The sequence below is a fragment of the Hemitrygon akajei genome, chromosome 6 (assembly GCF_048418815.1).
Source record: "Hemitrygon akajei chromosome 6, sHemAka1.3, whole genome shotgun sequence".
Classification (NCBI taxonomy): domain Eukaryota; kingdom Metazoa; phylum Chordata; class Chondrichthyes; order Myliobatiformes; family Dasyatidae; genus Hemitrygon; species Hemitrygon akajei.
The window spans coordinates 88,358-230,498 of record NC_133129.1 but is presented as its reverse complement, the minus strand read 5'-3'; the positions used below and the strand labels follow the sequence as shown (position 1 = coordinate 230,498).

Below are 142,141 nucleotides of genomic sequence, written 5' to 3'. Positions count from 1 at the left end.
TATACCCTGACTAGCGAAGTCCTCCTCATCTGTTTTAATAGGACACCCCTCTATTCGGAGACTGTCCCTTCTGGTCCTAGACTCGCCACTATCGGAAGCATCCTCTCACCATCTCCTCTATCTCGGCCTTTCGACAGAATGCAGTGAGCTCACCCCCTCCCATTCTGCTAATCACCATCGAGAACAGACCCAGAATCATCACACTTTCCTCTTATGTTAACCCTCTCACTCCCGGTATCATTCTCGTGAACCTCTTCTGGAACATCTCCAATGCCAGCCCATATTTTCTTAGAGAAGGGGCCCAAAACTGGTCACAATGCTCCATGGCCCCAAATATAGCAAGATGTAGTTTTAAGGTTGATGTGTGTGAGTGGGGACGAATGTAGTGTGGAGTGGGCAGGGGTGCAGCTTATAAGAGTTGGCAAGTTTGATTTACACAGAATATGGTGAGTGCATTAAGACACACTGTGCTGTTGTTTCTTTAAGTTCTAAGAAAAGTTTTGGGCCTATATCTCCAAAAAGATGTGCTTTCATTGGAGAGAGTCCAGAGGAGGTTCATGAGGAGGATTCTGGGAATGAAGGGGTTAACATATGAGCTGTGTTTGGCAGCTTTCTGCCTGTACTCACTGGAATTTAGAAGGATGCGAGCAGATCTCATTGAAACCTAACGAATGTTGAAAGGACTATATAGTGTGGATGTCGAGAGGATGTTTCCTCTGTAGCAGCTAACCAGAGCTAAAAGGCACAGTCTCTAAACTGAAGGGTGACCTTTTAGAACAGAGATAAGGAGGAATTTTTTAGCCAGAGTATAAACCTGTGGGATTCTCTGCCACAGACTGCGGTGGAGGCAGAGTCCGTGGGCATATTTAAAGCAAAAGGTGATCGTTTCCTGCTCGGACAGGGCATCAAATGATTTGGTGAGAAGGCAAATGTATCTGGATCAGCCTTGATGGAATGACGGGGCAGACTCAATGGGCTGAATGGTCTAATTCTGTTCCTATGTCTTATTATCTAATGATGAAGTGAAGTTGATGAAGTCATTCCCTTTGGTTCACGAGCCTGATGCTTGAGGGGTAATAAGTATTCCTAACCCTCGTTCTGTCAGTCCTGAGACCCCTGTACCTTCTTCTCAATGGCAGCAGTGAGAGGGAGCATGTCCTGGGTGATTGGGGTCCCTGATGACAGATGCTACTTTCCTGCATCAGCCTCCTGTGTAGATGTGTTCAATAGTGGGGAAGGCTGTACCCGTGAAGGACTCTGTCGTCTCCATTACATTTGTATGATTTTCCGTTCAAGGGCATTGGTGTTTCCATGTCAGGCTGTGATGCACCCAGTCAATGTACTCTCCACCACACATCTGTAGAAGTTTGCCGACGTTTTAGATGTCGTGCCGAATCTTCGCAAACTCATAAAGAACAAAGAACAATACAGCACAGTACAGTCCATTCGGCCCACAATGTTGTGCCAGCCCTTAAACCCTGCCTCCCATATAACCCTCCACCTTAAGTTCCTCCATATACCTGTCTAGTAGTCTCTTAAATTTCACTAGTGTATCTGCCTCCACCACTGACTCAGGCAGTGCATTCCACGCACCAACCACTCTTCGAGTGAAAAACCTTCCTCTAATATCCCCCTCGAACTTCCCTCCCCTTACCTTAAAGCCATGTCCTCTTGTACTGAGCGGTGGTGCCCTGGGGAAGAGGCGCTGGCTGTCCACTCTGCCTATTCCTCTAAATATCTTGTATAGAAGTAGAGGTGCCTTGCAATTGCACATAGGTGGCGGGTCCAGGGCCGATTCTCGGAAATAAAAACACGGAGGAATTTAGAGTTGCTGACCCTCTCCACCTCTGACCCTCCCATGAGTACTCGCTTGTGGATCTCTGTGTTCCTCCTTCAGAAGTCAACACTCAACTCCTTGGTCTTGCTGACATTGAGTGAGAGGTTTGTGTTACAGCAGCACTCAGCCAGATTTTCAGTCTCCATCTTATATGCTGATTGGCCACCACCTTTGATTCAGCCGGTGACAGCGGTGTCGTCAGCACACTTGAATATCGCACTGAAGCTGTGCTGAGCCACACAGTCATGAGTGCAAAGCGAGTAGAGCAGGGGACTGAGCACACAGCTTCGTGATGCACCTGTGCTGATGGAGACCGCGGAGGGGTTGTTGTTGCCGATCCAAAATGACTGAGCTCTGCAAGTGACGACATCGAGAATGGAAGTCAAGATAACTCTCTCTCCGGAGGCTGAAGAGAGATGGCCTACGCACAGCAATACTTACGCCCTTCTACAGATGTGAAATAAAGAGCATCCTAACATGTTGCACGACTGCATGGTATGGAAACTGCAGGGCCCCCACCACCTGTCGCATTCCTTCTCGGCCACCCCTCCCTCGACACTCCACCCTCGCCATTTCAAACATACTTTGCTCCTGCCAGATTCACAAACTCACTTTCCGCTTCATGCTGTCAAACACAGTGCTGTGCTAAAGTTTTCAGCATCCCAGGTATAAGACTTTTGCACGCTACAGTATCTCAATGTTATAAGACTGGTGATAATTGTAAGTTTAGATGGTTTCTTGATCTCACAATTCACCCTGTCATGGAGTCGCACTTCCTGGTCTGCCATATAATAGAAGCGTAGAAAACCTACAGCACAATACAGGCCCTTCGGCCCACAAAGTTGTGCCGAACATGTCCCTACCTTAGAAGTTACTAGATTACTAGGCTTACTCTGTTTTCCCAAGCTCCATGTACCTATCCAAAAGTCCCTTAAAAGACCCTATCGTATCCATCACCACCACCGTTGCCAGCAGCCTATACTATTGGTTCGGAAGTCCATTCAATCTATTTGCACACTGCAATGAACTGAACCTTTAGTGTTAATCTGCTTGAAGCCTTTCCATCGCAAGATGAAAAGAAAACCCCAGTTCAGTGAGCTATACTCGGCAGAACATTGTGACACAGTAATTAGGGATCATTGCTTTATCAGAGGCGTCATTTGTTGGAAAAAAACTAACCTGCATTTGAATATCCTACCACTAAACATACGTATCTTTACCTACCCCCCACCCCGCTTTCTGTAGGGATCGCTCCCTCCCCACTAATCTCACTCCTGGCGCTTATCCCAGTAAGCAGCCTAAGTGTTGCACCTGCCCATATACCACCTTCCTTCAGGGCCCAAGGCAGTGCTTCCAGGTGGGGCAACACTTCACCTGAATATCTGCTGGGATTGTCTATTGTGTCCAGTGTGGCCCCAATGTGGCCTCTTCTACTTTGGTGAGACTCGTTGTAAATTGGGGGACCGCTTCATCGAGTACCTCCACTCCATCCGCCAGAGGAGGAACTTTACGATGGCTGAACATTTTAATTGCATTCCCATTCCTGTTCTGATGTGTCGCTCCATGGCTTCCTCTTGTGCCGTGATGAGATCCCCCTCAGGACAGAGCAGCAACACCTTATATTCCACCTGGGTAAGCTCCAACCCGAATACATGAATATCGATTTCTCCTTCCGGTAAATCAATTCTACCCTAACCTCCATCTTCCTCTATTCCTCACTCTGACCATTTTACCTCCTCTCACCTATTACTCCACCCCCACCCCCCACGAGTCTCCTCCTCCTCCCCTTTTTTCTATGGTCCACTCTCCTGTCCTATCAGATTCCTTCTTCTTCGGCTCTTGATCTTCCCCAGCCATCTGGCTTCACCTCTCAGCTTCCTGCTGGCCCTCCCCTACCCCCACCTTTACACTCTGGCACCTTCCCCCCTTCCTTCCCAGTCCTGAAGGATGCCCACGACATTTTGCCATACTAGTTGGCTTCCTTTCTGATTGGATTTGTACTTGTGGTTTCATTGGAATTGTTCTTCAGGGGTAGAAATTTGCCTCAAACCACTATTGCTTCATCTCTGATAATAAATTTTGTCCTGTAAAATTTTTTCCAGTATTTTCCCTTCCACTAATGAACGATTCACAAACACAGCGGCTGAGCTGAGAGTGTGGATCAGTGCTGTGATGTTGTGCCCATTAAAGATACTTCAATGGCTCGGGGGCAGGAATGGCTACTTCGAATGCCAGGCTTTAGATGTTTCCGAAAGGACAGGGAAGGAGGAAAAAGAGATGAGGGCGTGACACTGCTGATCGGAGATAGTGGAACGGCTGCAGAAAAGGAGGAAGTCATGGAGGGTGTCACAATGTGGGGGCAAGGGTGCTGGGGAAGGACCCAAATGCAGGACACAAACACATTTTGTAGGGTTAACTAAATAGAGTTTATTACTACTTACAAGGAGAGCCGTGATGCAAGGATAGAACAAGGAGAGCCGTGATGCAAGGATAGAACAAGGAGAGCAAAGTGGAACCGGGAATAGGTGTAATGGACAAGGACTCAGGCCCTGGGCTGGGCTGGGACTCAGGGTCTGGGCTAGGACTTGGAGCTCGGACATCGCAGCCAGGACTCGGATCGCGGACCTTAGAGCCAGGACGCGATACTTAAACATAGGAGATAGAACACTGAGCCAGGACTGCTCCTTAGACACAGGACGTGGAGCCAGAACTCTTGTTCAGGAGGATTTAAACTAATGTGGCAGGGGGATGGGAACAAGTGCAGAGAGAGTGAGAGGTGTAAAATGAGGGTAGAAGCAAAAAGTAGTAAGGTGAAAAGTAAGCGTGGCAGACAGGCAAATCCAGGGCAAATATCAAAAAGGGCCACTTTTCAACATAATTGTATAAGGGCTAAGAGTGTTGTAAAAACAAGCCTGAATGCTTTGTGTGTCAATGCGAGGAGCATTCGTAACAAGGTGGATGAATTGAATGTGCAGATATTTATTAATGAATATGATATAGTTGGGATCACAGAGACATAGCTCCAGGGTGAACAAGGGATGCGGGATGGTTTTCTGAACCAACATGTTGAGGAACCAACTAGAGACTAGGTCATTCTAGACTGGGTATTGAGCAATGAGGAAGGGTTAGTTAGCAATCTTGTCTTGCGAGACTCCTTGGGTAAGAGTGACCATAATATGGTGGAATTCTTCATTGAGATGGAGAGTGACATAGTTAATTCAGAAACAAAGGTTCTGAACTTAAAGAAGGGTTACTTTGAATGTATGAGATGTGAATTAGCTATGATAGACTGGCAAATGATACTTAAAGTGGATATGCAATGGCAAGCATTTAAAGAGTGCATTGATGAACTACCACAATTGTTCATCCCAGTTTGGCAAAAGAATAAACCAGGGAAGGTAGTGCACCCATGGCTGACAAGGGAAATTAGGGATAGTATCAAGTCCAAAGAAGAAACATACAAATTAACCAGAAAAAGCGGCACATCTGAGGACTGGGAGAAATTCAGAGTCCAGCAGAGGAGGACAAAGGACTTAATTAGGAAAGGGAAAAAAAGATTATGAGAGAAAGCTGGCAGGGAACATAAAAACTGACTGTAAAATCTTTTATAGATATGTGAAAAGAAAAAGATTGGTTAAGACAAATGTAGGTCCCTTACAGTCAGAAACAGGTGAATTGATCATGGGGAACAAGGACATGGCAGACCAATTGAATAACCACTTTGGTTCTGTCTTCACTAAGGAGGACGTAAATAATCTTCCAGAAATAGTAGGGGGCCGAGGGTCTAGTGAGATGGAGGAACTGAGGGAAATACATGTTAGTAGGGAAGTGGTGTTGGGTAAATTGAAGGGATTAAAGGCAGATAAATCCCCAGGGCCAGATGGTCTGCATCCCAGAGTGCTTAAGGAAGTAGCCCAAGAAATAGTGGATGCATTACTGATAATTTTTCAAAACTCTTTAGATCCTGGATTAGCTCCTGAGGATTGGAGGGCGGCTAATGTAACCCCACTTTTTAAAAAAGGGAGAGAGAAAATGGGGAATTATAGACCGGTTAGCCTGACATCGGTGGTGGGGAAAATGCTAGAGTCGGTTATCAAAGATGTGATAACAGCACATTTGGAAAGAGGTGAAATCATCAGATAAAGTCAGCATGGATTTGTGAAAGGAAAATCATGCCTGACGAATCTTATAGAATTTTTTGGAGATGTAACTAGTAGAGTGGATAGGGGAGAACCAGTGGATGTGGTATATTTGGATTTTCAAAAGGTTTTTGACAAGGTCCCACACAGGAGATTAGTGTGCAAACTTAAAGCACACAGTATTGGGGGTATGGTACCGATGTGGATAGAGAATTGGTTGGCTGACAGGAAGCAAAGAGTGGAAATAAACGGGACCTTTACAGAATGGCAGGCAGTGACTAGTGGGGTACCGCAAGGCTCAGTGCTGGGACCCCAGTTGTTTACAATATATATTAATGATTTAGGCGAGGGAATTAAATGCAGCATCTCCAAGTTTGCAGATGACACGAAGCTGGGCAGCAGTATTAGCTGTGAGGAGGATGCTAAGAGGATGCAGGGTGACTTGGATAGGTTAGGTGAGTGGGCAAATTCATGGCAGATGCAATTTAATGTGGATAAATGTGCAGTTATCCACTTTGGTGGCAAGAACAGGAAAACAGATTATTATCTGAATGGTGGCTGATTAGGAAAAGGGGAGGTGCAACGAGACCTGGGTGTCATTGTACACCAGTCCTTGAAAGTGGGCATGCAGGTACAGCAAGTGAAAAAGGCAAATGGTATGTTGGCATTCATAGCAAGAGGATTCGAGTACAGGGGCAGGGGGGTTCTATTGTAGTTGTACAAGGCTTTGGTGAGACCACACCTGGAGTATTGTGAGCAGTTTTGGTCCCCTAATCTGAGGAAAGACATTCTTGCAATAGAGGGAGTACAGAGAAGATTCACCAGATTGATTCCTGGGATGGCAGGACTTTCATATGAAGAAAGACTGGATCGACTAGGCTTATACTCACTGGAATTTAGAGGATTGAGGGGGGATCTTATTTAAACGTATAAAATTCTAAAGGGATTGGACAGGCTAGATGCAGGAAGATTGTTCCCGATGTTGGGGAAGTCCAGAATGAGGGGTCACAGTTTAAGGATAAAGGGGAAGCCTTTTAGGACCAAGATGAGGAAAAACTTCTTCACACAGAGAGTGGTGAATCTGTGGAATTCTCTGCCACAGGAAACAGTTGAGGCCGGTTCATTGGCTATATTTAAGAGGAAGTTAGATATGGCCCTTGTGGCTAAAGGGATCCAGGGGTATGGAGCGAAAGCAGGAACAGGGTTCTGAGTTGGATGATCAGCCATGATCATACTGAATGGCGGTGCAGGCTCAAAGGGCCGAATGGCCTACTCCTGCACCTATTTTCTAAGTTTCTTATTCACGGGACAGACTCAGACACAGGATAGAAAGCATTGAGCCGGGAATCCTCCTTAGGAACAGGACGGAGTCGGGACTCTTCTTGACACAGGGTCGGGACCCCTTTTAAACACAGGACATGGATACGGAGACCACACAACGATAGACGGTACTATAACTGGGCACAAGTTTGCCCCAAGCAGCGGGAGCTCTTGACTCACCCTGGCGGGTTAACCTTGCCGGACCTGCTCGGGCAAGGGAAGGCGGCTTGCTGGTCCTTCCTTCGGGAGGAGACTTGGCTTGCTCCGGCAAGAAACCTAGTTGGCTCCGGATAGATGACTTTGACTCGCACCAGCTTCGTTAACGCTCACTCGCTGAACGGCTGAAGCCGGAAACTTATAAACTGCCGGTTCGGTCGCGAGTAAATTGTCTTTAATCACCAAGCCCAAGGGACACGGGAAAACCAGGAATTAAAGGGAAACAAGGATCCAACGGTCGGATCGTAACACAGACAAGGTAAATTTAAAGGGAACCCAATCCGGACCATGACAGTATCCACCCCCACCCCCCACCCCTCCCAATGGGAGCCTCCAGGCGACCAACAGGTTTGCCCGTATTCTCAATGACCCGGGTGGTGAAGGGGGTTTTGGTCGGCGGGCAAAACAGAACAACACCTTGACCTTATATAACTGACGTATTTACCCCATCCCCCTAAACTGATAACTGTGAATTTGAGTGACTATCTTGAATTTCTAAATTGCACTCTGTGCGGGGTTCTGGCTAACGGGAGTTTGAATAAACAGTGTTTGTGTCTGCTGGGTCCATGTTCGGCGAGAGCGCTCTGTCACAATGTAGGGGCAAGGCTGCTAGGGAAGGACCCTGACGCACCATCAATAACTCTCGGAGACTGGAAGTGAACGATAGGCTTTTATTAGCATCAAAAATGGAGCACGACATCTGGAGACTGAGGGAGGAGCAGTGCCCCAATCGCCTCTATACAGGGTCTGTGGGACGAGCCACAGGAGCAGTCAGCAGAGGGGCGTGTCCAGACAGGTATACATAGTTTACCACATTCACCCCTCCTTTGTTTTAAAAGAGAGTCCCCACGGACGAAGTTTCTTACAAGTATATTTACAGGTCAAGTCTATCAGGCGGTCGAGTCTGTCGCTGCGATCTACGTAGCACCGGTGGTGATTGCACCGTTGACGGTGGTTGTGCTGGCTCCGGACTGACTTGAGGTGCCAGCCCGTTGGGCATCAGTAACCCCTCACCGAGTGCATGGCGCCCGGTATGGGAGTGTCGTGAGGAGTCTGTGTAGGGCTGGGCGTGCATGGTGTCTCGTGGGTATATACATCGGTGGGTAAGGGGTTCATAGTCACCGTGGAGTGTTCGGGGTAGGGGTCTGGTGCTCCTGTGGGCGCCAGGTCGCGGACGGAGACCGTGTCCTCCCGCCCCTCAGGTAAGACCACGTAGGCATACTGGGGGTTCGCATGTAGAAGGTGAACCCTCTCGACCATCGGGGAGTATTTATTGCTCCTCGCATGTTTCCGGAGCAGCACTGGCCCTGGGGACGTCAGCCAAGCTGGTAGGGTGGTCCCAGTGGCAGACTTCCTGGGAAAAGAAAAGAGTCGCTCATGAGGGGTGGCATTGGTGGACGTGCATAACAGGGAGCGGATGGAGTGGAGCGCCTCGGGGAGGACCTCCTGCCAGCGAGAGACCGGCAATCCCTTTGACCTAAGGGCTAAGAGTGTGGTCTTCCACACCGTGGCATTCTCCCTCTCCACCTGTCCATTCCCCCGGGGATTATAGCTCGTGGTCCTACCAGTAGCAATACCCCTAGCCAGCAGGTTTGGCGCAGCTCGTCACTCATAAACGAGGACCCTCTATCACTGTGGATATAGCAGGAATATCCACAGAGTGAAGAGCTGGCACAGGGCTTTTATGACGGATGTGGCAGAGGTATCGGGGCAGGGGATGGCAAAGGGGAACCGCGAGTACTCGTCGATTATGTTAAGAAAGTACACATTGCGGTCGGTGGAGGGAAGGGGGCCCTTACAGTCGACACTCAGTTGCTCAAAGGGGCGGGTGGCCTCGATAAGTTGTGCCTTTTCAGGATGGCAGAAGTGCGGTTTGCACTCAGCGCAGACTTGGCAGTCCCTGGTCATCGTCCTGATTTCCTCAAGGGAGTGAGGCAGGTTCTGGGCCTTCACGAAATGGTGAAGCCGGGTGATCCCCGGGTAGCAAAGATCTGCATGGAGGGCGTATAGCCGGTCGAGCTGCACACTGGCACATGCTCCCCGGGATAGGGCATCAGGGGGCTCATTGAGCCTGCCAGGCTGGTACAGGATGTCATAGTTGTAGGTGCAGAGTTCGATTCTCCATCTCAAAATTTTATCATTTTTGATTTTGCCCAGCTGTTGGTTGCTGAACATGAACGCAACTGAGCGTTAGTCGGTCAGCAAGGTGAACCTTTTGCCAGCGAGATAGTGCCTCCAGTGCCTAATAGCTTCCACTATGGCCTGGGCTTCTTTCTCCACCGCGGAGTGCCGAATTTCAGGGCCTTGAAGGGTATGACAGAAGAATGCTACCAGCCTTCCTGCCTGATTGAGGGTAACAGCCAGCGCAAAGTCTGAGGCGTCACTCTCTACTTGGAAGGGAATGGTCTCATCCACCGCATGCATCGTTGCTTTGGCAATGTCCCCTTTAATGCGGCTGAAGGCCGCGCGGGCCTCGGCTGAGAGGGGAAATGCGGTAGACTTGACTGGGGGCGGGCCTTGTCTGCGTAGTGAGGGACCCATTGGGCGTAATCGGAAAAGAAGCCCAGGCACTGTTTGAGGGCTCTGAGGGTGGTGGGAAGAGGTAGTTCCAACAGGGGGTGCATAGGGTAGGGGTCAGGGCCAATGACTCCGTTCTCCGCGACATACCCAAGGATAGCAAGTTGGGTGGTTCCGAATACACACTTGTCCCTGTTATAGGTAAGGTTAAGAGCTTTGGCCATTTGGAAAAATCATTGGAGGTTAGTGTTAAGATCCTGCCAGTTGTGACCACAGATGGTGATGTTATCCAGATATGGGAACGTGGCCTTCAGTTGGCACTGGTCCACCATCCGGTCCATTTCCCTCTGGAAGACAGGGACACCATTTGTGACACCGAATGGGACGCGCAGGAAGTGATAGAGCCCGCTGCCTGCCTCGAAGGCGGTGTAGGGGCGATCCTCTGGGCGGATGGGGAGCTGGTGATAAGCGGATTTTAGGTCTATGGTCGAGTACACCTTGTACTGAGCTATCTGATTGACCATATCCGCGATGCGGGGTAGGGGGTACGCGTCAAGCTGCGTGAACCTTTTGATGGTCTGGCTATAGTCCACGACCATCCTATTTTTCTGCCCGGTCCGAACAACAACCACCTGGGCCCTCCAAGGACTTGTGCTTGGCTCAATGATCCCCTCCCTGAGCAGCCGCTGCACCTCTGACTGAATGAAGGCCCTGTCCCCCACGCTGTACCTCCTGCTTTTAGTTGCCACAGGTTTACAGTCGGGGGTCAGGTTGGCGAACAGCGGTGGGGGAGGGATCTTGAGGGTGGAGAGGCTACATGTGGTGTCTGTAGCGTGGCTGTTGGCATGGTGTTGGGTGGGATGTGTGGTTCGGTGTGTGTGTGTGGTCAGCAGCGGGGTATATGACGAAGTCCACAGAACTGAGGATTTCTGACAGTGATTGGTGGGAGGGGCCCGTCATACTCCATTGTCACACTTTTCAGGTGGCTCTGGAAGTCGAGCCCCAATAGCACAGGGGCACACAGTTGAGGCATGACCAATAACGCAAAGTCCCGATATTCTGTGCCCTGCACCACCGGTGTCGCTACACAACCCCCCCGGATGTCTGTGGAATGCGACCCAGAAGCCATGATGACCCTCTGGCTTACTGGCCGTGTCACAAGTCTGCAGCGTTGCACTGTGTCCGGGTGAATAAAACTCTCAGTGCTGCCCGTGTCAAACAGGCAGCTAGTCCTGTGCCCCTCCACCAGGATGTCCATCATTGACCTTGCAAGCTGGTGTGGAGCGCTTTGGTCGAGGGTCACGGAGGCCAGAGTTGAATCGCCGTCTAGGTGCCCCTTAAGCACCCGTGGGTCGGAGGCGGGGCGAGGTGGCGCCGACATAGATGGCCGCCCCCATGCCTCGCACGTGGTGGGCGGGCAAGATGGCGACCCCCATGCCTTGCACACGGTGCTGCTCGACCCCACTCGCGGTTTGGTCTTACAGGCCTTGGCGAAGTGGCCTTTCTTTCCGCAGCTGGAGCAGGTCGCTTCTTGGGCCGGGCAGCGTTTTCGGGGGTACTTTTGGAGTCCACAGAAGTAACACTGCGCGGACTTGCGACTGGCAGCAGCCGAGGTTGATTCGCCAGCGGGTTGAGGGGTCTGCAGCGTCCATGAGGCCGGCGGGAGATCGCGCGCCTGGACAGTGTCACCATTGTGCAGAATGGCCTCCAGCATGTCGACCAGCTCGATCACCGAATGTAAGGTAAGATTGGTGTGTCCCAGCAGCCGCTGGCACACGTACACTGACCTGATCCCCGTAACGAAGGTGTCTCTTACTAGCAGCTCCGCATGCTGTTCCGCCGTCAGTCCCCTGCAGTCGTGGGTCCACAAGAGTGTCTGTAGGGCCCGGACAAGCTCAGCGCTCGACTCTCCGGCCCGCTACCCGCCGTGTCACTAAGTGATGTCTTGCGTAGACGGTGTTCACCGGCTGCCGGTATTGCCTTTTGAGGGCATCCATCGCACCCCGGTAGTCCGCTTGGTCTCTGATCATGGAGTAGACCCTTGGACTGACCCTGGAGAGGAGAACCATGCTCATCGTGGCAGGATCGGTCACGTGAATCTCCTCCAGGTACGATTCGAAGCTTGCTAGCCAGAGTTCGAAAGCGTCGCCGGCTTCCTGGGATTGAGGGTCGACATCCAATCTGTTGGGTCGTAAAATGCTCTCCATGTTTTAAAATTGCTACTAATAAAATTGATGCACCATCAATAACTCTCGGAGACTGGAAGTGAACGATAGGCTTTTATTAGCAGCAAAAGGGAGCACGACATCTCGGAGACTGAGGGAGGAGCAGTGACCCAATCGCCTCTATAAAGGGGTCTGTGGGAGGAGCCACAGGATCAGTCAGCAGAGGGACGTGTCCAGACAGGTATACATAGTTTACCACAGACCCAAATGCAGGGCACAAACAAAGAATGTTTGCGTGCTCGCAATGCAGATTACAAGTTTTTATCGATGCACGATAGAAAGCATTGGATATATAATGCCTTGCTATGGCAATTATTCTGCACGAAACCATAAGAATCCATAGACACAGCTTAGCACATCTCAGGAACCAGCTTCCCCTCTGCAGACTTTGTCTCGGTAAAGAGCCAGCATAACCAAACAGCCCGAATACCCCGGAGGTCCTCTCATCTGTCCTCTCCAGATGCCAGAGCCTGAAAACACCGACCACCAGGCTCAAGGTCAGCTTCGATGGGACATTTCAATGGACCTATTGTGAAATAAGCCTCTTGCCCTTACAACAGTTGAACAGTACAGCACATAAGCAGGCCAATCGGTCCATCTAGTCTATGCTGAACAATTGTGCTGCCTAGTCCCATGGAAATTCAGTAGTACCAGAGCCCTTCACACTCCTCACATCCGCATAAGGGGGTGAAATCAACCCCGCATCCGCTACTTACGCTGGCAGTCCATCCACGTTCTCACCACATACTGAGTAAAAAACACTCCCTCATATTCACTCTTAACATTTCACCCTTCACCCGGTATCCTGACGTCTAGTTCTGATCGCGCTCATCCTCAGGGGGAAAGGCCTCCTTGCATTTACCCTATCCAGAACACTTGGAATTTCACAGATCCTGGAAATCGAAAGCAGCATGCACAAAATGCAGGAGGAACACAGCAGGACAGGCATCGTCCGTGAAAATGAACAAACTGTCGGCATTTCGGGACGGGAATGGAAGGCTCCAGAATGAACATGTGGATTGAGGGGAAGAAGGATAGCTGGAAAGTAATAGGTGAAGCGAGGTGGGTGGGAAAGACAAAGGGCAGGAGATGAGGGTATCTGACAGGAGGGGAGAGTGAACCATAAGAGACAGGGAAGGAGAAAGGGCACCAGGGGTAAGTGATAGATAAGTTGAGAAGAGGTAAGAGTTCCGATTGGGGAATAGAAGAACAGGGATGGGGGAATTTTTGTACCGGAAGGAGAAATCAGTATTCATTCCATTAGGTTGGAGGCTTCCCAGACGGAATATAATGTGTTGCTCCTCACCTTGAGGGTGGCTTCATTGTGACAGAAAAGGAGGCCGTAGACTGAGATGTCAGAACGGGTTGGAAATCAGATTTCAAATGTTGTGTCACTTGGAGGTTCTGCTTTTGGCGGATGGATGGACCTTCTCTATTCCTCTCATAGCTTTGTATCGCTCCATCAAATGTCCTCTTATTCTCCTGTGCTTCAGAGAATAAGGTCCTAACGTCTGTAACTTTTCCCTGTAGCTCAGGTCCCCAAGATCAACACATCTCGTCACATTTTTGGGCACTCTTTCAAACTTATTGATACCTTGGCTGCAGGAGGGTGACCAGAAATGCACAAATACCCACTTACATCTGATACAACTTGAACATAACATGCCAATTCTTGTACTCAATACTTTGATTTATGAGGACCAACGTGTCAAAATCTCTTTGGTCCTCAGGGTGTATCAATGTGATGTATTTTTGGATTTGTGATATTCTACTGTGTCTGCCTCCAGAATGCCTGCATGTTGTTATGAAAAAAGATTTCTATATCATCACCTTCATTTTATATCACCCTACAGTATTTAATTTATGCATTTTACTTTGTTTATCTATGCATAATTCATTTGCAGATTTGAATTTGACCCACCCCTTATATTTTGCTCATCATGGGAATTAGTTTGGAGATATATGAGGGAGACGATGTAGCCAGGTTGAGATCACACAATGACAGATTTGGAGAATCGTGACGACCCCAGCCAAACTTGACACTAATTACCACCATCCATAAACCCCTCAGCCCTGGGGAGGAGCAAAGCATTCCATCAGAGCTGCCTTCACTTAACAATGTTTGTTGGAATTCAGAATTTTGAGTGGCAACACGCGACAGTATTTTTTGCATCTTTGACCAGTGACCGATCGTGAGATCAGTAGCTTGAAGAGAGGGAATTTCACTCAGGCTCGCTAACGGTGTAGAAAAGACCACAAGTCACAGTAGTTTATTTACAGCTCTGACTAAATAATTGATTAGCAAAAGCAAATTAAAGGAAGGCAGGGGCAAGCACAGCAGCGATTGTCGGAGTGGACAGAGTCAGAGTGGTGATCCTGAGGCTTTACCTCTTCGAGGCCTCAGTCAGAAAAAGTGAAAAAGAAATGTTTCCCTCACCCCTTCTTTACATTAGCTCAGCTAGGGCAGTAGAGATTCCAGGCAGGGCAGTTGAATGGTCCTCTTGTGGGATGTGGGAAGGCAGGGTGTCCTTCAGTATCTCTGATCATTACAATTGTGACAAGTACAGCCAGCTGCAGCTTCTAACAATCCGTGTTAAGGAGTTGGAGTGGAATTGGATGAACTCTGGTCATTCGGAAGGCTGAAGGGATGATAGATAGGACATGTAGCGATGTAGTTACACACAAGGGCAAGGGCATAGGGAAGTGGGTGACAGTCAGGAAATAGAAAGGGGTTAAGGAGCCAGTGCAGAATACCCCTGTGGCCACCCCCCTCAAAATCAGGTATATTACTTTGGACACTATGGGGGTGGGGTGGGGGAGGAATATGACCTCGCAGTGGAAATTTGCAGTGGGCGTTTCTCTGTCACTGAGTTTGGCTCTGTCACCCAGAAGGGTTGTACGGAGAAAAGGCACCCTGTGTTGTTAGGGATTCGTTAGTTAGTGGAGCAGACAGGAGACTCTGTGGGCAAAAACAAGATTCCCGATGGTATGTGGCTTCCCAGCTGCCAGGTTCTGGGGCATCTCAGTTGGGAGAGTGAACACCCAGAGGTTGTGATCCATGCAGGTACCAAGGACGAGTGACGAGTTCTGCACAGGGGGTTCAGAAAGTTAATTGCTAAGTTAAAGGGCAGGACCTCCAAGGTTGAGATCCTAGGATCAGTATTCGTGTCACGGGCTAGTGACTCCAGAACTAGATGATTATACAGTTTAACCCATAGGTAAGGAGTTGATGTAGGAGTGAAGGCATAACATTTTTGGATCAATGGGCTGTCTTCGAAGGAAAGTGGACTGGTATAGAAGGGAGGGTTGGCACCTAAACTGGTGTGGAACTAACATCCTAGCGGGAAGGATTGTTAATGGTGCACAGTGGTATTTAAACTAGAGTTGCAGTGGAATGGAAAATAGAGTGCCAGAACAATTAGTGGAGAGGTTGTGGAAACAGATGTTGAAAAACCTCAAAGTCGAGAATCAAAAAGTTCAGCATGGTGCGACTATGTCCTGAGCTGTGTATATTTCAATGCAAGAAATATCATAATATAGGTGGATGAGCTCAGGCTATGGATCAGATCCTGGAATCATGACACTGTAGCCATGAGAGAAACTTGGTTGCAGGAGGGGTAGAACTGGCACCCTAATATTCAGGGGTTTTGTTGTTTTAGACGTAACAGAGCGGGAAGGGTTAAAGGAGGAAGCGTGGAGTTACTAGTCAGGGCAAATGTCACGGCAGCGGGACGTCAGGATAGACTGGTGAACTGGTCTAGAGAGGCGTTATGGGTGGAACTGAGAGATATGAAAGTTATTACCACGTTAATGGGGCGATATTACAGACCATCTGACAGTCTGCGGGATTTAGATGTAAAGAGATCGCAGACTGTTGCAATAAACATAAGGTTGGTATAGGAGGTGATTTTGCCTTTCCACTTATTGACTGGGGATCCCAGGCTATAAAAGGACTAGATGGGATAAAGTTTGTGTTCAAGAAAGTTACCTTCATCAGTACGTGGAAGTCCCAATGAGAGCGTGTGATAGGATCTGCTGTTAGGGAATGAGATCGGGTAGGTGACAGAAGCTTCTGTAGGGGAACACTGCATTTAGCCACCTTAAAGCCATTAGCTTGTTTCAAAGTATATATGCATAAAGATGGGTCTAGTTCATGGATTGAGATTCTAAATTAGAGTAAGCCCAATGTTGATCATATCAGAAATTATCTGGCAAGTCTGGATTGGGACAGGGTATTTTATAGCAAATGTGCACTTGGTAATTGAGAGGTGGGGGGGGGCTCAAAAGCGAACTTTTGAGAGTACAAAGACTGAATGTATCAGTCAGAATAAAAGGTAAAGAGAACACATGTATAGAATCTTGGTTTTGAAGGGATAATGAGGCCCGGGTGAAGAGAAAGAAAGAAGGTGCATAGCAGGTAAAGGCAGGAATGTTACGGTCCGGTCCGAAGTCCACATTCCGGTTCACGGACCAGTCCGCGGACTCCGGACTCCTGGTCCTCCGGCTGTCCCTTGTTTTGGTTGGACTTAATCATAAGCACCTGATGCTCATCTTGGGGCTGGGTGTATAAGTGGCCCTGGGATTGAGTGTGGTTGGGGGGTTGTCTTGTCAAGATTTCCTGGGAGCAAATGGCTGGTGGAAGGCTAGAACAGCCACTTGCCAGCTTTAGGCTGCGTTGGAGAACCGTGGCTTCTGGGAGTCTTGCTGTCAGTAGTCGGAGCTGTCATTGCGGTATGGATTCAGCTGTTTCCTGGGCCAGCTGTGTGGCCGTCAGCCTCTCCGAGCTAGGTAGGGATCTAGTTGTTTCCATAGCCAGCTGAGGTTGATGGCTGTAACTGGGACTTGGAGCAACCCTGATGCAGAGATGGAACTGTCTGTCGTTCTTCGATGTTTGTCTCTTCCTGTCCTTGCCCTGTGGGGTCAGTCAGGCCATTCTGCCATTACCCTGTGGGATGATCTGTCTTGTTCTCTCCTCTGTGGGGTAAGTCAGGCTGTTCTGCCATTGCCCTGTGGGATGATCTGTCCTGTCTTGTCCTCTCCTCTGTGGGTTAAGTCAGGCCATTCTGCTGGTGCCCTGCAGGGGGAATCTGTCTTGCCTTGTCTTTGCCTCTGTCGGGTAAGTCCGGCCGTTCTGCCGTTATCAGATGGGTGGACCTGTCCCACCTTGGTGTGGAGTGAAAGTTGAGTCCTGGCTTGTCGAAGGATAAGTCCCGGCTCTGTGTCTATGTACTGTCCAATCTCACATTAGTGTCTTGTTAAAGAGGAGTCCCGGCTTGTCGATGGATAAGCCCTGGCTTTATGTTGATGTACGGTTCCTAGTCTGCCTTCAAGACCCCAGCCTCAAGCTCCAAGAACCCAGGCCTCGTCATGTCTTCACCTGGTTTGGGGTCCAAGCCCAAGTCAAGACCCAGGTTCTGGGTCCTTGTCCAGTCTCGGGCTCAGAGTCCATGCCCAGGCTCCTTGTTCCCAGTCCCTCGTCCTGGTCCTGCTTCCCTAGCCTAGTCTGCGACCTGTCTTGTGTTTTAGTTTTGTCCCGTCCCGTTCCTAGTACTTCAGTGTCTGTGTCCTGCATTTGGGTCCATTCCCAACGCCCCCCGTATGACAAGGAAGGAACAAGTGAGAAGTTTATGGAGTAGAAGTAATGCAAGAGACACATAAGCAAGTAATCAGGGAGGCTAAAAGAAGGCACAACGTTACTCTAGCAGGAACAGTGAAGCAAAATCCTAGGGGTTTTAGTGATATGTTAAAAGCAAAAGGATTGCAATGTACAAAATAGATCCTCTGGAGGGCAGATTGCTAATCAATCTGTGGAGCAAAAACAAATGGTGGAGATTTTAATTATTTTTTGCATCTGCATTTACTTGAGATGTGGACACAGATTCTATAGAAGTGAAGCAAAACACATTAACTTCATGGGTCCTGTACAGATTGCAGAGTAGGTGTTTGCTATCCTGAGGCAAATCAGGGTGGATAAATCCCCAGGGCCTTACAAGGTATTCCCTCGGACCCAAAGGGATGCAAATGCAGAAATTACCGGAGACCTAGCAGAGATATTTACATCATCATTAGTGTCAGGAAAGGTACCAGAGGAATGTAGGATACCTATGTTGTTCCACTGTTTTAAAAAAAGGCTCCAAATATTAACCAGCAAATTATAGTCCAGTGAGTCTGACATCAGTTGTGGGAAAGCTAAAGGAGGGTATTCTAAGGAGACCGGACATGTAAGTATTTTGATAGACATGGACTGATTAAGGTTAGTCAGCATGGGTTCATGCATGGTAGGTTATGTCTAATCAATTTGGTCGAGTCTTTTGAGGAAGTTACTGAAAAATTTGAAGAAGGCAAGGCATTGGATGTTGTCTACATTGACTTCAGTAAAGCCTTTGACAAAGTCCCAAATGGGAGATTGGTCAAAATGGCACAGTCGCTGTCCATCCAAGATGATGTAGTAAATTGGATTTGAGGCAGATGGCAGAGAGTTGTAGTAGATGGTTAGCTCTCTGTCTGGAGGTCTGTAGCTAGTGGAGTGCCGTAGGGTTCAGTGCCGGGACCTTTGTTGTGTCAGTGATCTGGTTGGTATTGTGGTTAACTGGATCAGTAAATTTGCGGATTACACCAAGAACGGGGTTGTAGTGGACAGTGGGGAAAGTAATCAGGGCTTGCAAAAAAGTCTTTGAAGATTCTGGGAATATTGGTCCATAATTCATTGAAAGTGTCACAGGTATAAAGGCTGTAAATAAGACTTCTGCTACATTGGCCTTCGTACATAAATGTATTGAGTACAGGAGATGGAATGTTATGTCGAGGTTGTATAAGTATTTGGTAAAGCCTAATTAGGCGTACTGTGTGCAGTTTTGGTCAACTACTTACAAGAGAGACGTAAATAAGGTTGAAAGAATACAGAGAAAATTTACAAAGGTATCGTCGGCTCTGGAGGACCTGGTTTATAAGGAAACATTGAACAGGTTACTTTATTACTTAGAATGTAGAAGATTGAGAGGAGACTTGATAGAGGTATACAACATTTTAAGGGTATAGACAGGGTTAATGTAAGCAGGCTTTTCCCACTGAGGTTCGGTGGGGCTACAACCACAGATCATGGGTTAAGGGTGAAAGGTGAATAGTTTAAGGGGTACATGAGGGGAAACTTCTTCACTCAGAGGGCCGTGAGTGTGTGGAACGAGCTGCCAGTACAAGTGGTGCATGCAACCGCAATTTCAACGTTTCAGAGAGAAGTTTGGATAGGTACATGGATGCTGATGGCCCCGGTGCAACTCGAAAGGAATGAGCAGTTAAAATGGTTTCAGTATGGACTAGATGGGCCAAAGGGCCTGTTTCTGTGCTGTACTTCTCTATGACTCTGTGACTCTAATGGAGTAAAGATCCCTTACTATAGTTATATGAGGGATTGTCAAGTGTTCATCTGGGGTATAATGTTCCCCCTCATGTGCATGTGTCCACACACACATCTTTTGCTACTGACACACAGAGGAATTTAAACTGCGCTCAAGAGGTTGTCACCCTCTCCCTTGTTGGCATGTTAAGTATATTCCACGATCATACACAGTCACATTTCCTTTTCCAGTTTCTGAGGCGGACGGAGTTGACAACGTCGAGTTTGCAATTATTTATCTCCAGATTTTAGAACGGGCTTAGTTATACTATTTTTTATTGACGAAATTATTCACTGCACACAGGTTACCTTCACTGGCCAAAGAAAAAATTTCCACACACTGGTCATTACAAATGAAAGGGAACTTTACCCAGTGGGGTAATATGCAGAAGATCGGAAAGTCAGTCGGAATATGGTAGAGCAGAAGGACAATAATTTGTCATGGTTTTAAATAAGGGAGTGTTTGAAAACTGGAGTACAGCATATACTATATATCTATATCTATATATCTATCTATCTCCGGGGCGTTTCAGGAGAATGATTCCTGGAATGAAAGGGTTAACGTATGAGGAGCATCTGACGGCTCTGGGCCTGCCACTGGAGTTTAGAAAAATGGGGGGGGGGGGGGGGGTGGGGATCCCATTGAAACTTATCGAATGTTGGAAGGCCTGCATAGAGTGGATGTGGAGAGTGTTCATATAACGGGGGAGTCAAGAACCAGAGGGAACAGCCTCAGAAACTGGGACATCCTTTAGAACGGAGATGAGAAGGAATTTATTAAGCCAGATGGTGGTGGATATGTGGAATACATTGACGTAGATGACTGCGGAGGTTTACAGCGAAATGACGGGAGAATGAGGTTGAGAAGGATAACTAATCAGCCATTGTTGGAGCTCCGCAGAAATACTCATCAGAGTGACTACTACATCATAAGAGTGACTGCTTCAGAAGTGTTTGTAAGCTGTTTAGCGTTTTGAGATACCTTTTGGATTGAATGTACCCGCTAAATACCTACTGAATGAGAGACAAATGTGAAGATCTGCAGGAGGGATGGGTTAGGACGCCACAGTAGCGCAGCGGTTAGCACGATGCGATTACACATTGGGCGTCAGTTCGAAGTTCATTTCTGGCGTCCTTTGTTAGGAACTGTGTACATTCTTCCCATGTGCGGGTGGGTTTCCTCCAGCTGCTACGGTTTTCTCCCACGACCTAAAGACGTCAGCAGGTTAATTGTTAATTGTAAATCATCCGGTGGTTAGGCTGGGATTACATCGGTGAGGTGCTAGGTGTCACGGCTCGGTGAGCTGGTAGGGACTGTTCAGCCCTGTGTCTGTAAACCATCACATAATAAATAATAGCTTGAGCTTAGAGAAGGCTAACAGCTCGGCACAACATCGTGGGCCAAAGGGCCTGTACTCTGCTGTAATGTTCTATGTTCTAACTACAAATCTAATCTCTGATGTGCACAAAATGTCACCCCGGACCTCCGCGGAAAAAGCAATACAGGAAAGTCTCGACTCCCGCCATCCCACGTGCACTGGGATCAGGGCACTCAGTCAACCCGGGGTGATTCTGCTCTTCTCATTCTCCACAAAGCTCGCCCACGAGGCAAATCTCTCAGAGATCTGGCTCCTGACTGAATCTCTGCCATATCTCCCTTCACCGTAATCCAGTTTAAACTGTCGTCATAACCGCTTCAAACATATTAACAATCGAAAAGTGATTCAACTCACGTAACTTTTTCTTATATTACTGATAATCAGGTTCCTCCTTAATTTACAACCTTGATCCATTACAGAATACGTTGCATTTACGTAGCACCTAGGATTTTTGTACCCACTTCCTTCTGTTGCCGAATAATCCTCGGAAACCCAACACTCAATGTCTATGTCCTAGAAATTGCATCACAGCCAGGATTACTTCACTCTGCCATTCATACAAAGACGTCCCTCTAGATCAGAGATTAGGAGAAATTTCCTTACACCACAGGTGGCTGAATCTGTGGAACTTACTGTAATGAAACCCAATTTCCCTCGGGATCAATAAAGTATGGCTGTCTGTCTGTCTGGGTGTACGTAACGCAGAGAATTATACGGGATGAGCGCAGGAGAGTGTGGTTGATAGGGATAGTAAATTAACCACAATCGAATGTCAGAGCAGAATAGAATGGCTGAATCTTCTATTTCTGCTCCTTTCTTTTATGGTCTTAATCTAAGAACCATACTATTCGATCAATACTATCCTATAGCCTAAGGCCATTTGGCTTCCTTCAACACCACTACCTATATTGCTGCGTTACTGTAAAGCTTCCAATTTGATGTGTACATGGGCTCAAAACCAGATATGTGTCGAACGCTGACACCGACGATAAAATCTACCCTTTGGGAATTCCGTTCATGTCTCGATCCTATTCCCTTCCAAAATTATTAGTGAAGAGGGATGCCGGATTTGGTCTCATTGTACAACTGCCATGGATCACGTTAATTGATCTTGTTCTGTCCACAGAGGCGGACAAGACCGATCCATCAAGGGAGGCTGAGAAGACCAGTTTTCCAAACAGGTTCAGCAGACCCGGCCTCCTCGCTCCATATGTTTACCACCAGCCAGGTGTAGACATTTCTGTTCCCATTTCCAAATAGCTTTCTGATTTTCCAGTGTCTGTGTTTTCTGGTTCCATGCTCTCTGATATTTATCCTGTCCTGTTAGAATCTTACATGGTTCTATGAGTTCTTAGACATTCCTCTCAACTCCAGTGTCTGTGGGGCCAACTAATTCAATCTTTCATCAGGCATTATTCCTGCTCCCTCTGGTTTCTTCATACACCTTCACTACATTCGCTCTCTGATAAATCATCCCAACAAAGACAAACTCCAAACTGCACAAACTTCAGATAGGTTCTCTCTAAGGCCCTGTACAGCTGCAGCAACATTCTTTCTTCTGTTCTCAAATCACCTTGCAATGAAGTTCAATGTAACATTTGCTTCCAAACTGTCACTGCTGAACTCCTGCTTTTAGCGTACAGGGACGTCCTGGCCTTCTCTCCGTTTCACCCTTCTGAAACAATCTGCATTCCCATAAGAATGTAAACATAGGATCAGAATTACGCCATTCCGCTCATCGAGTCGGCTCTGCCATTCCATCATGGCTAATCCCACTCTGCCCCATACACCTGCCTTCTCACCATATCCTTTGATGCCCTGACCGATCAACTTTCACCTTGTCCTGTCCATACAGCACCAACCGCCGCCACTGGTGGTTTGGAACATGCAGGAGCAGTGTGTGGTTAAGTCCCTTGCTCAAGGACACACGCTTACATTCCTTCTTCATCTTTCCTGCCTATCGCCTCGGCTGAGGCTCGAACTAACGACCTTCAGATCGCTAGCCCAAAGCCTTAACCACTTCGCCACGCGCCTACACAAATATACACACGGACTTGGCCTCTACAGCAGTCAGTTGCAGAGAATTCCACAGATCCACTGATCTCTGGCTAAAAAAATTCCTCCTTACCCCTGTTCTAAAATGTCTCTCCTCAGTTTTGAGGCTGTGCCCTCGAGTTCTGCGAGAATGAGGAATTTTGCAGGAATGTGGCAAGTGTGCATTCGGCGGATTGATGCAACACGTACCACACGCTGGAGGAACTCAGCAGGTCGGACAGAATCTGTGGAAACGAGCGTCAACGTTTCGGGCCGAGACCCTTCGTCAGGACTGAAGAGGGAGGGGGCAGGGGCCCTATAGAGAAGGTGAGGTGAGGGTGGGAAGGAGAAGGCTGGTAGGTGCCGGTGAAAATCCAGTAAGAGGAAAGGACAAAGGGTGGGGGAGGGGAAGCAAGGAGGCGATAGGCAGGAAAGGTGAAGAAGGAACGTAAGGGGAAAGCTCTATGGGTAGTAGGAGGAGGCGGAACCATGAGGGAGGGCAGCTGGAAGAGGAGGCAGAGTGAAAGTGGGATGGGGGAAGGGAGAGGGAGGGAATTACTGGAAGTTGGAGAATTCAATGTTCATGCCAAGGGGCTGGAGACTACCCAGACGGTATATGAGGTGTTGCTCCTCCAACCTGAATTTGGCCTCTTCATGGCAGTAGAGGAGGCTATGTATGGACATATCCGAATGGGAATGTGAAGCAGAGTTGAAGTGGGTGGCAACCGGGAGATCCTGTTTCTTGTGGCAGATGGAACGGAGGTGCTCAATGAAGCGGTCCCCCAATCTGCGTCGGGTCTCTCCGATGTAGAGGAGGCTGTACCGGGAGCACCGAATGCAATAGATGACCCCAACAGACTCACAAGTGAAGTGTTGCCTCACCTGGAAGGACTGTTTGGGGCCCTGAATGGTGGTAAGAGAGGAGGTGTAGGGACAGGTGTAGCACTTACGCTTGCAGGAATAAGTGCCAGGTGGGAGATCTGTGGGGAGGGATGAGTGGACCAGGGAGTCGCGGAGGGAACGATCCCTAGAGAAAGCAGAGAGGGGTAGAGAGGGAAAGATGTGCTTAGTGGTGGGGTCCTGTTGAAATTGGCGTAAGTGGCGGAGGATAATGTGCTGGATCTGTAGACTGGTGGGGTGGTAGGTGAGGACAAGGGGTATGTTGTGGTGACGGGAGGATGGGGTAAGGGCTGAAGTGCGGGAAATGAAGGAGAAGCGGGTGAGGGCATCATTGATGACGGCAGAAGGGAAACCACGATCCTTAAAGAAAGTGGACATCTGAGATGTCCTGGAACAGAAAGCCTCAACCTGGGACCAGATGTGGCGGAGACGAAGGAACTGGGAATAGGGAATAGCATTTTCGCATTTGGCAGGATGGGAAGAGGGATAGTCGAGGTAGTTATGAGAGTCCTTCAGTTTATAGAAGATGTCAGTGGACAGTCTGTCTCCAGAGATCGAGAAAGGGGAGAGAAGTGTCAGAGATGGACCAAGTGAATTTGAGGGCTGGGTGGAAGTTAGAGGCAAAGTCAATGAAATTGATGAGCTCAGCATGGGTGCAGGAAGCAGCACCAATGTAGTTGTTAAAGTATTGAAGGAAAAGTTGGGGAGAAGCACCCGTATAGATTTGGAGCATAGACTCTTCCACATAATCAACAAAGAGGCAGGCATAGCTGGGGCCCATGCGAGTGCCCATAGCTACACCCTTGGTCTGAAGAAAGTGGGAAGAGCCAAAAGAGAAGTTATTAAGTGTGAGTACCAGTTCTGCCAACCGGAGGAGTGTGGTGGTTTTGGGGAACTGGTGAGGTCTATTGTCCAGAAAGTAGCGGAGGGGGTTGAGACCTTCTAGATGGGGAATGGAAGTGTATAAGGATTGGACATCCATTGTGAAAAGAAAGCGGTCAGGACTGGGGAACTGGAAGTTATTGAAGTGGTGGAGGGCATGGGATGTATTCTGGATGTAGGTGGGGAGGGACTGAACTATGAGTGACAAAATGACAAAATGTGATGCTGAAGCTTTATAAGGCACTGGAAGGGTGGAGCAAAATGAAGATGGCGCCAAATGGCGACTCTTTTGCTTGCATCTTCCAAAACAGCTCTATTTCTATCTTCGATATGTCTTTTCTCGCTTTTGAAGGATCTTTTTAAGACCCTGACCCAGAGTTACACCCTGACTTTGGTTCTTTGCGGGAATGGGACCCGCTCTCAGGGCCTCACGACCGGCGCTTTTTGATACCCCAAGGACGAGGCCTGCAAGCTCACCTTCAGGGTGCCGGATTTTCGAGGTTCTGGAGACAGGGAATTCAAGGCCGGTGCCCTTGACTGAGACATTGCGGGAGAACATGGAACATCAGGAGCAGTGGGTTAGCTGCCTGTTGTGTTCCAGAACCAGAGGTCACAGTTTAAGAATAAGGGGTAGACCATTTAGAACAGAGTTGAGGAAAAACCTTTTCACCCAGAGAGTTGTGGATCTATGGAATGCTCTGCCTCAGAAGGCAGTGGAGGCCAATTCTCTGGATGCTTTCAAGAAAGAGTTAGGTAAAGTTCTTAAAGATAGCAGAGTCAAGGAATATGGGGAGAAGGCAGGAACGGGGTACTGATTATGGATGATCAACCATGATCACATTGAATGGCGGTGCTGACTCGAAGGGCCAAATGGCCTACTCCTGCACCTATTGTCTATTGTGTGTCCAAGACTTGAGCCTCGGGGCTGATTCTCTGGGCGCAGAGCTCGGAAAATGCGACGCAGCAAACTTTTAACATCATAAATCAGTTGTTCATTATGCATCCCCTCTCGCTGAGATATGGGAACATCTCTTTTTCCCTTATAAGTGGGAGAGAGAACCTGTGGTATGTCGAATTACCAGGGGAACGGATAGTCTTTGGGGTTCTGCAAGTCTGTGTCTTTATTGATGCTTTGCTGGGGGGAGGGGCTTTGCCTTGCTGCTGCTTGTGCGAGGGAGGGGGGAGCCGGGGAGGGCTTTGGGTTCTAACATTTAACTGTCATTCATGCTTTGGGGCACTCGTCTGTTTTCATGGATGTTAGCGAAGAAAAAGAATTTGTATATTGTACAGATTTCTCTGGCATTAAATGTACCTATTGAACCTATTGGTGAGGCCTCATCATGAGTATTGTGACCAGTTTTGGACTCCTCATCTGAGAAAAGAGGTGCTGGCATTGGGGAGGGTTCAGGGCAGGTTCACAAGGAAGATTCTGGAAATGAAAGGGTAATCAGATGACGAACGTTTGATGCTCTGGGACTGTACTCACTGGAATTTAGATGGATGGGGGGGGGGGGGGGTTCTCATTGAAACCTTCCAAATGTTGAAAGGTCTGGACAGAGTAGATATGGAAAGGAAGTTTTCCATGGTGGGGGTGTCTAGAACAAGAGGGCACAATCTTAGGATAGAGGGGTGTCCATTTAAAACAGAGATGTGGAGACATTTCTTTAGTCAGAGGGTGATGAATTTGTGGAATTTGTCACCACAGGCAGCTGTAGTGACCAAGTCACTGGGTTTTTTAAGGCAGTGAGTGATAAGTTCTTGACTGGACAGGGCATCAAAGGTTACGAGGAAGGGGCCGGGGATCGGGGCTGAGGAGGGAGAGAAAGGATTGACCAGGATTGAGTGGCAGAGCAGACTTGATGGGCCAAATGGCCAAATTCTGTGCCTATGACTTATAGTCTTGTGGACATATTATGTCTTGCATCCTGAGACCACTCCTGATTTTCTTGGAGATGTTATCGATATTCTGAGATTTATGGATTGGACTGTAGTTCATATTGGCCTCTTACAGTTCTATGTTTTTTCTCGTGGTCTCGCCCATTATTTCTTGCTGCAGATTGGCGGGCTGGGGTTTGGGTGATCTGTAGTTTTTGTGTAAGGGAGGGTTTGGGGTGTTTGCGGTTTGTGGGTTTTTGTTTATTTCTTTTCATGCAGGAGGGCATTGATGTCTTCCAACATATGATTTTCTGTGCTCTATGGCTACCTGGAGAAAACAAATTTCAGAGTTCTATTATGCATATATACCTTGATGATAAAATGAACCTTTGAACATATTGCAGATGACGGAAACCCAGTGTAACACACAAAAACAAGCTGGAGGAATTCAGCAAATCAGTAAGTATCAATGGAAAGGGATAAACAGCTGGTATTTTGGACTGAAACCCTTTATCAGTCTAGTCCTGATGAAGGATCTTGGCCAGAAATGTCAACGGTTTATTTCTATGCATAGATGTTGCCTGACTTTCTGAGGTCCTGCATAATCTCCTAATGGCAAAGAGATTAAAGATGAAGGATCCTGAGGTGAACGGTCCATCATGATTGCGTTGACTGGGGGAGCAGGGTCGGTCAGACAAATGGCCTACACCTGTTAACAGGTCCCACAGTGATGGGTGGGTTTAAAGGGATGAATTGTCCCTGAGAGGGAAAAAGCGAGTAAAGTTAGAACTGACAAGTAACCATTGTGCAAAAGAAGACCAGCTGTCAAAAAATAACAAGTAATAGATAGATAGATAGATAGATAGATAACAATATGCAGAATGTAAGTTGCAGAATCCTTGAAACTGAGTTCACGAGCTGTGTTCAGTGATCAGTTTTGTGCTGAGGTAGGTGAAGTCATCCACACTATTTCAGAAACCTGATGACTGAAGGGTAATAACTCTTCCTCAACCTAAGGGGCATTTATCTTCTTCCTGATAGCAGCAAGAGAGAAGGGAGAGTGGGCTGGACGGTGGGTGCCCTAAATGATGGGAGCTGCTTTTAAATGTGCTCAATGGTGGGGAGGACGTTGCGTGTGACGGACAGGGCTGTATACATCACTCTTTGTCGCTTTTACATTCTTGGGCATCGGTATTTCCTCTCATTATTATTAGAGAAAACAGATCTTCTCTGACTGCCAATTATTGATGAAGTTTCGATCTGCTGTTTGTCGGAGTGTTTCCAATTTCCAACAAACGTTACACAGAAGACAATACAATATGAGCTAATACAGTGAGAGTGAGAAAGGGTTTTTGCATGAACCAAAATTTACACATGGACTGTTTAATCTCTGGAATGTGTTTGATGCATTGACACAGGTACCTAGATAGGCAAGGCGTAGAAAGATATCAAGTCATGTCAAGTCACTTTTTATTGTCATTTCGACCATAACTGCTGGTACACTACATAGGAAAAATGAGACAATGGTTTTTCAGGACCATGCTGTTACATGATACAGTACAAAAACTAGACTGAACTAAGTAAAATACAACACAGAAAAAAAACTACACTACACTACAGACCTACCCAGGACTGCATAAAGTGCACAAAACAGTGCCGGCATTACAATAAATAATAAACAAGACAATAGGACAGTAAGGTGTCAGTCCAGGCTCTGGGTATTGAGGAGTCTGATAGCTTGGGGGAAGAAACTGTTACATTGTCTGATCGTGAGAGCCCGAATGCTTTGGTGCCTTTTCCCAGACAGGGATTGAGAGACATGTGGCTGTAGTGTGAAATGTTAATTTCATTCAAGTTCAATTGTCATTCACCCGTGCACTTGAAAACAATCAAATGAAACAGTGTTCCTCTGGGTCCAAGGTGCAAAACGCACCTGTTGACAGTCTTGCCTGACAGTGTATTGTCTCCTTGCAATTTCCCTACCAAGGTGTAAAACCCCACTTTTATCTGAGTTAAACTCCATCTGTCCACATCTACTACTGATATATATCGTATTGTATTCTTTGCCAGTCTGCTACACAATCCACAATCCACTAATCTTAGTGTCATCTACAAACTTAATAACCCACCAATCTACATTTGTATCCAGGTCATTTACGTACATCACAAACAGCAGAGGTCCCAACACAAAACCCTATGAAACATCCCTAATTACAGAGCTCCAGCTCAATTAAACCCCTTCAATCACTCATGTGGCAGCAGCACAGTGCAGAGATGTTTGAAAGGTTCAGTTGTTGCTCAGAACAAACTTCGGAATGGGGAAGACGTGATCTAAATGCCTTTGACTGTGAAATGTTTGATTATCCGTCACATTTCATGTCTGTTGTACCTCTTCCTCTATATGAAATTGTGTGTGATAGGGTATTGTCATATTCTTGCCAGTGTGTTTACACGACTTAGTTCACAGTGAGTTTGTAAAGGCTTTTGTAGTTAAGACCACAACACATAGGAGAATAATTTGGCCGTTCGACCCATCGACTATCCCCTGCTATGCCATCATGACTATTTTCTTATCCCACTGGATCCCTCTCTTCTGCCTTCTTCCCCTAACCTTTGATGCCCTGACACCAATAACCTATCCTCCTCAACTTTAAATATACTCAATGATTTGGCATACACAGCCGTTAGTGCCAATGAATTCCACAATTCATTACCACCTGCCAAACCATATTCCTCCTCAGCTCTGTTCTAAATGGAAATCACTCAATTCTGATTCATTCCCTCTGGTCCTAGACTCATCCACATTAAAAACATCGTCCCCACTTCAACTCTATCTCAGGCTTTGAATATTCAACAGGATTCAGTGAGATGTCCCCTCATTCTTCCAAACTGCAGTGAGGACAGGCCCAGAGCTGTCAAACGATTCTCATGTGTTAACCATTTCACTCCTGCAATCTTTCTTCTCACCCTCCTCTAGGTCCCCCCCAATGCCAGCACATCTTTCATCAGAGAAGGAGAACAAACTGTTCCCAAACTGCTCCATTGCTACAAATAGCACAAGCACTACCTTAAGCTTTGTGTATGTGTGTTGGTTGGGGAGGGTGTGCAGTTTAAAGAGCAGGGCAGGTTTGTTTTACACAGAATATGGTGAGTGCATTGAGGCACACTTTGCAGTTGTTGCCTTAAGTTCTTAGAATAACTTTACCCTCTGTTCCACCTCTTCTTCTTTTGAGTGTTCAGCAGTGTGGTTCCTGTGAGTCGTAAGTGCAGTTTGACTGTTCCTCAATATTCTATAGCAACTGAATAAAAAGTCAGTATTTCAGGGTCAGGAAGTAAAGTGCAGTGAGTGAGAAGTCCAAAGCACTGAGGAGAGGGTGAAGGACTCTAGGGTTGTCTTTGCAGTTTCCTGTAGTTAGTGTCAGGGTAGGGTACCAATAGCAGATTCATCCTTCACTTTAGTTGTTCATACTCAATGTGACGTACAACACCTCTGGCCACAGCCATGGGACACACATGGTACCACACCGAAGATACTTTAAATTTCCCTAGCTCCAAGTGAAGTGAACATTACAGAATTGTCTCCAGCATAGAATGCAGAGGCGGCCGAGTCCCAAAATATTTTCAAGAAGCAACAATTTCATAATGCCAAATCATAAATAAAGGGAGTCTGGAAATCTAGAGTAACACATACAAATTCTGGTGGATCCCAGCAGGTCTCGCAGCATCAATGGAAAGGAATAAACAGCTGAGTCATGATGAAATATCTTGGCCCAAAACGTCGACTTCCTTTCATAGACGCTGCCTGACTTGCTGAGTTCCTGTATAATGTCTCACTGCCAAAGGTATTGTGGTTAAGGATCCTGAAGTCGACGGTCAGCCATGGTCATATTGACAGGTGGAGCAGGGCAGGACAACCGAATGCCCCCTATCTGTTAACTGGGCTCAGGGTGGGGGGTGGATGAAGAGGAGGGACTGTTCCTGAGAGGGAAACGGGGTGGTGGAGCTGGGAGGTGTGCAGAGTGATGGTGAGGCTGTGGAATGGTTATAGGAGGGACTATTCCTGAGACAGAATCAGGGAGGTAGAGCGGGGGTACCTGTGAGGTGCGAGGGAGGCTGTGAAATGGACTCTGGTGTCAGGCCAAGCTCATGGGAAGGATAGATCCTTCAATTGTAAGGACACTTGTACACTGCCTGCCTCCCAGCACATAGATTCCTTACGCTAATGGTGCATTTCACGTGTAATTAATACATAATTGAATCTGAATTGATGTGATTGCAGATGACTTGAGTCTGTGCTTCCAGATTCCCTGCAAAGTTCAAACTAATTACCAAAGTACGTATATATCACCACATACTACCCCAAGATTCACTTTCATGCAGCGATCCAATAGTTTAATGGTTCAATGGTTGAATTTAATATCAGAGAATGTATTCCGCATATAATAGAGGGCTATGGGTAACCCGAGTAATTTCTAAGGTAGCAACATGTTCGGGACAAATTTGTGGGCCGAAGAGCCTGTATTGTGCCGCAAGTTTCTATGTTTCTATACAACCTGAAATTCTTACTCTTTGCAGACATCCATGAAGCAGAAAGAAAGCCTCCAAAGAATCAACGATAGAAAATCCCAGAATCCCAAAGACAGCATCCTGACATAGGTGTTTGTATTGACCAAGTGGTCTAAGGCCGTATGAAGAGCCATTGAGATTGCATCTGCTGTTGACCTATTGTGGTGATACGCAAATTGCAGTGGGTCCAGGTCCTTGCTGAGGCAGGAGTTCAGTCTCGTCATAACCAACCTCTCAAAGCATTTCTTCACTGCTGATGTGAGTGCTACTGGGCGATAGTCATTAAGGCAGCTCACATTATTCTTCTTAAGCACCGGTATAATTGTTGCCTTTTTGAAGCAAGTGGGAACTTCCGCCTGTATCAGTGAGAGTTTGAAAATGTCCTTGAATGCTCCCGACCTTCTGCCTTGCGAGGGTTCAACCTCTTTAAAGATAGCCTAACACTGGTCTCCGAGTCAGAGGTCACAGGGTCATCCGGTGCAGCAGGGATCATCACAGCTGTAGTTGTGTTCTCCCTTTCAAAGTGGGCATAGAAGGTGTTGAGTTCATCTGGTACTGAGGCATCGTGGCCATTCATGCTATTTGGGTTTCGCTTTGTAGGAAGTAATGTCTTGCATACCTTGCCAGAGTTGCCGTGCATCCAATGTCACCTCCAACTTCATTCAAAATTGTCTCTTTGCCCTTAAAATAGCCCTCCACGATTCAGAACTGGTTTTTTGGTACAGATCTCGGTCACCAGTCCAGAATGTCACAGATGTAGCCTTCAGCAAATGATGTACCTCCTGGTTCATCCACAGCTTTTGGTTTGCGAATGTAAAGTGAGTCTTTGCAGGCACCACCACACACACACACACACACACACACACACACACACACACACACACACACACACACACTCTCACACACACTCTCACACACACACTCACACACACACTCTCTCACACACACACTCACACACACACTCACACTCTCACACACACACACATACTCACACACACACACTCACACACACACACACACTCTCACATACACTCACACACTCTCACATACACTCACATACTCACACACACACTCTCTCACACACACACTCTCTCACACACACACACTCACTCACACACACACACTCACTCACTCACACACACAAACACACACTCACACACACACACACTCACACTCACACTCACACACTCTCTCTCTCACACACACACACATACTCACACACACTCACACACACACACACTCACACACACACACTCACACACACTCACACACACACACTCACACACACACTCACACACACACACACACACACTCACACACTGAAACTGTTTTAGCTGTTTTAGCTGTATCCGGCTGAAACGAGAATATTTAATCGTATCCAATGAGAGTTCTGCTGCCACACAAGTTGCCTTAAGGCACCCCAGATTGAAAAAAAAATGATATGCAGCATAAAATGAAGCGGTCTGAACACCGACCCCTGTGGAACACCACTAGTCACTGGCAGCCAACCAGAAAAAGATCCTTTTATTCCCACTCGCTCCTTTAAGGAAACCATGTTGACTTTGTCCTCTCTTGTCCTGTGTCACCAAGTACTGCATAACTTCATCCTTAACAATTCATTCAATCAACTTCCCAGCCACTGAGGTCAGGCCAACTGATTTATAATTTCCTTTCTGCTGCCTTCCTCCTTTCTTAAAGAGTGTAGTGACATTTGCAATTTTCCAGTCCTCTGGCACCATGCCAGTCCAATGACTGATTTGAAAGATCGTTATAAATTCCTCCAGAATCTCGACTGTTACCTCTTTCAGAACCCTAGGGTGCAGTTCATCTGGTCCAGGTGACTAATATACCCTCAGGTCTTTCAGCTTTTTGAGCAAGTTCTCCCTTGTAATAGTAACTGCATCCACTTCTTTTCCCTCACACCCTTCAACATCTGGAACACTGTGAGTGTCTTCCACAGTGAAGCCTGATGATTCATCAATCATCTCCTTATCCCTCGTTATTATTTCTCCAGCCTCATTTTCTAGCGGTCCGAAATCCATTCTCATCTCTCTTTTAATTTTTACATATTTGAAAAAGCTTTCACTATCCACCTTGATATTGCTTGCTAGCCTGCTTTCATATTTCATCATTTCACTCCTAAAGATTCTTTCAGTTGATCTTGATAGGGTTTTAAAAGCTTCCCCATCTTCTGTCTTCCCACTCATTTTTGCTTTGTTGTATGTCCTCTCTTTTGCTTTTACCTTAGCTTTGACTTCCCTTGTCAGCCACGGTTGTACTATTTCCCCATTTGAGTATTTCTTCATTTTTGGAATACATCTATCTTGCTCCTTCCTCATTTTTCCAGGAACTCACACCATTGCTGTTCTGCTGTCATTCCTGCTAGCAAATTCTTTAACTTTACTTTGGCCCACTCCTCTCTCATACCACTGTAATTTCCTTTACTCCACTGAAAGACTGCTACATCAGACTTTACTTTCTCCCTATCAAATGTCAAGTTGAACTTAATCATATTGTAATTACTGTCTCTGAGGGGTTCTTTTACCTTAAACGCCCTTATCACCTCCAGTTCATTACAAAACATCAAGTTCAGTATAACTGATCCCCTATTAGGCTCAATGACAAACTGATCTAAAAAGCCATCTCTTAGGTGTTCAACAAACTCACTTTCTTGAGATCCATGACCAACCTGATTTTCCCAATCAACCTGCAAGTTGAAATCTCCCATGATAAACATAACATTGCTGTTTTGACATACTCTTTCTATTTCCCATTCTAATCCATTGTCCACATCCAAGCTACTGTTGGAAGACTTGTATATAAGCACCATTAGGGTCCTTTTACCCTTGCAGTTTCTTAACTCAACCCACAAGGATTCAACATCTTCTGATCCGATTTCACATCTTTCTACTGATTTGATGCCATTCTTTACCAGCAGAGCCACACCACCCCCTCTGCCTATCTTCCTATCCCTCTGATACAATGAGTAGACTTGGTCATTTGGCTCCCAACTACAACCATCCTTCAGCCATGAATCAGTGATGACCACAACATCATTCCTGACAATCTGTAATAGTGCAACATGATCATCCACCTTATTTCTTATATCCTGTGCATTGAGATATAACACTTTGAGTATCATATTTACTATTTTGGTTTCTGCATCCCAAATGCACCGATACTCATTCTGCTGGTCTACAATTACATCCTATCATCTGCCTGTCCTTCCTGACAGCCTGACTGAATTCTATCTTTGCTTTTTTACCATCCATCCTTTCCTGAGCCACTTCACTCCAGTTCCCACCCCAATGCCAGATTACCTTAAACCCTCCTCAACAGCTCTAACAAACCCACCCATGAGAATATTGGTCCCATTTGGGTTCAGGTGCACTCATCACTTTTATGCAGGTCATACCTCCCCCAGATCCCAATGATCCAGGAACCTCAGTCCTGCCCCGCTGCACCAGCATCTCAGCCACACATTAATTTTCCAAAACATTCTGTTTCTACTCTCACTGGCGCATGGCACAGACAGCAATCCAGAAATTATATCCAGATTTAATCCAGAAATCCAGATTTCTAACCTAGCTCTCTAAATTTTCTTTTCAGGACCTCCTCTTCACATTTTGTTCCTATGCGATTGGTACCAATATGTACCAAGACATCTGGCTGCTGTCCCTCCCCCTCCAAAATGTTGCGGACACAATCCGAGATGTCCCTGACCCTGGCACCTGGGAGACAACGTACCATTCAGGCATCCCGTTCACATCCACAGAATGTTCTACCTGTTCCCCTGACTAATGAGTCCCCTATCACTACTGCTGCCCTCTTCTTCCTCTTTCCTGTGCAACCCATCTCTTTTGAACAGGTCATACCTCCCCCAGAAGAGATCCCAATGATCCAAGAATGTGAAACATCAAAGGGAGGCAATGGGCGGGCAAGGAGATGAGGTGAGGCAGGGAAAAGGGGATGGGCAATAGTGAAGGAGGGGGTAGGGTGGGAGCCACTGCAGAATGTTCATGCCATCAGCTTGGGGGCTACACAACCAGAATATAAGGTGTTGTTCCTCCAATCTAGGTGTGGTCTCATTGCAATAGTGGAGGAGGCCATGGATGGACACAGTGGAATTAAAATAGGTGGCCACTGCGAGATCCTGCTTTTTCTGGCAGATGGAGCATAGGTGCTCGGCAAAGCGGACTCCCAATCTACGTCAGGTTATGTAGGGGGCCACATCAGGAGCAGCAAACACAGTATATCACCCCAACAGACTCACAGTCGCCTCATCTGGAAGGACTGTTTAGGGCCCTGAATGGTAGTGAGGGAGGAAGTGTAGGGACAGGTGTAACACTGCTTCTGCTTGTAAGGATAAGTGTCAGGAGGGAGATCGTGGGGATGGATGAATGGACAATGGAGTCATGTAGGGATTGATCCCTTTGGATAGTGGGGGGGTGGGGAGAGGGAAAGGTATATTTTGGTTGTGGGATCCAATGGTACGTTGTCTCCCAGGTGCCAGGGTCAGAGACGTCTCGGATTGTGTCCGCAACATTTTGGAGGGGGGAGGGACAGCAGCCAGATGTCTTGGTACATATTGGTACCAATGGCATAGGAACAAAATGCAAAGTTGTCCTGAAAAGGGAATTTAGAGACCTCGGTAGAAGCTGAGAAGCAGGACATCCAGGGTAATAATTTCAGGATTGCTTCCTGTGCCATGCGCCAGTGAGGGTAGAAACAAGATGTTCTGGCAAATTAATGTGTGGCTGAGCAGCTGGCGCAGGGGGCAGGACGTGAGGTTCTGGGGTCATTGGGATCTCCTCTGGGGGAGGCAGGACCTCCATAAAATTGATGAGTTCACCTGAACCCGAACGGGACCAATATTCTCATGGGCAGGTTTGTTAGAGCTGTTGGGGAGGGTTTAAACTAACTTGGTAGGGGAGTGGGAACCGGATTAAAGGGACCCAGGAAAGGATGGATGGTAAAAAATAACACGGGAGTGGGACAAACAGTCCATAAGGAATGTGTATTTATATCTCACGGAAGATCGCCTGTCCTTCCCTCAGCTCCCAGTGAGAGTGTCTCTGTGATGACTGGAACCGAGGGAGCTTCGGCCACGTTACCCTGTGTGTTCACACGGCCTCCGCAGAGCCTCACCGCACACACGGTGACGTGGATGAGGAAGAATCCCTACCGACACATCGTCACATTCAGGCACTGAGGAAATGGATCGTGGGCAGCGGAAAACGGGGTGACTCGATACGAACTCGTCGGGGACCCAGAGCTGGGAAACATCTTGATCAGGATAAAGCAGCTGAGTGAGGGAGACAGTCACAGCCACCTACGTCTGGCTGAGTTTGGGAAAGGAAAGCATGATTACTCATCCTACGTCAAACCCCCATTTAACCATGTGATCCAGAGTGAGATCCGGCTGCAGGTAAGAGACCATTGACACGTTCTGGAGGGGACGGGGTGGGTTTTGGGGGCAGCAAGTGAAGCCTGCTATCATTATCCTTTCTCTAATCAACCCCACCCCCGTGTTTATCTGCCTGACCCCGAGTGAGATCTGACTGTAGATCAGACCCGGAAAAGAACCCGTCGCCACATTCAAGCTCAAGTTTAATTGTCAATCAGCCACACGTGCATACAGCGAAACAAAACAGCGTTCCTCCAGGGCCTTGCCTGAGCCTGGGAGGAATGAGTGGAGTTCTAACGGAGGATAGGGAAGCTTCCCAGAGAAGATGAACACTCAATATTTCAGGAAGAGCTTCTTCCTTTCTGCTGTCGGATTTCAGAGTGGACAATCAGAAAAGTGAGGACCAGCTCACTTTGTTTCCTTTTTTCCCTCTTTTTGTGATATTTATTTAATTTAAAATTATACATGGAGGTATATATTTCTTATTGAAATTTACAGTTTTTAATTAATATGTATTGCAATGTATAACAGGGTGTCAGGGTGAAGATACGTCTTTACCAAAGGAGGTGTAAGACACTCCTTCCCTCCACTAGCCTTCACTTTACCCTTGGGTGAGGTGTAGCCCCTGCTTCGCCCCTGATCGGGGTCACGTCAATCCATGGGATCAGGTGGTGGATGGTCATATGAGCAGCTGGTGCAGATCACAAATTCTGGTTACGCGACCACTGACACCAGGCAGAGAATCTCTGAAGAGTATTGATAATGGCTGGGCTCACCCGTCCTGTACAGACACTGCTCAGAAGAAGGTGATGGAAACCACTTTTGTAGAAAAATTGCCAAGAACAATCATGGTCATAAACAGGAGAAAGTCTGCCGTTGCTGGAAATCCAGAGCAACACACACAACATACTGGAGGAACTCAGCAGGTCGGGCAGCGTCTATGGGGAAAGGATTAAAAGTTCATTTTATTGTCCAAGTTTGCATGTAGAATACAACTCTGATATTCATCTTCTCCAGATAATCATGGTATCCAGAAAAATCATGGGATTCAATACCCCCACACCAAACGGAAATAGAAAAATCTCGCAACCTCAACCCCCCCACCTCCCTCCCTCGCACAACAGCCAACAGATCGCCCACCTGGAAGATGATCGTCAGAAGATCAAAAGCCCCAAGACCCCAATCCCCTCCCTCACAAAAAATACTGTGCCGACAGCACCAAACCCAACACCCTCTTGCCACACAGATTTAACGCAACACAACCTTTTTGTACAGGTCACACCTGCCCCAAAAGAGGTCCCAATGATCCAGAAATCTGAATCCCTGCCCTCTGCTCCAATCCCTCAGCCGCGCATTTATCCTCCACCTCACTCTATTCCTGTGCTCACTGTCACATGGCACAGGCAGTAATCCCGAGATGTGGTCCTGCTTATCAACTTCCTTCCTAACTCCCTGTAGTCCGCTTTCAGGACCTCCTCCCTTTTCCTACCAGTGTCATTGGTACCAATATGTACCACGACCTCTGGCTGTTCACCTTCCCACTTCAGGATCTCGTGGACGTGATCAGAAACATCCTGGACCCTGGCACCATCGAGGCAAACTACCATCCGCGTTTCTTTCCTGCGTCCACAGAATCGCCTATCTGACCCCCTAACTATGGAGTCCCCAATCACTGCTGCCATCCTCTTCCTTTCCCTACCCTTCTGAGACACAGGGCCAGACTCTGTGCCAGAGACGCGACCACTGTTGCTTCTCCCGGTAGGCTGTTCCTCCCAACAGTACTCAAACAGGAGTACTTACTGTTAAGGGGAACAGCCACAGGGGTATTGTCCAGCATCTGACTCTTGCCCTTCCCTCTCCTGACTGTTACCCATTTACCTAACTCCCGAGGCCCCGGTGTAACTACCTGCCTACAGCTCCTCTCTATCACCTCCTTGCTCTCCCTGACCATGCGAAGGTCATCGTGCTGCAGCTCCAGTTCCCTAAAACGGTCCCTAAGAAGGTGCAGCTCGACACACCTGGTGCAGATGTGGCCGTCCAAGAGGCTGGGAGTCTCCAGGACCTCCCACATCTGACACCGAGCACAGAACACCGGCTTCACGCACATTCTTCCTGTCTGTATTCTACACAGATAATCTACCTGGCCTCGACCCATTACTGCCGAAGCCCTGTTGAGCCAAAGCCTTCCTCGTCTGTTTCCCTCTACTATAGTGCCTGCTCTGTAAAGCTGTCTCCTTTTAAACTCTTCCCGCTGTTCTCACTGGCTGACGTCCACGCGCTTGCGCACTCGTGCCCCGATCAAACCGCTGAAGGAATTGATTTAATACTGGATTTGTTCTGATGGGAGATTGGAGGGACTGGGTGTGTTCTGAGTGTAGATCACAGACACTATTTTTTCTGAGGAAAGATTGGTCGGACTGGGTCTGTTCTGATGGGAGATTAGAGAGTCTGGGTTTGTTCTGAGGTGAGATCAGAGACAATTTCTTTTTTCTTATGGGAGATTAGAGTGACTGGCTTTGTTCTGTTGAGTGGTTGGACAGACTGGGCTTGTCCTGAGGAAAGTGTGTTGGAAACATAGGAAGATAGAAAATCTACAGTGCATTATAGGCCATTTGGCCCACAATGTTGTGCTGACCATGTAAACTACTTTAGGCACTGCCTAGAATTTCCCTTCCACATAGCGCTCTCTTTTTCTGAGGAAGAAGTGAAGTGAGATTGGAGAATCCGGGTCTACTCTGTGGACTATTAAACGAAGCACCACTTGTAACAATGATCAGGGTTGTACAGAGAATCTGCATTTACTGATGAGCAACTTCACAACTGAAAAGAATGTGGGTTCTCCAACGAACTACCTGTGTGCACCCTACTGGAATCCCTGACCCTCCATGAATAGTGAATGAAGAGGAAAGCGATTATCTGGGAAATGAGTCCACGCTGGCTAGGTGTTCCTCATGGTCTCGATCTCCACATGTCCTCCTTATCCGTGATGGTTGTTCTCTGACTGCAGGAGAGTTATGGCTCCTATGTATTTGGAGCTCTTGAATCTTATACTGTTCCTCATCAATTGAACTGGTGGATCTCCATCTCTTTGGCTCAAGGTCACCTGACCTAGGTGGGTCACCTTCTTACTGGTCTTTGTACAGGGCTACAACCAACATTGTTTCCTGGTCCTGCCCACCCCAGACTTGTGTATTTGAGTCTTTCAACTCTGTCTGGTCCAAACCCATTAAACTAGGCGACCCAGACAGAGTCTAACGAGATTACAGATTGATTCTTTGGTAGGTCCGGCATTTTACATAATAAGTAGCTACTCCTCCGAGAATGGGCTCAGGTTCAGCAGGTCCTTCGGGTCCTGAAGTTTCTCATGTCCACTTTCAGTTGCTCTGATTAGATTATCCAAGAGCAAGAATATAGTTCAGAATCCACAAAATGGGGGCTGAGGGAACAAAGACAACTGGTCTGTCTCCTTCCCCTGACCTTGATTCATCAAATCCACTAATTGTAGACTGTCGTTTCTTCTGGCCAACATCTCCCTCCTCTTCATCCAAAGATATTTATCTTGAGATCATTATCCTCCTCTCATTCAGATGACTGCCCATAGGACTGCCTTGTAGGTGTGTAACACTTACATTCTATAAATAATATTAACATTTACTAACTTCACCCACTTTATACTGACAATCATCTCTGCTTTTTCATGAAAACCTTATCCTCGAATTTTTTTTCCATTATTGCATCTTCTCAGTTGATATACATTGAGCAATACAATTATCAGGGGACATAAAGTTAGTATTGCAGCGGTATGTGATACTATTCTTACCCATGGATGTATTTGAACATTTGTCCTCCAATTCCAAAACTTACTCCAAAAGCCTGGTGACTCAATATTTCATTTGCTTCTCCAGCGTGTGTTTTAATTACTTTAGTGTGTTTTGTCCATCGATGGATTATCTCCGTTTCCTCTGCCACAACACGTGTCCAGTCTGCAGTCAAGTGAGGAATTGGTGGCAACTCAGTAACAACACAGTCTCACAGATATTGATCTGTATCTGTGCATCGAGTCTTGAAGTTCTCCCCCTGGCTGAGGCAAAGTTCATCCTCCAATGGCCAGGTCTAAAGTCACATTCCCTCTCGTGATATTGTGACTTTCCAAAGGGCATTGTTTCCATCCCTTGGTATAACTTGTGGCCCCTGTTGCTATGTAATATGTCTGTCCCACCAATGTATATTATAAGAAAGCCTAGTTATTCACAGGCAAAATAGACAATGAATAATTTTGATAAGTACAGTTTTTAAGCTTCTGCTTTGTCATTTCTTCTGGACAAGACCAGTTGTCTCCCCCTTGATGGCATCTTGATAAATCGCCCCTTTCCCAGTACCATTCATAACAGTAGCATATATCAGTGGGTTACTTAAGGATATCTATGTATTCTGATGATAATTTCCAAAATTGTGAACATTTTTCAAAGTGTAGGTTGAATTATTTCCATATGGGGAAAATATGGAAAACCACTCTGACATAAGCAAACCTTCCTTTACCATCATCACGGGTATCGAGTTCTCTGTTGGTTATCGTAAGGCTTCTGATATGATACAATGGCACCCTTTCTCCAACCCATTCTTTTAGATGCTCATCTGAGACCCAGTTTGCTCCTTGATGTGAATCAAGTTGCAACAAATTAGTGCCAGTCATGGTGAGCAACCAACTAGCATACGTAGCACGGATCTCAGTTTTCTGCATTTTCTTAGACGTGAGGTCTATGTGGTCAGTAATCGGATTTGTTGTATCATGAAGGGGCTACAGAAATTTACCAGTATCAGGGTTACCTGGATGCATCTCAACCAATCTGATTAGTTTGTACCCGATCTCTGTAATTCTCTCCAGTAATATCCCTTATTTTCTGCTGGAGGGACCGTGTCTGGGTTTCTAATTCTGCTATATCGAGGCTGTTGACTGTTGCTGCCCCTGATGCATAACCTACTCCCACTAATTCCAGTAGTCATCTTTTCCTACTGTTTTTGACTGGCCTAACCTCGCTCTGCTTAGTTGTCTCTCATAAGGGTGAGTAAATAATTGTTTTGTTGTAGGTGAGCACTATTCAGGCACCATTATTTCAGTTAGATTAAAAATTATCTACGAGTGCTCGTACCCTGGTACCAAAGTCTCAAATTCCCCTGTATCTCCTAACACTAAGCCTGTCCCATTTGTGTTACGCTGGGTCTCACTACATTTAGGCTCTGGTGTAGTTTCCATCACTTGTGGGTATGGAGTAGTGATTTTTCTAATAGTTTTGAAAACCTGGAAAGGGCCTGGCCACTGACAAAAACTGTAACATTTAAGGATAATATCCGCTCTTACTTCCAGTTTAAATCTTAAATTATTTTGTGCATATTTTCTACTTGTTTTTCTAGATAAACCAGTCCAGACTCCCAGTTGTCTTTGGATTCAAGGCACCCATTTTTCCACATCCAATTTTGTTTTGGGATAGGAGAGACAAACACTGGCATATCTTCCTTTCCCTTTGATTTTTTTGACAAAATTCCCCTGGTTCTCAGGATGTGGAAAATAAAAATCACCTCCTTGAGTGGGCATGTTCCCATCTTCTTGGAACAGTTGTTCCATCCTCAAGTCCCCCAAATCAGGACGACCATGTACATCAATTGTTATGTGCTGATGGTGATAACATTCCTGTTTCTCCCCCACCAATTTCAGCTGGTTGATACGGTACCACCCACTTTTATCATGAGAAGTCAGCACTGTGCACTGAAGGGTTTGATTTGTCTATAATTTCATAGGGCCCTGCAAACTTTGGATTTAACAATGAGTGGGTTGGTGTATTCTAGTCATCACTCTTTGTCATGTGTATAATTCCATGGGACTGACTTTTGAGTCAGAGCCGAATTTACTCTGTTGCTTCTTCTTTCCTATTTGGTTGGCTGCCACATAACTGACCTCTTTCACTGTCTCTACCAATTGTTGTACCACTTTTCTGACACAAACCCATCGATATCGGGTTCTGACAAATCTAATCCTAACAACTCCTCCTTTCATATCCCTTCCGGTCATGAGTTTATACGGGATATAACCAGTTGAAGACGCCACTGTATTCCTTATTATCATCAAGGCACAAGGCAAATCTAATCCTAACTCCTCTAATTCTCTAATGTCCCTTCTGGTCAACCATTGCGGAGTCCTCTGTTAAATCCATAATCTTAATCTGTTTTCCCTTCTGCCTTCCAGACTCCCAACCAGTAGCTGCCATTTCTGCCCAATAAAAGCACCTTGCTTCGCCAATTCATCAGCCTTTCTATTTCCCTCAGGAGATGATTTAGAGTGGGACTTCACCTTCATGACTCCATATTATTTTCCCTTTGCCTCTTCAGATATATATTGTAATAAAGCAGCAGATGGGAGGGGCCTCCCATTAGCTGAAACAACCCCCCTGTTGTGTTCAATTTCTGTTTCTTTTGTTTTATGGCCCCCTGTGGATAGTTATTGTACAGTCTGTTATTAAAGTTATTGCTCACGGCTGTATCGTCTCTGCTGCTCTGCTTTGGGGATAAGCCTCCTCGACATTCCCTGACACAAATTACGTCCGTCACTGAGTTGATGATCTTCCAGCAGACTTGTAGTCTGCCGGGGTACACCCGTACATCAGAGAGTCAGTCCACTGTTACACAGCTGCTGGGAATGAACTGTAACACGGGCTCTTGCATCTTCTCCACATCCTCTCAGCAAATCCACAGCTGGGTGACCTCAGAAATGTGATTCTAAAAATTTATTGCACCAACAATTTACAGGAATAAACTTTTATATATCACCATAGGACTTAGGAGTAGAATTAAGCAATTCAGCCCATCAAGTCAGCGCCACCATACCATCATGTCTGATTTATTTTCCATCTCAACCCCATCCTCCTCCCTTCTGCCCACAACATTTAACTCCCTGACTAATTAGGAACCTATCAAGTTCTGCTTTAAATATGGTCAATGATTTGCCTCCACAGCTGCCTGTGGAAATGAATTCCACAGATTCAGCACTCCCTGGCTAAAGAAATTCCTCCTCATCTCTGTTCTAAATTGCCGTCCTTCTATTCTGAGGCTGTGCCCTCAGTTCCAAGATTTCCCCACGATTGGAAACATCCTCTCCAGGTCTCTCAGTATTGTATGGGTTTCAGTGAGATCCGCTGCACCCCCCAACATTCTTCTAAACTGCAGTGAGTACAAGACCAGAGTTATCAAACACCATAGACAGCACCCTGTCTGGGTGCATCTCGGCTCCATGTGGTACATCTCTGTCTGTGACACAAGAAGCTGTTTATTTCGATGAATGTGTGACAAGTAAAGCCAATCTGTAACTTTATCTTGCACAAGTCACTGACAGTTCTGTGTTGTTCTTCCTACAGCAATGAAAGAGGAGATATTTTCAGTTACTTCCTCATTTACCACATCCCCAAAAGGCAAGTTCAGTCTTTTCAGCTGTGAAACTAATTGGGCATTATCATTATCTCCTCTCAGACCAAACCCAGTCTGTCCGATCTCCCCTCGGACCAAACCCAGTCTGTCCGATCCTCCCTCGGACCAAACCCAGTCTGTCCGATCCCCCCTCGGACCAAACCCAGTCTGTCCGATCCCCCCTCCGACCAAACCCAGTCTGTCCGATCCCCCCTCAGACCAAACCCAGTCTGTCCGATCCCCCCTCAGACCAAACCCAGTCTGTCCGATCCCCCCTCAGACCAAACCCAGTCTGTCCGATCCCCCCTCAGACCAAACCCAGTCTGTCCGATCCCCCCTCAGACCAAACCCAGTCTGTCCGATCCCCCCTCAGACCAAACCCAGTCTGTCCGATCCCCCCTCAGACCAAACCCAGTCTGTCCGATCTCCCCTCGGACCAAACCCAGTCTGCCCGATCTCCCCTCGGACCAAACCCAGTCCGTCCGATCACCCTCAGACCAAACCCAGTCTGTCCGATCCCCCCTCAGACCAAACCCAGTCCGTCCGATCTCCCCTCAGACCAAACCCAGTCCGTCCGATCTCCCCTCAGACCAAACCCAGTCTGTCCGATCTCCCCTCAGACCAAACCCAGTCTGTCCGATCTCCCCTCAGACCAAACCCAGTCTGTCCGATCTCCCCTCAGACCAAACCCAGTCCGTCCGATCTCCCCTCAGAACAAACCCAGTCCGTCCGATCTCCCTTCAGACCAAACCCAGTCCGTCCGATCTCCCTTCAGACCAAACCCAGTCCGTCCGATCTCCCTTCAGACCAAACCCAGTCCGTCCGATCTCCCCTCGGACCAAACCCAGTCTGTCCGATCTCCCCTCGGACCAAACCCAGTCCGTCCGATCTTCCCTCAGACCAAACCCAGTCCGTCCGATCTCCCATCAGACCAAACCCAGTCTGTCCGATCACCCTCAGACCAAACCCAGTCCGTCCGATCCCCCCTCAGACCAAACCCAGACTGTCTGATCTCCCCTCAGACCAAACCCAGTCTGTCCAATCTCCCCTCAGACCAAACCCAGTCTGTCCGATTTCCCCTCAGACCAAACCCAGTCTGTCCGATCTCCCATCAGACCAAACCCAGTCTGTCCGATCTCCCCTCAGACCAAACCCAGTCCGTCCGATCTCCCATCAGACCAAACCCAGTTTGTCCGATCTCCCATCAGACCAAACCCAGTCTGTCCGATCTCCCCTCAAACCAAACCCAGTCTGTCCGATCTCCCCTCGGACCAAACCCAGTCCGTCCGATCTCCACTCAGACCAAACCCAGTCTGTCCGATCTCCCCTCAAACCAAACCCAGTCTGTCCGATCTCCCCTCAGACCAAACCCAGTCTGTCTTATCTCCCCTCAGACCAAACCCAGTCCGTCCGATCTCCCTTCAGACCAAACCCAGTCTGTCCGATCTCACCTCAGAGCAAACCCAGTCCCAAGGGGGGAGGGGGGAAGGGGAAGGTGAATATGGAGGTAGTGATTGGCATGAATCAGCAGATGAAGCTACTAGATATGGTTACGATAATTATAAAATACCATTTCCCTAGGAATTCCCACCGACCCCCTACCATAGGGAGCCAGTGGTACAGTCTGCACGATTGGCACCCCTCATTACTCTCAGAGAGGAGGGAGCAGGACAGCAAATCAAACTCAGACTGTAACATACACCACACTGTTCGGTGTATAGCAACTTAAAGATATTGCTGAGGATATCAGGACACGTGTGCTCAGAGACGATACTCAAGAGCTTTTCCAAGCAACTAGCCATCAGAGAGAGCTTCAAGGAAAGGAGATTGATTATAATGTGTCCCATCCAAATATGCACTCGGCTTTGCCGGATCTACAATGAGATGGTGGGGAACTGAAGAACGCAATATTGACTGCTGTGGGTGTTAACAGAGGGGACCCAGTCGACGCACTAGACAGATTTTACCGGAGGAGAGGTGAACATCCCACTGCATTTGCATCCCATTTATGGACGGTGTTCCAAGGAGTGTAGGAACAGCAGTAGAGTGCGGCCATTTAGACAGTTGTAGATACTGGCATCTCACTATACCATTGAATCTAAAAAGGCACTGGAAATGTTTGATCCTTCTGAACCCACACATACTGAGGCACGGTCACTGTGGAAAATGTGTAGAGCGAGTGAAAAGGAGATACAAAGACCATCTAAACTCCCTAATGGGAAGGTGATGCCTGTTAAAAGTCAGGCACCTGCATGGAGAAATAAAGGTAGGGGACCCACCCCGAGGGCCTCCCTGCCACACCATCAAGGGGCAAGGAAGGGCAGAGGAAATGGAACAGGGTCGGGAACAGGGAGAACTGAAGGTGGAGTAATTAAATGCTGTAACTGTGGCCAAGAGGGACACATGAAGACAGAATATCCAAACCTGAGACAGGAAAGAGCAGAACAATGCAGTTTGTCTTTGGAGGGGCCTGAAAGATGGAGCCCACAAAATAACATGGTGGAGACACCACCATCCAGGGAATTGTACCCTGAGCCTGAATGATGGTGTCAGGCCTCACCAACATGGGTGTGTGACACAAGGTGGAATGAAACCGGAAGACTTTGAGTGATTGGTAGGGTCGGAGGCCGCCCTATTAACCTTTTATGGGACACTGGAGGATCCCAAACCACAGTCAACACCACTAATGTAAATAACGTAAATTGGGAGCTACAAGATAGAGTTATCCTCATTGGATTCTCAAACATCCACAAGTGGGACGTGTGAGTGTGCCATTGGAGTTAAGGATAGGAGACATAGCATCGAAACATTCAACAGTGCTGGTGGAATTACCCAGGGAGCAGGAACATTTACTGGGGACTGATTACTTTGCCAAAGTGGGGCTTTGCTTTGATCCAGTTAATTGTATGATTTGTCAGATGCCAATTGTCATGAATAACATACACCACATACAGATCCCGGCAGGAGAATATCGGATAGAATATGCACAATGGATGAAATGTGGATAAAACCGGGGGAGATGAGCAATGATCAGAAGGTGCAGTAAATGATTGCACAGAACTCGGGGGCATTTGCAAGGCACAAGCATGACCGTGGAAAGATGGTCGGCAGTGTGTGCATACAAGGTCCAGACCCCAAAGCACCGAACCAATATGAGTTTCCAAAAAAACAGAGGAAGATGTAGGCAAGGGAATACAGAGTTTGCTACAACAAGGGGTACTGAGGCCAGTAGCCTCCACTAATAACTCACCCATATGGCCCGTGAGGACACCAGATGGTAGTTGGAGGTTGATTATCGAGAGGTGAATAAAGTAACTCAGTTAATAGCCCCAACTGTAGCAACTAGCCCGGAAACTGTGGTCAAACAGAATGAAATTGCACAATGGTTCACAGTTTTAAACATAAATAATGGATTTTGGTCATGGTCAAGTTTGCATTTGCCTTTCAGAGAGAGCAGTATACGTGGACTACCCTACCACAGGGGCTCCATAATTCCCCATGTATATTTCACCAGCGTTTAGCGGAAAGGTTGAAACAGTTTTTCAAAACCTGAGTGCTTGATACAGTACATAGAAGATCTATTCCTGCAGATTGAAACCAAGCAGGAACATTATCAGCTATTGACAGAACTGCTGCAATTATTAGCAACACACACAAAATGCTGGAGGAACTCAGCAGGCCAGGCAGCATCTTATGGGAAAGAGTACAGTCAACATTTCAGGCTGAAACCCTTCAGCGGGACTGGAGGGAAAAAGCTGAGGAGTAGATTTAAAAGGTGGGGGGAGGGAGAGAGAACCACCAGGTGAAACATGGAGGGAAGGGATGAAGTAAAGAACTGGGAAGTTGATTGGTGAAAGAGATAAAAGGCAATGGAAGAAAGAAAAAGGGGGAGGAGCACCAGTGGGAGGTGATGGGTGGGAAAGGAGATAACATGAGAGAGGGAAAAGGGTTGGGAAATGTTGAAGGGGTGGAGGGGGGGTTATCTCTGGAAGTTTGAGAAATCGATGTTCATGCCATCAGGTTGGAGGCTGCCCAAACAGAATATAAGGTGTTATTCCTCCAACCTCAGTGTGGCCTCATCATGACAGTGGAGGAGGCCATGGATTGACATATCGGAATGGGAATGGGAAGTGGAATTAAAATGGGCTTCCACTGGGAGATCCCACTTGTTCTGGCAGATGGAGTGTAAACGCTCGGTAAAGTGGTCTCCAATCTACATCGGGTCTCATCGATATACAAGAGGCCACACCAGGATCATCGAACACAGTATATGATGCCAACAGACACACAGGTGAAACGTTGCCTCACCTGGAAGGACTGTTTAAGCCTTAAATGGTGGTAAAGTAGAAGGTGTAGGGACAGGTGTAGCACTTGTTCCACTTGCAAGGATAAGTGCCAGGAGAGAGAAGATCTGTCTATGTATCTATCTATCTATCTATCTATCTATCTATCTATCTATCTAAAGTAGAAGGTGTAGGGGCAGGTGTAGCACTTGTTCCACTTCCTGTGATGACACTGGTGCCAGGCTGTATCGGGTTTGCCCTTCCCTTGGACTCCATCAGTGACGTGGAGATGGGGAACCCGCTGCATGGGAAACAGCCGATTTTTCAAATCTTCCCACCCAGGCTTACACCCTGGAGAAGACACAGTCCACCAGAGGCACAAACCCATCATCCCCTGGGATTGACGGCTGCCTACTGTATTTGCTACCCTTTTTGATTCTGCACCCCTAATGCACTGACACTCACCCTGATGGCTGCCTGCCCTTCCTGACAGTCTGACTGCATGCAATCTTTGCTTTTTCACCATCCATCCTATCCTGAGTCCCTGAACTCCAGTTCCCATTCCCCTGCCAAATTAGTATAAACTCTCCCCAACAGCTCTAACAAACCTGCCCGTGAGAATATTGGTTTCCCTTGAGTTCAGGTGCAACCCGTCACTTTTGAACAGTGTCATACCTCCCCCAGAAGAGATCCCAATAATCCAAAACCAAAGTCCTGCCCCCTTCACCAGCTTCTCAGCCACACGTTGATCTACCAAATCATCCCGTTTCTACCATCACTGCCGCGTGGCACAGGCAGCAATCCAGAGATTACTACCCTGGAGGTCCTGCTTCTCAGCTTTCTACCGAGCTGTCTAAATTCTCTCTTTGCTTTTCTTTCCGATGTCATTGGTACCAATATGTATCAAAATGTCTGGCTGCTCTCCCTCCCTCTACATAAAGCTGTGGACGCAATCCGTGATGCCCCTGACTCTGGCACCTGGGAGGCAACATAGCATCTGGGTGTCCTGTTCACATCCACAGAATCTTCTGTTTGTTCCTCTGAATATCGGAAGTAGTTTTGGGCCCCTTATCTTAGAAAGGATGTGCTGAAACTGGAGAGGGTTCAAAGGAGGTTCACAAAAATGATTCCAGGATTGAATGGCTTGTCACATTAAGAGTGGTTGATGTCTCTGGGCCTGTATTCACCAGAATTCATTAGAATGAGGAGTCACCTCATTGAAACCTATCGAATGGTGAACGGCCTCGATAGAGTAGATGTGGAGAGGATGTTTCCTATGGTGGGGAGTCTAAGACCAGAGGACACAGCCTCAGAATAGAGGGGCATCCTTTTAGAATAGAGATGAGGAGGAAATTCTTTAGCCAGAGAGTGGTGAATCTGTAGAATATGTTGCCATTGGCAGCTATGGAGGCCGAGTCATTATGTATATTTAAGAGGGGGTTTGTTCCCCCTCTCCAAGCATCTGATGAACCCAAAGGAATGGCAGAGACTGGTACAGTTTGGCACCAGTTGCATCGCAGGAGTTGCCAGTCAGTGTTGAACTTAATGTAGAGCTGCCTGATGAACTCCAGCTCCAGAATTTCACCTTGGGGGTTTACTCCCGAAGCCTTCCTCATGAGTGAGTACAGCCACAAGGGGTGGAGATTTGAGTTTTCCCTCTCCTAGATGAGCTGCAAACAATGGCTGACGGGCCCCATCTGCCCTAAGCGACTGGTTTTAAAGAGTCAGTAACCCACATATGCCCCTTCTCCTGTCATTAGAAACGGTTCCTCTGGGTTTAGTAGCTGAGCCACACGTGAAGGCCAGGAGCTGGACTTGGCTGTCAGAGGCTATTTGAGGCACACGCCATTGGGAGCGTTTAATAGGTAGTGGGAGCTTGTCCGTATTACCACCCTCAGCTATAACAACATTAACCCTTTACAACGGGTAGTCAAAACTGCCCAACGCATCGCTGGCACCAGCCTACCCAGCATCAAACTCATATATACACAGAAAGGTGCCAATAAAGGGCAGGTAACATCATGAATGATCTCACACCCACTCCCCACTCGCTCATGGACTGTTTGTCCCACTCCCATCAGCACCACACCAGGACCACCAGACTCAAAAACAGTTACCTTCCCCAAGCAGCAAGTCTGATCAACCCCTCCCCTCTCCACACCCCCACCACCACCACTTCATCATTTCCTGACAGTCACCTTATGTACACACACTCCTGTGTCTCGTGTCACTTTATGGACACACAATTGATCTGTGTATAGAAACTATCTTATGCGTTTATTCTTATTTTGGGTATTTTTTGTATTATTGTGTTCTTTATCTCAGTTTTTTTTGGTGTTGCTTCGAACCCAGAGTAACAATTATTTCATTCTCCTTTACACTTGTCTACTGGAAATGATATCAAACAATTTGAATGTTGAATGTTGAATCCGGGGTTCCTGCAGTGTGTTTTGTTTCCAGCATCTGCAGTCTCCTGTGCCCCTGTGATGATGGTCACACTGCCTTCAGTGAAACCCCGGACACTAACTCCTCCTGTGTCCAGTTACCTGCAGGACCTCTTCCTCCTGGTCAGTTCTCTCCCCCTCCAGTCCCGTACTTTATGGTCTCTTTCCCTTTGACCTCACCCACTAATTGCAATTGCCAGATCCATGTATCTTATCCTGTTCACTCTAGGAATTGGACCGTAAGGTCACAATATATAGGAGCAGAATTAGGCCATTCGGTCCATCGAGTCTGTTGCACCATTCCATTATGGCTGATTTAGTTTCCCCCTCAATCCCATTTTCCTGCCCTCTCTCCGTAACCTTTGATACACTTACTAATGAAGAAACTATCAGACTCCGTTTTAAATATACACAGTGACTTGGCTTCTCGCAGTCATCTGTGGCAATGAATTTCACAGAATCACAACTGTCTGGCTGAAGAATGTCTCATACCAGAGGGTGTGTGATTCAGCTGGGAGGGGGTAAGTTCAAAGGGGGTGTGGGGACAAATTTATCTTTACAGAGAGAGTGGTGGGTGTGCAGAACGCACTGTCGGGGTTGGGGGAGGGTGGGGGGAGACAGATTCCGTAGAGGCGTTTAAGAGACTCTTGGACTGATGCATGAATTGTGGTTTGGGATATAGACTTGGTGTAGCAGAAGCAGTTAGTTGGTTTAGTTAAACATTTAATTACGAGTTTAAGTAGTTTGTGGACCGAAATGTCTTTTCCTGTGCTATACTGTTCTATGACTTTCTATCCAGCCTCCTGCAGAATTCTCTGGAAATTCTACAGTTCCGTGCAAAAGTCTTAGACACCTATATATAGCTGGGGTGCCAAAGACTTCTGCAGTTCTGTATTTGTCAACGTGGAGCGGAGAGCGAGTTTGTAAATCTGGTGGAAGCAAAGGCTGTTGGGAATGGTGAGGATGACGTGTGGGACAGGGGGCAGAGAAGGAGTGCTGGGGCAGGGGATGGTGTGGGTGCAGACACCCCCAGACCCGAGACACCAAGATCATTTGATTCCAATCAACTGGTTTACTGATCATTACACGATGTCTCTCTGGTGTTTCCCGCTCCCTTCCCCTTTTCCCAGCCATGATTGCCCCCTCCCTGTCCCCTTTCCCACTCTCAGTCCACAATCGAGACCCCTATCAGCATCAGGTTTATCATCACTCACAAATGCCATAGAACAGAGAACATTGAAGAGTACAGTGAAGGAACAGGCCATTCGGCCCATAATGTTCACTGAACCAACTAAAAAGTAAATCAACCCCCCCCCCCCACCATCCCTCCACCTTCCTCACACCCACGCACCTATCCAAACGTCTCTTAAAAGCCTCCAATGTATTTGCTTTCACCACCCTACCAAGGAGGGCATTCCAGGCACCCATCACCCTCTGAGTAAAAAACTTACCCCTCACGGCCCACTTGAGCCGACCCCCATTTCACCTTCAATGCCCTCTGGTATTAGACATTTCAACCCTCGCCTTAACCCTAATGTGGGCAGATCAAGCAGCATCTAGTGAGAAGAGCCCAGAGTCAACATCTCAGGCCGAGACCCTTCTTCAGGATGGAAATGAAAGGGTCTCGGCCTGAAACCTCGACTGTTCACTCCCCTCCTGCCCGACCTGCTGAGTGCCTCCAGCATTTTGTGTGTGTTGCTCTGGACTTGCAGAATCTGCAGAATCTGCTGTTTGCAAATTACTGCAGGACTGTGCAAAAGTCTTTGGCACCGAGCTATATATATGTATGTGCCTAAGACTTTTCCACAGCATCGTACTTGCATAAAATTTGCTTCCAGTAAACGCGAAGAGTTTGTAACTACCGTCATGAGAAAGGGCACTGTGTTTGAAATGACTTCCTGCCAGCCACCAATTTCAACAGTTCCTGATAACTTTTCTGAGGAAGTGAAGCAGCAAATCGAGCAGCTTCTGTATTTCAGCGAGAGCATAAAGAAAGAACTGAAGTGTGAGAGGACTCCACACTGAAGCGCTGGAAATGCTCTCTCTCCGGGTTTGTCTCTGCACGGTCCTGTTGTCCGTCTCAGTCCGGGGATATAGTAGGTGTTTTCCATTGTCCCCTATCTCCCCGTTGTCTCCCTCCTAAAGGCTCGTTTTACTTTGTGGTGCAGTGCGATCTATTTGGACGTTGGTTCTGCCAGTGGAGGGTTGGCGTTGGGACCCTGTCCTTCCCTGAGTGCTGGGGTGGACTGCCTTCTGGTGACGATGAATCCCAGTACTATTGGGAAGAGACGTCCAAGTTTGATGCCCAGTTAAAGGCCGGGCACATTTCCAAGCCTGGGTGGTATGGAATTTGGAGCGAAGCTGTAGTGTGGTGGTTTGCATGATGCTTTACATTCCCTGTGACCCAGGTTCAATTCTCGCCGCTGTCTGTACGTTCATCAGTTCTGAATGCTATTTGCTTATTTTTATTGTTTTCACAATCTTTCCCCTTTGCACATTGGCTGTTCGACGGTCTTCAGAATCAGAATCAAGCTTAATATCACCAACATATGTTGTGAAACTTGTTGACTTTGTGGCAGCAGTACAATGCAATACCTAATAACAGAGAAAAACTGAACCACAGTAAGTGTATATATGTGTATAAAGTAGTTAAATAATAGCACAGAAACAGAAATAAAAAAGTAATGAGGTAGTATTCAGGGTTCATTGTTCATTCAGAAATCGGATGGCAGGGGGAGGATGCTGTTCCTGAATCGCTGAGTGTGTGTCTTCAGGCTCCTGTACCTCCTGCCTGGAGGTAGCAATGAGAACAGGGAATGTCCTGGGTGATGGGGGTCCTTAATGATGGATGCTGCCTTTCTGAGGCACCACTCCTCGAAGATGTGTTGGAAACTATGGAGGCTAGAGCCCATGATGGCGTCAAGTAATTTTACAACTCTCTGCAGATTCCTTCGAACTTATGCTGTAGACCCCCACCCCCCATTCCAGGCGGTAATGCAGAGATGAGTCAGAATGCTCCCCACCATACGTCTGTAGAAATTGGCGAGTCTTTTACGTGCCATACCAAATCTCAAGGTTGTATGATGTTTATATACATTGAACTCTGAACTCTGAACTCCCTGTGACCTCATGGGTTTGCTCCAGGTGCTCTGGTTTTCTCCCACAGCCTACTGGTTGGTGCTTCTCCATGGATTGTCACCTTGTCGTGGTGGAGAAGCTTGTGTGGCCCTGAGATCCCGAGAGCGATGCCATCTGGAGCTATGCTCCTGGTAGGGTCACCCATGGTGGTAAGGTCGAGGGTGAGGTCTCTGACAAAGAACAGTTCAACCAAGAGCTCACCGGTAGAACAGGCGGATGAAGTTACTTCAAACTCAATGGCTGTGAAAGCGGATGAAGGCTGTAACAAATCCATCAGCTCCAATCGTCGTGGTTTCCATGCCACTGGAATCAGTTGGTTGATTTGTGAAGTATCGTGTGCTTCTTGGAGTGCAACATCAAGTTTACATTAAACAAATACATGCACAGGCGTCTTCGCTCTGTGGATCAACAGAACAAAGACCATCATCCTCGACGTTGAGGGATAGCCACGACTGGTTGGTGGGTTAACTGGTCATTGTGAATTGTCCCGTGATTAGGCTCGGGTTGTTGGGCGTCACGGCTCAAAAGGCCGGAGGGGGCCTATTCTGCATTGTGTCTCAGTAAATGAATATACTTGGGAGGGGAGCCTGCGGGTGGTGGTGTTCACATCCACCCGATACCCTGATGTGGAGAGGTGGTGGCTGCTGGAATAGCAGGGTGAGTAACTGCGTTGCGTGTTGTAGACGGCGCAGACCGCGGCCACTGTGCACTGGCGGTGGAAGGAGGGAGTACTGACTGGGTGCTCAAGTGGTCACTGTTGTCCTGGGTTGTGTGATGTTGTAGTTGTACAAGATGTTGGTGAAGACATATTGAGTACAGAGTTGGGATGTTATATTGACGTTGAATAAGAATAACATAATAATTTATAATACGAAAGAACACAGTAAGTATTAGTACATTAGACAGCTTATATACGTGGATTGATTGTATATACATAAAGTTCCATATGAATGACAACTTTATCATTTCCTGTCAGTCACCTGAAGTACAGACACTCCTGAGCCTGGAGTCACTTTATGGACATAAAGTCTATCTGTCAATCTATATATCAATCTATGTATAGAAACTATCATATGTACAGTGTTTATATTTACTGTGTTATTATTATTGTGCTCTTTATTTTATTGTATTTTTGTGCTGCATTGGATCCAGAGTAACAATGGTTTTGTTCTGCTTCACACTTGTGGCCATCTATTGAATACCAAAAGGACGCAGAGAACACTGGACGGTCCAGCACAGTACAGACCCTTCAGCTCTCAATGTTACTTCAATCTTTTATCCTGCTCCAAGTTCAATCTAACCCTTCCCTCCCACATAACCCTCCATTTCGCTTCCATCAGTGTGTCTATCTCAGTGTCCCTAATGTCTCAGCCTCTACGACCACCAGGATGTTCCACACACCCACCACTCTCTGTCGAAAACTTACTCCCTATACTTTCTGCCAGTCACCTTAAAATTAGACCCTCTCATATTAGCCAGTTCTGCTCTGGGAATGTAAGTAACTCTGTCTTGTTGGACATGGTCATAGTTTGACCCCCATCTCAACCTTCCAATGAAGCCTTGTTGTTTATAGAGTCACAGAGAAGTACAGCACTGAAACAGGCCCTTTGGCCCATCTGGGCCATGCCAAAACCATTTAATCTGCCTACTCCCATCGACCTGCACTGGGACCATAACCCTCCATATTCCTTCAGTGTACCTGTCCAAACTTCTCTTAAATGTTGAAATCGAGCTCTGTGCACCATTTATACTGTCAGCTCATTCCAGTCTCACCACCCTCTGAGTTCCTCTTAAAATTTTTACTTCTCACCCTTTACCCGTGACCTCTGTTTGTAGTCCCACCCATCCTCAGTGGAAAAAGCCTGCTTGCATTTACCATATCTGTAAAGGATGCAAGAACTCCAGGCGTGCGGTTAGATCGGGGGAAGCTAAACATTGATGTTTGCAAAACTGTCACAGATTCCACTGAAATGCATTGAAACGTGTGATTTCACTGCTTGATGGCATTGTGCGCTGGTTGTAGCCCTTTTACAAGGCCATTCTGCCCATTGACCTCAGGCTGGCTCCATGCAAAAGCACAAACAGAAAAGATTTGGCAGATGCTGGAAATCCAGAGCAACATAAAATGCTGGAGAAACAGCAGGTCAGGCAGAATCCATGGAGGGGAATAAACTGTTGAGGTTTTGGGCCAAGGCCTTTCGTCAAATTCCATACAGACGACTGTGGGAATTGAACCCAGGTCGCTGGCTCTGTAACAGCATAACACTAACCACTGTACTACTGTAGCAACTCGAAATTTTAGGATTTATTATCCTTTTTCACTTCATTCTCCTGCCTTTAAACATCAATACATTGACGTTGTAACCTTTGATGTCTTTAGAAGTCAAAAACTTATCAACCTCTGCTTTAAATACATCCAATGACGGCCTCCACAAACATCTGTGGCAATAAATTCCACAGATTCAACACCTTCTGGCTAAAGACATCCCTCCTCATCTCCATTCTAAAGGTACGTCCCTCTAAGCTGAAGCTGTGCCCTGTGGAGTAACACACAGGAAATGCTGGAGGAATTCAGCAGATCAGGCATCAACTACTGAGAGGAACGTACAGTCATCGATTTGGGCTGGAAAGGACGGGGGCACTCCACAATATCCTGAAATGGGAGGGTGAGCAGCCAGAGGTCGTGGTACATATTGGTACCAAAGACAAAGGCAGAAAAAGGGTGGAGGTCCTAAAAACAGAATACAGGGAGATAGGAAGGAAGCTGGGAAGCAGGAGCTTGAAGATAGTAATCTCGGGATTGCTGCCTGTGTCACACGACAGTGAGTATAGGAATAGAATAAGATGGAGGATCAATGTGTGGCTGAAGGATTTTTGGATCATTAGGACCTGTTCTGGGGCAGGTATGACCTGTACAAAAAGGATGGGTTGCACTTGAATCTGAGGAGGACCAATATCCTTGCGGGGAAGTTTGCTAAGGCTGTTGGGAAGGGTGTAAACGAGATTTGCAGGGGGGTGGGAACCAAAGTGAAGCGGCAGAGGATGGGGAGGTTGGAGCACAAGCAGAGACACTAGTGAGTTTGTGAGGAAGGATGGGCAGATGTTAGAGCGAAGATGCACTCAGCCTTTTGGTTTGAGATGTGTCTATTTTCATGCAAGGAGTATCATAAACAAGGCCGATTAACAGAGCATGGATCAGTACATTGACATTGTGGCCATTACAGAGACGTGGATGTCTCAGGAATAGGAATGGCTGCTGAGTATGCCAGGCTTCAGATGTTTCAAAAAGAACAGAGAGGGAGGCAAAAGAGGTGGGGGCATGACATTGCTAATTAGGGATAGTGTCATGGCTGCAGAAAAGGAGGAAGTCATGGAGGGATGGTCTACTGAATTAGTGTGGGTGGAGGTCACAAACAGAAAGAGGCAATAACTCTACTGGGTGTTTTTTATAGACCCTGCAATAGTAACATGGATACCGAGGAGCAGATCGGGAGACAGATTATTTTATTAATAGGGTTGTTGTGATTGGTGATTTTAACTTTCCTACTATTGACTGGAATCTCCCTAGAGAGAGGGGTTTAATGGGGTGGAGTTTGTTAGGTGTGTTCAGGAAGGTTTTCTGACACAATATGTAGATAAGCCAACGAGAGGAGAGGCTGTACTCGATCTGGTATTGGGAAATGAACCTGGTCAGTGTCAGATCTCTCTGTGGGAGAGCATTTTGGAGGTAATGAGCACAACTCTGTCTTCTTCATAGCGCTGGAGAGGGATAGGAGCAGACAATTTGGGAAAACACGTAATTGGGGTCAGGGGAAATATGATGCTGTTAGCCAGTGTGATGAATCCCTAGGTTTATCTTGCCGTGGACTGTCATTTTAAGAGAGAGTGCCTGAGTGACGTCAGCCGCCAGCTTTCTCGGCTCCTGTTTGATTCTTACTAAGAGAGAGAGGGGAGGAACTATTCAACTCTGCAGCTTGTTTTGATTTAAGCAAGGACACTCACTCACACACAGTCAGTCGCAGTTGGAGTCAGACAACGGAAGGAAGCCAGTGACTAAGGGGTCACTGGTTGGAACTTTCGAATGCCCACAAGGGTGGGTTGAGCATTGACTAAACACGTTGATAAGTGGCTATCACGTTGTGTGATTGGGGGCAACCTTGTGGAATCTACCTACGTGTTAACCCTTGCCTGGGTGGTAGTTCCCTTTGAAGACTGTACCCCTGTGATAAGCTACTATTGGTGATAATCTGTAAGTGGATTTGGAATAACAACGGATAAAACCCATGGCAATTGTTATCTTGTTTTACCACCATGGAACCTGTGGAATACGACATAAATGCTGTCTCTCGACATTCACCTTGGATTACAAATCTCTCTTTCACATAATTTAATCTGTGGATGAACTGAACTTTCATACCTCACCATCTCACGATTTTAAGCCTGGTGCCCCCCCCCCACCGAGCTCAATAGTTTGGGAGTTATATTTACACATATGGATACTCATAACACTGTTAACTTTTGATTATTCTTGTTTACATTGCTATATTAAATAGATACTAATAAAGATAGTGGTTTTAACATCAAAACCGGACTCCAGGCGTGGTCTATTGATGCTGGTTCATTTAAACCATTACGGGTATGTAACAGGCAGGAACTTAGGAGCATAAATTGGGAACAGATGTTCTCAGGGAAATGCACAGCCAAAATGTGGCAAATATTCAGGGAACATTTGCATGGAGTTCTGTATAGGTATGTTCCATTGAGGCAGGGAAAGGTTGGTAGGGTTAAAGAACCATGGTGTACAAAGGATGTGGAAAATTTAGTTAAGCAGAAGAGAAAAGCTTACGAAAGGTTCAAGAAACTAGGTACTGTTAGAGCTCTAGAAAATTACAAGTTTGCTAGGAAGGAGCTTAAGAATGGAATTAAGAGAGCCAGAAGGGGCCATGAGAAGGCCTTGGCATGCAGGATTAAGGAAAACCCTAAAGCATTCTACAAGTATGTGAAGAGCACGAGGATGAGCCGTGTGAGAATAGGACCCATTAGGTGCGATGGTGGAAACGTGTGCATGGAGAGAGAATGTGCCAGACCTTTTGAAAAACATTGTTAGATAGGTCACTGGGACTGGATGAGATATACCCCAGGCTACTGTGGGAAGTGAGGGAGGAGATTGCTGAGCCTCTTGCGATGATCTTTACATCATCGATAGGAATGGGAGAAGTACCAGAGTATTGGAAGTTTACAAATGTTGTTCCCTTGTTCATGAAAGGGAGTAGAGATAACCCAGGAAAGTATGGACCAGAGAGTCTGACTTCAGTGGTGGGCAAGTTCCTGGAGAATATCCTGAGAGGCAGGATTTATGAGTATTTGAAGAGACATTATCTGATTAGGGATAGTCAGCATGGCTTTGTCAAGGGCAGGTCGTGCCTTACGAGCCTGATTGAAGTCCTTGAGGATGTAACAAAACACATGGATGAATGTAGAGCAGCTGATGTAGTGAATATGGATTTCAGTAAGGCATTCCATAAAGTTCCCCATGCAAGGCTCCTTCGGAAAGTAAGGAGGCATGGGATCCAAGGAGACCTTGATTTGTGGATCCGGAATTGGCTTGACCACAGAAGGCAAAGGGTGATGTAGATGGTCCATATTCTGCATGGAGGTCGGTGGACAGTGGAGTTCCGCCGGGATCTGTACTGGTTTCTGTCCTCTTTGTAATTTTTAAGTGACCTGGATGAAGAAGTAGAAGGATGGGTTAGAAAGTTTGCTGATGACACAAAGATTGGAGGTGTTGTGGATAGTGTGGAGGGCTGTCAGAGGCTACAGTGGGAAATTGATAGGATGCAGAACTGGGCTGAGAAGTGCCATATGGACTTCAACCTGGATAAGTGTGAAGTGGTTCATTTTGGTAGGTCAAATATGATGGCTGAATATAGTATTAATGGTAAGTCTTGGCAGTGTGGAGGATCAAAGAGATCATTGGGTCTGAGTTCATAGGACACTCAAAGCTGCTGTGCAGGTTGACAGTGTTGGTAAGAAGGTGTATGGTGTGTTGGCATTTATCAGTTGAGGGATTGAGTTCAAGAGCCATGAGGTAATGTCACAGCGATATAAGACCTTGGTCAGACCCTACTTGGAGTACTGTGCTTAGTTCTGGTCACTTCACTACAGGAAGAATGTGGATACTATAGAGAGTGTGCAGAGGAGATTTACCAGGATGGTGCCTGGATTGGAGGGCGTACCTTATGAGAATAGGTTGAGTGAAGTTGGCCTTTTCTCCTTGGAGTGACCGAGGATGAGAAGTGACCTGATAGAGTTGTATAAGATGACGAGGGGCTTTGATCTTGTAGATGCCCAGAGGCCTTTGCCCAGGGCTGAAATGGCTAAAACGAGGGGAAATAGTTTTGGAAATAGGTACCGAGGTGATGTCAGGGGTAAGTTTTTCACACAGAGAGTGGTGAGTGTGTGGAATGCACTGTCGGAGGCGGTGATGGAAGTGGATACAATAGGGTCTTTTAAGAGCCTCTTAGGTAGGTACATGGAGCTTAGAAAAATAGAGGACTATGCGCTAGGGAAATTCTAGGCAGTGTCTAGAGTAGGTTTCAATGGTCGGTACAACATTGTGGTACAAAGCGCCTGTAATGTTCTGTACATTTCTATGTGCTGTGTTCTAAGACAATATACAAAGGTGGGGGGAGGGGGAGGAGTACAAGATGGTGGTGAGAGGTGAGACCAGGTGAGAGAGAGGGTGTCTGGGTAGGGCAGTGGGATGAAGTAAGAAGCTGAGAGGTGATTGGTGGAAAAGTAAAGGGCTGAAGAAGAAGGGATCTGATAGGATAGGAGAGTAGACCATGGGAGAAAAGGAAGAAGGGGAACCAGAGGGAGGTGATAGGCAGGTAAGGAGAAGAGGAGGGAGTATCAGAGAGAAGGGAGAAGGGAAGAGAAATTACCACAACTTGGAGAAATCGATGCTGATGCCGTCAGGATGGAGGGCCCCCCCGTCGATGGAATCTGAGATGTTCTTCCACCAAATGACTATAGGAAAGATGTTCTCCATATCCACTCTACCTCGGCCTATCAATATTCAAACTAATTATAGGAAAGATCCTCTCCATATCCACTCTATCTCGGCCCATCAATATTCAGGTTACCTATTAGGTTGCAAGGAGATCCCCACTCAATGACTATAACCTCTTGATTCTTATTCTCGGTGTCCTTTCCCTCCTCCACCCAGGCAAAAGTCAGGAAGTTATGTTACAACTTTATAAAACTCTGGCTAGGCCACGTCTGGAGTATTGTGTACAGTTCTGGTCACCCACTGTAGGAGGTATGTTGAGGCTTTGGAGAGGGTACAGACGAGGTTCACCAGGATGATGCCTGGTTTAGAGGGCGTTTACTGTAATGAGAGGTTCGATAAACTTGGGTTGTTTTCTTTGGAGCGACGGAGTCTGAGGGGAGATTTGATAGAGTTTGTAAGATTATAAGAGGCACAGAGAGAGCAGACAGAGAGTATCTTCCTCCCAGAGTTGAAATGTCTAATACCAAAGGCCTGCGTTGAAGGTGAAAGGGGTTTAAAGGGGATGTGAGGGGTAAATGTTTTACACAGACAGTGCCGGGTGACTGGAATGCTCTGCCTAGGGAGGTGTTACAGGCAGATACATTAGGGGCTTTTAAGAGACGTTTAGATCAGCACATGAACAGACATTGGACATTGAAATGGACGTTGTGTAGGCAGAGGGGTTAGTTTAGTTGGTCACTAATTTAATTGGTTTAGCACCACATTGTGGGCCGAAGGGCCTGTGCCTGTGCTCTACTGCTCTGTGTTCTATGTTCTCGTGTTAAATACAGTAAATCTATGATCATCTGCTACTGAGAAATCCCGGTTGTTCCCTCCCTGGCTCACCAGGTGCTTGAGGTTCACGGAGCCATTCTGTTTCCCATTTCCAGGTAATAAAAATGAACTTCTGACATCACGATCTACCATCACGTGAGTGACACACAAAATGCTGGAGGATCTCAGCAGCTCAGGCAGCATCTATGGAGGGGAATAAACAGTCAATGTTTTTGCCTGGGGCCCTTCACCACGAATGGAAAGGAAGGGAAAAGATGCCAGAATCTGGTGGTGGGGGGAGTGGGACTGGCTGGGTTGTTCTTACACAGGGCCAGTATGAACTTAATGGGCTGAATGTCCTCCTGAATGTTGCAACTGTTCCGTCACTCTGAGCTAATTCCAAGAGCTCTCCTCTCCGTAACCGGTGCCCCCGATTCTCCAATCACTTCCCCACCTGAAAATGAAATGGCAGGATTGTAAAAGCCATCGGCCCCAGGGAACAGACGACAATGACAAACCCCCGAAACCCTGACTCGACCCCAGCCTGTAACGCTCTATATTTCAATAAGAGTCTGAGGTGAATTGGTTTGTCACCAAAGACACTGGCAAATTTCTACAGATATACCTGGAGAGCGTTCTAACTGGCTGCATCACCGTCTGGTCTGGTGGGGCCACTGCTCAGGGTCAGAAAGACCAGCAGAAAGTTATAAACTCAGTCAGCTCCATCGTGAGCACTGGTGTCCCCAGCACCCAGGACACCTTCAAAATGCAACGCCTCAAAAAGGCGGCATCCATCATTACGGACCCAGCACCCAGGACATGCCCTCTTCTCATTGCCACCATCAGGGAGGAGGAACAGGAGCCTGAAGACACACACTCACCGATTCAGGAACAGCTTCTTCCCCTCCGCCATCAGATTTCTGAATGGTCAATGAATCCATGAGCTCTTCCTCAGAATTTTTTCAATCTTTTTGCTCAACTTGTTTATTTCCTTTCCTTATTTTATATGCACTGACTGTAATTTATAGATTTTATTATTATACATTGCCTTGTACTGCTGCCACAAAACAACAAATTTCATGACATACGCCAGTGATGCAATCTCGTTGTCTATTCTATTGTTTCTGTATTAAATCTGATTCTGATTCTGACGTAACCCCCACTCCGGTCTCTACAGCACCAGACCGCAGCGTGTAGCCCACTCCTGAGTATCCATTATTGCACATATAAACCCCCCAGCCTGGACCCTCCTATGGATCACAGCCTGTTCCCAGTCCTGGCTATCCATTACTGATCATTTAGTTGTCAGGCCCTGCTGGTGTATCTGGAAGATCGCTGAAAGCCTGTGTCGATCAACTGTTGGGAAAGATGAAGGATATCTTCAATCCCTCACTGCTGCAGTCAGAGGCCCCACCTGCTTCAAAAGGGTAACATCATACCGGTGCCCAGGCAGAGCAGGGTGAGCTGCCTTAACGACCATCACCCAGTGGCACTCACATCTACTGCCATGAAATGCCTCGAGAGGTTGGTCTTGGCTGGAATCCACTCCTGCCTCAGGAAGAGCCTGGGCCCATGGCAATTTGCCCGTCACCACAACAGGTCTACAGTGGATGCAATCTCACTGGCTTCTCACGTGGCCTTGGCTCACCCGGACAACAGCAAAACCTTTGCACTGCTTATCGAATTGAATTTTTATATATGTTTAATGTAAATAATAGTTTTTATTTTATGCTTTGCACTGTACAGCTGTGGCAAAACAACAAATTTCAGGACAGATGCCGGTGATATTAAACCTGATTCTGATTCCCCTCCCCCATGTCAGAGCCCAGTCTGTAACCCACTCCCCTGGTTTGATGGTCGTCAGGCCCACTGACATCTGAAGATCCACTTGTGACAGTAGTGAAACTCCAGGTCTGTTTCCCAGATTTTCACCCACTTTCCCCACCTTCCCCACTCTTGACCCGGTTCCACCTGCCAGACGCATCTCCCCCAGTGGGTCCCATTCTCATCTCAGAGTATCAGGCTGGAGAGTGAGCCCTTGGTGGCCCTCCCTCAAACAACTGATTACAATCACCTCTCTCCATCTGAATCTCCTTTCCTTCCCTCTTCTCCATCTTTCACCACTTATCACATCTCCCATCTCCCTACCCAGCACAACCTGCCCTTAAACTCACACCCCACCTCAATCCTCAATCACCTCAGACCCCTGTCTCACCCTCCTCAATCCTCAATCACCTCAGACCCCTGTCTCACCCTCCTCAATCTATCAATCACCTCAGAATTCCTTTCCCACCCTCCTCAATCTATCAATCACCTCAGAATTCCTTTCCCACCCCTCCTCTATCACCCCGACTCCTCTCTCACCCCTCCTCAGTCCATCAATCACCTCAGATTCCAGTCTCACCCTCCTCAATCCATCTATCCCCTCAGACTCATGTCTCACCTCCCCTTTCCCTCTGGCCATTCGACACTCCTCTATCAGTCCCGATGCAAACCAAAACTTCAACATCCTTTCATACCCACAGATGCAACTCGACCACTGAATTCCTTCAGCAGATTGTTGTTCAAATATCGACCTCTCTCTCTCTCACTCAATTTCTCACTCACTCTCTCTCTATCACTGCCTCTCTCTCTCCCTCCTCTCTCATTCACTATCTCTATCTCACTCTCTCTCACTCACTCACTATCTCTCTCTATCTCACTATCTCTCTTACTCTCTCTCATTCACTCACTCACTCACTCTCTCTCTGCAGAGTTTTCGATCTCTGGTTGGTCAATCTCCGGCGCTGATGTGGTCTCTGCGGTGGAAGGAGCCTCCGCTGTGTTACCGTGTACTTTCACCCACCCACCCAAAGTCAGCGTCTCGTTCGGCTCCGTGATCTGGTACAGGGAGTCAGGTGCTAAAAAACCGGTGTTTAACTGCACATATCCCGGTTCTGGCCCCTCCGGGTGCGATACAACGACACAGGAGGCTGGAGGAGGGCGGTTCGGATTCGTGGGGAACCTCAGTCGGAGAGATGCCTCGATAATGGTGGAGCGTCTGAAGTGGAGTGACGGTGGTCGGTATCGGTGCCGGGTGGAGCTCAATGTTGGTAACTTTCAAACGGTGGTTCTAACAGATCTGTCTGTGAGAGGTGAGGACCGATGTTTAAGCATTGAGTTGTAAATCTACACTAATCATTTCACATTTTATCTCCCTGAAAACTTATTTTATTCATAATTTACAAGTATATTTTGCAGGATGATCATGTCAAATAGATGTGATTGTCATGTGCACTATCACATAGAACAACAGCACCGTACAGGCCCTTCAGCCCACAATGTTGTGCTGATCCTTAAACCTGCTCGGACCAATCTAGCCTCCCACATAGCCCTCCATTTCTATAACGTCCCCGTACCTGAGAGTCTCCCTGTCTCTCTACCTCCCTCTCTCTCACGCACACACACTTACTCTTTTTGTCTCCCCCCTCCCACTCCCTCTCTTCCCTCCCCCCCTCTCTCCCCCTCCCCCCCTCCCCCTCTCCCTCTCCCACTCCCCCTTCTCCCCTCCCCCTCCCCCTTCTCCCCTCCCCCTCTCCCTCTCCCTCTCCCCCTCTCCCTCTCCCCCTCCCTCTCTTCCCCCTCCCCCTCCCTCTCCCTCTCTCCCCGGTCCGTGACACTGGGAGGGTTTAAACTAGTTTGGCAGGGGGATGGGAATCAGAATGTGAGTGCAGAGATTAGGGTAGAAGGACAAGGGCATGATGCTATGTGTTCTGAGTTGGTGAGGAACGACAGGCAGGGGACAAAACATAAACGTAGCCAGTTAGAGTGGTTGAAATGTGTCTATTTCAATGCTAGGAGTATTAGGAATAAAGGGGATGAACTTCGAGCATGGATCAGTACATGGAACTACGATGTTGTGGCCGTTACTGAAACTTGGCTGGAGAAAGGGCAGGATTGGCTGATGCAGGTACCAGGGTTTAGGTGTTTTAAAAGGAACAGGATGGGAGGTAGAAAGGGGGAGTGAGTAGCATTACTGGTCAGGGATAGTAACACGGCTATAGAAAGGGAGGACGCTGCAGAGGGAGTGTCCACTGAGTCGGTCTGGGTGGAAGTCAGAAATAGGAAGGGATCAATCACTGTGCTGGGAGTAGTCTATAGGCCCCCAAATAGCCCTCAGGACACCAAGGAGCAGATAAGCAGGCAGATTTTAGAATTGTGCAGGAAATACAGGGTTGTAGTTATAGGTGATTTCAACTTCTCTCATATTGACTGGTACCTCCTGACTGCAAGGGAGATAGATGTGGCTGAATTTGTCAGGTGTGTTCAAGAAGGATTCCTGATACAGTAAGTGGACTGGCCGATGAGAGGAGAGGCCATACTGGATCTAGTTCTGGGTAATGAACCTGGTCAGGTGACAGACCTCTTCGTGGGGGAGCATTTTGGTGAGAGTGACCACAACTCCCTTAGCTTCAGCAGAGCTAAGGAAAAGGATAAAAACAGACAAAATGGGAAAGTGCTTAACTGGGGAAGGGCTAACAATGAAGGGATGAGGCAGGAACTAGCGAGAGTAAATTGGAAACAGATGTTCAAGGGTGAAAGCACAGAAGTAATGCGGGAGAAGTTTAGGGACGACTTGTGCTGTGTTCAGGATAGGTTTGTCCCACTGAGGCAAGGAAAAAATGATAGGAAAAGGGAACCGTGGCTGATGAAACACGTGAGGCAACTCGTCCAGAGGAAGAAGGAAGCATATGTTAGATATAAGAAGCAGGAAGCAGGAGGGGCTCATGAGAAATATAGGGTAACCAGGAAGGAGCTTAAGAAAGGACTTAGGAGAACTCGAAGGGGGCATGAGAAGGCCTAGGCATGTAGGATTAAGGAGAACCCCAAGGCGTTCTATGCCTATGTGAAGAATAGGAGGATGATGAGAATGAAGGTGGGACCGCTAAAGGATAAAGAGGGCAACATGTGCCTGGAAGCGGAGGAGGTTGGAGAGGTCCTAAATGAATACTTTGCTTCAGTATTCACAAGTGAAAAGGACCTTGATCAGGGTGAGGTCGAAACAGAAACAGGTCTGTGTGCTGGACAATGTGGAGATTAAGGAAGAAGAAATGTTGCATCGTCTTAAAAACATCAAGTTTAACAAGTCCCCAGGGCCAGACGTGATATACCCCAGGTTGCTGTTGGAATTGAGAGAAGAGTTCGCTGAAGCGTTAGCTATGATCTTTGAATCCTCTTTGGCTACAGGGGAAGTGCCGGAGGACTGGAGAATGGCAAATGTAGTTCCCTTATTTAAAAAAGGTAATAGGGAGAATCCTGTGAACTATAGACCGGTGAGTCTTACGTCGGTGGTCTGCAAACTATTGGAAAGGATTCTTAAGGATAGGATCTATGAGCATTTGGAGAAGTACAGTCTACTCAAGGATAGTTAACATGGCTTTGTGATGGGAAGGTCGTGCCTCACAAGTCTAATTGATGTTTTTGAAGAAGTAACAAAAGTAATTGATGAGGGTAGGTTGGTAGATATGGTCTACATGGATTTTAACAAGGCATTTGACAAGGTCCCCCACGAGAGACTCATCCAGAAAGTCATGAGGCTTGGCTGTTTGGATGAAAAATTGGCTTAAAGGAAGAAAGCAGAGGGTAGTCATGGAAGGAAAGTATTCTGCCTGGAGGTCGGTGACTAGTGGAGTGCTGCAGGGATCTGTCCTGGGACCCCTACTCTTTGTAATTTTTATAAATGACCTGGATGTAGAAGCGGAAGGATGGGTGAGTAAGTTTGCGGATGACACGAAGATTGGAGGAGTTGTGGATGGAGCTGCAGTAGACAGTCTGCAGAGTTGGGCAGAAAAATGGCAGATGGAGTTCAATCCGGTTAAGTGTGAGGTGATGCATTTTGGAAGGACAAACCAGAAGACTGAGTACAGGGTTAATGGTTGGTTAAGAATGTGGATGAACAGAGGGACTTTGGGGTTCAAATCCATACATCCCTCAAGGTCACTGCGCAGGTTGATAGGGTAGTTAAGAAGGCCTATGGGATGCTAGGCTTCATTAATAGGGGGATTGAATTCAAGAGTAGAGAGGTCATGTTGCAACTCCACAAATCTCTGGTGAGACCACACTTAGAGTATTGTGTTCAGTTCTGGTCACCTCATTATAGGAAGGATGTGGAAGCTATGGAGAGGGTGCAGAGGAGATTTACCAGGATGTTGCCTGGACTGGAGAACAAGTCATATGAAGCAAGGTTAGCAGAGCTGGGACTTTTCTCTTTGGAGTGTAGAAGAATAAGAGGGGACTTGATAGAGGTCTACAAGGTTATGAGAGGCATAGATAGGGTGAATAGTCAGTACCTGTTTCCCAGGGCACCAATAGCAAACACCAGAGGGCATATGTACAAAGTTAAGGGAGGGAAGTTTAGGGGAGACATCAGGGGTAAGTTTTTTACACAGAGGGTTGTGAGTGCCTGCAATGACTTGCCAGGGATGGTGGTGGAGGCTAAAACATTAAGGGTATTTAAGAGCCTCTTGGACAGGCACATGGATGAAAGAAAAATAGAGGGTTATGGGGTAGTGTGGGTTTAGTACTTTTTTTTAAACGAATATATGGGTCGGCACAACATCGAAGGCTGAAGGGCCTGTACTGTGCTGTAGTATTCTAGTGTTCTAGTGAAACCACCTTCTTCTGGATCAAGGTGCACTCACAAAACATAAGAAGATAAGAAATAGGAGCAGGAGTCGGCCATCCGGCCCATCGGGCCTGTTCTGCCATTCAATAAGATCATGGCTGATCTGTCCATAAACTCAGCTCTATCTGCCTGCCTTTTTCCCATAACCCTTAATTCCCTTACTATGTAAGAACCTATCTAACTGTTTCTTAAATATATTTAGTGAGGAAACCCCAACTGCTTCCCTGGGTAAAGAATTGCACCGATTCACCACTCTCTGGGAAAAAAAGATTTTCCTCATCTCTGTCTAAATCTTCTCTCATGGATCTTGAGGCAACGTTCCCTAGTACGAGTCTCACTGACCAATGGAAACAACTTTCCCACTTCGATCTTATCAAACGCTTTCAAAATTTTGTATGTTTCTATCAGATCCCCTCTCATTCTTCTAAACTCCAGAGAGTATAGTCCCAGGCGACTCAATCTCTCCTCATAGATTAACCCCTTCATCCCTGGAATCAACATATATCACACACAGCTCATAAAACACAATATTACCAAATATCAACTAATAAAGAATAATACAGAATGCATATAGTTTGCAGCACAGGTAAACAGTAAACAGCCCACTGCTCTATCTTTCTATAATGCAGGGTATACTGTAGAATTCCTTCTCAAACACACCAGCTCAGACTGTTGAACAGTTTCAGTACAGTAAGTATTACACTGGAGAGGGTTCACTGTAGAATTTTGTATCAAACACACTACCCCAGGCAGTTGAACACGTTTAGTACAGTAAATATTACACTGGAGAATTGCATGTCAAACACACCAGCTCAGGCTGTTGAACACTTTCAGTACAGTAAGTATTACACTGGAGAGGGTTCACTGTAGAATTCCCTGTCAAACACACCAGCTCAGGCTGTTGAACACTTTCCATGTAGAAAATATTACACTGGAGAGGGTTCACTGTAGAATTTTGTGTCAAACGCACTACCCCAGGCAGTTGAACACGTTTAGTACAGTAAATATTACACTAGAGAGGGTTCACTGTAGAATTCCTTGTCAAACACACCAGCTCTGGTTGTAGAATACTTTCAGTATGGTAAGTATTAAACTGGAGAGAGTTCCGTGTAGAATTCCTTCTCAAACACACCAGTAAGGGTATTGAACACTTTCAGTACAGTAAGTATTACACTGGAGAGGGTTCACTGTAGAATTTCCGGTCAAACACACCAGCTCAGGCTGTTGAACACTTTCAGTACAGTAAGTATTACACAGGACTGATTATTATTGGTATACTGTATTGATTAGTATTGTTACTCTGTAGTGATTAGTGTTGTTACAGTACAGTGACTAGAGTTGTTACACAGTACTGACTGATGTTGTTACAGTGTACTGATCAGTGTTGTTACATTGTAGTGATTGGGTTGTCACACTGTAGTGACACATGCTGTGACTGTATCTACTGGTGTCGTTACACTGTAATGGGTAGTGTTGTTACACTGCAGTGATTAGTATTGTTGCACTTTTCTGACTAGAGTTGTTACACTGTACTGATCAGTGTTGTTATACTGTACTCATTAGTGTTGTTACACTCCACTGATTAGTGTTGGTGTCAGTTGGTTCAACAACTGAATGGTTGAAGGGAATTAGCTGTTCCTGAACGTGGTGGTGTGAGATTTAGGCTTCTCTACCTCCTGCCCAATGGGACTGTTTTCTGTTCTGAAGATATTTTCTTGTCGGAATGCTTTGCAATTAGTGAGACACATTTGGGTGTGTTTTCATTCAGGAGGGTGCTGTGGGGAGTTTCTATTATTTTGTTGGCTGGAAATTTTGTCAGTGTTATACGTTTTTGCTGAGGGTTAACTGATTTATTCTGGCACCTGTCCTTCCCTCAGCTCCCAGTGAGAGTGTCTCAGTGATGACTGGAACCGAGGGAGCTTCGACCACATTACCCTGTGTGTTCACACGGCCTCCGCAGAGCCTCACCGCACACACGGTGACGTGGATGAGGAAGGATCCCTACCGACACATCGTCACCTTCAGGCGTATTCGAAATGGATCATGGGCAGCGGAAAGTGGAGTGACTCGGTACGAGCTCGTCGGGGACCCAGAGCTGGGAAACGCCTGGATCAGGATAAAGCAGCTGAGAGTGGAGGACAGTCACAGCTACCTGTGTCTGGCTGAGTTCAGGAAAAGCGAGCATGATGATTCATCCAACATCAATCCCCCGTATATCCATGTGATCCAGAGTGAGATCCAGCTGCAGGTCAGACCAGGTAAGAAATCATTGACACACTCTGCAGGGCATGGGGAGGGTTTTAGGGGTGGGTGGGGTGAAGCCTGCTAACATTATCCTTTCTCTAATCAACCCCCACCCCCGTGTTTATCTGTCTGTCACCGAGTGAGATCTGACTGTAGATCAGACCCGGAAAAGAACCCGTCGCCACATTCAAGTTCAAGTTTAATTGTCAATCAGCCACACATGCATACAGCAAAACAAAACAGCGTTCCTCCAGGGACAAGGTGTAAAGCAGAGTAGCAACAGCACACAGTACACATCGTTACGATCGCAGAAAAGCATACAGTCACAAAAAGACATAATATAGCCCAAGTTCCTGAGTGGTCTGGCTTGGAGCTGGATGGTAGATTGGATATTGTCCTGGTCCAGCTTGTCTCTCACTAAGTGAACACTGGGGGGCAGCACTGAGCAAAAGAGGAAGGCAGCACCGATGGGAGGGGCCTGTCCCCAACCCACTCCGGACTCCAGCACGTCCACAGAGGCCTCTGCTCTCTCCCACACCATCTCGGCATCTTCTGCTGTGTTCAGGGATGGGTCAGAACCTCCAGCACCCATTGTATTCTGTGTCCAGACTCCGGGGATGAATGTTATATCGGCCACTCCCAGCCTCAGCTGGTGATGAGTTCCATTTCCCCACCATATCTCCATCTCAGACGGTCCCTCACACAGGGTGGCCCCCAGACCTTCAACGGGCCCCCAGGCGGGGCCTTGCCTGAGCCTGGGAGGAATGAGTGGAGTTCTAACGGAGGATCAGGAAGCTTCCCAGAGAAGACACACACTCAATGTTTCAGGAAGAGCTTCTTCCTTTCTGCCGTCAGATTTCTGAGTGGACAACCAGAAAAGTGAGGACCAGCTCACTTTGTTTCCTTTTTTCCCCTCTTTTTGTGCTACTTATTTAATTTAAAATTATACATGTAGGTATATATTTCTTACTGAAATTTACAGTGTTTTTGATTAATATGTATTGCAATGTATAACAGGGTGGCAGGGTGAAGATACGCCTTTACCAAAGGAGGTGTAAGACACTCCTACCCTCCACTAGCCTTCACTTTACCCTTGGGCGAGGTGTAACCCCTGTTTAGCCCCCGATCAGGTCACATGAATCCATGGGATCAGGTGGTGAATGGTCGTACAAGCAGCTGGTGCAGATCACAAATTCTGGTTATGCGACCACCGACACAAGGCAGACAATCTCTGAAGAGTATTGATAATGGCTGGGCTCAGTACAGACACTGCTCAGAAGAAGGCGATGGGAAACCACCTCTGCAGAAAAACTACCAAGAACAATCATGGTCATAAACAGGAGAAAATCTGCCGTTGCTGGAAATCCAGAGCAACACACACAAAATACTGGAGGAACTCAGCAGGTCGGGCAGCGTCTATGGGGAAAGGATCAAAGGTTCATTTTATTGTCCAAGTTTGCATGTAGAATACTGTTATGATACCAGCCCCCTCCTTCCTGAGAATCGCAAGATCGCTATTAATTCGGGTCTTGGACCCAGGAAATGAGAGACAATGCAACGGATTTGACCATTGTTCTTAGAGACACCTGTGTGAATTGCGACTCTATACTACGTGCCAGATATCAGGGACATGGACACCCTCGGGCAATGTGGGGTGGGGATTGTATCAATTAATTATTGTATTAATTGTATTGATTGACATCTACAACTCTGCAAGTCAAGATAAAAAGGAGACTGCAGGAGGCAGTATCCCAGCGACGCACCAGAAGGAGACACCATCGCTCATCGCTCCCGTGATGACGGGAAGCTATTCGGAAGCCACGTGTGATTCGGTTCCCCTAGCCTGGGGAAAGAGTGGCTGATAACACCGAAAAGGACTTCGAACTGACAACGGGGAACCCACGTTCCCGATTCAACGATTTGAGTCCAAAAGGCTGGCAAGTTATTTTCTCACCAAAAATTCTCTCTGTCTCCACACGTGAAACCCAGCGGTCCCCGGAAGGCTAAAAGCCTGCATGAACTCCAGAGACTTTGATATTTCCATCGGACAATAGTTTTACCCCTAGACAAACGATAGAACTACTTCTTATTGTTGATTATTACTAGACCCGCGCTTTAGATTGAGTATTGATGACGTATATTATCTGAATGTTTGTATTAACCTTACTTTTGTGCCTCTTTATAAATAAAAACGTTTAAAAATAGTACCATCAGAATTCAACGGACCTCTCTATCTTTGCTGGTAAGTGACCCAGTTACGGGGTACGTAACAATACAACTTTGATATTCACCTTCTCCAGATAACCATGGTATCCAGAACAACCATGGGATTCGTTACAAGAATAGACATCAATACCCCCACATGAAGAGGAAATGGAAGAATCTCGCAAACATCAAACCCTCCACCCCCAACCTCCCTACCTCGCACAAAAGCCAACAGATTGCTCACCTGGAAGACGATCGTCAGAAGATCAAAAGCCCCAAGCCCCCAAACCCCTCCCTCTCAAAAAATACAGTGCTGACAGCACCAAACCCAACACCCTCTCCCCACACAGATCACCCACACAGAACAGTCAACAGGAACATCAGACACCAATCCCTAACCCCTCCCTCACACAAAAAACAATACATCGTCCCTCTGTAACCCCAACCCACCAATCAGCAACAGGAACATCAGACACCAATCCCTAACCCCTCCCTTGCACAAAAAACAATACATCGTCCCTCTGTAACCCCAACCCACCAATCAGCAACAGGAACATCAGACACCAATCCCTAACCCCTCCCTCACACAAAAAACAATACATCGTCGCTCTGGAACCCCACCAATCGGCAACAAGAATATCAGACACCAATCCCTAACCCCTCCCTCACACAAAAAACAATACATCGTCCCCCTAGAACCCCAACCCACCAATCAGCAACAGGAACATCAAACACCAATCCCTAACCCCTCCCTCACACAAAAAACAATACATCGTCCCTCTAGAACCCCAACCCACCAATCAGCAACAGGAACATCAGACACCAATCCCTAACCCCTCCCTCACACAAAAAACAATACATCGTCCCTCTAGAACCCCAACCCACCAATCGGCAACAGGAACATCAGACAACAATCCCTAACCCCTCCCTTACACAAAAAACAATACATCGTCCCTCTAGAACCCCAACCCACCAATCAGCAACAAGAAAGAAAACAGAAACTGAAGGAGAGCAAAATAAACTACAGCCCAACAGTCACATCAATCTCAGAATTTCAAACATTCCTCCCGCCAGAATTGAGTAAACAGTCGATGTTTTGTGCTGAGACTCTGCATCAGAACTCATGAAAGGGCCTGTTCTGCAGGGTGTGAGTCCTGATGAAGGGGTCAGCCTGAAACGTCAGCTGTTTACTCTTCTCCAGAGATGCTGCCTGGCCTGCTGAGTTCCACCAGCATTTTGTGTGTGTTCATCATGGTTAAGAGACTGTGATTGCCCACATCACACAACACAGCACATACCGATGATGATGATTGCAATGTACTGCTGCACAAAACACAAGCCGGTGAAATTATCCTAATCCCGATTGTGATTCTGCAGAATGTCAGGGGGAGGAGGCAGACAGGACACGATTACAGGGCTCAACCTGTCACATTGATCAAGACAGAAGCCAGCCCCCTCCATGGATTCTGTCTACACTTCTCACCGTCTCTGTGAAACAGACTGCAAAATCAGAGACCCTCCCATCCACCCTGGACATTCTCTCTTCGGCCCGCTCCCACTGGGCAGAAGGTACAACAGCCTGGATGCACGGACCACCAGGCTGAAGGACAGCTTTTATCCTACAATTATAACTATGGAGTGGTCCCCCAGTACGATAAGATGGACTTTCCACCTCATTATTTATTTGTTTATTCATTTAGAGATACAGCACGGAACAGGCCCTTCCGACCCAACGAGCCACACCACCCAGAAACCCACCTATTGAACCCACGACGATTTACAATGACCAATTAACCGACGAGCCGGTCCATCCTTAGACTGTGGGAGGAAACCGGAGCACCCGGAGGAAACCCACGCGGTCACAGGGAGAACGTACAAACTCCTTACAGACGGTGCAGGAATTGAACTCTGAACTCTAACACCCCGAGCTGTCATAGTGTCACGCTAATGGCTGTGCTACCGTGGCAACCCACTTCATTATGGCCCTGCACCTCACTGCCTGCCCGCACTGAACTTTCTCAGAAACTGTCACACTTTATTCTGCACTTTGCTGTTGTGTCCCCTGTACTGTGTTAGAATGTACTGATTCATGTTGTTACACTGTAGTGATTAGTGTTGTTATACTGTACTGATTAGTGTTGTTATACTGTAGTGATTTGTGTTGTTACCTGTACTGATTAGTGTTGTTATACTGTAGCATCTAGTGTTTGTTCTACTGTACTGATTACTGTTGTTACACTCCACTGATTAGTGTTGGTGTCAATTGGTTCAACAACTGAATGGTTGAAGGGAATTAGCTGTTCCTGAACGTGGTGGTGTGAGATTTAAGCTTCTCTATCTCCTGCCCAATGGGACTGATTTATGTTCTAAACAGTTTCTCTTTTTTGAATGGTTTTTAATGAGTAGGACACAGATGGGTTGTGTTTTTATTCAGGAGGGTGCTGTGGAAGTTTCTGTTATTTTACAGGCTGGAAATTTTGTCAGTGTTAAACGTTTTTGCTGAGGGTTAACCGATTTATTCTGGCACCTGTCCTTCCCTCAGCTCCCAGTGAGAGTGTCTCTGTGATGACTGGAACCGAGGGAGCTTCGGCCACGTTACCCTGTGTGTTCACACGGCCTCGGCAGAGACTCCTCACCGCACACACAGTGACGTGGATGAGGAAGGATCCCTACCAACGCATCGTCACCTTCAGGCGTAATGAAATTGGATCGTGGGCAGCAGAAAACGGAGTGACTCGGTACGAGCTCATCAGGGACCCAGAGCTGGGAAATGCCTGGATCAGGATAAAGCAGCTGAGAGTGTCGGACAGTCACAGCTACCTGTGTCTGGCTGAGTTCAGGAAAAGCGAGCATGATGATTCATCCTACGTCAAACCCCCATTTATCCATGTGATCCAGAGTGAGATCCAGCTGCAGGTCAGACCAGGTAAGAAACCATTGACATTTTCTGCAGGGCATGGGGAGGGTTTTAGGGGTGGGTGGGGTGAAGCCTGCTACCATTATCCTTTCTCTAATCAACCCCACCCCCGTGTTTATCTGTCTGTCTCCGAGTGAGATCTGACTGTAGATCAGACCCGGAAAAGAACCCGTCGCCACATTCAAGTTCAAGTTTAATTGTCAATCAGCCACACGTGCATACAGCAAAACAAAACAGCGTTCCTCCAGGGACAAGGTGTAAAGCAGAGTAGCAACAGCACACAGTACACATCGTTACAATCGCAGAAAAGCATACAGTCACAAAAAGACATAATATAGCCCAAGTTCCTGAGTGGTCTGGCTTGGAGCTGGATGGTAGATTGGATATTGTCCTGGTCCAGCTTGTCTCTCACTAAGTGAACACTGGGGGGCAGCACTGAGCAAAAGAGGAAGGCAGCACTGATGGGAGGGGCCTGTCCCCAACCCACAACAGACTCCAGCACGTCCACAGAGGCCTCTGCTCTCTCCCACACCATCTCGGCATCTTCTGCAGTGTTCAGGGATGGGTCAGAACCTCCAGCACCCATTGTATTCTGTGTCCAGACTCCGGGGATGAACATTATGTCAGCCACTCCCAGCCTCAGCTGGTGATGAGTTCCATTTTCCCACCACATCTCCATCTCAGACAGTCCTTCACACAGGGTGGCCCCAGACCTTCAATGGGCCCCCTGGTGGGGCTTTGTCTGAGCCTGGGAGAAATGAGTGGAGTTCTAACGGAGGATCAGGAAGCTTCCCAGAGAAGACACACACTCAACGGTTCAGGAAGAACTTCTTCCTTTCTGCCATCGGATTTCTGAGTGGACAATCAGAAAAGTGAGGACCAGCTCACTTTGTTTCTTATTTTTCCCTCTTTTTGTGCTACTTATTTAATTTAAAATTCTACATGTAGGTATACATTTCTTACTGAAATTTATAGTTTTTTGATTAATATGTATTGCAATGTATAACAGGGTGGCAGGGTGACGATATGTCTTTACTAAAGACACTCCTTCCCTCTGCTAGTCTTCACTTTACCCTTAGGCAAGGTGTAGCCCCTGCTTAGCCCCTGATCAGGGTCACGTGAATCCATGGGAGCAGGTGGTGGATGGTCGTACAAGCAGCTGGTGCAGATCACAAGTTCTGATTATGCGACCACTGACACCAGGCAGACAATCTCTGAAGAGTATTGATAATGGCTGGCATCACCTGTCCTGTACAGACACTGCTCAGAAGAAGGTGATGGAAACCACTTCTGTAGAAAAATTACCAAGAACAACCATGGTCATAAACTTGAGAAAATCTGCCGTTGCTGGAAATCCAGAGCAACACACACAAAATACTGGAGGAACTCAACAGGTCGGGCAGTGTTTATGGGGAAAGGATCAAAGGTTCATTTTATTGTCCAAGTTTGCATGTAGAATACAACTCTGATATTCACCTTCTCCAGATGGCCATGATATCCAGAAAAACCATGGGATTCATTACAAGAATAGACATCAATACCCCCACATGAAGAGGAAATGGAAGAATCTCGCAAACCTCAAACCCCCCACCCCCCACCTCCCTCCCTCACACAAAAGCCAACAGATTGCTTACCTGGAAGATGATCGTCAGAAGATCAAAAGCCCCAAGACCCCAAACCCCTCCCTCTCAAAAAATACAGTGCCGACAGCACCAAATCCAACACCCTCTCCCCACACAGAAAGGTCAACAGGAACATCAGACACCAATCCCTAACCCCTCCCTCACACAAAAAACAATACATCGTCACTCTAGAACCCCAACCCACCAATCGGCAACAGGAACATCAGACACCAATCCCTAACCCCTTCCTCACACAAAAAACAATACATCGTCCCTCTAGAACCCCAACCCACCAATCGGCAACAGGAACATCAGACACCAATCCCTAACCCCTTCCTCACACAAAAAACAATACATCGTCCCTCTAGAACCCCAACCCACCAATCGGCAACAGGAACATCAGACACCAATCCCTAACCCCTCCCTCACACAAAAAACAATACATCGTCCCTCTACAACCCCAACCCACCAATCGGCAACAGGAACATCAGACACCAATCCCTAACCCCTCCCTCACACAAAAAACAATACATCGTCACTCTAGAACCCCAACCCACCAATCAGCAACAGGAACATCAGACACCAATCCCTAACCCCTTCCTCACACAAAAAACAATACATCGTCCCTCTAGAACCCCAACCCACCAATCGGCAACAGGAACATCAGACACCAATCCCTAACCCCTCCCTCACACAAAAAACAATACATCATCCCTCTAGAACCCCAACCCACCAATCAGCAACAAGAAAGAAAACAGAAACTGAAGGAGAGCAAAATAAACTACAGCCCAACAGTCACATCAATCTCAGAATTTCAAACATTCCTCCCGCCAGAATTGAGTAAACAGTCGATGTTTTGTGCTGAGACTCTGCATCAGAACTCATGAAAGGGCCTGTTCTGCAGGGTGTGAGTCCTGATGAAGAGGTCAGCCTGAAACGTCAGCTGTTTACTCTTCTCCAGAGATGCTGCCTGGCCTGCTGAGTTCCTCCAGCATTTTGTGTGTGTTCATCATGGTTAAGAGACTGTGATTGCCCACATCACACAACACAGCACATACCGATGATGATGATTGCAATGTACTGCTGCACAAAACACAAGCCGGTGAAATTATCCTAATCCCGATTGTGATTCTGCAGAATGTCAGGGGGAGGAGGCAGACAGGACACGATTACAGGGCTCAAACTGTCACATTGATCAAGACAGAAGCCAGCCCCCTCCATGGATTCTGTCTACACTTCTCACCATCTCTGTGAAACAGACTGCAAAATCAGAGACCCTCCCATCCACCCTGGACATTCTCTCTTTGGCCCTCTCCCACTGGGCAGAAGGTACAACAGCCTGGATGCACGGACCACCAGGCTGAAGGACAGCTTTTATCCTACAGTTATAACTACGGAGTGGTCCCCCAGTACGATAAGATGGACTCTCCACCTCATTATTTATTTGTTTATTCATTTAGAGATACAGCACGGAACAGGCCCTTCCGACCCAACGAACCACACCACCCAGAAACCCACCTATTGAACCCACGACGATTTACAATGGCCAATTAACCGACGAGCCGGTCCATCCTTAGACTGTGGGAGGAAACCGGAGCACCCGGAGGAAACCCACGCGGTCACAGGGAGAACGTACAAACTCCTTACAGACGGTGCAGGAATTGAACTCTGAACTCCGACACCCCGAGCTGTCATAGGGTCACGCTAACGGCTGTGCTACCGTGGCAACCCACTTCATTATGGCCCTGCACCTCACTGCCTGCCCGCACTGAACTTTCTCAGTAACTGTCACACTTTATTCTGCACTCTGCTGTTGTGTCCCCTGTACTGTGTTAGAATGTACTGATTCATGTTGTTACACTGTAGTGATTAGTGTTGTTACCTGTACTGATTAGTGTTGTTATACTGTAGTGATTTGTGTTGTTACCTGTACTGATTAGTGTTGTTATCCTGTAGCATCTAGTGTTTGTTCTACTGTACTGATTAGTGTTGTTACACTCCACTGATTAGTGTTGGTGTCAGTTGGTTCAACAACTGAATAGTTGAAGGGAATTAGCTGTTCCTGAACGTGGTGGTGTGAGATTTAAGCTTCTCTATCTCCTGCCCAATGGGACTGATTTATGTTCTAAACAGTTTCTCTTTTTTGAATGGTTTTTAATGAGTAGGACACAGATGGGTTGTGTTTTTATTCAGGAGGGTGCTGTGGAAGTTTCTGTTATTTTACAGGCTGGAAATTTTGTCAGTGTTAAACGTTTTTGCTGAGGGTTAACCGATTTATTCTGGCAGCTGTCCTTCCCTCAGCTCCCAGTGAGAGTGTCTCTGTGATGACTGGAACCGAGGGAGCTTCGGCCATGTTACCCTGTGTGTTCACACGACCTCCGCAGAGCCTCACCGCACACACAGTGACGTGGATGAGGAAGGATCCCTACCGACGCATCGTCACCTTCAGGCGTATTCGAACTGGATTGTGGGCAGCGGAAAACAGAGTGACTCGGTACGAGCTCGTCGAGGACCCAGAGCTGGGAAATGCCTGGATCAGGATAAAGCAGCTGAGAGTGGAGGACAGTCACAGCTACCTGTGTCTGGCTGCATTCAGGGAAAGGAATCATGATGATTCATCCTACGTCAAATCCCCATTTATCCATGTGATCCAGAGTGAGATCCAGCTGCAGGTCAGACCAGGTAAGAAACCATTGACACATTCTGCAGGGCATGGGGAGAGTTTTAGGGGTGGGTGGGGTGAAGCCTGCTAACATTATCCTTTCTCTAATCAACCCCCACCCCCGTGTTTATCTGTCTGTCACCGAGTGAGATCTGACTGTAGATCAGACCCGGAAAAGAACCCGTCGCCACATTCAAGTTCAAGTTTAATTGTCAATCAGCCACACGTGCATACAGCAAAACAAAACAGCGTTCCTCCAGGGACAAGGTGTAAAGCAGAGTAGCAACAGCACACAGTACACATCGTTACGATCGCAGAAAAGCATACAGTCACAAAAAGACATAATATAGCCCAAGTTCCTGAGTGGTCTGGCTTGGAGCTGGATGGTAGATTGGATATTGTCCTGGTCCAGCTTGTCTCTCACTAAGTGAACACTGGGGGGCAGCACTGAGCAAAAGAGGAAGGCAGCACCGATGGGAGGGGCCTGTCCCCAACCCACTACGGACTCCAGCACGTCCACAGAGGCCTCTGCTCTCTCCCACACCATCTCGGCATCTTCTGCAGTGTTCAGGGATGGGTCAGAACCTCCAGCACCCATTGTATTCTGTGTCCAGACTCCGGGGATGAACATTATGTCGGCCACTCCCAGCCTCAGATGGTGATGAGTTCCATTTCCCCACCACATCTCCATCTCAGACGGTCCTTCACACAGGGTGGCCCCCAGACCTTCAGTGGGCCCCCTGGTGGGGCTTTGTCTGAGCCTGGGAGAAATGAGTGGAGTTCTAACGGAGGATCAGGAAGCTTCCCAGAGAAGACACACACTCAACGGTTCAGGAAGAACTTCTTCCTTTCTGCCGTCGGATTTCTGAGTGGACAATCAGAAAAGTGAGGACCAGCTCACTTTGTTTCTTATTTTTCCCTCTTTTTGTGCTACTTATTTAATTTAAAATTCTACATGTAGGTATACATTTCTTACTGAAATTTATAGTTTTTTGATTAATATGTATTGCAATGTATAACAGGGTGGCAGGGTGACGATATGTCTTTACTAAAGACACTCCTTCCCTCTGCTAGTCTTCACTTTACCCTTAGGCAAGGTGTAGCCCCTGCTTAGCCCCTGATCAGGGTCACGTGAATCCATGGGAGCAGGTGGCGGATGGTCGTACAAGCAGCTGGTGCAGATCACAAATTCTGATTATGCGACCACTGACACCAGGCAGACAATCTCTGAAGAGTATTGATAATGGCTGGCATCACCTGTCCTGTACAGACACTGCTCAGAAGAAGGTGATGGAAACCACTTCTGTAGAAAAATTACCAAGAACAACCATGGTCATAAACTTGAGAAAATCTGCCGTTGCTGGAAATCCAGAGCAACACACACAAAATACTGGAGGAACTCAACAGGTCGGGCAGTGTTTATGGGGAAAGGATCAAAGTTTCATTTTATTGTCCAAGTTTGCATGTAGAATACAACTCTGATATTCACCTTCTCCAGATGGCCATGATATCCAGAAAAACCATGGGATTCATTACAAGAATAGACATCAATACCCCCACATGAAGAGGAAATGGAAGAATCTCGCAAACCTCAAACCCCCCACCCCCCACCTCCCTCCCTCACACAAAAGCCAACAGATTGCTTACCTGGAAGATGATCGTCAGAAGATCAAAAGCCCCAAGACCCCAAACCCCTCCCTCTCAAAAAATACAGTGCCGACAGCACCAAATCCAATACCCTCTCCCCACACAGAAAGGTCAACAGGAACATCAGACACCAATCCCTAACCCCTCCCTCACACAAAAAACAATACATCGTCCCTCTAGAACCCCAACCCACCAATCAGCATCAAGAAAGAAAACAGAAACTGAAGGAGAGCAAAATAAACTACAGCCCAACAGTCACATCAATCTCAGAATTTCAAACATTCCTCCCACCAGAATTGAGTAAACAGTTGATGTTTTGTGCTGAGACTCTGCATCAGAACTCATGAAAGGGCCTGTTCTGCACGGTGTGAGTCCTGATGAAGGGGTCAGCCTGAAACGTCAGCTGTTTACTCTTCTCCAGAGATGCTGCCTGGCCTGCTGAGTTCCTCCAGCATTTTGTGTGTGTTCATCATGGTTAAGAGACTGTGATTGCCCACATCACACACCGATGATGATGATTGCAATGTACTGCCACACAAAACACAAGCCGGTGAAATTATCCTAATCCCGATTGTGATTCTGCAGAATGTCAGGGGGAGGAGGTAGACAGGACACGATTACAGGGCTCAACCTGTGACATGGATCAAGACAGAAGCCAGCCCCCCACCATGGATTCTGTCTACACTTCTCACCGTCTCTGTGAAACAGACTGCAAAATCAGAGACCCTCCCATCCACCCTGGACATTCTCTCTTCGGCCCTCTCCCACTGGGCAGAAGATACAACAGCCTGGATGCACGGACCACCAGGGTGAAGGACAGCTTTTATCCTACAGTTATAACTACGGAGTGGTCCCCCAGTACGATAAGATGGACTCTCCACCTCATTATTTATTTGTTTATTCATTTAGAGATACAGCACGGAACAGGCCCTTCCGACCCAACGAGCCACCCCACCCAGAAACCCACCTATTGAACCCACGACGATTTACAATGACCAATTAACCGACGAGCCGGTCCATCCTTAGACTGTGGGAGGAAACCGGAGCACCTGGAGGAAACCCACACGGTCACAGGGAGAACGTACAAACTCCTCACAGACGGTGCAGGAATTGAACTCTGAACTCTAACACCCCGAGCTGTCATAGTGTCACGCTAATGGCTGTGCTACCGTGGCAACCCACTTCATTATGGCCCTGCACCTCACTGCCTGCCCGCACTGAACTTTCTCAGAAACTGTCACACTTTATTCTGCACTCTGCTGTTGTGTCCCCTGTACTGTGTTAGAATGTACTGATTCATCTTGTTACACTGTAGTGATTGGTGTTGTTATACTGTAGTGATTTGTGTTGTTACCTGTACTGATTAGTGTTGTTATACTGTAGTGATTTGTGTTGTTACCTGTACTGATTAGTGTTGTTATACTGTAGTGATTTGTGTTGTTACGTGTACTGATTAGTGTTGCTATACTGTAGTGATTTGTGTTGTTACCTGTACTGATTAGTGTTGTTATACTGTAGTGATTTGTGTTGTTGCACTGTAGTGATTAGTGTTGTTATACTTTTGTGCCAAGTGTTGTTACACTGCTGTGATTTTTGTTGTTACACTGTACTGATTGGTGTTGTTATACTGTACAGCTTGGTGTTGTTAGACTGTACTGATTGGTGTTGTTAGACTGTACTGATTAGTGTTCTAATACTGTACTGATTAGTGTTGTTACACTCCACTGATTAGTGTTGGTGTCAGTTAGTTCAACAACTGAATGGTTGAAGGGAATTAGCTGTTCCTGAACGTGGTGGTGTGAGATTTAGGCTTCTCTACCTCCTGCCCGATGGGACTGTTTTATGTTCTAAAGGGTTTCTCTTGTTTGAATGGTTTGCAATTAGTGAGACACAGATGGGTTGTGTTTTTATTCAGGAGGGTGCTGTGGGGAGTTTCTATTATTTTGTAGGCTGGAAATTTTGTCAGTGTTAAACGTTTTTGCTGAGGGTTAACTGATTTATTCTGGCACCTGTCCTTCCCTCAGCTCCCAATGAGAGTGTCTCTGTGATGACTGGAACCGAGGGAGCTTCGGCCACGTTACCCTGTGTGTTCACACGGCCTCAGCAGAACCTCACCGCACACACGGTGATGTGGATGAGGAAGGATCCCTACCGACACATCGTCACCTTCAGGCATTATCGAAATGGATCGTGGGCAACGGAAAACGGAGTGACTCGGTACGAGCTCGTCAGGGACCCAGAGCTGGGAAATGCCTGGATCAGGATAAAGCAGCTGAGAGTGGAGGACAGTCACAGCTACCTGTGTCTGGCTGAGTTCTGGAACAGGAATCATGATGATTCATCCTACGTCAATCCCCCATATATCCATGTGATCCAGAGTGAGATCCAGCTGCAGGTCAGACCAGGTAAGAAACCATTGACACATTCTGCAGGGTATGGGGAGGGTTTTAGGTGTGGGTGGGGTGAAGCCTGCTACCATTATCCTTGCTCTAATCAACCCCCACTCCCGGGTTTATCTGTCTGTCCCCGAGTGAGATCTGACTGTAGATCAGACCCGGAAAAGAACCCGTCGCCACATTCAAGTTCAAGTTTAATTGTCAATCAGCCACACGTGCATACAGCAAAACAAAACAGCGTTCCTCCAGGGAGAAGGTGTAAAGCAGAGTAGCAACAGCACACAGTACACATCGTTACGATCTCAGAAAAGCATACAGTCACAAAAAGACATAATATAGCCCAAGTTCCTGAGTGGTCTGGCTTGGAGCTGGACTGTAGATTGGATATAAGCAGCCTTGTCGAGGGAAGTGCGAATCTTTAGCTCGAGAGCCTTCAGCGAGGAGGCTGAGGGAAGTGACTACGCCACAGTTGGAGAGGGTGAGAGGTGGTGAAGAGATGACAGGTAAACTGATTCAGTGTGATGCTTGCCTGATGTGGGAGGTCAGCGACACTGTTGGTGCCTCCGGCTGCTGCAACTGTGGAAAGTGTGTCCAGGTTCAGCTCCCGAAGGACCGTGTTGGGGCACTGGAGAGGCAACTGGATGACCTCGGGTTCATCCGGGAAAACGAGAGTTTTCTGGACAGGACCTACAGTGAGATTGTAACACCGAAGATACCAGAAGAGAGAGGGGGGCGACGATGAGGAAGGGATGGATGCTTGGAGTACAGGAGACCCCGGGGGATGTGGTTCCTGAAAACAGGTTCACTCTCTTGGAAGCTGTCGGGACAGAAGGCACTGCTAGTCTTAGAGGTGGACAGGTCTGCAAGTCAAAAACTGAAGCCAAGCCGAAGAGATGGACGACAGGCAGAGCCGTGGTAGTAGAGGACTCCATAGTGAGAGGTACAGAAAGGGGTTTCTGTGGCAACAGGCGGGATTTAAGGATGGTGTGTTGCCTCCCTGGAGCCAGGATCCAGGACATCACGGACCGATTGCAGAGCATCCTCAAGGGTAAAGGTGAACAGCCGGAAGTGGTAGTGCATGTCGGCACAAATGACATCGGGAAGAAGAGGAAAGAAATACTGCAACGTGACTTCAGAGAACTCGGAAGAAGGCTGAAAAGCAGGACCTCCAGGGTGGTTATCTCCAGTTTGCTTCCAGTTCCTCGTGCTGGTGAGGGCAGGAACAGGGAGATATGGGATCTCAATGTGTGGCTGAGGAGCTGGTGTGGCAAGCAGGGTTTTAGATTCTCAGACCACTGGGATCTGTTTTGGGGTAAGGATGAATTGTACAAAAGGGATGGGTTGCACCTTAACAGGTAGGGGACCAGCATTCTGGCAGGCAGGTTTGCCATTGTTACATGGGTGTGTTTAAACTAATAAGTGGGGGGGAGGGGGGAGACAAACTGGAAATACAAGGATGGAGTTAAAGGGAAAGAGAGAATAAGAAAAGTTAAGAAAGACATCAGAATTAAAGGGGCAGAAAGCTCAGGAAGGGATTGGAGTGTACGGCCAAGTGCAATAGGGATCGGTGTGAGAAGCAAGAGGAGTAATGGATTAAAAGTATTATATATGAATGCACAAAGTATAAGAAATAAAGTGGATGAGCTTGAGGCTCAGTTGGAAATTGGCAAGTATGATGTTGTAGGAATAACAGAGACATGGCTGCAAGAGGACCAGGGCTGGGAAATGAATATTCAAGGGTATACATCCTATCGAAAAGACAGACAGGTGGGCAGAGGGGGTGGGGTGGCTCTGCTGGTGAGGAATGAAATTCAGTCCCTTGCGAGGGGTGACATAGAATCAGGAGATGTAGAGTCAGTATGGATAGAACTGAGAAATTGTACGGGCAGAAAGACCCTAATGGGAGTTATCTACAGGCCCCCAAATGTTAGCCTGGATATGGGGTGCAAGTTGAATCAAGAGCTAAAATTAGCATGTCGGAAAGGTAATACAACGATTGTAATGGGGGATTTCAACATGCAGGTAGACTGGGAGAATCAGGATGGTACTGGACCCCAAGAAAGGGAGTTTGTGGAGTGCCTCCGAGATGGATTCTTAGAGCAGCTTGTACTGGAGCCTACCAGGGAGAAGGCAATTCTGGATCTAGTATTATGTAATGAACCGGATTTGATAAGGGAACTCAAGGTAAAGGAGCCATTAGGAGCTAGTGACCATAATATGATAAGTTTTAATCTACAATTTGAGAGGGAGAAGGGAAAATCGGAAGTGTCAGTATTACAGTTGAAGGAAGGGGACTATGGATCCATGAGGGAGGAGCTGGCCAAAGTTGACTGGAAGGATACTCTCGCAGGGATGACAGTGGAACAACAATGGCAGGTATTTCTGGGAATAATTCAGAAGGTGCAGGATCGGTTCATTCCAAAGAGGAAGAAAGATTCTAAGGGGAGTAGGGGGCAACCGTGGCTGACAAGGGAAGTCAAGGGCAGTATAAAAATAAAAGAGAAGAAGTATAACATAGCAAAGATGAGGGAGAAGCCAGAGGATTGAGAAACTTTTAAAGAGCAACAGAAGATAACAAAAAAGGCAATATGGGGAGAAAAGATGAGGTACGAAGGTAAGCTAGCAAAGAATATAAAGGAGGATAGTAAAAGCTTCTTTAGGTATGTGAAGAGGAAAAAAATTAGTTAAGATCAAAGTTGGGCCCTTTAAGGCAGAAACTGGTGAATTTATTATGGGGAACAAGGAAACGGCAGACGAGTTGAACAGGTACTTTGGATCTGTCTTCACTAGGGAGAACACAGACAATCTCCCAGAAGTAATAGTGGCCAGAGGACCTAGGGTAACGGAGGAACTGAAGGAAATTCACATTAGGCAGAAAATGGTGTTGAGTAGACTGATGGGACTGAAGGCCGATAAATCCCCAGGGCCTGATGGTCTGCATCCCAGGGTACTTAAGGAGGTGGCTCTAGAAATCGTGGAAGCATTGGTAATCATTTTCCAATGTTCTATAGATTCAGGATCAGTTCCTGAGGATTGGAGGATAGCTAATGTTATCCCACTTTTTAAGAAAGGAGGGAGAGAGAAAACGGAATTATAGACCAGGTAGCCTGACATCAGTGGTTGGGAAGATGCTGGAGTCAATTATAAAAGATGAAATAACAGCACATTTGGATAGCAGTAACACCATCGGTCCAAGTCAGCATGGATTTATGAAGGGGAAATCGTGCTTGACTAATCTTCAGTTTAGTAATTTTTCCGGGTATAAATTGAATCTTAATAAGAGTGAATTGTTCCCCTTAAATAGACAGGTTCCAATTTATGGAAATTTACCTTTTAAATTAGTTAATGACTTTTTTATATACTTAGGGATTAAAATTACAAAAAATCATAAGGAGTTATTCAAGGTTAATTTTTTACCCTTAATTGATCAGATTAAATGTTTGTTCGCTAAATGGTCACCATTGTCTTTATCTCTGATAGGTCGGATTAATGCTATTAAGATGATTATTTTACCCAAGTTCTTATATATATATTTCAAGCGGTACCAATTTTTATTCCGAAATCCTTTTTTGACAATGTTGATTCAAAAATGTCCTCATATATATATGGCAGAACAAAAATCCTAGATTAGGTAAAAGATATTTACAGAAGGCAAGGAAGGAAGGTGGATTGGCATTGCCTAATTTTAGATTTTATTATTAGACAATTAATATTTGATATTTGAAATGTTTGTTAAGGGATTGGGATTTATCTCCTAGCCCTCATTGGGTAAATCTGGAAACTAAATCTGTACAAGGATTTTCATTGGGTTCTATTTTAGGGACTTCTCTTCCCTTTGCTCTTTCTAAATTGCATAAACGAACTGACATTCCGAGAGTCAAACACACTTTACGTATATGGTTTCAATTTCGGAAATTTTTTGGGTTGAATCAATTTGTTTTAGCTATTCCTATTGTATCCAATTTATTTTTTCATCCTTCTATTATGGACCAAGCTTATTCAGCTTGGAAGACTAAAGGAATACTATGATTTTCTGATTTATTTTTGGATAATTGTTTTATGTCTTTTGAACAATTATCTAATAAATATAATTTGCCCAGATCTCATTTTTTTAGATATTTACAGATTAGGAATTTCTTAAACACTGTACTTCCTACCTTTCCAAATCTTGATTCTTCAGGTATTTTGGAGAAATTTTTAGAACTAAATCCTTTTCAGAAAGGTCTAATATCAAATGTTTACAATATAATTATGAAAATACATACAGAGGCCTTCTATAAGATTAAAAATGATTGGGAAAGATGACTTAACTTTACTATCCCTATTGAGAATTGGGATAAAATTCTTCAATTAGTTAATTTATCCTCTATATGTGCTGAACATTCATTGATACAGTTTAAAGTTGTGCACAGGGCTCATATGTCCAAGGATAAATTGGCTCATTTTTATTCCCATATAAATCCTATATGTGACAGATGTCATTCTGAGATAGCTTCTTTAACTCATATGTTTTGGTCATGTCCACTTTTGAAAAAATATTGGAAAGACATTTTCGATATTATTTCCATGGTATTGAACATTGATTTACAACCTCATCCTATTACTGCAATCTTTGGTTTACCAATGATGGCGTCAATCTATTTATCTTCTTCTGCTTGTCGGATGATTGCATTTCTTACATTAATGGCTAGAAGATCTATTTTGTTGAAATGGAAAGAAATTAATCCCCCTACCATATTTCATTGGTTTTCTCAAACTATGTTATGTCTAAATTTGGAGAAAATTAGAAGTGTCGTATATGACCCTTCTATTAAATTTGAAAAGATTTGGAGGCCATTTATTCAATATTTTCACATGATGTAATTTGACGCTGTTCCGGTTTTTCCAGTTTTGATTATATATATGTTGAGAGGATCAGAGTTGGGGACACTGATGGTTTTGTAATTTTTTTTATAGATACTATAAACTTCTTTCCTTTTTTTTCTTAATAGTTAGTGGTTAGTTTGTTAGTTTAGTTTTTCTTAGGGTATTAATATTTTTTTTCTTTTTCTCTTTTCTGTTTTTTTTCCAACATGAATTACTTAGTTTTTTTGTTTCGTTTATATGACATTTGTATCATTCATGATTTGGGAAGACTTAACTATATTGTACTTATTGCTTGTGTATCCTTTTATGTTCATTTTAATTTTGTAAGTTTGTAATCCCAATATCTATGTACTAATCTTATCATGTTGATATTAATAAAAAGATTGAAAAAGAAAGAAAAGACTAATCTTCTGGAATTTTTTGAGGATGTAACCATGAAAATGGACAAGGGAGAGCCAGTGGATGTAGTGTACCTGGGCTTTCAGAAAGTCTTTGATAAGGTCCCACACAGGAAATTAGTGGGCAATATTAAAGCACATGGTATTGGGGGTAGGGTACTCACATGGATAGAAAATTGGTTGGCAGAAAGGAAACAAAGAGTAGGGATTAACAGGTCCTTTTCAGAATGGCAGGCAGTGACTAGTGGGGTACCGCAAGGCTTGGTGCTGGGACCGCAGCTATTTACAATATACATTAATGATTTAGATGAAGGGATTAAAAGTAACATTAGCAAATTTGCAGATGGCACAAAGCTGGGTAGTAGTGTGAAAATGAGGAGGATGTTAGGAGAATGCAAGGTGACTTGGACAGGTTGGGTGAGTGGGCAGATGCATAGCAGATGCAGTTTAGTGTGGATAAATGTGCGTTTATCCACTTTGGTGGCAAGAACAGGAAGGCAGATTACTATCTGAATGGTGTCAAGTTAGGAAAAGGGGAAGTACAATGAGACCTAGGTGTCCTTGTTCATCAGTCACTGAAAGTAAGCATGCAGGTACAGCAGGCAGTGAAGAAAGTTAATGGCATGTTGGCCTTCATAACAAGGGGAGTTGAGTATAGGAACAAAGAGGACCTTCTGCAGTTGTACAGGGCCCTGGTGAGACCACACCTGGAGTATTGTGTTCAGTTTTGGTCTCTAAATTTGAGGAAGGACATTCATACTATTGAGGGAGTGCAGCCTGACGAAGGGTCTCAGCCCGAAACGTTGACAGTGCTTCTCCGTATAGATGCTGCCTGGCCTGCTGCATTCCACCAGCATTTTGTGTGTGTTGTTTGAATTTCCAGCATCTACAGATAGATTTCCTCGTGTTTGGAGATTATTAAGGGATTGGACACACTAGAGGCAGCAAACAGATTCCTGATGTTGGGGGAATCCAGAACCAGAGGCCACAGTTTAAGATTAAGGGGTAGGCATTTAGAACAGAGTTGAGGAAAAACGTTTTCACCCAGAGAGTTGTGGAACTATGGAAAGCTCTGCCTCAGAAGGCAGTGGAGGCCAATTCTCTGGATGCTTTCAAGAAAGAGTTAGATAGAGCTCCTAAAGATAGCGGAGTCAAGGGATATGGGAAGAAGGCAGGAACGGGGTACTTATTGTGGATGATCAGCCATGATCATATTGTATGGCAGTGCTGGCTCAAAGGGTAGAATGGCCTACTCCTGCACCTACTGTCTATTGTCTATTGATATTGTCCTGGTCCAGCTTGTCTCTCACTAAGTGAACACTGGGGGGCAGCACTGAGCAAAAGAGGAAGGCAGCACCGATGGGAGGGGCCTGTCCCCAACCCACTCCGGACTCCAGCACGTCCACAGAGGCCTCTGCTCTCTCCCACACCATCTCAGCATCTTCTGCAGTGTTCATGGACGGGTCAGAACCTCCAGCACCTATTGTATTCTGTGTCCAGACTCCGGGGATGAATGTTATATCGGCCACTCCCAGCCTCAGCTGGTGATGAGTTCCATTTCCCCACCACATCTCCATCTCAGACGGTCCCTCACACAGGGTGGCCCCCAGACCTTCAACGGGCCCCCAGGCGGGGCCTTGCCTGAGCCTGGGAGGAATGAGTGGAGTTCTAACGGAGGATCAGGAAGCTTCCCAGAGAAGATGCACACTCAACGTTTCAGGAGGAGCTTCTTCCTTTCTGCCGTCGGATTTCTGAGTGGACAATCAGAAAAGTGAGGACCAGCTCACTTTTTTCCCTATTTTTCCCTCTTTTTGTGCTACTTATTTAATTTAAAATTATACATGTAGGTATATATTTCTTATTGAAATTTACAGTTTTAAATTAATATGTATTGCAATGTATAACAGGGTGTCAGGGTGAAGATACGTCTTTACCAAAGGAGGTGTAAGACACTCCTACCCTCCGCTAGCCTTCACTTTACCCTTGGGAAAGGTGTAACCCCTGCTTAGCCCCCGATCAGGTCACATGAATCCATGGGATATGGTTGTGGATGGTCGTATGAGCAGCTGGTGCAGATCACAAATTCTGGTTATGCGACCATTGACACCAGGCAGACAATCTCTGAAGAGTATTGATAATGGCTGGGCTCACCCATCCTGTACAGACACTGCTCAGAAGAAGGCGATGGAAACCACTTTTGTAGAAAAATTGCCAAGAACAATCATGGACATAAACAGGAGAAAATCTGCCGTTGCTGGAAATCCAGAGCAACACACACAAAATACTGGAGGAACTCAACAGGTCGGGCAGCGTCTATGGGGAAAGGATCAAAGGTTCATTTTATTGCCAAAGTTTGCATGTAGAATACAACTCTGATATTCATCTTCTCCAGATAACCATGATATCCAGAAAAACCATGGGATTCGTTACAAGAAAAGACGTCAATATCCCTACATGAAAAATCATCAATACACACACACGAAAAGGAAAAAGAAAAATCTCATGAACCTCAAACCCCTGCACCTCCCTCCCTCGCACAAAAGCCAACAGATCGCCCACCTGGAAGACAATCGTCAGAAGATCAAAAGCCCCAAGAATCCAAACCCCTCCCTCTCAAAAAATACAATGCTGACAGCACCAAACCCAACACCCTCTCCCCACACAGATCACCCACACAGAAAAGTCAAAAGGAGCATCAGACACCAATCCCTAACCCCTCCCTCACACAAAAAACAATACATTGTCCCTCTAGAACCTCAACCCACCAATCAGCAACAGGAACATCAGACACCAATCCCTAACCCCTCCCTCACACAAAAAACAATACATCGTCCCTCTAGAACCCCAACCCACCAATCAGCAGAAGAAAGAAAACAGAAACTGAAGGAGAGCAAAATAAACTACAGCCCAACAGTCACATCAATCTCAGAATTTCAAACATTCCTCCCACCAGAATTGAGTAAACAGTCGATGTTTTGTGCTGAGACTCTGCATCAGAACTCATGAAAGGGCCTGTTCTGCAGGGTGTGAGTCCTGATGAAGGGGTCAGCCTGAAACGTCAGCTGTTTACTCTTCTCCAGAGATGCTGCCTGGCCTGCTGAGTTCCTCCAGCATTTTGTGTGTGTTCATCATGGTTAAGAGACTGTGATTGCCCACATCACACAACACAGCACATACCGATGATGATGATTGCAATGTACTGCTGCACAAAACACAAGCCGGTGAAATTATCCTAATCCCGATTGTGATTCTGCAGAATGTCAGGGGGAGGAGGCAGACAGGACACGATTACAGGGCTCAACCTGTCACATTGATCTATAAGAAGATAAGAAATAGGAGCAGGATTCGGCCATCCGGCGCATCGAGCCTGCCCCGCCATTCAATAAGATCATGGCTGATCTGTCCGTAAACTCAGCTCCATCTACCTGCCTTTTCCCCATAACTCTTAACTCCCTTACTATGTAAAAACCTATCTAACTGTTTCTTATAAGTGGAGATGTGGAGAAAGCGAACCAGCTGAACAACTTCTTCAACAGGTTCGACAGCTCAATCTCATCCTCACCGCAGAAATCCACACCAGGCTTACTTCCCTCACAGGAGACCTTGCCCACGCCCAGGATTACGGCTGCACAGGTGGAAGGTCAACTGAGGAAGATCTGTACCAGCAAGGCGGCTGGACCGGATGGAGTTTCCCCACGATTACTGAGGGCCTGTGCGACTGAGCTGGGAGAACCACTACAGCGCATCTTCAACATGAGCCTGGAGCAGAGAAGAGTACCCAGACAGTGGAAAACATCCTGTATTGTCCCGGTACCAAAGAAACCACAACCAAAGGAGTTGAATGACTTCAGACCTGTTGCCTTGACGTCGCACGTGATGAAGACCATGGAGCGGCTGATAATACAGAATCTGAGGCCACAAACCAGGCACGCCCAGGATCCTCTTCAGTTTGCGTATAAGGAGAAGGTGGGAGTGGAGGATGCTATCACGTATCTGCTGCACAAATCACTCTCTCACCTAGATGGGGTCAGTTGTGCTGTGAGGATTACATTCCTTGACTTCTCTAGTGCCTTTAACACCATCCAGCCCAAGATCTTAAGGCACAAACTAACGCAGATGGGAGTAGACTCTCACATGGTGGATTGAATAGTGGACTACTTGACAGATAGACCTCAGTATGTGCGGTTGGGAGACTGTAGGTCTGACACGGTGGTCAGCAGCACAGGAGCGCCGCAGGGAACTGTACTCTCTCCGGTCCTGTTCACCCTGTACACATCAGACTTCCGATATAACTCGGAGTCCTGCCATGTGCAGAAGTTCGCTGATGACACGGCCATAGTGGGGTGTGTCAGGAATGGACAGGAGGAGGAGTATAGGAAACTGATACAGGACTTTGTGATATGGTGCAACTCAAACTACCTGCGTCTCAATGTCACCAAGACCAAGGAGATGGTGGTGGACTTTAGGAGATCTAGGCCTCATATGGAGCCAGTGATCATTAATGGAGAATGTGTGGAGCAGGTTAAGACCTACAAGTATCTGGGAGTACAGTTAGACGAGAAGCTAGACTGGACTGCCAACACAGATGCCTTGTGCAGGAAGGCACAGAGTCGACTGTACTTCCTTAGAAGGTTGGCGTCATTCACTGTCTGTAGTGAGATGCTGAAGATGTTCTATAGGTCAGTTGTGGAGAGCGCCCTCTTCTTTGTGGTGGCGTGTTGGGGAGGAAGCATTAAGAAGAGGGACGCCTCACGTCTTAATAAGCTGGTAAGGAAGGCGGGCTCTGTCGTGGGCAAAGTGCTGGAGAGTTTAACATAGGTAGCTGAGCGAAGGGCGCTGAGTAGGCTATGGTCAATTATGGAAAACTCTGAACATCCTCTACATAGCACCATCCAGAGACAGAGAAGCAGTTTCAGCGACAGGTTACTATCGATGCAATGCTCCTCAGACAGGATGAAGAGATCAATACTCCCCAATGCCATTAGGCTTTACAATTCAACCGCCAGGACTTAAGAACTTTTTAAAAGCTATTATTAATGCTTTTTGAGATAGTGATTTAGATGCATATCATATTTTTTACTGAGTTAAGTATTGTATGTAATTAGTTTTGCTACAACAAGTGTATGGGACATTGGGAAAAAAAGTTGAATTTCCCCATGGGGATGAATAAAGTATCTATCTATCTAAATATATTTAGTGAAGAAACCTCAATTACTTCCCTGGGCAGAGAATTCCACAGATTCACCACTCTCTGGGAAAAACAGTTTCTCCTCATCCCCATCCTAAATCTTCTCCCTGAATGTCCCCTAGTTCTAATCTCACCTAACAATGGAAACAACTTTCCTGCTTCTATCGTATCTATCCCTTTCAAAATTTTGTATGTTTCTATAAAATCGCCACTCATTCTTCTGAACTCCAGAGAGTATAGTCCCAGGCGACTGAATCTCTCCTCACAGGTTAACCCCTTCATCAAGACAGAAGCCAGCCCCCCACCATGGATTCTGTCTACACTTCTCACCATCTCTGTGAAACAGAATGCAAAATCAGAGACCCTCCCATCCACCCTGGACATTCTCTCTTCGGCCCTCTCCCACTGGGCAGAAGGTACAACAGCCTGGATGCACGGACCACCAGGCTGAAGGACAGCTTTTATCCTACAGTTATAACTACGGAGTGGTCCCCCAGTAGAATAAGATGGACTCTCCACCTCATTATTTATTTGTTTATTCATTTAGAGATACAGCACAGAACAGGCCCTTCCGACCCAACGAACCACACCACCCAGAAACCCACCTATTGAACCCACGACGATTTACAATGACCAATTAACCAACGAGCCGGTCCATCCTTAGACTGTGGGAGGGAACCGGAGCACCCGGAGGAAACCCACGCGGTCACAGGGAGAACGTACAAACTCCTTACAGACGGTGCAGGAATTGAACTCTGAACTCCGACACCCCGAGCTGTCATAGTGTCACGCTAACGGCTGTGCTACCGTGGCAACCCACTTCATTATGGCCCTGCACCTCACTGCCTGCCTGCACTGAACTTTCTCAGTAACTGTCACACTTTATTCTGCACTCTGCTGTTGTGTCCCCTGTACTGTGTTAGAATGTACTGATTCATGTTGTTACACTGTAGTGATTTGTGTTGTTATACTGTAGTGATTTGTGTTGTTACACTGTAGTGATTAGTGTTGTTACACTGTAGTGATTTGTGTTGTTATACTGTAGTGATTTGTGTTGTTACACTGTAGTGATTAGTGTTGTTACACTGTAGTGATTAGTGTTGTTACCTGTACTGATTAGTGTTGTTATACTGTAGTGATTTGTGTTGTTACCTGTACTAATTAGTGTTGTTATACTGTAGTGATTTGTGTTGTTACACTGTAGTGATTAGTGTTGTTATACTTTTGTGCCAAGTGTTGTTACACTGCTGTGATTTTTGTTGTTACACTGTACTGATTGGTGTTGTTAGACTGTACTGATTAGTGTTGTTACACTCCACTGATTAGTGTTGGTGTCAGTTGGTTCAACAACTGAATGGTTGAAGGGAATTAGCTGTTCCTGAACGTGGTGGGGTGAGGTTTCGGCTTCTCTACCTCCTGCCTGATGGGACTGTTTTATGTTCTAAAGAGTTTCTCTTGTCTGAATGGTTTGCAATTAGTGAGACACAGATGGGTTGTCTTTTTATTCAGGAGGGTGCTGTGGGGAGTTTCTATTATTTTGCAGGCTGGAAATTTTGTCAGTGTTAAACGTTTTTACTGAGGGTTAACTGATTTATTCTGGCACCTGTCCTTCCCTCAGCTCCCAATGAGAGTGTCTCAGTGATGACTGGAACCGAGGGAGCTTCGGCCACGTTACCCTGTGTGTTCACACGGCCTCGGCAGAACCTCACCGCACACGCAGTGACGTGGATGAGGAAGAATCCCTACCAACTCATCGTCACCTTCAGGCGTATTCGAAATGGATCGTGGGCAGCAGAAAATGGAGTGACTCGGTACGAGCTCGTCGAGGACCCAGAGCTGGGAAATGCCTGGATCAGGATAAAGCAGCTGAGAGTGGAGGACAGTCACAGCTACCTGTGTCTGGCTGCATTCAGGGAAAGGAATCATGATGATTCATCCTACGTCAATCCCCAATATATCCATGTGTTCCAGAGTGAGATCCGGCTGCAGGTCAGACGAGGTAAGAATCCGTTGACACATTCTGCAGGGTATGGGGAGGGTTTTAGGGGTGGGTGGGGGGGGTAGCCTGCTACCATTATCCTTTCTCTAATCAACCCCACTCCCAGGTTTATCTGTCTGTCTCCGAGTGAGATCTGACTGTAGATCAGACCCGGAAAAGAACCCGTCGCCACATTCAAGTTCAAGTTTAATTGTCAATCAGCCACACGTGCATACAGCAAAACAAAACAGCATTCCTCCAGGGACAAGGTGTAAAGCAGAGTAGCAACAGCACACAGTACACATCGTTACGATTGCAGAAAAGCATACAGTCACAAAAAGACATAATATAGCCCAAGTTCCTGAGTGGTCTGGCTTGGAGCTGGACTGTAGATTGGATATAAGCGGCCTTGTCGAGGGAAGTGCCTTGTGAGGAAAGTGTGAATCTTTAGCTCGAGAGCCTTCAGCGAGGAGGCTGAGGGAAGCGACTACGCCACAATTGGAGAGGGTGAGAGGTGGTGAAGAGATGACAGGTAAACTGATTCAGTGTGATGCTTGCCTGATGTGGGAGGTCAGCGACACTGATGGTGCCTCCGGCTGCTGCAACTGTGGAAAGTGTGTCCAGGTTCAGCTCCCGAAGGACCGTGTTGGGGCACTGGAGAGGCAACTGGATGACCTCGGGTTCATCCGGGAAAACGAGAGTTTTCTGGACAGGACCTACAGTGAGATTGTAACACCGAAGATACCAGAAGAGAGAGGGGGGCGACGATGAGGAAGGGATGGATGCTTGGAGTACAGGAGACCCCGGGGGATGTGGTTCCTGAAAACAGGTTCACTCTCTTGGAAGCTGTCGGGACAGAAGGCACTGCTAGTCTTAGAGGTGGACAGGTCTGCAAGTCAAAAACTGAAGCCAAGCCGAAGAGACGGACGACAGGCAGAGCTGTGGTAGTAGAGGACTCCATAGTGAGAGGTACAGAAAGGGGTTTCTGTGGCAACAGGCGGGATTTAAGGATGGTGTGTGGCCTCCCTGGAGCCAGGATGCAGGACATCACGGACCGATTGCAGAGCATCCTCAAGGGTGAAGCTGAACAGCCGGAAGTGGTAGTGCATGTCGGCACAAATGACATCGGGAAGAAGAGGAAAGAAATTCTGCAGCGGGACTTCAGAGAACTTGGAAGAAGGCTGAAAAGCAGGACCTCCAGGGTGGTTATCTCCGGTTTGCTTCCAGTTCCTCGTGCTGGTGAGGGCAGGAACAGGGAGATATGGGATCTCAATGTGTGGCTGAGGAGCTGGTGCGGCAAGCAGGGTTTTAGATTCTCAGACCACTGGGATCTGTTTTGGGGTAAGGATGAATTGTACAAAAGGGACGGGTTGCACCTTAACAGGCGGGGGACCAGCATTCTGGCAGGCAGATTTGCCACTGTTACATGGGTGTGTTTAAATTGATAATTGGGGTGGGGGGAGACAAACTGGAAATACAAGGATGGAGTTAAAGGGAAAGAGAGAATAAGAAAAGTTAAGAAAGACATCAGAATTAAAGGGGCAGAAAGCTCAGGAAGGGATTGGAGTGTATGGCCAAGTGCAATAGGGATCGATGTGAGAAGCAAGAGGAGTAATGAATTAAAAGTATTATATATGAATGCACAAAGTATAAGAAATAAAGTGGATGAGCTTGAGGCTCAGTTGGAAATTGGCAAGTATGATGTTGTAGGAATAACAGAGACATGGCTGCAAGAGGACCAGGGCTGGGAAATGAATATTCAAGGGTATACATCCTATCGAAAAGACAGACAGGTGGGCAGAGGGGGTGGGGTGGCTCTGCTGGTGAGGAATGAAATTCAGTCCCTTGCGAGGGGTGACATAGAATCAGGAGATGTAGAGTCAGTATGGATAGAACTGAGAAATTGTAAGGGCAAAAAGACCCTAATGGGAGTTATCTACAGGCCCCCAAATGGTAGCCTGGATATAGGGTGCAAGTTGAATCAAGAGCTAAAATTAGCATGTCGGAAAGGTAATTCTACGGTTGTAATGGGGGATTTCAACATGCAGGTAGACTGGGAGAATCAGGATGGTACTGGACCCCAAGGAAGGGAGTTTGTGGAGTGCCTCCGAGATGGATTCTTAGAGCAGCTTGTACTGGAGCCTACCAGGGAGAAGGCAATTCTGGATCTAGTATTATGTAATGAACCGGATTTGATAAGGGAACTCAAGGTAAAGGAGCCATTAGGAGCTAGTGACCATAATATGATAAGTTTTAATCTACAATTTGAGAGGGAGAAGGGAAAATCGGAAGTGTCAGTATTACAGTTGATCAAAGGGGACTATGGAGCCATGAGGGAGGAGCTGGCCAAAGTTGACTGGAAGGATTCTCTCGCAGGGATGACAGTGGAACAACAATGGCAGGTACTTCTGGGAATAATTCAGAAGGTGCAGGATCAGTTCATTCCAAAGAGGAAGAAAGATTCTAAGGGGAGTAGGGGGCAACCGTGGCTGACAAGGGAAGTCAAGGACAGTATAAAAATAAAAGAGAAGAAGTATAACATAGCAAAGATGAGGGAGAAGCCAGAGGATTGAGAAACTTTTAAAGAGCAACAGAAGATAACAAAAAAGGCAATATGGGGAGAAAAGATGAGGTACGAAGGTAAGCTAGCGAAGAATATAAAGGAGGATAGTAAAAGCTTCTTTAGGTATGTGAAGAGGAAAAAAATTAGTTAAGACCAAAGTTGGGCCCTTTAAGGCAGAAACTGGTGAATTTATTATGGGGAACAAGGAAATGGCAGACGAGTTGAACAGGTACTTTGGATCTGTCTTCACTAGGGAGAACACAGACAATCTCCCAGAAGTAATAGTGGCCAGAGGACCTAGGGTAACGGAGGAACTGAAGGAAATTCACATTAGGCAGAAAATGGTGTTGAGTAGACTGATGGGACTAAAGGCCGATAAATCCCCAGGGCCTGATGGTCTGCATCCCAGGGTACTTAAGGAGGTGGCTCTAGAAATCGTGGAAGCATTGGTAATCATTTTCCAATGTTCTATAGATTCAGGATCAGTTCCTGAGGATTGGAGGATAGCTAATGTTATCCCGCTTTTTAAGAAAGGAGGGAGAGAGAAAACGGAATTATAGACCAGGTAGCCTGACATCAGTGGTTGGGAAGATGCTGGAGTCAATTATAAAAGATGAAATAACAGCACATTTGGATAGCAGTAACTCCATCGGTCCAAGTCAGCATGGATTTATGAAGGGGAAATCGTGCTTGACTAATCTTCAGTTTAGTAATTTTTCCGGGTATAAATTGAATCTTAATAAGAGTGAATTGTTCCCCTTAAATAGACAGGTTCCAATTTATGGAAATTTACCTTTTAAATTAGTTAATGACTTTTTTATATACTTAGGGATTAAAATTACAAAAAATCATAAGGAGTTATTCAAGGTTAATTTTTTACCCTTAATTGATCAGATTAAATGTTTGTTCGCTAAATGGTCACCATTGTCTTTATCTCTGATAGGTCGGATTAATGCTATTAAGATGATTATTTTACCCAAGTTCTTATATATATATATATATTTCAAGCGGTACCAATTTTTATTTCGAAATCCTTTTTTGACAATGTTGATTCAAAAATGTCCTCATATATATATGGCAGAACAAAAATCCTAGATTAGGTAAAAGATATTTACAGAAGGCAAGGAAGGAAGGTGGATTGGCATTGCCTAATTTTAGATTTTATTATTGGACAATTAATATTCAATATTTGAAATGTTGGTTAAGGGATTGGGATTTATCTCCTAGCCATCATTGGGTAAATCTGGAAACTAAATCTGTACAAGGATTTTCATTGGGTTCTATTTTAGGGACTTCTCTTCCCTTTGCTCTTTCTAAATTGCATAAACGAATTGACATTCCGAGAGTCAAACACACTTTACGTATATGGTTTCAATTTCAGAAAATTTTTGAGTTGAATCAATTTGTTTTAACTATTCCTATTGTATCCAATTTATTTTTTCATCCTTCTATTATGGACCAAGCTTATTCAGCTTGGAAGACTAAAGGAATACTACGATTTTCTGATTTATTTTTGGATAATTGTTTTATGTCTTTTGAACAATTATCTAATAAATATAATTTGCCCAGATCGCATTTTTTTTAGATATTTACAGATTAGGAATTTCTTAAACACTGTACTTCCTACCTTTCCAAATCTTGATTCTTCAGGTATTTTGGAGAAATTTTTAGAACTAAATCCTTTTCAGAAAGGTGTAATATCAAATGTTTACAATATAATTATGAAAATACATACAGAGGCCTTCTATAAGATTAAAAATGATTGGGAAAGATAACTTAACTTTACTATCCCTATTGAGAATTGGGATAAAATTCTTCAATTAGTTAATTTATCCTCTATATGTGCTAAACATTCATTGATACAGTTTAAAGTTGTGCACAGGGCTCATATGTCCAAGGATAAATTGGCTCATTTTTATTCCCATATAAATCCTATATGTGACAGATGTCATTCTGAGATAGCTTCTTTAACTCATATGTTTTGGTCATGTCCGCTTTTGAAAAAATATTGGAAAGACATTTTCGATATTATTTCCATGGTATTGAACATTGATTTACAACCTCATCCTATTACTGCAATCTTTGGTTTACCAATGATGGTGTCAATCTATTTATCTTCTTCTGCTTGTCGGATGATTGCATTTCTTACATTAATGGCTAGAAGATCTATTTTGTTGAAATGGAAAGAAATTAATCCCCCTACCATATTTCATTGGTTTTCTCAAACTGTTATGTCTAAATTTGGAGAAAATTAGAAGTGTCGTATATGACCCTTCTATTAAATTTGAAAAGATTTGGAGGCCATTTATTCAATATTTTCACATGATGTAATTTGACGCTGTTCCGGTTTTTCCGGTTTTGATTATATATATGTTGAGAGGATCGGAGTTGGGGACACTGATGGTTTTGTAATTTTTTTTATAGATACTATAAACTTTCCTTTTTTTTTCTTAATAGTTAGTGGTTAGTTTGTTAGTTTAGTTTTTCTTAGGGTATTAATATTTTTTTCTTTTTCTCTTTTCTGTTTTTTTTCAACATGAATTACTTAGTTTTTTTGTTTCGTTTATATGACATTTGTATCATTCATGATTTGGAAAGACTTAACTATATTGTACTTATTGCTTGTGTATCCTTTTATGTTCATTTTAATTTTGTAAGTTTGTAATCCGAATATCTATGTACTAATCTTATCATGTTGATATTAATAAAAAGATTGAAAAAGAAAGAAAAGACTAATCTTCTGGAATTTTTTCAGGATGTAACCATGAAAATGGACAAGGGAGAGCCAGTGGATGTAGTGTACCTGGGCTTTCAGAAAGTCTTTGATAAGGTCCCACACAGGAGATTAGTGGGCAATATTAAAGCACATGGTATTGGGGGTAGTGTACTCACATGGATAGAAAATTGGTTGGCAGAAAGGAAACAAAGAGTAGGGATTAACGGGTCCTTTTCAGAATGGCAGGCAGTGACTAGTGGGGTACCGCAAGGCTTGGTGCTGGAACCGCAGCTATTTACAATATACATTAATGATTTAGATGAAGGGATTAAAAGTAACATTAGCAAATTTGCAGATGGCACAAAGCTGGGTAGTAGTGTGAAAATGAGGAGGATGTTAGGAGAATGCAAGGTGACTTGGACAGGTTGGGTGAGTGGGCAGATGCATAGCAGATGCAGTTTAGTGTGGATAAATGTGCGTTTATCCACTTTGGTGGCAAGAACAGGAAGGCAGATTACTATCTGAATGGTGTCAAGTTAGGAAAAGGGGAAGTACAATGAGACCTAGGTGTCCTTGTTCATCAGTCACTGAAAGTAAGCATGCAGGTACAGCAGGCAGTGAAGAAAGTTAATGGCATGTTGGCCTTCATAACAAGGGGAGTTGAGTATAGGAACAAAGAGGACCTTCTGCAGTTGTACAGGGCCCTGGTGAGACCACACCTGGAGTATTGTGTTCAGTTTTGGTCTCTAAATTTGAAGAAGGACATTCATACTATTGAGGGAGTGCAGCATAGGTTCACGAGGTTAATTCCCGGGATGGCCGGACTGTCATATGTTGAAAGATTGGAGCGACTGGGCTTGTATACACTGGAATTTAGAAGAATGAGAGGGGATCTGATTGAAACATATAAGATGATTAAGGGACACACACAAAATGCTGGTGGAACACAGCAGGCCAGGCAGCATCTATAAGGAGAGGCGCTGTCAACGTTTCGGGCTGAGATCCTTCATCAGGCGAAGGGTCTTGATGAAGGGTCTCAGCCCGAAACGTTGACAGTGCTTCTCCGTATAGATGCTGCATGGTCTGCTGTGTTCCACCAGCATTTTGTGTGTGTTGTTTGAATTTCCAGCATCTGCAGATTTCCTCGTGTTTGGAGATTATTAATGGATTGGACACACCAGAGGTAGCAAACAGGTTCCCGATGTTGGGGGAATCCAGAACCAGAGGCCACAGTTTAAGAATAAGGGGTAGGCATTTAGAACAGAGTTGAGGAAAAACGTTTTCACCCAGAGAGTTGTGGAACTATGGAATTCTCTGCCTCAGAAGGCAGTGGAGGCCAATTCTCTGGATGCTTTCAAGAAAGAGTTAGATAAAGCTCTTAAAGATAGCAGAGTCAAGGGATATGGGAAGAAGGCAGGAGCGGGATACTTATTGTGGATGATCAGCCATGATCATATTGAATGGCAGTGCTGGCTCGAAGGGTAGAATGGCCTACTCCTGCACCTATTGTCTATTGATATTGTCCTGGTCCAGCTTGTCTCTCACTAAGTGAACACTGGGGGACAGCACTGAGCAAAAGAGGAAGGCAGCACCGATGGGAGGGGCCTGTCCCCAACCCACGACAGACCCCAGCACGTCCACAGAAGCCTCTGCTCTCTCCCACACCATCTCGGCATCTTCTGCAGTGTTCAGGGACGGGTCAGAACCTCCAGCACCCACTGTATTCTGTGTCCAGTCTCTGAGGATGAACATTATGTCAGCCACTCCCAGCCTCAGCTGGTGATGAGTTCCATTTCCCCACCACATCTCCATCTCAGACGGTCCTTCACACAAGGTGGCCCCCAGGCGGGGCTTTGCCTAAGCCTGGGAGGAATGAGTGGAGTTCTAACGGAGGATCAGGAAGCTTCCCAGAGAAGACACACACTCAACGTTTCAGGAAGAGCTTCTTCCTTTCTGCCGTCAGATTTCTCAATGGACAATGAGAAGAATGAGTACCAGCTCACTTTTTTCCCTATTTTTTCCTCTTTTGTGCTACTTATTTAATTTAAAATTATATATGTAGGTATATAATTCTTATTGAAATTTACAGTTTTAAATTAATATGTATTGCAATGTATAACAGGGTGTCAGGGTGAAGATATGTCTTTACCAAAGGAGGTGTAAGACACTCCTACCCTCCAGTAGCCTTCACTTTACCCTTGGGAAAGGTGTAACCCCTGCTTAGCCCCCGATCAGGGTCACGTGAATCCATGGGATCAGGTGGTGAATGGTCGTACAAGCAGCTGGTGCAGATCACAAATTCTGGTTATGCGACCACTGACACCAGGCAGACAATCTCTGAAGAGTATTGATAATGGCTGGGCTCACCCATCCTGTACAGACACTGCTCAGAAGAAGGTGATGGAAACCACTTTTGCAGAAAAATTGCCAAGAACAATCATGGACATAAACAGGAGAAAATCTGCCGTTGCTGGAAATCCAGAGCAACACACATAAAATACTGGAGGAACTCAGCAGGTCGGGCAGCGTCTATGGGGAAAGGATCAAAGGTTCATTTTATTGCCAAAGTTTGCATGTAGAATACAACTCTGATATTCATCTTCTCCAGATAACCATGATATCCAGAAAAACCATGGGATTTGTTGCAAGAATAGTCATCAGTACACACACACGAAAAGGAAAAAGAAAAATCTCATCAACCTCAAACCCCTGCACCTCCCTCCCTCGCACAAAAGCCAACAGATCGCCCACCTGGAAGACGATCGTCAGAAGATCAAAAGTCCCAAGAATCCAAATCCCTCCCTCTCAAAAAATACAGTGCTGACAGCACCAAACCCAACACCCTCTCCCCACACAGAAAAGTCAACAGGAACATCAGACACCAATCCCTAACCCCTCCCTCACACAAAAAACAATACATCGTCGCTCTGGAACCCCAACCCACCAATCAGCAACAGGAACATCAGACACCAATCCCTAACCCCTCCCTCACACAAAAAACAATACATCGTCCCTCTAGAACCCCAACCCACCAATCGGCAACAAGAAAGAAAACAGAAACTGAAGGAGAGCAAAATAAACTACAGCAGACGTGGATGTGAACGTTAGACAGCAAACAGGAGGAACATTGATACGGAGCCTAGACACTGAGACTTGACACAGAGACTTGACTTGGAGATGTGACACCACTGACACCAGGCAGGCAATCTCTGAAATACATTGATAATGGCTGCCATCACCCATCTTGCTGCCTGGCCTGCTGAGTTCCTCCAGCATTTTGTGTGTGTTCATCATGGTTAAGAGACTGTGATTGCCCACATCACACAACACAGCACATACCGATGATGATGATTGCAATGTACTGCTGCACAAAACACAAGCCGGTGAAATTATCCTAATCCCGATTGTGATTCTGCAGAATGTCAGGGGGAGGAGACAGACAGGACACGATTACAGGGCTCAACCTGTCACATTGATCAAGACAGAAGCCAGCCCCCTCCATGGATTCTGTCTACACTTCTCACCGTCTCTGTGAAACAGACTGCAAAATCAGAGACCCTCCCATCCACCCTGGACATTCTCTCTTCGGCCCTCTCCCACTGGGCAGAAGATACAACAGCCTGGATGCACGGACCACCAGGCTGAAGGACAGCTTTTATCCTACAGTTATAACTACGGAGTGGTCCCCCAGTACGATAAGATGGACTCTCCACCTCATTATTTATTTGTTTATACATTTAGAGATACAGCACGGAACAGGCCCTTCCGACCCAACGAGCCACACCACCCAGAAACCCACCTATTGAAACCACGACGATTTACAATGACCAATTAACCGACGAGCCGGTCCATCCTTAGACTGTGGGAGGAAACCGGAGCACCCGGAGGAAACCCATGCAGTCACAGGGAGTACGTACAAACTCCTCACAGACGGTGCAGGAATTGAGATTTAAGCTTCTCTACCTCACGCCCGATGGGACTGTTTTATGTTCTAAAGGGTTTCTCTTGTTTGAATGGTTTTCAATTAGTGAGACACAGATGGGTTGTGTTTTTATTCAGGAGGGTGCTGTGGGGAGTTTCTATTATTTTGTTGGCCGGAAATTTTGTCAGTGTTATACGTTTTTGCTGAGGGTTAACTGATTTATTCTGGCACCTGTCCTTCCCTCAGCTCCCAGTGAGAGTGTCTCAGTGATGACTGGAACCGAGGGAGCTTCAGCCACGTTACCCTGTGTGTTCACACGGCCTCGGCAGAACCTCACCGAGCACACGGTGACGTGGATGAGGAAGGATCCCTACCGACACATCGTCACCTTCAGGCATTATCGAAATGGATCATGGTCTGTGGAAAACGGAGTGACTCGGTACGAGCTCGTCGGGGACCCAGAGCTGGGAAATGCCTGGATCAGGATAAAGCAGCTGAGAGTGTCGGACAGTCACAGCTACCTGTGTCTGGCTGAGTTCAGGGAAAGGAATCATGATGATTCATCCTACGTCAAATCCCCATTTATCCATGTGATTCAGAGTGAGATCCAACTGCAGGTCACCCCAGGTAAGAAAATATTGACACATTCTGCTGGGCATGGGGGGGGTTTTAGGGGTGGGTGGGGGGAAGCCTGCTACCATTATCCTTTCTCTAATCAACCCCCACCCCCGTGTTTATCTGTCTGTCACTGAGTGAGATCTGACTGTAGATCAGACCCGGAAAAGAACCCGTCGCCACATTCAAGTTCAAGTTTAATTGTCAATCAGCCACACGTGCATACAGCAAAACAAAACAGTGTTCCTCCAGGGAGAAGGTGTAAAGCAGAGTAGCAACAGCACACAGTACACATCGTTACGATCGCAGAAAAGCATACAGTCACAAAAAGACATAATATAGCCCAAGTTCCTGAGTGGTCTGGCTTGGAGCTGGATGGTAGATTGGATATTGTCCTGGTCCAGCTTGTCTCTCACTAAGTGAACACTGGGAGGCAGCACTGAGCAAAAGAGGAAGGCAGCACCGATGGGAGGGGCCTGTCCCCAACCCACGACAGACTCCAGCACGTCCACAGAGGCCTCTGCTCTCTCCCACACCATCTCGGCATCTTCTGCAGTGTTCAGGGATGGGTCGGAACCTCCAGCACCCATTGTATTCTGTGTCCAGACTCCGGGGATGAATGTTATATCGGCCACTCCCAGCCTCAGCTGGTGATGAGTTCCATTTCCCCACCACATCTCCATCTCAGACAGTCCTTCATACAGGGTGACCCCCAGACCTTCAACGGGCCCCCTGGCGGGGCTTTGCCTGAGCCTGTGAGGAATGAGTGGAGTTCTAATGGGGAATCAGGAAGTTTCCCAGAGAAGACACAGTCAACATTTCAGGAAGAGCTTCTTCCTTTCTGCCGTCAGATTTCTGAATGGACAATCAGAAAAGTGAGGACCAGCTTACTTTGTTTCCTTTTTTTCCCTCTTTTTGTGCTACTTATTTAATTTAAAATTCTACGTATAGATATATATTTCTTATTGTAAAGTAAAGAAACAAGAAAAAGAAAAGGACCCATTCTCCAGAAACAGTCGAATGTGCAAACGTTGGAGCTCATTGATAAGGTCGATCGTCCACCATCAATCTCCTCTGATCGTCGCTGACCTTCGGACCCTCACTCCAACTCCATTCCATCCGGCGGTCTACCTTCTCTCTCCATTTGCGTCTTCTCTCCTCATCTCTCCCCAGCAGAAGTCTGTGAATTCCCGGCTCCCAGACACACAAGAAAGAACAACATCCCTGTCATTCACAAACATGCCCTGTTATCTCCAGTTACAACCCAAACATTGCTACTCCAGAGAAACCATTACCTCAGCAGTGGAACATCACAGTGAAGCCATTACATTAGCAGTGAAACCGTACAGCGTGTTACAGTAATTTATAGTCTTTTTATTAATACGTATTGCAATGTATTATCGTGTGGCGGGGTGGAGATGTGTCTCTACCTAAGGGGGTGTAAGATGCTCCTTCCCTCCGCGAGCCTGCAGGTCACCCTTGCCCACGGTGTAGCACCTGCTTAGCCCCCCCACCCCTCCTTCCAGCCCAGAATCAGGGTGATGTGAAGCCATGGGAACAGATGGTGGATGTTCGTAGAAGCAGCTGGTGCAGATCACAAGTCCTGGTTATACACATGACAAGATAGGCCAAAGCCAGCATGGTTTCCTGAAAGGAAAATCCTGCCTGACAAAACTACTGCAATTCCTTGAGGAAATTACAAGCGGGGTAGATAAAGGAGATGCAGTAGATGTGGTGTACTTGGATTTCCAAAAGGCCTTTGACAAGGTGTCACACATGAGGCTGCTTAGCAAGATAAGAGCCCATGGAATTACAGGGAAGTTACTAGCATGGGTGGAGCATTGGCTGGTCGGCAGAAAACAGAGAGTGGGAATAAAGGGATCCTATTCTGGCTGGCTGCTGGTTACCAGTGGGGTTCCACAGGGGTCGGTGTTGAGACCGCTGCTTTTTACGATGTATGTCAATGATTTGGACTATGGGATTAATGGATTTGTGGCTAAGTTTGCCAATGATACAAAGACAGGTGGAGGAGTGGGTAGTGTTGAGGATACAGGGGAATGGGCAAAGATATGGAAAATGAAATACAATGTTGGAAAGTGTATGGTCATGCACTTTGGTGGGAGAAATAAACGGGCAGACTATTATTTAGATGGAGAGAGAATTCAAAATGCAGAGATGCAAAGGGACTTGGGAGTCCTTATGCAGGATACCCTGAAGGTTAACCTCCAGACTGAGTCAGTTGTGAAGAAGTTGAATGCAATGTTGCCATTCATTTCTAGAGGTACAGAATAGAAGAGCAGTGATATGATGTTGAGGCCCTATAAGGCACTTGTGAGACCACACGGAGTATTGTGTGCAGTTCTGGGCTCCTTATTTTAGAGAGGATATACTGACATTGGAGAGGGTTCAGAGAAGATTCACGAGAATGATTCCAGGAATGAAAGGGTTACTGTATGAGGAACGTCTGGCAGCTCTTGGGCTGTATTCCCTGGAGTTCAGGAGAATGAGGGGGAGGGGTCTCATAGAAACATTCTGAATGTTAAAAGGCCAGAACAGATTAGAGATGGGAAAGTTATTTCCCACATAGGCGATTCTTGTTGCAATGAAATGTGACGAACGAGGCAAACCCAAGAGCAGGACACGGGCATGGAGGTTTAGTTAGGTTGCAGATGCGGACGTGACCGTTGGACAGCAAACAGGAGAAACCTTGACACAGAGCCTTGACACGGAGCCTTGACTCAGAGAGACAGAGTCTCATAGCTAAACTTGGAACAAATGGTTCTAAGCGGTTGGGAAACGTTAGTTATCAGACAGGAAAAAGACCAACGATCTGGCAACTGGGGTTTGTAACACCAGGGTTCTTATACTGCAGGTCCTGATGGAAAATAGGTGTGCCGTCATCAAAGAAAATTAGAAGCAATTGGGAAATTAACGGTCAGAACCATGGCACAAACAAAGGAAATTAGAGGAAACTAGGAAATAAACGATCAGGACCATGATAGTACCTCCCCTCCCCATTTCAGTGGTGAAACCACCAGGCTTGTCCAGATAGTCCCGATGGAAATCACGGATGAGGGAAGGGTCCAGGATGAAGCAGTGGGGAATCCGGGAGTGTTCCTCCGGGCAGTATCCCTCTCAATCAACCAGGTACTGGAGACCCCTGCATCGGAGGCGTGCATCTAGTATTCACCGTATGGTGTACGCTGGGTGGTCCTCAATGATCCGGGCGGGTGGAGGGGGTTCAGCAGGAGGGCACAAAAGGCTGACAGATACAGGTTTGAATTGGGAGATGTGAAATGTAGGATGGATGTGCATGGATCTGGGCAGTTTGAGTCGGACCACCGAGAGGTTGATGACACTCTCAATCTCGAATGGTCCCAGGTAGCGAGGGGCGAGTTTCCTGGGTTCATTCTTGAGGGGGATGTCTTTAGAAGAGAGCCAAACCTTCTGCCCAGGCCGATAATCAGGTGCATGAATCCGATGGCATTCGGCAATCCTCTGTTTGCGGTCGGCTGAGCGGAGCAGGGCCGTACGTCTGTCTTTCCAGATCTTGCGGCACCGGCGGAGATGGGCCTGAACTGAAGGCACAGCAATATCATCTTCATGCGTGGAGAACAGAGGGGGTTGGTAACCGAGTGAGCATTCAAAGGGAGATGTTCCGGTGGCGGTGCTGACCAGGGAGTTGTGGGAGTACTCTACCCAAGCGAGATGGATGCTCCAGGAAGACGGGTTGTTGGCGGTTATGCAGCGCAATGCTGCTTCCAAATCGCGGTTTGCTCGTTCTGTTTGACCGTTCATCTGTGGATGAAAGCCAGACAACAGATTTACTGAGGCTCCAAGGGCTTGACAAAAGATCTCCAGACTTGAGAGACGAATTGGGGACCCCGGTCAGAAATAATGTCAGAGGGAATTCCATGAAGATGGAAAATGTGATGGACGAGAAGGTTTGCTGCTTCACGGGCTGTAGGGTGTTTGGGAAGGGCTACGAAGTGGACAGCTTTGGAGAAGCGGTCCACCACGGTGAGTACGGCAGTGTTCCCATGTGAAGGAGTTAGTCCCGTAACGAAATCCAGCGCAATGTGAGACCAAGTGTGGCTAGGGACAGGTAGGGGACGAAACAACCCAGCAGGTGGTCGGTGAGAGGCTTTTCCACGGGCACAAACAGAACAGGCAGAGACGAAGGAGTGAGTGTCAGCATCCATGGGGTGCCTCCAGAAATGTCTGTTCAGAAGGGACAGAGTCTGATCGATTCCGGGATGGCAGGCGAAATGAGAAATGAGGTGTGCCCCCACTGGAGAACCTGGTGGAAGGATGGTCTCGGGGTTGGGAAGGGCCTCCTTGGAAACATATTGATGGGAGATGGCATCGGGCATCCATGTGAATCTGAACCGGCCAAAAAATAATGCCCAACAGGCTTGTTGGTAATTCAGGCATTTGGCAGTTTGGATGTAGGCGAGGTTCTTGTGATCAGTCCAGACGATAAACAGATGTTCTGCGCCCTCCAGCCAGTGCCTCCACTCCTCCAAAGCGAGTTTGACGGCCAGTAACTCCCGGATCACTACGTTGTAATTTCATTCGGCGACGAGAAAAGAAGGCCCAGGGATGAAGTTCTGGTCTGGGCCGGAACGTTGGGAGAGGACCGCTCCCACCCCAGAGTCAGAGGCGTCGACCTCCGCAGTGAATTGGCGAGAGGGGTCAGGTTGGACCGGGATGGGAGTGGAGGTGAAACATCTCTTCAGCTCCTAGATGGCGGAGTCCGCTTCGGGGTCCCAGTGAAAAGGGGTCGTAGGTGATGTGAGTCGAGTAAGGGGCACTGCCACCCGGCTGTAATCCCTGATGAAACGACGATAGAAGTTTGCAAACCCAAGTTTGCTTGAGCATCGTGGGTCTTGGCCACTCCGCCACCGCCCGGATCTTCTCGGGATCCACTCTCACTCGTCCGCTCTCCCCGGGGAGAAGGTCAATTGCACAATCGTAAGGTCAGTGTGGAGGCAGGAAAAGGGCCTGTTGTTTACTAAACACTTGTCCCAGGTCGTGATACTCTGCTGGAACCTTGGATAAGTCAGGAGTTTCAGAGGCAGACGAGGTCACGGTGACTTTCACAGGAGAAAGGGCCGACTGTAGACAAGTGGAGTGACAGAATGGACTCCAGCTGACTATCTTCCAGGTGGACCAGTCGATGTGGGGATTATGGCAGCTTAACCGGGGTGCCCAAGAACAGTAGGAGCTTGAGGAGAGGAAATTAGGTTAAATTGTCCCTGTTCCCGATGGTTTCCAGAGAGAGTAAGAGACAGGCGTGGTGTACAGTGTGTGACTCGGGCCAGTAGTCTACCATCCAGTGCCTGGGCTTCCAGAGGGATACTCAACAGCTCCGGAGGAATTCCGGCCCGGGAAGATATGTTTCCATCCAAAAGGTTTCCCTCGGTGCCAGAGTCCACTGGAGCGGACAGAGACAGGGACTGTTGGTTTTAACGTAAAGTAGCTTGGATCTGCATCTGGGTTCGGGGGACGGAAGGGAATGTTGTCTGGCTCACCAAGATCCCCCTTTCTACTGGTGAGCCCTCCCTTTTGGCCAAAGGGAACAGGTAACACGGAAGTGGCCAGACTGGCCACAATAGAGACAATCCCCTGCTCTTAATCTCTGGAATTGTTCTGTGGGGGAAAGGCGGTTCGGGCCCAGCTGTTTGGGCTCCTCTCACGGAATGGGGGAAATGGCCGGACTGGGAGCTATTCTAGGAGCGGGAGGAGAAGAGAGGCCTGTGCTGGTGGGAGACGGTACAGGGTGCCGTGGAGTGGCCAAAGGTGGTGGACGACCAGTTGTCTCCCTATGACGTTCTCGAAGACGATTGTCCAACCTGGTGGCTAGGGAGATCAAGGAGTCCAGGCTGTCGGTGTCGTTTCTTGCCACCAACTTGTCTTTCACCATGTTGCTGAGGCCATTCGGAAATACCCCTTGGAGTGCCTCATCGTTCCACCCTGAGTTCCACACGCTAATGTCCGGAGTTTCACAGAATAATCGGCAACACTGCGTGAACCCTGACAGGAATGAGTAGACACTTAGCGGCATCTTTACCACGGACTGGGAGGTCAAAGATCTTTCTCATTTCTGTGATAAAGGTGGGGAATGAAGAGCAGATATCCAGCTGATTGTCCCAAACAGCTGTAGCCCCCGCTAAGGCACTTCCCCGCAACAACCCCATGATATAAGCTATCTTTGACTTGTCTGTGGAATATGTCAATGACTGCTGATTGAACACCAAGGAGCTTTGCAGAAGGAAGGCCCGGCACTTCCCCAAATCCCCAGTGGAGTGTTCTGGTTCAGGTACGTGAGGCTCTCTTGGCGTGGGTGTTGCTGACACGTAGGGGGTTGCCACTACAGACTGTCTGGATTGGTTAGACAGAGTTCCAGGAGTGGATGGGGTAAAATGAGTGGATACTCTGTTCACCTGGTCACCAATCTTCTTTACGTTCACAGACAGGGAACGGAGGTTCTCCATGACCTCCCGGAGAAGTTGATCGTGCAGACCCAGCAAGGAGCCCTGGCTAGCGAGGGTTTGTTACAGGGTATTCGTATCCACTGGGTCCATTGTGGCCAGATCGTTCTGTTGCAATGGAACGTGGCGAATGAGGAGAACCCAAGTGCAGGACACAGGCATGGGTGATGATCTTTGCATCATCAATGGGGATGGGAGAGGTTCCGGAGGATTGGAGGGTTGCGGATGTTGTTCCTTTATTCAAGAAAGGGAGTAGAGATAGCCCAGGAAATTATAGACCAGTGAGTCTTACCTCAGTTGTTGGAAAGTTGATGGAGAAGATCCTGAGAGGCAGGATTTATGTATATTTGGAGAGGTATAATATGATTAGGAGTAGTCAGCATGGCTTTGTCAAGGACAGGTCGTGCTTTACGAGCCTGATTGAATTTTTTGAGGATGTGACTAAACACATTGATGCAGGAAGAGCAGTAGATGTAGTGTATATGGATTTCAGCAAGGCATTTGATAAGGTACCCCATGCAAGGCTTATTGAGAAAGTAAGGAGGCATGGGATCCAAGGGGACATTGCTTTGTGAATGGAGAACTGGCTTGCCCACAGAAGGCAAAGAGTGGTTCTAGATGGGTCATAATCTGCATGGAGGTCGGTGACGAGTGGTGTGCCTCGGGGATCTGCTCTGCGACCCCTACTCTTTGTGATTTTTATAAATGACCTGGATGAGGAATTGTAGGAATGGGTTAGTAAGTTTGCTGATGACACAAGGTTGGGTGTGTTGTGGATAGTGTGGAAGGCTGTTAGAGGTTACAGCAGGACATCAATAAAATGCAAAACTGGGCTGAGAAGTGGCAGATGGAGTTCAACCCAGATAAGTATGAGGTGGTTCATTTTGGTAGGTCAAATATGATGGCAGGATATAGTATTAATGGTAAGACTCTTGGCAGTGTGGAGGACCAGAGGGATCTTGGGGTCCGAGTCCATAGGAAGCTCAAATCAGCTGCGCAGGTTGACTCTGTGGTTAAGAAGGCGTACGGCGTATTGGCCTTCATCAATCATGGAATTGAATTGGAATTGAATTTTAATCATGGAATTGGACTAAAAGTAACATTAGCAAATTTGCTGATGACACAAAGCTGAGTGGCAGTGTGAAATGTCAGGAAGATGTTATGAGAATGCAGGATGACTTGGACAGGTTGGGTGAGTGGGCAAATGTTTGGCAGATGCAGTTTAATGTGGATAAATGTGAGGTTATCCACTTTGGTGGCAAGAACAGGAAGGCAGATTACTATCTAAATGGGGTCAAGTTAGGAAAAGGGGAAGCACAACGAGATCTAGGTGTTCTTGTACATCAGCCAATGAAAGGAAGCATGCAGGTACAGCAGTGAAGAAAGCTAATGGCCTTTATAACAAGAGGAATTGAGAATAGGAGTAAAGAGGTCCTTCTGCAGCTGTACAGGGCCCTGGTTAGACCCCACCTGGAGTATTGTGTGCAGTTTTGGTCTCCAAATTTGAGGAAGGACATTCTTGCTATTGAGGGAGTGCAGCGTAGGTTCACAAGGTTAATTCCCGGAATGGCGGGACTGTCATATGTTGAATGATTGGAGCGACTGGGCTTGTATACACTGGAATTTAGAAGGATGAGAGGGGATCTGATTGAAACATATATGATTATTAAGGGATTGGACACACTGGAGGCAGGAAGCATGTTCCCGCTGATGGGTGAGTCCAGAACTAGAGGCCACAGTTTAGAATAAGGGGTAGACCATTTAGAACTGAGATGCGGAAAAACGTTTTCACCCAGAAAGTGTTGGTATGTGGAATGCTCTGCCCCAGAAGGCAGTGGAGGCCAAGTCTCTGGATGCATTCAAAAGAGAGTTAGATAGAGCTCTTATAGATCTTATAGATAGGCAGGAACGGGGTACTGATTGTGTATGATCAGCCATGATCACAGTGAATGGCGGTGCTGGCTAGAAGGGCCGAATGGCCTACTCCTGCACCTATTGTCTATTGTCTATTGAATTTCAGAGCTGAGAGGTAATGTTGCAGCTATATAGGACCATGGTCAGACCTCACTTGGAGTACTGTGCACAGTTCTGATCACCTCACTACAGGAAGGATGTGGAAGCCATAGAAATGCTACAGCAGAGATTTACAAGATTCTTACCTGGATTGGGGAACATGCCTTATGAGAATAGGTTGAGTGAACTTGGCCTTTTCTCCTTGGAGCGACGGAGGATGAGAGGTGACCTGATAGAGGTGTATAAGATGATGAGAGGCATTGATCGTGTGGATAGTCAGAGGCTTTTTCCCGGGGCTGAAATGGTTGCCACAAGAGGACACAGGTTTAAGGTGCTGGGGAGTAGGTACAGAGGAGATGACAGGGGCAAGTTTTTTATTCAGAAAGTGGTGAGTGTGTGGAATGGGCTTCCGGCAACAGTGGTGGAGGCAGATACGATAGGGTCTTTTAAGAGACTTTTAGATAGGTACATGGAGCTTAGTTGAACAGTGGGCTGTGGGTAAGCCTAGTAATTTCTGAGGTAGCGACATGTTCAGCACAACTTTGTGGGCCGAATGGCCTGTATTGTGCTGTAGGTTTTCTATTGAGTTAGGATGCAGACGTGGATGTGAACGTTAGACAGCAAACAGGAGGAACATTGATACGGAGCCTAGACACTGAGACTTGACACAGAGACTTGACTTGGAGATGTGACACCACTGACACCAGGCAGGCAATCTCTGAAATACATTGATAATGGCTGCCATCACCCATCTTGCTGCCTGGCCTGCTGAGTTCCTCCAGCATTTTGTGTGTGTTCATCATGGTTAAGAGACTGTGATTGCCCACATCACACAACACAGCACATACCGATGATGATGATTGCAATGTACTGCTGCACAAAACACAAGCCGGTGAAATTATCCTAATCCCGATTGTGATTCTGCAGAATGTCAGGGGGAGGAGGCAGACAGGACACGATTACAGGGCTCAACCTGTCACATTGATCAAGACAGAAGCCAGCCCCCTCCATGGATTCTGTCTACACTTCTCACCGTCTCTGTGAAACAGACTGCAAAATCAGAGACCCTCCCATCCACCCTGGACATTCTCTCTTTGGCCCTCTCCCACTGGGCAGAAGGTACAACAGCCTGGATGCACGGACCACCAGGCTGAAGGACAGCTTTTATCCTACAGTTATAACTATGGAGTGGTCCCCAGTACGTTAAGATGGACTCTCCACCTCATTATTTATTTGTTTATGCATTTAGAGTGTTACGAACCCCATAACTGGGTATCTTACCAGCAAAGATAGGAGTATCCGTTGAAGTCTGATGATACTATTTTTAACAGTATTAGTAAAAATACACAAAAATAATATCAATGCAAATATACAGATAATATACATCATCAATACTAAACCTAAAAGTGCGGGTATAATAATAATCAATAAGAAATAAGCTCTATCGTTGTCTAGGGGATAATGAATTGTCCGATGGAAATATAAAGTTCAGTTCAGTTCATGCAGGCTGCGGTAGTTGTTGATCACTGTGTTGCAATTGTTGGAGAGAGAGAGGGAGAGAGAGAGAGAAACTTGCCGACTTTCCTTTTACGATCTTGATCCGTTTCCGTCCTTTAGCTAGACTGTTCCATGGAGGACTCATCACCCAGGCAAGGGTGGACACACACACAAGCCCCCACCGGTCTCGTAACGTCTCTCCTGGTGCGTCTGAGGGGTGTTCCCCAGACCCTACTTTTATCCCCACTCTCGGGGTCTCAGGTGTCAATCAGGTTGGGATGAAGCAATCCCTCAACCAGACCACTCTGGTTGCCCCCTGAGGGGTTTCAATGAATAGAACAGTACTCAATACACAATTCCTTCTTCAAGAGACAATAGCAGTAATCTCTTTCTCTGTCAATAGGAGACATTCCAACCTTTGTGTGTCCCTGAGTTGTCTCTCTCTCATTACTGACATGAGCTGTTTATCTCTCTCATTTCCTGGGTATCAGACCCAAAATAATTGCGATTTTACGATTCTCAAAAGGGGGGGGCGACTTTGCCCCCTTCTGCCTATCAGAGTTGCTCCACATTCGTAACAAGAGATACAGCACGGAACAGGCCCTTCCGACCCAATGAGCCACACCACCCAGAAACCCACCTATTGAACCCACGACAATTTACAATGACCAATTAACCGATGAGCCAGTCCATCCTTACACTGTGGGAGGAAACCGGAGCACCCGGAGGAAACCCACACGGTCACAGGGAGAACGTACAAACTCCTTACAGACGGTGCAGGAATTGAACTCTGAACTCCGACACCCATCTCGTCTTTATATCTGCTGAACTGAGACAATGGAGATGCCCGGCAGGATAGTGGAATTCTCCTCTTGTGGGATGTGGGAAGGCAGGGAGACCTCCAGTGTCCCTGACGACTACAACTGTGAGAAGTGCATCCAGCTGCAGCTTCTAACCATCCGCGTGAAGAAGTCGGAGCTGGAACTGGATGAACTCCGGATCATCCGGGCGGATGAGAGGGTGATGGATAGGTCACACAGAGAGGTAGTTACACCCAAGGTGCAGGAGAGTACCCCTGTGGCCATTCCCCTCAAAGTGGTATACTGTCAGGGGGAGGGGGGTGGGTGGAGAGGGATGACCTAACAGAGGAAAGTCACAGTGGTTGGGTCTCTGGCACTGAGTCAGCCTCTGTGACTCAGAAGGGAAGGGGGGGAGAAGAGGCACACTGTGGTAATGGGGGATTTGTTAGTTAGGGGAACGGACAGGAGGTTCTGTGGTGAGAACGAGATTCCTGGATGGTACATTGCCTCCCGGGTGCCAGGGTCCGGGATATCTCAGATTGAGTCCTCAGCATTCTGAAGTGGGAGGGTGAGTTGCCAGAGGTCGTGAAGCATGTAGGTGCCAATGACATGGGTAGGATGAGTGATGAGGTTCTGCATCGGGAGTCAGGTACTAAGTTAAAGGGCAGGAACTCCAGGGTTGTGATCTCAAGATTGCTACCTGTGCCACATGCTACTGAGGCTAGAACTAGAAAGATTATACAGTTTAATGCGTGGCTAAGGTGTTGGTGGAGGAGGAAGGGCGTAAGATTTTTGGATCATTGGGCTCTCTTCCAGGGAAAGTGGGCCTGTACAGAAGGGACAGTTTGCACCTGAACTGGAGGGAGATTAATATCCCTGTGGGAAGGTTTGTTAACGCTGCGTGGTGGGTTTAAACTGGAGTTGCAGGGGATGGGAACCAGAGTGCCAGAATAGTTAGTGGAGAGGTTGTGGAGGCAGATGTTCATAAAACCTCAGACAAAGATAGGTTGAGCAGGGTGTGACTCGCGTCCTGAGCTGCGTATATGTTGAATCATTGTGGAAAGAGCTAAGGAACTGCAAGTGTCAAAAGACCCTGATGGGAGTTGTATACAGACCCCCTGAACAGTAGTAAAGATGTGGTCTTCAAATTGCAACGGGAGAAAGAAACTGCATGTTACAATAATCACGGGGAATTTCAATGTGCTGGGAGATTGGGAAAATCAGCTTGGTGCTGGATTACAGGAGGAAAGTCTAGAGACTTAGGGGAAAGTGAAAGCTTTTAAAAATCAACAGAAGGCAACTAAAAAGTCATTATGAAGGTAAAGATGAAATATGAAAGTAAGCTAGCCAATAATATTAAAGAATATACCAAAAGTTTCTTCAGATATTTGAAGTGTAAAGGAGAGGCGAGAGTGGATATTGGACCACTGGAAACCGATGCAGAAGAGGTGGTAATGAGGGACAATGAAATGGCGGATGAACTGAATTAGTATTTTGCATCAGTCTTCACTGCAGAAGATGGTATCAGTATGGTGGAAGTTCCAGGTGTCAGGGGTCATGAAGTGTGTGAGGTTACCATTACTAGAGAGAATGTTCTTGGGAAACTGAAAAATCTGAAGGTAGATAAATCACCTGGACCAGATGCTGTACATCCCAGAGTTCTGAAAGAGGTGGCTGAAGAGATTGGGGAGGCATTAGTAATGATCTTTCAAGATTCACTAGATTCTGAAATGGTTCTGGAAGACAGGAAAATTGCAAATGTCTTTCCAATATTCAAGAAGGGAGAGAGACAGAAGAAAGGAAACTATAGGTGAGTTAGTCTGATCTTAGTGGTTGGGAAGATGTTGGAGCTGATTACTAAGGATGAGGTCTCAGGGTATTTGGAGGCACATGATAAAATGGGCTGTAGTCAGCATGGTTTCCTTAAGGGAAATCTTGCCTGACAAATCTGTTGGAATTCTTTGAAGAACTCACAAGCAGGATAGACAAAGGAGAATTGGTAGATGTTGTGTATTGGATTTTCAGAAGCTCTTTGACAAGGTGCCACACATGAGGCTGCTTTACAGGCGATGAGCCCATGGTATTCCAGGAAAGATACTAGCTTGGATAAAGCAGGGGCTGATTGGCAGGAGACAAAGAGTGGGGATAAAGGGAGCCCTTTCTGGCTGGCAGCCGGTGACTAGTGGTTTTCGACAGGGGTCTGTGTTGGGACCGATTCTTTTTACGTCATGTGTCAATGACTTGGATAATGAAATTGATGGCTTTGTTGCAAAGTTTGCAGACGATATGAAGATATGAGGGGCAGGTAGTTTTGAGGAGGTAGAGAGGCTACAGAAGGACTGAGACAGATGAGGAGAATGGGCAAAGAAATAGCAGATGGAATAGTGTCGGGAAATGTATGGTTGTGCACTTTGGTAAAAGAAATGAAATGACTGACTATTTTTTAAATGGAGAGAAAATACAAAAATTTGAGGCAGAAAGGGATTTGGAAATGCTTGTGCAGGATTCCCTGAAGGCTAACTTGCAGGCTGAGTCAGCGGTGAGGAAGGCAAATGCAATGTTCACATTCATTTCAAGAGGAGAAGAATATAAAAGCAAGGATGTTTTCTCTAGAATTCAGAAGAATGAGGTGTTTCCTTATTGAAACCTATCGAATGGTGAAAGGCCTTGATAGAGTGGATGTTTCTGATGGTGGGAGAGTCTGAGACCAGAGGACACGGCCTCAGAATCGAGATGAGATGAGGAGCAATTTCTTTAGCCAGAGAGTGGTGAATCTGTGGAATTCTTCGCCACAGGCAGCTGTGAAATCACAGTAAGTTAGTTACAATAAGAAATATCTAAAAATGAATAAGTAATGTAAAAGGAGAGCAGAATGGATGTGGTGTTCATGGGTTCACGGACCTTTCATAAATCTGATGGCGGAGGGGAAGAAGCTGTTCCTGAAACATTGAGTGTGAGTCTTCAGGCTCCTGTACCTCCTCCCTGATATTAGCAATGAGAAGAGGACGTGTCCTGGTTGGAGGGCGTCCGTAATGATGAATGCCGCCCATTTTAAAAGACAGTGGGACAGGTCATCGATAGAATCACAATCAAGTTCATTATCACACAACTATTTTGTGAAATTTGTCGTTTTGTGGCAGCAGTGAAGTGTAGGAAATAAAAATTACCACAAGATACAAAATTAAATGAATAAATAGTCTGAAATAGGAAAGATTTGGAAGGTTATGGGCCAAACGCTTGCAAATAGGACCTTGGATGATGACCTTGGTCAGTATGGACCATCGGGCCGAAGGGTCTGTTGGGCTGTACAGTGTGTCTCCACAACTCTAGTATCGATCGGGAGAAAGCCGCTAGGGCACAATGAAAATGGAAGCACTGTACTGAGGTCTGGTGTTAAAGCTGCTCTCTGTCTCACAGCAAACTCAAACTCTCTCATTTACGTGGTGGTCGTTCTGGTTCTCCTGCTCCTAGTCTGTGTCCTCCTTGCAATCTCCTGGAAGAAAAAAGGTGAGCGGAGAACTGGCTGGCAAGTGAAGATGACTGTTCCTCTCTATGAAGGAGAGTGGCTGATGGGGGAGAGTCGGTGGGCTGTGGGAGGGGATTCAGTGGGTGATGGGGAGAGTCAGTGGGCTGTGGGAGGGGATTCAGTGGGTGATGGGGGAGAGTCTGTGGGCTGTGGGAGGGGATTCAGTGGGTGATGGGGGAGAGTCGGTGGGCTGGGGGAGGGGATTCAGTGGGTGATGGGGGAGAGTCGGTGGACGGGAGGGGATTCAGTGGGTGATGGGGGGAGAGTCGGTGGACTGTGGGAGGGGATTCAGTGGGTGATGGGGGAGAGTCGGTGGACTGTGGGAGGGGATTCAGTGGGTGATGGGGGAGAGTCTGTGGGCTGGGGGAGGGGATTCAGTGGGTGATGGGGGGAGAGTTGGTGGGCTGGGGGAGGGGATTCAGTGGGTGATGGGGAGAGTGTCTATGGACTGTGGGAGGGGATTCAGTGGGTGATGGGAGAGAGTCAGTGGGCTGTGGGAGGGGATTCAGTGGATGATGGGGGAGAGTTGGTGGGCTGTGGGAGGGGATTCAGTGGGTGATGGGGGAGATTCAGTGGACTGTGGGAGGGGATTCAGTGGGTGATGGGGGGAGAGTCGGTGGGCTGTGGGAGGGGATTCAGTGGGTGATGGGGAGAGTCAGTGGGCTGTGGGAGGGGATTCAGTGGGTGATGGGGAGAATCAGTGGGCTGTGGGAGGGGATTCAGTGGGTGATGGGGAGAGTCGGTGGACTGTGGGAGGGGATTCAGTGGGTGATGGGGGAGAGTCAGTGGGCCGTGGGAGGGGATTCAGTGGGTGATGGGGGAGAGTCAGTGGGCTGGGGGAGGGGATTCAGTGGGTGATGGGGAGAGAGTCAGTGGGCTGCGGGAGGGGATTCAGTGGGTGATGGGGAGAGTCAGTGGGCTGGGGGAGGGGATTCAGTGGGTGATGGGGAGAGAGTCAGTGGGCTGCGGGAGGGGATTCAGTGGGTGATGGGGAGAGTCAGTGGGCTGGGGGAGGGGATTCAGTGGGTGATGGGGAGAGAGTCAGTGGGCTGCGGGAGGGGATTCAGTGGGTGATGGGGAGAGTCGGTGGGCTGTGGGAGGGGATTCAGTGGGTGATGGGGAGAGTCGGTGGACTGTGGGAAGGGATTCAGTGGGTGATGGGGGAGAGTCAGTGGGCTGCGGGAGGGGATTCAGTGGGTGATGGGAGAGGGTCGGTGGACTGTGGGAGAGGATTCAGTGGGTGATGGGGGAGAGTCTGTGGGCTGCGGGAGGGGATTCAGTGGGTGATGGGGGAGAGTTGGTGGACTGTGGGAGGGGATTGAGTGGGTGATGGGGGAAAGTCTGTGGGCTGGGGGAGGGGATTCAGTGGGTGGGGGGAGAGTGCCTGTGGACTGTGGGAGGGGATTCAGTGGGTGATGGGGGAGAGTCAGTGGACTGTGGGAAGGGATTCAGTGGGTGATGGGGGGAGAGTGTCTCTGGGCTGTGAGAGGGGATTCAGTGGGTGGGGAGAGTCAGTGGGATGTGAGAGGGGATTCAGTGGGTGATGGGGGAGAGTCAGTGGGCTGTGAGAGGGGATTCAGTGGGTGGGGAGAGTCAGTGGGATGTGAGAGGGGATTCAGTGGGTGATGGGGGAGAGTCAGTGGGCTGTGAGAGGGGATTCAGTGGGTGTGGGGAGCGTGTGGGATGTGAGAGGGGATTCAGTGGGTGTGGGGGAGAGTGTCTGTGGGATGTGAGAGGGGATTCAGTGGGTGTGGAGAGATTGTCTGGGATGTGAGAGGGGATTCAGTGGGTGTGGAGAGAGTGTCTGTGGAATGTGAGAGAGGATTCAGTGGTGGGAGGGGGCAGAGTTCCTTTTGTCTATGAACCTTTCTTACTCTGCACTTCTTGGTGCACAACACGGATTTCAGTTTTTAAGTACAATAATGATCATCTTTTTATTTCTTCAGTTCACATCTGGCTGATGGGTTTCATCAGAGGTACGAAAAGGTAAGGTGAATCGATACGGAGACCAGGCTGGGGTTGAATGGGAGGTCTGTCACCCACAGGTCGAGCACAGCGTGCTGACTTTGTTCAGAGATCGGATTAGTCACTGGAGGCCTGTGACTAATGGAGTCCCACAGGGATCGGTGCTGGGTCCATTGTTTGTCATCTCTATCAATCATCTGGATGATAATGCAATTAACTGGATCAGCAAATTTGCAGATGTCACCAAGATTGGGAGTGTAGTGGACAGTGAGAAAGACTATCACGGCTTGCAGAGGGATCTGGACCAACTGGAAAAGTGGGCTGAAAAATGGCAGATGGAGCTTAATGTAGACAAGTGCGAGCTGTTGCAGTTTGGGAGAACCAGCCAGTGTAGGCCTTACATGGTGAATGTACGGCAGTGAGGAGTGTGGTAGAACAAAGGGATCTGAGAACACAGGTCCATAATTCATTGAAAGTGGCGTCACCCGTAGTTACGGATGCAAAGAAAGCTTTTGGCATATTGGCCTTCATAAATCAATTGATGCACCATCAATAACTCACTCTGAGACGTAAGAAGCGAGATATCGGCTTTTATTGACTGGAAGAATGAACAACACTACATCCTGGAGAATGAGGCCGGGCTCAGGCCTCAATTGCCTTTATACAGGGGTCTGTGGGAGGAGCCACAGGGGCAGTCCAGACAGGTATATGTAGTTCACCACATCAATGTATTGAGTAAAGGAGACGGATGTTATGTTGAAGTTGTATAAGACATCAGTGAAGCCTAATTTGGAGTATTGTGTGCAGTTTTGTTCATCAAACTACACGAAAGATGTAAATAAGGTTGAAAGAGTACAGAGAAAGTTTACAAGGATGTTGCCGAGTCTGGAGGACCTGAGTTATCGGGAACATAGAAGATTGAGAGGAGATTTGATAGAGTTATACAAAATTACGAAGGGTATAGATAGGGTAAGTGCAAGCAGGCTTTTTCCACTGAGGTTGTGTGAGACTGAAGCTAGAGGTCATGGGTTAAGGGTAAAAGGTGAGAAGTTTAAGAGGAACATGAGGGAAGTCTTCACTCAGAGGGTGGTGAGAGTGTGGAACGAGCTGCCAGCACAAGTGGTGCATGTGGGTTCAATTTCAATTGAAGGACTTTGGTTCAGATGCAGGTCGATGGGACGAGGCAGATTACTGGTTCAGCATGGGCTCGATGGGCCAAAGGGTCTGTTTCTGTGGTGTACTGTTCCTTGACTCCATGACTATCAGCTTTATTTGTCACAGGCATGTCGAAACATACAGTGAATGTGTCATTTGTGTCAATAACCAACACAGTCTGAGATTGCGCTGGGGGCAGTCGGCAAGTGTTGCCATGCTTCCAACGCCAACATAACATGCCCACAACTTACTGACCCTAACCTGTATGATTCTGGACTGTGGGAGGAAACCGGAGCACCCGGAGGAAACCCACAGGACAGGCACTCAGGATGGAACATAAAACTTGCTTACAGAGGATGCCAGAATTGAACTCTGACACCCCGAGCTGTAACAGCGTATCTTCACAACCCTGTCTAGCTGTGACACCGCTTTCAGGGAATTAAGGGTCTGTGTTCCCTGGTCGCTCTGTCCTGCCACACTCCTCAGAACCTGAGGTCTTGCATTTTGTCGTATTAAATTAAACCCGATCTGCTGTTCCTTGGCCCACTGGGTCAGTTGTAATCTTGGATAACCACAACTGGGAACATGCTGTGATTTCATGATATCGGTTCTTTTCTCGACAGGAATGTTCCACCTTCGACCCGATCGGAGCAGGAACAGAAGCCGCCTCAGTCAGGTACTGAGCTGACAGCGCGAGGGGGTGAACCAGTCACGGCTCCCAGGGGAACGATCAATAACAAATCTAGAACAGGCAGGGAGCTCCACCAGCCGAAGAAAGAACAGAGCAGCTTCGGATTCACTGGAACGTAGAACAGTACAGCACAGAACAGGCCCTTCAGCCCACCATGTTGTGCTGACCCTTAAACCCTGCCTCCCACATATCCTGCTATCTTAAATTCCTCCATATACCTGTCTAGTAGTCACTTAAACTTCACTAGTGTATCTGCCTCCACCACTGACTCAGGCAGTGCATTCCACGCACCAACCACTCTCTGAGTAAAAAAACCTCCCTCTAATATCCCCCTTTGAACTTTCCTCTCCTTACCTTAAAGCCATGTCCTCTTGTACTGAGCAGTGGTGCCCTGGGGAAGAGGTTATAGAAATTATAGACCAGTGAGTCTTACCTCAGTGGTTGGTAAGTTGATGGAAAAGATCTTGAGAGGCAGGATTTATGAACTTTCGGAAAGGTATAATATGATTAGGAATAGTCAGCATGGCTTTGTCAAAGGCAGGTCGTGCCTTACAAGCCTGATTGAATTTTTTGAGGATGTGACTAACCACATTGATGCAGGAAGAGCAGTAGATGTAGTGTATATGGATTTCAGCAAGGCATTTGATAAGGTATCTCATGCAAGGCTTACTGAGAAAGTAAGGAGGCATGGGATCCAAGGGGACATTGCTTTGTAAATGGAGAATTGGCTTGCCCACAGAAGGCAACGAGTGGTTCTAGACAGGTCATAATCTGCATGGAGGTCGTGATGAGTGGTGTGCCTCAGGGATCTGTTCTGCGACCCCTACTCTTTGTGGTTTTTATAAATGACCTGGATGAGGAATTGTAGGGATGGGTTAGTAAATCTGCTGATGACACAAAGGTTGGGGGTGTTGTGGATAGTGTGGAGGGCTGTCAGAGGGACATTCATAAGATGCAAAAATGGGCTAAGAAGTGGCAGATGGAGTTCAACCCAGTTGAGTGTGAGGTGGTTCATTTTGGTAGGTCAAATAAGATGGTAGAATATAGTATTAATTGTAAGACACTTGGCAGTGTGGAGGATCAGAAGGATGTTGGGGTCCGAGTCCATAGGACACGCAAAGTTGCCACGCAGGTTAAGAAGACATACAGTGCATTGGCCTTCATCAATCATGGGATTGAGTTTAGGAGTCGAGAGGTAATGTTGGAGTACTATACTCAGTTCTAGTCTACTCACTACAGGAAGGATGTGGAAACCATAGAAAGGGTGCAGAGGAGATTTACAAGGATGTTGCCTGGATTGGGGAGCATGCCTTATGAGATTAGTTTGAGTGAACTCGGCCTTTTCTCCTTGGAGCGATGGAGGATAAGAGGTGACCTGATAGAGATGTATAAGATGATGAGAGGCATTGATCATGTGGATAGTCAGAGGCTTTTCCCCAGGGCTGAAATGGTTGCCACAAGTGGACACAGGTTTAAGGTGCTGGGAAGTAGGTACAGAGGAGATGACAGGGGCAAGATTTTTACGCAGAGAGTAGTGAGTGCATGGAATGGGCTGCTGGCGATGGTCACAGAGGCCGATACGATGGGGTCTTTTAGATACTCCTGGATAGGCACATGGAGCTTAGAAAAATAGAGGGCCATGCGTAACCCGAGGTAATTTCTAAAGTAAGGACGTGGTCGGCACGGCTTTGTAGGCCGAAGGGCCTGTATCGTGCTGTAGGCTTTCTGTGTTTCTGACATAACCACTTAACACCATAAGACATAGGAGCACAAGTAGGCCATCCAGCCCATCAAGTCTGCTCTGCTATTCAATCACGGACTGATTCAATTCTTCTGGTCATCCCCACTGCCCTGCCTTCTCCCCATACCCTGGCTAATAAGAACATACTTTTCTCTGCCTTAACAATTCCCAATAACTTGGCTTCCACAGCTGCTCGTGGCAACAAATTCCACAGATTCGCCACCCTCTGACTAAAGTAATTTCTCCTCATCTCTGTTCTAAATGGACATCCTTCATTCCTGAAGTAGTGTTCCCTTGTCCTGGACTCCCCTACCATGGGAAATAACTTTGCCATATCTAATCTGTTCAGGCCTTTTGACATTCGGAATGTTTCTATGAGATCCCCCCTCATTCTCCTGAACTCGAGGGAACACAGCCCAAGAGCTGCCAGACATTCCTCATCCGGTAACCCTCTCATTCCCTTGCATTCCCATTCTGATGCTCTCAGGAGAGTGAGAGTAATGGATATAAGAATCTCTCTCTCTCTGAAGGGTGACTAAGATCTGCTGTCCCTTCTGATCAGAATGCACACTAGACAATTGACAGTTGAGCGTCAATAACTTTTCGAGGCTGCCTGTCAGTGGGAAGTAACCATTATTTGAAAGTCATGCCAGACCGTGGCCATTGCCACCAGGAGTCTGACCGTCTGCCTCGTTGTCATGGTGAGCACCGGCACAATTCAACCCAGGAGTGGAGGAACAGCAGATTCTGTCACAGTGAGTGTTGACAATGACTCAACCCAGGAGTGGAGGAACAGCAGACTCCGTCATGGTGAACACTGACGACAACTGAACACCGGAGTGAGCGAATGGCAGATTCTGTCACAGTGAGTGCTGACAATGACTCAACCCAGGAGTGGAGGAACAGCAGATTCTGTCACAGTGAGTGTTGACAATGACTCAACCCAGGAGTGGAGGAACAGCAGATTCTGTCACAGTGAGTGTTGACAATGACTCAACCCAGGAGTGGAGGAACAGCAGACTCCGTCATGGTGAACACTGACGACAACTGAACACCGGAGTGAGCGAATGGCAGATTCTGTCACAGTGAGTGCTGACGATGTCTCAACCCAGGAGTGGAGGAACAGCAGATTCTGTCACAGTGAGTGTTGACAATGACTCAACCCAGGAGTGGAGGAACGGCAGATTCTGTCATGGTGAACACTGACGACAACTGAACACCGGAGTGGAGGAATGGCAGATTCTGTCACAGTGAACGCCGGCATGACTGAACCCAGGTGCTCCCATGAAGAGACGGAAACAAGGGATTAGACATAGGAATACCGACAGAGTATCAGAGAGACGATCGAGCGACACTGTGAGACTAATCATTCTCCACAAACACAAGCACTCCACTCAGCACTAAATGAGAGTCCCCTTTCAATAATCATGGAAAGCAGAAAACCCGTGCCAGTCACAATTAACTTGACCAGATTAAACAGAAAACACAAGGCCAAGGTAACATGTCTGAACAACTGGCGTCCTGTTGCACTCACCTCAGTAATAAGCAAATGCTTTGAGAGGCTGGTCAAGGACAACATCTGCAGCATGCTACCACCCACACTGGACCCCCTATGATTCACCCACCGACACAACCAATCAACTGATGATTCAATAGCCACAGCTCTACACACTGTCCTTACACATCTGGAGAAGAAGGATGCTTATGTGAGAATGCTGTTCTTGGATTACAGTTCAGCATTCAACACCAGAATCCCGCCCCCCCACCACCAGGCTCGACAAGGAGCCTAGAGACCTCGGCCTTCACCCTGCCTTGTGCAGCTGGATCCTGGACTTCCTGTCAGATTGCCAGCAGGTGATAAGAGTGGGCTCCCTCACCACCACCGCTCTAACCCCCAACACAGGTGCCCCTCAGGGCTGTGTACTAAGGCCTCTCCTTTACTCTCTGTGAACCCATGACTGTGTCACCACCCACAGCTCCAATCTGCTAATTAAATTCGCTGACAATGCTACATTGATTGGACTCACCTTAATTAGCTTTAAGTTCCTCAGCATAAGCATCACCGAGCATCTCATGTGGTCTGTACGTACTGGCTGTGTGGTGAAAAAGGCACAACAACGCCTCTTTCACCTCAGACAGATGAAGAAGTTTGGTATGGGCCCCAAATCCTAAGAACTTTCTACAATGGCACAACTAAGACCATCCTGACTGGCCACATCACTGCCCGGTATGGGAACTGTACCTCCTTTAATCGTAGGACTCTGCAGAGAGTGGTGCAGACAGCCCAGCGCATCTGTAGATGTGAACTTCCCACTGTTCAGGACATTTACAACGAAAGATGTGTAAAAACGGCCAAAGGATCATTGGAGACCCGAGTGACCCCAATTACATACTGTTCCAGCTGCTCCTATCCGGGAAATAGTACCACAGCATTAAAGTCAGGAGCAACAGGCTCCTTCCACCAGGCCATCAGACTGATTAATTCATGCTGATACAATTGTATTTCTATATGATATTGACTGTCCGCTCTACTTACTATTTCTTATAAATTACTATAAGTTGCACATTGCACATTTCAATGGAGACGTAACGTAAAGATTTTTAGTCCTCATGTAATAAAGTCAATTCAGTTAAGGACTCTCGTTAAGGCAACAATCAGCAAATACAGGTGCTGAAGAAACCGAGACACCCATCACTCTATGGCTCCCCACAGAGCTCTGCAGGACATATTCAGTCGTATTACCACTTTGGGTCCCCTCATACCTTGGGAGGAGGTTACCACCGAGCAGGCACACATCTGGACTAGTTCTGTAAGCACCAAGCAAGCCAGAGGCTGTGTCTCTGGGGAAGCAGCCCACCTCCTGATACCCCAATGCATTTCCACCTCTGCAAGGCACGAGGCATCGGCCGAGCCACACTTGGAGTATGGTCAGCAGTTTTGGACTCCATATCTAAGGAAGCGTGTGCTACATTGGAGCAGGTCCAGAGATTACAGGGAGAAGGCAGGAGAATGGGGGTTCAGAGGGAAAATAAATCGGCCATGATGGAATGGCGGAGCAGGGAGTATGGTCTATGTGCACTTCAGTTTCTCACCCATAAATCCAAGAGAGAACCCGTTCCCTTTTGAACCAAGATGCATAGTGTGAAAAAGCTGGCCAGAAGTTAGCAGGGGAGGGGTTAAGATTGTTTCGACCCTAAATCTGTAATAGTAAAGGCATTCAACAGAGTATTGGATGGGCAGGAGATAACGTCCAGGACCAGGGGATAAGAGAAGGATCAATGGGATGATAGAATTGTCCTCCTAAGAGCTAGTATGGACATTGTCGAGCTGAATCTCCTGCTGTTTGCTATCAGTGCTGCCCTCCAGTGTTCACTTGATGAAAACAAGTGGGATTGCATTGGTCTGCATCTGCACTGGTGCACAAGCGTGAGATGAGGAACTGCTACATGCTTATTCTTACAGAAACATGGCTCCAGGACAGCATCCCATGTAACACCAATCTTCATGCTTAACACTGAGGGACTTGTGCTGATATTATTTTGTGTTTTGTGTATGTTTTTTTGCTATTGTAACAACAGTATATGTGCTGTGTGTTTGCTATGTGTAGTGTGTGACTATTGATGACTGTATTTTACACCTTGGCTCCAGAGGAACGCTGTTTCATTTGGCTGTATACATGTGTGTGGCTGAATGACAATTAAACCTGAATTTGAACATGATTCTCTGATTTGTGTTACAGTGCAAGACAGCAGCCCGTTGTACGACAACATTGCCCTGAGCAGCAACAACGAAGGTAAATACCAGCACCTTACTGGTTGAGAGTTTTGACCTCGTTTGTAGCGACAAGAGTGTTGGGAACTGGAATTACACACAATCTGGTAGAGAAATTCAGTGGGTTGAACTGTGTCTGTGGGGGAGAAATAAATTATCAATGGTTTGCAGGGTCCTCAATCCAAAATGTCAACAATTCTGTTCCTTTGTGTTGCTGAATTCCTGCTAACATTTCAAAGTTCAAAGTAAATTCATTATCAAAGTACACATCTGTCACCATATACAACCCTACAATCTGTAATAAAATTTGCTGATGACACTACACTGATTATCTCAAATAATAATGAGGCAGCCTGTAGATGTGAACTTCCCTCTATTCAGGAAATTTACAAAGACAGGTGTGTAAAAACAGCCCAAAGGATCATTGGAGATTCGAGTCACTCTAACCACAAACTGTTCCAGCTGCTACCATCTGGGAAATGGTACCGCAGCATAAAAGCCAGGAGCAACAGCTTCTTCCACCAGGCCTCAGACTGATTAATTCATGCTGACACAACTGTACTTCTATGTTATATTGACTATCCTGGTGTACATACTATTTATTATAAATTACTACTTAAATTGCTCATTGTTCATTTGGATGGAGACGTAACGTAAAGATTTTTACTCCTCATATATATGAAGGATGTAAGTAATAATGTCAATTCAGTTCAGTTCAATTCAGGAACTCAGCCACCTATCTACTCTCCTGTCTGTTACACCCACTGAGGTTTCGGGGCAGCAATGGCAGTCCTCCATCTCTGGCCTACTTCATCATATCGGTAGCTTTCACAACTGTCAGTCATGCAGGTCCCAAGTGGAGACTCAGGAATACCATCGCACTCAGATGTAGAAGGATTCTTCACTGCTGGTTCCATAACAGATTTGATTGACCAGTCAGGGTTGTTAGCCCTGAGCTGAACCCCAAAACTGGAGAACCAGTGGACGTGTCTCAGACCGGCCCCTGCGCTTTGACCTGTTTGGCATGGCTGACCCTACCAAGAGCCAAAGCATAAAACCTGAACTCCAGCCCAACATAGCTTTCCGAGTCATTGAGGCACACGGGCCTCCGAACCCTATGACAAGGTTGTGATCCTCTTAGAAGAGGCAGCATCTCTGGAGAGGAATAAACGTTTGATGTTTCAAGATGAGACCTTCATTCCCCTCCATAGATGCTGCCTGACCTGCTGAGTTCCTTTAGCATTTGAGTGTGGTTACTCTGGAGAGGTTTTAGACTCAGATGTGTAAGGCCTACAGAAACAAACAGCCTGAACATTTCAGCTAATTCACAGGGGAAAAGCAAGTCCCTGGAATGAGGACCCAGAATAAACTCCAAGGGCCAAACTTCCTTCTGTCCTGTGACCATCCTGTGTTTTGTGACAGCACAAGACAACGGCAGTGAGTACGACAGCGTTCTCTTCAATCGCAGTGAGAGAGGTCACATCAGTGCCTGATTTGCTGAGGAATTTTATCTAATTTGTATTCAGAACTTAACCCAGACGTTCGACAGAACCTTTCAATTTTCTTAAAGGTGCTGAACAGATCTGAGTCCAGTGATTGACATATCGTTATTACACTCAATGGCCACATTATTAGGTACACCTGTTCACCTGACTCAGTACTTTGATTTCTGAAGGCTATTGTACAAAACTCTTTTGACAACACTATGTACCTGTGGACACCACTCTCCAAGGTCTTGTACAGTCTGAAAATAGTTTATAAAGCTCCATATAAATGTGAGCTGCGAGGTGTTGTAACATTTCTTGCTTTCAGACCATTAGTCAATTCGGACTAATCACTCTCCTCTTTACAGAGCAGTCAGATTCCTTCACTTATGCCAGCATTCCGACAGAACCTGGGAAGGCAAGAAAACTTCAAACTGAAGATCAAGGTACAGTCTCCATTTCCCGTTCACCATTTCTCAGACTGCCTGCTGACCATCGAATATTGAAAACCTAGATAGAGCGGAATTGGAGAGCATGTTTCCGAAAGTGGGGAAGTCTAGGACCAGAGGATACAGCCTCAGAATGGAGGGATGTCATTATAGAACAGAGATGAGGAGGAATTTCTTTAGCCAGAGGGTGGTGAGGAATTCATTGCCACAGACGGATGTGGAAGCCAAGTTACTGGGTTTATTTAAAGCAGATGTTGATAGGGTCTTAATTAGTCAGGGTGTGAAAGGTTATGGGGAGAAGGCAGGAGAATGGGGTTGAGAGGGAAAATAAATCAACCATGATGGAATGGTGGAGTAGACTCAATGGGCTGAATGGCCTAATTCTGCTCCTATGTTTTATGGTCTTATGTTTTCTTTTAACATTTTACCTTTACACTTAACCTATGACCTCTAGTTCTGGTCTCATAGAAACAGAAATCTACAGCACATTACAGGCCCTTCAGCCCACAATGTTGTGCTGACCATGTAACCTACTCTAGAAACTGCCTAGAATTTCCCTACTGCATAGCCCTCTATTTTTTGAAGCTCCATGTACCTATCTAAGAGTCTCTTAAAAGACCCTACTGTATCCACCTCTACCACCTTCACTGGCAGTGCATTCCACACACCCACCGCTTTCTGTCTGTGAAAACTTACCCCTGACATTTCCTCTGTACCTACTTCCAAGCACCTTAGGACTGTGCCCCCTCAGTGGGTTTTCTCACCCAACCTCAGTGGAAAAAGCCTGCTTGCATTTATCTTATTACTACCCCTCATAATTTCCCATCCCTCTATCAAATCTCCCTTCATTCCCCTACACTCCAGGGAATGAAGCCCCAACCTCTTTAATCTTTCCCTATAACTCACGTCACCAAGTTCTGGCAGAATCCTTGTAAACTTTCTCTGCACTCTGCACTTACAATCTTATTCATATCTTTTCTGTAGTTAGGTGACCAAATCTGCACACAATACTCCAAACTGGGCCTCACCAATGCCTTATACAGCTTCAACATAACACTGCAACTCCTGACTTTGATTTGCTGTCGATTCAGACGAATCCCTCTCCTTACAGAGCAGCCAGATTCCTGCACTTATGCCACTATTTTGATTAGAGGTGAGAAGGCAAGCAAACCACAAGCTGAAGATCAAGGTACAGTCTCCGCTTACCTTTCACCATTTCTTGGATCACTTCGAGGTCATCCTGCTGACTAACAGAAAGTTCTTCTTCAATTCCAGGTGGGCAGAAGCAGGAAGCTGGACCTCCAGGTGAGGCTTTCTCTCAAGGTATTCTTGAAAATGATCTCCTTCAACTGCTCCATTCTCCCATCCCTTCCACTCACAGGGTGTGTGTCTGGCTGCCGCTGGGTCCTGCAGTCCACCTCACTGTGACCAGAGGGAAGGATTGGAGAAGCAGTGAAGAGTGGGAGAGGAGAGGGGAAGGAGAATGAAAGAGAGGGAGGGGGAAAGGGGAGAGAAGGTGAGGGAGTGGAAAGGGAATACAAGAGAGCAAAGAGGAGGGATGAAGGAGAAAGAGAAGGGGGTGAAGGAAGGGTAGAAGGGAAGTGGGAGAGAGAGAGGGACCGAGTGGGGAAGAGAGAGAGGGAGAGGTAGAGAGGGGAGGGAAGGGGCTGAGTGTGGGAGAAAGGGGGTGAGAGCAGGGTGAAGGGAGAGAGAGGGAGAGAGCAAGGTAGGAAGGGAGAGAGTGGTGGAAGTGGGAGATGGATGGAGCAATGGAAGGAGAGAGGGAGGGGGAAGGGGGAAAGTTGAGGGAGGAGGAATGAGGAGCAGGTGTGGGAGATGGAGAAAAGGGGAAGGGGAGGGGGAAGAAGGGGAGGGAAGTATACTTTGTATGCTCTTGTTGCACAGGTGAGGACACTAGCTGGGAGACAGTGGTGTACGAGACAGGAATAGGGAATGGTGAGCTGACTGCACAGGCCCTTTGAGTTTCCTATTCATCAGAGAGGCCTGGCCAGTCTCCGACTCAGATTCATGTATTTATCACCCATACATCGAAACAGACAGTGAGATGTGTCATTTGCGTAAAGAACCAACACAACACAAGGATGTGCCGGGGGCAGTCCACAAGTGTCATCACATGTTCTGGCACCAACATCGCACACCCACAATGTTCAGCAGAGCAACACAAACAACAAGAGAACAACAACCATGAAAAAAACAAGCACTACAAACAAGCCCTTTCCTCCCTCTCACCCCACCCCCCACACCGTCAGGCTTCCAACCCTGGGATAGACCACCTCCAGGCCTTCAGCTGCCAGTGGACTCACAGACATCAGGTCTTGGATTTCTAGACATGCCAACCCTGGGTCTTAACTTCTGGGCAGGCCAACTTCAGTCTTCAATCCTCAGTTTTCAATCCTCAGTCTTCAACCTTCAGTCTTCAATCTCTAGTCTTCAATCATCAGTCTTCAATCCTCAGTCTTCAACCTTCAGTCTTCAAACTTTAGTCTTCAAACTTCATTCACCAACCTTCAGTCTTCAATCCTCAGTCTTCAAACCTCCGTCTTCAATCTTCAGTCACCAACCTTCAGTCTCCAATTGTCAGGCTTCAATCTTCAGTCCTCAGTCTTTTCACTTTCAGTCTTCAATCCTCAGTCTTCAATCTTCAGGCTTCAATTTCTAGTCTTCAATCCTCAATCTTCAATCTTCAGTCTTCAATCCTCAGTCTTCCGTCTTCAATCTTCAGCCTTCAAATCTCAGTCTTCAATCCTCAGCCTTCAATCTTCCCTCACTGTCTGAACTAATATCTGATTTTTGTGTTTCAGAGGTGATCTATGCGGAGGTGGTGAAGAAACAGTAATCGGCAAGGACGACTGAACCCAGGGGGAGGAGGCTGCACCATTTCCATCCTCGGTCCAGGAGAGACAGCACTCACTACTGACTCCTCCTGGCATGTCTATGCTTCTGAAATACAGTGTATTCTGGTTAATTGAGTCATTGGTTAATTGGGGCAGCCGCCTATTGGGATGACTCTTATAAAACAAAAACTGTTTGAGAAAATAGACATGATTCCCTTCAGTTAATTGAGACACTCTGCTGCTTAATTGTGACAGGAGTTCAGAAACGGAGAATTTTAATCTTGGCACTGAGTAATGGAACTGATCATGAGTTTGTCTTCCACCATCAGGCCTTGAAACTGCCATCTCCAGTGATGGCATTCTCCACTCTCATCTTCGCTAGACCTCCCAGGAGATCACAAAAGTGCCAGATCATTTAGTTGTCTCAAAGGTACATCCTCAAAGGACAACTGAAGTCTGCAATAGTTCGCTGTTCAGAAGTTTGTCAAGAAGAGTATCCAAGTGTTTAAAGGTTAATTTCATATCAGAATGTAAACAGTATACAACCTGAAAATCCTACTCTTCACAGACATCCACAAAAGAAGAAACCCCATAGAATGAATGAGAGAAACATCGAAGCCCTGAATCCGCACCCCCACTCTCCCCACACAAGCAGCAGCAAAACCGTTAACCACACCCCAACTGCCCACCCCCCACCATGCAAGCAACAGCAGAAACCCCTCAAAGAGACCTTAATCCAGAGTCCATCAAATCTGCAGTCCATAATCCAGCACATTGGTGTCTCAGAAAGGCTCAGAGAGGGAGAGAGATCACACCTGCAACAACGGGAGTGGAGACCAAAGCTCACCGTTCTGATTCTACAACCTTCCACATCGCTTCTCCAAGCACCACCCACCCATCTCGAGGACTGACAGGTTTTCATCCGCTCAAATAACAAAGGTGGGTTTTGCTCACAGTGTGGACAAAGGGGTGACCGGTGGAAAGCTATCAGTGTGTTTATCCCTCGTCTTGGTTGATAGCTTTACTGTGAGAAACTGGCACTCTCTTTAGTGTGGTCACAGTCGGTGACTTTAAAAAGTTTCGGGAGCAGGAGGATGACATGGAAGTTTCGATGACATCGGCACTGGGAAGACAAATCATCTCTCTCTCTCTCTCTCTCTCTCTCTCTCTCTCTCTCTCTCTCTCTCTCTCTCTCTCTCTCTCTCTCTCTCTCCTCCTCTCTCTCTCTCTCTCTCTCTCTCTCTCTCTCTCTCTCTCTCTCTCTCTCTCTCTCTCTCTCTCTCTCTCTCCCCTCCCTCTCCCTCCTATTCAATTAAATACCCAGAATTGAAATGACTTCATACCTATACCATTGTAAGACTATCATTTCACCACCTAAGCTTGAAGAAATTTGGGAACTTCATTTACTCACTTACATATGCATTTACTCTGCTAAACTGTTTGCCTTATCTTGTTTTATATTATTTTATCACGTAGTTATTAATAAAATAGTGTTTATAATGGAAAACTCAGACTCCGGGTGTGTCCATTTCTGCTGGTCCTTTTTAACCTGTTACGTGGTACGTATCACCCGATTCTCTTTTTATTTAACAATAGAAGTTCTAACAGCTTGTTTATTTCTCACTGAGCTTCTCCTTCACCTTTTGCTGAATTTCTCAATCCTTGGGCTTTTATTTGGATCATCAAAAGGTGACTCCTTTGATGCTGAACTTCCTTTAACTGGGTTACGGTGGTGCCAAAGCACCTGTTTCTATCTTGTAGTGCTCAGTGACTCTATGAAGCGAACTTCCAGGTGAGTTTGGAAGATAAATATGCCTTGTACAGTAACATGAAGGTATAGGTCTCACAAGGTTTGGATATGGCCCAAGTGCAGAGCAAAAGACACTGAATCAGATCGATAGTTCACAGACTTTAATGCAAACCGTGTTATTGGGAAAAGAAAACTGTAAACACTAGGCCAAACAGGACCATTAACTGAAACTCGCAAATGGAAAATGTAGCCTACACTGAGAATGAAAAGAACAATGAAGAATAACGCGAATATTACTAGCCTTCAGAGTCAGTTGACTCGACAGTCCAATTTATCAGGCAAGGTGGAATGCAAGGAGGCATCCAATCATAGCTGTGTCCAAGTCTTGACAAATACTATGACAGAATGAATGGAATGTGACGGGGTCCAGAAATGACCCTAGTTTGTGACTGTGTCCAGGATTAACCCTATGAACTGTGCTGCTATTAAGAGCAAGAGAGAGGCATCCAATGCAATGAGAGAGAGAGAGGGGGACAGAGACTGATAGAAAGATTGATGTTATGGTTTCTCTACAAGCTTGTTTACCTTGCCACAAAGACACTTGCCTGCTTGTAAAACTCTTACAGAGAGAGGAGGACGAAGCAGGTTGATGGATAGCAGGTGTCCAACATGTGGAGATAAAAACCAGGTCTGCTGATACAGCCAGACACACGGTTTCAGATACTGAAGGAGTTTTTTGCACCCACAGGAAGGTGGGGTTTTGGAGTATCAATTCGGGGAAATGGATCAGTGGCTCTCGCAGTATGAAAAGGTGTGACCGGTGGGGAAGTATTTGTGTGTTCACCCTTGCCTGGATGATAATTCCATCACTGAAGAATGGTCACACATGTTATGGTCCTAGTTGGTGACTGCAACAGGGCTTCGGAAGACAATGGGAAGATCGACGGCATCAGCTCACCTCTCACCTCACTCTCTCTCTCTCCAACGTTACTCAAGTAACTACCTCGAACTGAACTGAACTTGCTTCATCATCGTAAGACTATATCCATCCACCCCTAGGTTTGAAAGAGCCTAGTTTTGTTCCTATTTCCACACTCATGTAGGTATATATCATTGCTAACCTGTTTGATTTATCTGCATTTATAGCACTGTATTTCCAAGTAGCTAATAAACGCTATTGGTTAATAGCAATCCCAGACTCCAAAATATGTTTTCCATTTCTGCTGGTTCTTTAACCCGTCATGGGGTACGTAGCAAAATTGGGGGCTCTTCCGGGATGTGTACAATTGTGTGTGGGCTTGTTCAAATTGATTTGGAGGAAATCCCCTATTTGATTTCGTTGTGTGGAAAAACAGCATAAATGTATGTTGAGGGTTTTCTAGAAAGACCAGACCCTATGGGCTTAAAGAAAGCTAAAAAGGAAGTGTTGTGGAAAGTTGTTGATGCATTGAGACTGACAGAGGTCAAGAAGGGTACGACAAAGGCAGAAATTCAACGGGAAATAGCTGAAAATTATGTCCTGGCAAAGGAATTTGATGAGGAGGCATTAGAGGGCTTTCCTATAGGGAAAGGGGAAGTCCAGGTACATCTGGAACAGATGAGGCTAGAGGGGCTTAAGTTAGAGGCTGAAGAAGCAGAAAAGTAGAGAGAAGAAACAGAAAGTCAGACAGTTCCAGAGAGAGAGAGAGAAATGGCAACGTGCAGAGCATGTGGCATACCGTGGGGTGAGGTTTAATATCAGTCAAGAATTAATTTGTTACCTCCATTTGAGGAAACAGAAATCGATAAGTACCTCCTGCACTTTGAAAAAGTGGCCGTAAATCAGCACTGGCCGAGAGATAAGTGGGCTGTGTTGTTACAATGTGTATTATGGGGAAGGCTCAACGAGCATATTTGGCGTTGTCCACAGCAGACGCAAATGATTATGATGAAGCGAAAGGTGCTATACTTAAGGCTTATGAGTTGGTTCTGGAGGAAGCAGTGGAACCAAACCTTTGTGGAGTTTGCCTATGAGAAATGTGTGTACTTTGATCATTGGTGCACTTCAGAAGAGATGAGTGAGGATGATGGCAAATTGAGGGTGTTGATATTGATTGAAGAATTTAAAAATTGTGTCCCTGACAACATAAGAACATACCTGAATGAGAAAGAGGCTAAGACCCTGTCAGAATCTGCTAAGTTAGCAGACGAGTATGCTTTAACCCACAAGGTAAAGTTTTTCCTGAACAACAGCTATCAAAAGGGTAACAGGGATAACAGAGATAGCCCACCGTCTAAGCCAGAAAGTAAGCTGGGGACTAGCGAAAAAGTTAAGGAGGAAGAGAAGCAGTCAGGAGGAACATTCCCCAGTTTAACTTGTTTCCATTGTGGGAAGCCTGGTCACGTAGCGTCTAGGTGTTTTGCTCAAAAAACAGATAAGGGAAAAGGAAAGGCAACAACCCCAAATGCCTGTATCAAGCTGGTTAAAGGAAGGAGGGGTCAGGCCAAGTTCAAGAAGGATGCGAGATTTATTTCGAATGGGTTTGTGTCTGTAAAGGAGGGGTTAACCCCGGTTCCAATGAGAATCTGGAGAGATACTGGAGCTTTTTAGTCATTAATCTTAAAGAGTGTTTTGGAATTTAGTGTTGAGATGGAGACTGGTGAAGTGAATGTTATCAAAGGTATTGGAAAAGGGACTGAGGCCGTACCTTTGCATAAGATAATTCTGAAGTGCAACTTGGTATCCAGACCAGTCACAATAGGGGTGCAATCTGAACTACCCATAGACAATGTTGATGTCTTACTGGGTAATGACCTTGCAGGTGGAGCTGTGTATCCAGTGGTTCAGCTAACAAGCAAGCCTGCTGCTGCTGAGGACCCGCCCATAGGTTCTGAAGTTTATCCTGCCTGCGCAGTAACTAGAAGCATGTTGAAAAAGGCTGCTGATACAAATGTTGATTTGTCCGAGACTTTCCTACCATCCCTGTATCAACAGGACTTAGAGGATAGTACGGCTAAGGAGAGTAAGGGGGATGAGACAGACTTGTCTTTATCGAGGAAAGAATTTATGGAGGAACAGAATAAAGATTCGGAAATTGTGGCTTTGAAAGAGACAGCTCTCTCTGAGGAGGAAATTCAGAATGAGTCAGTGGGATTTTACCTTAAAGATGGGGTGTTGATGAGGAAGTGGAGAACTGCTACGGTGCCTGCAAATGAGGATTGGGTGATTGTGCATCAAGTAATGGTTCCAAAGGTTTACAGGGCTGAAATTTTAAACCTGGCCCACAAGGTGCCTTTATGGACATTTCGGAGTAAAGAAAACAGTACACAGGATTACGAGGGAGGTTTATTGGCCTAACATGAGGAAAGACATTGTCAATTTACTGCAGAAGGTGTCATACATGCCAGGTGGTGGGAAAGCCTAATCAGGCCATCCCAAAGGCACCACTTCAGCAAATACCTGCTTTTAGTTAACCATTTTCCCAGGTCATAGTGGACTGTGTGGGCCCATTGCCAAAGACTGTAGCTGGTCATCAGTATGTGTTAACTGTTATGTGTGCTGCATCTGGGTTCCCTGAGGCTGTGCCTCTTAGAAACATTCAAGCAAAAACTGTGGTAAAGGCACTCATAAAGTTTTTCACACTGGTAGGTCTGCCTAAAGAGATTCAATCGGATCAGGGAAGTAACTTCACATCAAGAACATTCCAGTGGATAGTTTCTGAGCTGGCGGCTAAACAAATTATATCATCTGCCTACCACCTGGAGTCTCAAGGGGCTTTGGAGCGGTTTCATTCAACTTTAAAAAAGATGATTAAAACCTACTGTCAGGAGAATGACAGAGACTGGGATGAGGCTATACACCTATTACTCTTTGCCGTGAGGCATACCATTCAGGTATCACTGGGGTTTAGTCCATTTGAGCTCGTTTTCAGCCATAGGCCAAAGAGACCTTTGACCTTGCTTAGGGAGCAGTGGTCTAACCTGACAGTGTGTGTCAGTGTGATAGATTATATTCTGAAATTCCGTGAGAGACTTAGTAGGGTATGCGACCTTGCAAAGAAGAATTTGCAAGACTCCCAAGTCAAAATGAAACATTGTTATGATAAAAGAGCTCCCCAGTAGGTGTTTGAAGTTGGAGATAAAGTTCTGGTTTTGTTTCCCTTGGTGACCAATCCCCTCCCAGCGAAATTTCATGGACCCTACGAGGTAATTAAGAAGATTGACTCTTTGAACTATGTTATCAGAACTCCTGATAGGAGAAAGGCTGGTCAATTAGTGCACATAAATATGCTAAAACCGTATTATGACTCTGAGATAGCACCAATCAGTACTGTCATGAAAACAAATGAGGTTGTGGAATCTGATAATGAGGGGCAAGATCATTTTAACAAGTTAAATATCATGCCAACCAGACTGGAGAATTCCATTATTTTGACCGACCTTACTGATAAAGTCTGTCATTTGGAGCCTGCACAGAGAATCGAATTGACAGAGTTAATTAACAGGCATAAGGATTTATTTCCAGATGTTCCGAGACAGTGCATGATTGCAGTGCATGATGTCATTGTAAATTCAGCCCAGCCCGTTAAACAACATCCCTACAGAATGAACTTAGAGAAAAGCAAGTTGGTGGAAAGGAAATTGAATACATGCTAGCAGCCAGTATCATTAGGTGATCTACCTCAGACTGGGTGGCGCACTTTGTTCTTGTTCCCAAACTGGACGGTAGCATGAGATTTTGTGCCGACTACAGGAAAATAAATGCAGTAACCAAAACAGATGCTTATCCTATCCCGAGAGTAGATGATTGTATTGATACAGTGGGAAAGGCTAAGCACCTCACAAAAATTGACTTGCTGAAAGGATATTGTTGTGTTCCTTTGACCGAAAGGGCTAAAGAAATCTTAGCATTTGTCACACCTTCAGGGCTGTACGAATATAATGTTTTACCTTTCAGAATGAAAAATGCTCCAGGGACATTTCAAAGAATGATTGATTCGGTGATTAGAGGTTTGGAAAACACAGGGGCTTATATCGATGACTCAGTGGTCTGGAGTGACACGTGAGAAGAGCACATTGTGGCTGTGGCAAAATTGTTCAAACGGCTGTCCGAGGCAAATCTCACAGTGAATCTCGCTAAAAGTGAATTTGGCCACGCCACTGTCAGATATCTTGGGTATGTGGTAGGCCAGGGCCAACTGGCTCCTGTACAAGCAAAAGTACAAGCTATTGCTGAGGTTCCCATTCCAACTGGCAAGAAAGCTTTGAGAAGGTTTTTAGGAATGGTGGGGTATTACCGAAAGTTTTGTAAAAACTTTGCAGATATCGCTCTCCTCCAATAAAACTCCTGAGGAAGAGTGAGAGATTTGTATGGACTGACCTTTGCGTGGAGGTGTTTGAATGACTAAAAACTATATTGTGTTATCATCCCGTGCTCAAAGCACCTGATTTTTCAAAACCATTCTCTATAGCAACAGATTCTAGTGACAAGGTTGCTGGGGCAATATTGTTAAAAAAAGATGTGGATGACAT

General features: G+C 46.6%; 1 protein-coding gene across 2 annotated transcripts; it reads left to right on the top strand.

The window, feature by feature from the left end:
• Nucleotides 1-70,435: 70,435 nt before the first annotated feature.
• On the top strand, nucleotides 70,436-136,079 carry LOC140728674 (uncharacterized). Of its 2 annotated transcripts, none has more exons than XM_073047636.1 (9): nucleotides 70,436-70,757; nucleotides 120,660-120,749; nucleotides 122,715-122,754; nucleotides 124,512-124,564; nucleotides 130,061-130,114; nucleotides 131,945-132,022; nucleotides 133,137-133,214; nucleotides 133,301-133,330; nucleotides 134,848-136,079. In XM_073047636.1, the coding sequence occupies exons 1-9, from the start codon at nucleotides 70,487-70,489 to the stop codon at nucleotides 134,880-134,882; spliced, it is 729 nt and encodes a 242-aa protein (XP_072903737.1). In that variant the 5' UTR covers nucleotides 70,436-70,486; the 3' UTR covers nucleotides 134,883-136,079. The 2 variants fall into 2 exon arrangements, with proteins under 2 accessions (XP_072903737.1, XP_072903736.1); XM_073047635.1 differs by lacking the exon at nucleotides 70,436-70,757 and adding an exon at nucleotides 83,859-84,201.
• The last annotated feature ends 6,062 nt before the right edge of the window (nucleotides 136,080-142,141 follow it).

Excerpts from the sequence above, each read along its gene's own strand:
- LOC140728674 (XM_073047635.1), top strand. The coding sequence starts at position 83,925 with ATGTGGATGAGGAAGGATCCCTACCGACACATCGTCACCTTCAGGCAT. Across the intron at positions 84,202-120,659 it reads CCAGCTGCAGGTCAGACCAG|CAAACTCAAACTCTCTCATT; the intron begins GTAAGAAACCAT and ends TCTGTCTCACAG. Across the intron at positions 132,023-133,136 it reads ACTTCAAACTGAAGATCAAG|AGCAGCCAGATTCCTGCACT; the intron begins GTACAGTCTCCA and ends CTCTCCTTACAG.